The following is a 136,445-nucleotide window of genomic DNA, read 5'->3' as shown; positions in this document are numbered from 1 at the left end:
GGTCAGCAAGGATACCACGCCAGACCTGGCCATGGTTAGGAATGCGGAGCAACCGGTATGGAACAATTTACAAGAGAACCTCCGCAGTGATAGCTACATCAGCAGCCTCGCGATAAGAGTATCATCACCGCCTCTCAGAAAATTCAGAGTAATGGATTGGGACCTCTTTAGAACTATCAGAATGCAGGACGAGACAAAATACAGCTCGTTAGAGGAATTATTCGCTTGCCTGAGAGAAGACGTTGCTGCTTTCACAAAAAAATAGACACGGACAAAGAGGTAGAGCGCATGGACAGTAGATTAGCACACCTGCTAGAAGCCAAAAACGCGCTACGGGCACAATGCAAAACACAAAGGTTAAATAGACGCCTACACAAAAATATTGCAGAACTTAATAAGCAAATAGATGAACATAGCCAAATCCTCGTTCGGCAAGAATGGGACGAAGTATGCAATGCCGTCGGCGGGCAAATGAGGAGCGGAGCAAAATGGAACATCCTCAAGCATCTGCTTGGAGACAAACAACCCAAAGGCAATCAGAGGCTCACTATTGATAAACTCATCCACAACTTAAACTCTGGAATGACCGAAAACAAATTACATACGAGGTGGCCTCGAGATAACTTTGTATCGAACCCGGCTCAAACAATGACTACCCCTCTGCGACGCACGACAACGAAACGGACCCTCTGGGCTCCCCCTTCACGTACGCGGAGGTGAGAGAGGTTTTATACGAACTCAATTGCAGATCAGCACCGGCTCCCGATGCGATCACAAGAAAACTTTTAAACAATTTGGATGATGGGACCATCCAGCTCCTCACGAATAAAAACGGAGTTTGGGAGACAGGCGAGGCACCACTGGAGTGACGTAACGCGACCGTAATCCTCATCCCGAAGCCAGGGAAACCCTTAGAGCTTGGCTCGCTCCGGCCGATTTCACTCACTTCCTGTGTGGGGAAGCTCGCCGAGCACGTCATTCTCAATGGGGCCACTAAATTCACAGAGGAAATGAATGTCTTTCCGCTTGATTAAATTGGATTCAGACCATCTATGTCCACACAAGACGTTAATACTGCTTCTAAAATACAAGATTTTTGACAAGGCCTCCAGAGACACCAGAGCCGTTCTGGCACTAGACCTAGAAAAGGACTTCGACAAGGTAACACACTCTCACATACTCGAATCGATTAAGGAAGCGGGTCTGGGAGAAAAATTCTACAAGCACGTCAGCTCCTTCCTAAATTATAGAAAAGCCACTATTCGCCTAGGAGCTCTGGGCTCGGGAATATTCAATCTCGGACCCAGAGGCAGCCCGCAAGGTGCAGTCCCCTCCCCGTTTTTATTCAACTTATCCATGAGAGCTCTTTCCTAAAAACTGGCCGAGATTGAGGGTGTCGGTCACGCCTTCTACGTCGACGACATCACAGTGTGGTGCGAGGGAGGTAGCGACGGGCACATCGAAGAGAAATTACAAACAGCGACCACCGTCGTTCAGGATTCTCTCACGAAGGCAGGACTCTGCCTGTAGGCTAAGAAATCGGAACTGCTACTATACCGACCCACAATAGGTGCAAAGAAAGGGACACCTCCCGATATCTCTATCACCGCCGAGACCGGATCCGTCATCCTGGTAGTACACAAAATCAGAATCCTGGGCAAGTTCCTCGAGGAGAACGGCAGTACTGACTACCCCTTAGAGCGCATCGCAACCAAAGCCGATTCCGTGACAAAGTTAATCACGAGGGTGACTAACAAAAAAGGGGGGCTATTGGAGGATAATCTTAGGCGACTCTTCCACGCCCTCCTAATCAGCCACATTAGCTACGTAGCCCTGGCCCCCAAGAGGAGCAGTACGGACGCGGCTAGAGTAGAAACAATCATTCGCATGAACATAAAAAAGGCACTGGGTCTCCCACAGAGCACCAGTACCGAAATGCTGTTGGAGCTAGGCGTCCACAACACCTTTGAAGAGGTAGTCGAGGCGCAACAGATGGCACAACTTGCAAGACTGGCTTCCACGGAAGCCGGCAGACAGCTACTAGCGCATGTCGGTCGAGGTTCGAGCATCACCAAACAGAGGGAGTGCGTGCTCCCCGTCAAAGTCAGAGAAATGTATTCAGTATCCCAGATACCTAGAAATATGCACCCTGAGCACAATTACGACAGACGTAAAGCGAGGGCCAGGGCCCTTAGCCTGGCGGCTAATTTTGAGGACAACGTCGCCTTCAACGGCGCTGCGCAATACGCTGCTTCCAATCATTTTGTTTCGGTGTCTACCTCGCTGCGGGGGAAGCTTGACGTCGCTTACGCATGAAAATGTGAACGCTGACAAAGGTGAACAGGTGGCTGTAGCCATCGCCATGGCAACCACGAACCGTTCCACTATCTTCACAGACTCGCGAGCTGCCGTTCAAGCATTCATGAAAGGCTCGGTAAGCAAGGAAGCCGCTCGCGTTCTCTCTGCAGCATCTTAGACAGGCAAAAAGCACTTAATCTGGCTCCCCGGTCACATGCGCAGCGATGCTCATGAAGTCGCCCCCAATGCCAACGAACTTGCTCACTCCCACGCGCGAGATCCCACACGCCGCGCCGGAAGTGGGCAATCGGAGGCCGGGGGATGGCAATGGCACAGGGACCCTCTCCTTACTTTCAACCAGGTCTGAAAGCACTATCAACTAGGGCGTCGGAGTTTCCACTTCCACACCCGCACCTAAACAGACCACAGGCAATCACCCTGCGAATGCTGCAGACAGAGACGTATCCATCTCCATTTATTTGCTCAAAATTCTAAGGCGGCATCAACCTGTGCTCTCCGCGCTGTGGACATCCCAGATGCACTCTTAAGCACATGCTCTGGCAGTGCCTCGACTTGCGCGGGGGCTCAGGGTCTCCCTCTTCGGAGGAAGACTGGCTCCGGTTCGTCAGCAGCTCCGCCAAGGAAGAGCAACTCAGGGCTGTCCAGAGAGTGCGCGATATCGCCGTCTCAACCTCCCGGCTCCGTCGTGGGTGCGGCCCGCAGACGCTGCCCCCTAACGTGGACACTCATCGTCTTCTCAAGACCAAAAGAAAAGCTGTCTGTTGCTGGCCTGTCTGTCTGTCCGTCCGTCCGTTCGTGCGTCCGTTCGTGCGTCCGTCCCTCTGTCTGTCTGTCTGTCTGTCCGTCCGTCCTGAAGAGCAATTCTGAAACGGTGTCCGAACTATACGCGAATCCGACTAATGCGGACGCGACATACGCGGATGCACAAAAATTTCTGGCGCCGTTAAAAGCTTGAAGAGGTCGTATAGGGCTTGTATTGACATCGCTTGGGCGCCACTACGCTACCCGCAAAGAGCCGTGCCAATATAATAGAGAGTTTTAGTTTAGGGGACGCAAGGCGTTGGGGCCTCTAGCGCTTGGGTGCGTTTGCGTACGCAAGCAGAAACACGTTATATGTTAGCGGCCCCAAACGCAAGCCGCCGTGAGGTCGCATGCGCTCGCAGCGCCATCAACGTCTGATCTTTGCTACGTTATCATTTTTTTAAAACATGAAATCTAGCATACGAAGTCAAGCACATAATACTATTCTTATTAAAAGCAGTTAATAGAGAGGTTTAGAGTGTCCGGTATTCGGGTAAACGCAGGCTGGGGCATTGGGGCGGAGCCATGAACGGGAGCACGGGAGCGGTTGCATGGTGCAACCACCTGGTGGTGCAAAGCTCAAACAGACAAAGACAGCTAAAATTGCAGCAACCAGGTGTATTTTACTTTACTGCGGGTATAAATGTTTGGCAGCAACACAATTACGCCAGTGCAGAAAATTTACACCAGCTGCGAAGTAGAACAGACTTGGTTACAGCAATATTAGCTGCTTTTGTCCGTTTGAGCATTGCGCCGCCAGGTGGATGCACCATGCAGGCCACTCCCGTTTATGGCTCCGCCCCAACGCCCCAACTGCGTTTATCCGAATACCGGACACGCTAAACCTCTCTAATATATATAAGAACGACGTCTGTCGACACTTGGCGAAAGATTTATCAGATTATCTACCCGCTTGCTACTCGTAAGTTCTCCTACACCGCGAGACTCACGTGGGTAACGTGACCACTTAGGGGCAGCGTTGTTTTCGGCCGGCCAAACAACCCAGGGATGCAAGTAGACGTAGCGGTCTGCGCATGCGCAGCACCGTCAGCCCTAGTTCTTGCGCGCGCAAGCCGCTTGCGTCCCCTAAACTAAAACTCTCTAATTTCATCACTTTGAGGCTTGAGTACTGACATTGTTTGGCACTTATAATGATAATCTGAGACGATGTAATATAAAAGCTATGCAATCTGACTGGTTTGTTTGCCAGCTCTCTTCTCAAATTTCTGAGGAATAATTCGGTCAAGAACATAAGACCTGGTGTGAGCAACCGTAGCGATTGGACAGCGTAGCAATAAAACACGCACATACGGCGTAAATATATGTGGGTCCACGACGATACCGATGCCTAGGCCGAAAATTCGCTTGCAGTAGCTATGCGGTTGCTATCACAATAATAAACTCCGTATTAAAATAAATGCCCAATCACAGGTAAAAAAAGGAGGGTTGCCTGTTTTGAATTATTTCACGTTACCTCTACAAAATGTGTGTGAAGCAGTAGGAACGAGTAACACAAGAAGTGGGGAGCCGAATGCCTCACTCGTCTTCGCAGGGGACGCGAGCTACATCAAACGCTGGTGTTTCCCCACAGGCTGGTCTAAGGGGTCTCGTGCCGCGCGGAGGTATACAACGGAATCCGTTTCTCCTCAGGGTGTCCCAATGGACCCAGCGCACTGCATGCGTGTTTTAATGTGCAGTTGATAGGCTCCGCCAGCTGCTTTTCTCGATCGTCTCTCACTTTACACAGCAAAGAGTCGTGTTGTTTTGTGTCTGTCTGCTTTGACTGATAAAATATGATTTTGTAGTTACCGTTTTCTTTTGTCATAGTTTGATAGTAATGTGTGCTACGTACAAAATAGGATGTGTCTCAGTAATAGGATGTATTATAATGCCAGAGCATCCGTATCCGTTTACAGGCTCTAACTTATGCTTATCGGCAACCAAAAAAGAATACGACATTTGAGTAATGACGACAACAGTCTGCTTTCAACCTCGTTAAAGAACGTAAAATCAGACAAAGCACGGAAAGAAAGTGGATTTCCAAGTCATTTGTCTAGTTAACGCTCTGTAAGAAAATAGAACATTCGGTGACCCAGACTCATAGTCTGCTGCTCTTATGCGCCATCCGGCACAACTGAGGCACAAGTACAATATGCGCAGTCAGTCACAGAACCCAGACAAGTGTCCTTGTATAAAGGTTGGCTCCAACATGATGCTTTTCTTCTTCGCCCACTCTTGCGCATTCAGATCAGGTGTTAGAGGATTTAACATGACTGCAACCATGGTTTTATCTATATTTCTTTGTATTCTGCTCTGTTAAATGCTGCCCGTAAGCTTTTATTGAGCAGCGATGTGGAAGTTAACCTTGGGACCAACGTTCTATTTCTACAATCTCACCTTCACTTTTCTGTACTCCTTACCCCACCTGATCTGAGCCTTCGTGGTGTAAAGTTCAACTTGAAAATATGTCTGATTATAGGGGTCGTTTACCGTCCACTTGTTTCTAATAGTGAGCATTTACACAAGCTATGTGAATTTCTGCATACTTATAATACTTCTTCATCCAACGTTATCTGCATGGGTGATTTCAATGCTCCTGGTGTTGAGTGGTCTTCTATAAAAGTAAGCAGACACGAAGTAGCTATTGGGCGTCAGTTGGTCCACATATCAATGTCCTGTGGCCTGCACCAGATCGTTCAGGATATCACTCGGCAAACTTCAGTCCTTGGTCTTGTCTTTCTTACTACATCTGTTCTTAATGCTGTTTATGAATGCGATCTTATTGACGGAATATCTGACCACAATGCTGTGTTAATTTCAGTACCAGGCATTGTCCCTAAATCCCGCTATATCTGCCGCGCATTTCCTGACTTTAACCGCGCTGATGATTTGGCAATAACAGACGACCTACGCGATTCTTTTCGTGAGCTTGAACTAATAAATACTACTAGTGATACAAATACCGTGGCGAGTAACTTCCAAAATCTTGTGAGTAAGCGTATCAACCATTTTATTCCTTTAAAAACAAAGAAAACAAACATGGAAATTCCTTGAATGACTAGGGACCTTTTGCATTTATCACGTCGTGTGGCCAGATTACGTCGATATAAACGCTCTGGTGACTCAACAAAACTCATGGAATCCCATAGCGCTAAAAAGGAACTCTGTTCTAAAATGGTTGCTGCAAAAGAGATTTAATACGAGCTAACTTTGCCGAAATTAATGATGGCTAACCCTGTAAATTTTGGAAAGCTATCCTACCATCTGGATCATCCTCGGACACATTAATAATTAACAGTGTTGCAGTTTCTCATTCGCAGACAATAGCTTCTTTTTCTAACACCTACTTCCACTCTGTCTTTACGACTGATAACTCTGTAACCCCTGTTTTCGATTCCGAACCATACCCTCCAATCGACGATATATCACTGTCTCTTGAGAGTGTACTTAACTTATACCCCTGTCACACAGGAAGATTTAATGTCATTAGAATAGAATGGCATTCGATGCATCGAATTCCATTCGGTCTCTTGCGGTGCTAAACAGTAAAATATAATGGCATTCGCAAGTGATAGCAATGTCAATCTGGAACAAATTGTGGAATTGTGGATCTGGAATTTTGTGCCTATTAAACGCGGTTAAGAACTTTTGCGAGTACTTTTAAAACGCACGAAAACATTTTGACGCCAATTATTCACAACTAAAAGCACTTCGATCAACACATCCAATGTGGCTGACCGCCGCGACAGATTCATGATGCAAAGAGTAATAGCGCTTGAGCACAGCCCCTGGTGAACACATCATCGCTGCAAAAATAATTATTCCTTTTTATAAGTCTAAAAAATATATTCTGACTTTGGCTGGTGCACGCATTATTTTCTCGCGTTGCGAGTCGCTGTTCTCTATCTGAGGTCAAGAGTATACATTCGGTTCGAAATCGAATGCGAATGAGTTCCCCTAACTCATTCGATGGCAAATGTCATTCCATTCGAATGACATTAAATTTTCCTGTTTAAATCCCGATTAGTGCGATTATATGCGAATGCCATTCGATTCGAATGACATTAAATTTTCCCGTGTGACAGGGGTACTAATCCTAAACTTAGATACCAAGAAGACGTGTGGTCCTGAGGGTATCCCGACTGTTTTTCTTGTTCGATGCTTTCTTTGGTGTAGCAGATACCTAGCAAGTAATTTTAAAAAATCTCTGTGCACCGCCACCGTTCCTCCATCGTGGAAACTTGCTTCAATTGTGCCCTTATTTAAGTCGGGTAACGTTCAATATTTATCTAACTATAAGGCCTATCTCCTTAACTGCACACTCATGTAAATTAATCGAACCTATTATCTTTCAACATATTGTCATGGTGCGACTCGAGGGATAAAGACGACGATCGCTAACAAGACGAAAAATACGACATAGTGGAGCAGACCTAGTGTTCGGCCATACTGGTTGTACCGGCCATATCTTCTGCAGAGTAAACGCGGCCCCATTTACCCTTATATCTCTGCCCGTTTCATTTTTGGTGGAGGTGCGGGCTTGTCTTCGGAGCGGGCTTGTCTCGGCCGCAGCGGGCTCCGCAGCGGGCTTGTCTTCGGCCGTCCTACCATGCTGACAGACGACCAGGCCGCTGGGTAAGCACGGCGTCAGCACCCGGTGCACCTGGGCCGTGAGCATCTGCGACACCGCAACCGTCAGTCGTCCTGACCCATCGGTGCGACCCCGACACCTTCTCTGGTAACGGCACCGACAAAGTCGACATCAAAGAATGGCTTCTCACATACGAACGTGTCGCTGCACACAACCGATGGGACCCGGCAGTGAGGCTCGCAAATCTTTTCTACCTCCAGGGACCAGCACGCACCTGGTATGACATACACGAAGAAGAGTTGGCCAGCTGGGACGTATGCAAGCAAAAACTTCGCTACCTCTTCGCCAAGCTGGCTGGTTGCAAGTGCGCCGCTGCGAAACACCGTTTCTGTCGGACACAGACAGCTACCGAGACGTACGTTGCGTACCTCCTTGATGTCCTAGCTCTTTGCCGCCTCGTCGATGCCAGTATGTCCGAGGCTGACAAAGTGAGGCACATTCTGAAAGGCATCGCAGATGTTGTGTTTCACTTGCTCATTTTTAAAGATTGCTCGACAGTAAACGAAATTATCCGTGAGTGCAGGCGTTTGGAAGGCGCAAACAGCGGTCGCATTTCCGGATAGTTCGTGCGGCTTCCCAACACCGCCGCTACGTCGTTATGCGAAGACGTTTATTCGGCTCTTCAATCGTCCACTACAGGTAGCGTTGTCCAAATTATGCAGCGCAAAATCGGGGCTGCGTCGCCATCTTCTTTCGCGCGCCCTTCTGAGGGTACGCAAGTGACGATTTCTCTTATATACGCAGTTGTCCGCGAAGAACTGGCCAACGCAGGAATTCAAACCATGTGCTGCATCACACGCCCTCCGGTTAGCCCTGCCCCTCTTCATCGACCTCCACGGATGTTTCGACGCTTTCGATATCCGGCCTAATCGCCAACACCAGACGACAAGCCCATAGGCTTACATTGTAGCTGCGCGGGGCCCATTTCTCGCTGTTGCCGTTATCGTCAGCCCTCGTTTTCCCGCCCCACGTTCTTCTACCACCACAATGACGACCAGCGCCAGCCATTTCATGCCCCAAATGACCCCACATATCATGACCGCGGCCCTTATGCGTCCCTCAGGCGCTCGAGCTGTTCACCATCGCCGCATGATCGTTGGCCCACTCACACATGCCTGGTCGTTTTTCATCGCTTCACCTTTCTGTACGCTCGTCCCCGGAAAACTGACGGATGCAGCTCCCGGAGGTGACGCTGCATTGGGCTCTCGATCTGCATATTCTCTCCTTACCTTGCCAACAGATCAGAATCTACTCGCCGTGGAAGTTGATGCCCAACCTGTCACTCCGCTGATCGACACCTGCGCACACGTCTCGGTCATGAGCTTTAATCTCCGGAAGCGGCTCAATAAAGTGCTCACTCCTGCCGAGTCCCGCGTCGTACGGGTCGCTGACGGTGGAACTCCCGCTGTGCTGGGAATGTGTGCCACTCGTGTCAGTGTCGCCGGTAGCCACACATCTTTATTGTTCCTTGTACTTGACCATTGCCCTCACGACGTGATCATTGGCCTTGATCTTTTATCTGCGCACTCAGCTAAAATCGAGTGCTCGGCTGGTGTAGTCGAACATGATTTCCCTGATGTTACCGATTTAACCGACACCGTACAGATCCTGCTTTTTTGCGGGGACTTTGTTTGTCTATCTCCGCAGGCACTGACCTGTATCACAGCTGTGCCCAACCCCTGTGTGCCACATGGTGACCATGTCGTCACTCCCTGTGTTAGTGCCCTACTTTCGCACGGCGTATCGTTTCCTCACACCGTAGTGACCGACTCAGCTGACAAAACTTACCTTCCCATCCTGATTTTCGGCTTCTGCCCTCAGGTACTTCCAAAAGGGATCTCTCTCGCCACACTGTCGCCGTCGCACGGGTACGACTTTTCTTCCATCTCGCCTCTTCCGTCTTCCTCCAGCTCTCCCGCCACCTGCAATTCCGATTCCGCCACGTCGCCTTCAGCGAACGGCAACATTACCACGATGATAGCCCTGGACGTTACGCTCACACAAACCGACGATATTCGTCATCTGCTCACATCTTCTTCCGACATTCTTTGCCTTGACGGTCGGCCTTTGGGCCAAACCTACATACCGGCACACATACCGGCGATGCACAGCCTATTCACAGGCGGCCCTATCGCGTGTCACATGCCGAGCAGTGCAACAGGAGGTTGATAAGATGCTTACGAAAGGCATTATTGAACCATCGTCGAGCCCGTGCGCTTCTCCTGTTGTCTTGGTAAAAAAGAAGGACAACACCTAGCGATGCTGCATATATTACCGCCATCTAAACAAGATAACAAAGAAGGATGTCTATCCACTGCCACGCATAGACGTCGTACTGAATTGCCTACATGGTGCGACGTATTTTTCATCGGTAGGCCTGTGCTCTGGTTACTGGGCGATTGCCGTCGATGACATAGACCCTGAAAAGAGCGTATCTGTTACGCCAGATGGCCTTTATCAGTTTCGAGTCATGCCATTCGGCTTGTGCAACGCACTAGCCACCTTCGATCGTATGATGGAAATGCTCTTGCACAGTTTTAAGCTGTTTATATGCCTTTGTTACCTCGACGACGTCGCCGTGTTCTCGCTGACCTTCGCGACACACCTGGAATGGCTTTCGTCAATTATTTGCGTCTTTCGTGCTGCTGGGCTAGAATAAATTCTTCAAAGTGCCACTTTGGTCGGCGCCAAATTACTATTTTCGGTCATCTCGTCGACTCATCTGGCGTCCGCCCCGATCCCGAAAAAAAATGTGCAGCTCTCGAATTTCCTGTGCCGACCTGAGCCAAGGACGTCCGCATCTTTGCAGGTTTCTGCTCTTATTTCCGTCGATTTGTCAGAAATTTGGCTACAATGCTCGGCCTCTGACTGAACTTCTGAAGAAAGGCGCCCCCTTTTCCTGGGGTCCTGACCAAGCTGCTGCTTTCCAAAGCTTTATCACCCTTCTGACTACTCCACCGATTCTTGCTCACCTCGACCCATCTGCCCCAACAGAGGTCCCTACAGATGCTAGTGGCTGTGGAATTGGCGCGGTTTTAGCTCAGTGTCAACGTGGCCGTGACAAAGTTATTGCGTACGCAAGTCGCCTGCTTTCACGTGCTCAACTCAATTACTCCATTACAGAGCGCGAATGCCTCGCGCTCGTAGGGTAGTGAGCGAATTCTGCCCGTACTTATACGGTCGACCTTTCACTGTTACCAGGGACCATCACGCTCTGTCTGGGCTCTCGACACTTAAGGATCCAACGGGTCAGCTAGGTCGTGGGCACTACGCCTTGAAGAATTCACTTACACAGTGGTGTGCAAGTCCGGTAGGCTACACCAGGACGCTGATTGTTTGTCCCGGCACCCCGTCAACGCTCCTGAATCCAGTGATGCAACCGCTGGAATATTCACGCTGTCCGCCTTCCACCACATCGGCAAGGAGCGAGCACGTGATACACCCTCGCGCGAGCTCACCTGCCGCGTTCGCTCTGACCCGTCAGACCCCTCACTTAGCTTGTTCCTCCTTTTGGACGGCATCTTATACCGCCGAAATATGCGCACAGAAGGACATGAACTGCTGATAGTCCTTCCTTCTCATCTCCGGACAACTGTACTGGCGCAACTCCATGATGTCCCCACCGCTAGCCACCTGGGTGCTTCCAGGACCTACGACAGTGTCCGGCGACGATTTTTCTGGCCTGGATTCTATCGTAACCCTGCTTGCGAACCATGCCAACGTCAAAAGAAGTGTGCTTTGCTTCCGGCTGGAACCCTCCAGCCACTTGATATACCCGCCGAACCATTTTATCGGGTTGGCCATGACCTGTTGGGCCCTTTCCCTACCTACACAGCTGTCAATAAGTACATCGCCGTTGCAACGAATTATTCAACCCCCTAGGCCGTCACACGAGCCATCCCGACCAGCTGTGCTACCAACGTCGAGACTTCCTGCTCCAAGACGTCATCTTACACCACAGAGCTCCTAACCAACTTCTCACAGACAGGGGCCGCTACTTTTTATCTCTGGTTATTGCAGATCTACGGCGCTCTTGTGCCACGAAACACAAGTTCACAACTGCATACCACCCTCAAATGAACGGCCTCCCTGAACGCCAGAACCGAACACTTACAGATGTGCTATCGATGTATGTCGCCTCAGATCATCGTGACTGGGACGCCGCGCTTCCATTTGTGACGTACAGCGTTACAACTCGTCACTTCATGGCACCCCTCTCTACTCCCCTTTCTATCTCCTCTTTGGTCGTGACCCTACATTGCCATTCGACATACTCCTGCCAACTGCTCTGGAGTCCCCGTCTGAGTACGTTCGCAACGCTATAGCTACAGCCGCACAGGCACGCCAGAGTGCCCACTGCCCACCGTCGCCTTTCTTAGACCCAGGCAAGACAGAAGTCTGTTTATGACAACCGCTATCGTGATGTCCAGTTCTCTGCGGGTGGCCTCGTCCTCCTTTGGAATCCTTCATGGCGTGTGAGCTTATCAGAAAAACTCCTCTCTCAGTATGACGGCCCTTACCGCGTCTTCCGACAGCTCAGTAATGTGGCTTATGAAGTAGCTCCAGCCAATGCTTCCCCTTCGCCCACGTCAACTGATATTGTCCACATCAGTCGTCTCAAGCCCTATCACGCGGCCACCATCTAGAACGCGCCGGGTTGGCGCTTTCGCCGCTGGGGGTTGTGTCACGGTGCCACTAGCGGGACAAAGACAACGATCACCAACAGGACGAAAGAGATAACGTAGTGCGGCGAAACTAACGTTTGGCTATACTGGTAGTAGGGGCCATATCTTCTGGAGAGTAAACACGGTCCAATTTACCCTTCTATCTCAGCCCGTTCCACTTTTACGGAGCTTTTTGAAACTAAGAAAATTTTATGCACTTTCCAGCATAGTTTTAGACGTGGCGTTAGCACTATACCACAACTTACAGAATTCGTTCATGACATCAGCAGCTCTTTAGACATAGGTGACCAGATTGATGCTATTTTTATAGACTTTGCGAAGGCCTTCGACACTGTCGCACGCCCTAAATTTATGCGCAAGCTTTTCACTATACTAAAAGATGCATCTTTGGTTGGCTGGATATCGGACATTCTTTCCCAGTGTTAGAAATATGTATGTTTCAGCACTAGTAACTCACCCTTGATGCCTGTTGCATAAGGGCTTCCTCAAGGCTTAGTACTCGCTCCTCTTTTATTCCTGCTTTATAATAATGATATCCCAATACACATCTCAGTCAAAATACGTCTTTTGCAGATGATTGTGTTTTATATCATACAATTAAATCTCCTTCTGATCATGTTGTCCTTAACAATTATTTTGCTGACTGCTCTAACTGATACGAAACATGGCAAGTGAATATCAACTTTTCGAAAACTATTTCCATGTTCTTCACACGACGCACATGCCCTTCCTTGTTTGTCTGTGCCTTTAACATTATTACTTCAAATAGGGTTTTCAAATTGAAATATAAGTTAACCTACTAACACACGATTTGTCATGGTCGAAAGAGATTGATGCCACTTGTAACAGGGCCCTTAAAACACTAGATTACTTGCATGCTCCTCAAGAAACTAAACTTCTTACATATAAAACCCTCATTCGCCCCATTCTCGAATATGGCTGCGTTGTATTGAATCCATACAAACACTCTCACATCAAAAAACTAGAATCAGTGCAAAAAAATGCACTGCGTTTTCTGTGTAGGAGATATGACAAAGAATTTTCACCGTGTAACTCTCTTACCCTACTTGGCTCACTCCTCTTGCAGAGCGTCGCAAACTTGAATGCCTAAAATTCCTTCACACGTTAATCAATTATCCTCGCCTCTCCTTCCTAGATAACTATTTGACTTCTTCCAAACCCTCATGTACGAGGAGTCACCACGCTCTAAATATCTCAACCTTTCTTGCCCGCACTGATTCCTTTAAATATTTTTTTCCCATCAACAATTGAAGTCTGCAATTCATTACCGGGCAACATCCGTTCACTACCACTGAAACAATTCACGCAAGCTTGTTTAGAAATGTTTGTTTGTTCATCATTCCACTTCCACCATAGCCTCATTGAGGCTGCAGTATAAATAAATAAATAAATAAATAAATAAATAAATAAGTAAATAAATAAATAAATATGTATGGCTTGTTCGCCGCATAGCACTCTTAAAACACAAGTTGTCTTTCCTGAAATGAGTTGGTTCACGCTTTCTGCGTCTTGTGGTCAATATTCGAGTGCAACAGATAAGACATGGTGTCGCACAGAGGCTTCAACAGAAGCTGGACCTTCTTATTGAGTGACATGGTGCCTCATATTACATAACACTTCTAGAAAAATCTGGCAAGCAATCAAGACGTCTGGTTTGCCTGCCATGACATCTCGTCTCTCTTTACCTGGGGCAACCCACGGCTGCTGGAAATGAAGCGTCACCCACGGAAAAACCATAGAATTGGGGCCGTATAATGCAGAACTATTCCAATATGTTTCTAATCCAATCTCCTGATGTCAAATTTGCGTAACCGCCGACGCAAGCATCGGGCGGCCACCCACAGGGTTGTCTGAACAAACCCATCAAATGTTCCCCTTGTTCATAGGAGGTCACTTTTGTTTGTTTGAAAAACGAATAAGATTGCCTGCACTGAGCAGCTTGTCTTGTCTAATTGGCTCACAAGAGGCGAGGAGTATGCTCAAGTGGAGAGGAATTCGATGGGGCCGAGCCGGTACACTGAATATCGATAACCGGATGAAGAGGGTGGTGCCGGCGTCTGCGATTGGTCCGCTTTCTCTTACTTAGCTTGCGGTGACTCGTTAACAATCGCGGCGGCATGCAACGGAAGCTTAAGGATGATGCTAAAATAGATGCTCAGCAAAGAAGTGTTGGCATAACGAGGTCGAAAACGTGCCGAATGTTCTCGAAAACGTTACACGGCCACGCAAAAAATTTTATTACACGCAAATAAACCCATACTCTCCGGCAGGGGCGAGTGCCTGAGCGATCAGTGGCAGTCATCTTTTATTCCTTACCGAACGGGGCAGCCTGCGGCTATTCAGAAGAAACCAGTTTTGTTCGGCATGTTAATGCATCTTTAACGCGTACGCGTCACTTTGACGCGGTAAGTATTTGCGGTTTCGTGAGGTCGCGTGAGAGGCAGGTGAATTGGGTGCAGCCCAAAAATGTTTGACCAATAGCCGAGGGTTAATGGCAAAAAGGCGCCGCATCAGAAATAACTAGCTTTGTTTTGTTCGGTCAAATTATGCATAATCTGTGCGTACCCGTCATACGAGATGCGGAGCTATCGCAGTTTCAGTGGCGTCGCGTGACAGACAGGTGAAGGGGGGGAGGGCCAAAAAAGCTTTTCACCGATCGCGGTGGGCTGATTGCGGAATTGGAATAGAAAACTTTGGAATAGTTTTACGTTGTAGCGCCCTTGTACCATAAGTCTAGAAGCTGAATGAACTTTTGTGGGCTTCAAATGCAGGATTATGGTTTTTTCACTTGCTCCTTTGCTGGTTGCCAGGCTTCAAGGGGCAACGCTTTACGCTTCTTACTATACAGCATTCATTTTTGTGACACCACATTTTAGGGCGAGATTGTCTTTCTTTCTGCTATCTCATGTTTCATATTTCAGGTGTTCATGTTTTCTTTCACGTACGACGCTCACCAAGGAATCTGTGCCGTTGCTCTGGGCCACGTAATACGGCCGATGGTCCTTGGTAGCGACTGTCACGCGATATTTGAAGACGCAAGAGCTTCGCCAATGCCTTTCGACCCCTTATTCTACTCTGTTACACTTACTCACTCAGGTGTGATAAACAGCCATTAATCAATTATACTAGCCATTACTCAATAGTCATTAGTCAAAAACCGCCATTACTGAAATAACAAGATAATCTGACAGCAGATAAGTGGATAATAATTTGATGATCTAATACACCTGCGCCTCACTGATATTGTCAGCGCCAAATATATAATACATTATCTCCCGTTTTTGATCAAATGCTGCTTGAAAACATACAACACATAGTTTTTTTTTTTTTTTTTGCAGCTAGCGTATGTGTCATAGCATATAAAACAACCACATTATACCATTTTTGACGTGTGTATTATAATCGGTCTTTGATTTTATTCGTGGCTCCTACGTTAAGTTAATAAAACTCTCTTGATTTTTACATCGTGCACATGAAAAGCTATCGGTTATGCTGTTTAATATTGTCGCATTAACGGCGAAACATGATTCTACGGTAAGCCTGACAAATAAAACAGAGAGCGAAACTGAACCAGCAAGCTTCTAATCAAGGCAGAAAATAAAAAAAAAAGTCACAGAGCGACTGTATCAGGAACAGTTTGTCCTACTAATCTGCTTTGACTTCACTCCACACATTTTCTAAGAAAACTTCATATATTTTCCGCGATCGATTACAGATGTGTAGAAGCACTCGGCAGGAATGGTAGGGCGGCGGTGATTCCTGCATCCGCGGCCATCTTGTAAAAACGAGAGTTGTAATCGGACAACAATGTGGCGGGAGTTCCGTACTCCTTCACTCTTCCATCTTCTAAAACGAGTATTCTGAAAAGAAAGGTTGGTCTTTTTGTAAGATTGCAGGCCGCCAAAATGGGTATACATCAAGGCACTGCTTTGAGAGGAGTGAAACTTCTTTCACATTCGTGTTTTATTTCGAAATACCTTTCCAGTTATCTTCCCCGCAATATAAAGGTACAAAAAAGATTATACCAAGTATTGCGATTCCGTAGGCCCACTCGCAGGTAAACAGGGTGTTTGTTGTTCTTATAACCATACATATGTTTTTATAAAGAATGTAATGAACCCACTGCAAGAGGCGGTTATGCAGACGAATACCTAGGCGAGGCGGACATACATAATAGCGTGAGCTTTAGAAGGCTAATTAACAAAAAATATTACTTTCATTTTTAATTAGTGCTTTCGGGGCAGTTGTCAAAATGGCAAATTAGGAGGCAGTGGAATTTTCATGCAGACACATGTTCTTTAAAATCCCGAAATTCGCATCTAATTCGAGATATTCATCATCGAATTCTTAAGCCCAATCGAGACAATATCGAGACTGAGCGTGCGCTGCTCCGCGCCAGACGCCAACGGCCGCTAGAGAAGTGCGGAGTGAAGTTCGAATGGTGGCATGCCGCGGCAAATCTGAACCCAACACACAGCCACACATGCTTGCCAGGCAAAGCGTCACGCATCAGTAGCTGCCGATACTAGTGCGAGACGTTCGGTTTCCGGCTTCATCGACCTCGTCGTCACGGGTCGTCATTGCGTGATATGAAAGCGGCGCCACCTTTCCTGCACCCTCGCGGCGCTCGGTTTGCGTGTTGTCTGGACTCAGCGCTGACACTCGACGAAAATATCTTGAATAAGCTGCTGCCTTGGATACATTTGGTACATTAGCGTGCTTTAAAATGTGACTGCATTGAAATTCGCCTATTATACAACCGCCTCCAAGGCACTATCAAACATGTTAATTACGAAACACCTTTATCACTCTTTAGAAGCTCATGATATTCGCGAAAAGTATGTCCGCCTCACCTAGGAACTCGTCTGCATAAACGTCACGTTTTTTGCGCCTATAGCGTTTCTTTTAAAAAATCTGTATTGTAAAAAAAACACCCTCTATAGTGCGTTATGCGCTGAAATCGTAAGAATCGCCAAGTATTGTAAGGCGAGACCACTTAGTGTAATTCACCAAAGTATGGAAAGCTTAGAGTTGGCTGTACAGATTTTTATGCTGGTAGTGGGTCCTAAAATGAAAATACTAAGCTTCATCCCGTTCCTAACGCGAGCACTTGTTTTTCGGGTAACTTCATATTTCGTAGCCTTATATTGCACAAATTAGCTATGATAATGTCACTTTGATACCCAAGAATGTTGTTGTCGGAGGCGCACGATTTTTTCTAGCCCATATACGCTACTGCTATAGCGAGAAGACGGGTGTTCTCGTCTGTATAGTGCGCTACGACAAAAAAAACATGCGGACTCAACTCCAGTTGACACCTACACAACGTGAGAAATGGTTCGTTTGGTACACGATATTTGTTATTAATCATATCAATGAGTACTATGGAGCGAGCGGTTGAAGAGCGCATATATATGTTGACAAGTGTACTTGCCTATCTTTATCAGGCGAGCACGTTTCACCGCCTAACAAATGTTATCGCACAGCGCAGGACGTGCCTGCATGTATCGGAAGTTTCTGAAATGTCATCGATGCTTCCATCCGCTGTCTGTGACCGAACCTTGCGTAATCTGATCGCATCTGTGCTCGACGCGAATAATGTAGAACTTTGTGGAAGGCACGCAGGTCCCAGCGATTACTGTGGAACATTCGACGACTGATGTATAAAAGCCGACGCACTTGACCCGCTGATCAGATTTTAGACGATTGCCGACTGTGTTCGCCGCTGTCGCAGTTCTTTGAGTGTAGCCTGTTTTTGAGGGCACAAGTTCGTCCAATGAAAAGCTAGTTTCGTCTTTCTCAGTTTGGCTGCTTTCTTCACAGTCACTACCACGTGACAATATGTAGGGTGTCCCAGCTAACTTTAGGCGGAGTTTAAAAATATTGGAATGCGGTAAAGCTGAACAAAACCAAGGTAATGTTGTATCCGGTCACTTAGAGATGCTTAAGCTATTTTTCACCCCGCCTAATAACATAATTAGTATTAATTATTCGTTAAATTTCTCAAATATTATAGTGATATGCAAAGGGTACCCGAAAAAATTGTAGCGCGACATGAAGAGCTACCGATACAGCTTTCTGTTGCGCAATACTTGCTTCTTGTTGCGCAATACTTGTTTTTGTAAGCGTGAAAGAAGAATACACGCAAAGTGCCTTGAGCGGAAATTTTGCGTGCGTTAGCGGGCTTCTTTTACGCTCGGAAAAAGAAATTATGTACCACGTATTGGGCACCAGAAAGCTGTATCGGGAGTTTCTCATGTGGCTCTAAAATTTTCTCATTGACGCTTTTTCTTTTATATATACTTGAGAAGTTGATTAAATAATTAATACTGTATATCTAATTACGCTGAATGAAAAAAATATATAAGAATATCTACAAGCGACGGCAAACAACATTACCTTTGTTTTGTCCAGGTATGTGGAATTCCCATATTTTTAAACTCTGGCTAAAGCAAGATGGGGCGCACTGTACACAGTTGCAGGAATAAAGCACACCCACGAGTGTAGAATAATTTATATATATACAGGTGATATATATGGCACTCAGACAACGGCCAGAGTCTTCGTCCTTCATCCGGTTCCTGCCACCTTCTTCGTTCTCTTCACACTAACAATAGGTAATTTATGGCAATTGGATTGGATTGGAGAAACTTTATTTATGCCTGCAGTTGGGCGCTCGCGCGCCCCGACGAGGGCCTACGTCATCCTCGAAGTTGCCGTTACTCGGCGCGGGTCTCCGCTCGCCGTTGCCGGCTTGCTGGGTCCGTGCCTTTCGAGCGCCTCGAGGACCTGCTGGACGGCCCAGAGCTGATCGTCTCGGTCGTAGCTCTTTGCGGCTGCCTCGAGCCCCGGTGGGAGTGTTCTTGATTTAGCGTCTTCTGGATATTTCATGCAGTCCCAGAAGATGTGCGTGTAGTCTGCGGTCTCCCTCCGGCAGACTCTGCACATATCTGTCGGATATGTCTCGGGGTACATGCGATTCATCAGTTTCGGGCTCGGTAGCGATCCGGTCTGGAGCTGTCTCAGCACTACCGCCTCCGCTCGACTCAATCTCGGGTGCGGGGGTGGAAGAGTCCTGCGAGCCAAGCGGTAGGCCTTCGCGATTTCATTGTAATCCGTCATGCGGTCCTTAGTTCCGAACCACGTCGGACAGTCTGTCGCCGGGGCGCGGTTGGTTAGCGCTCGCGCCGCGGCGTGTGCCGTCTCATTATGGTTCTCATTGCGTTCCGACGCGTCGCCCGCGTGCGCCGGGAACCACTTGAGTCGTACTTTTCGTTCGTCTAGTTTTACCGCTCGCAGTACGCGCTCAGCCTCCCTGCAGATTTGCCCTTTGGCGAAGTTTCGCACCGCCTGTCTTGAGTCACTCAGCACCGTGTGGCAGTCTGCGTCGGCGATGGCCAGGGCGATGGCCACCTCCTCCGCTTGTTCCGCTTCGGTGCTTCTCACGCTCGCTGCCGTCCTTGTGGCGCCGGTTGACGCCTCTATGTCGACCGCTGCGAAGGCGTTCCGTTTGTATTCGGCCGCGTCCACGTACCGCGCGTGTTCGTCGTTGGCATGCTGGTCGATGAGAGCCTTGGCCCTCGCCGCTCTTCTTCCCTTGTTGAACTCGGGATTCATGTTCTTCGGTATGGGGTCGATTCTGGTCTGGCGTCGGACCTCTTCGGGGACGGGGAGCTTCATCTCCACCTCGTTCGAGCGTCTTATTCCCAGATCGTCCAGTATCTTCCTCCCGGCTTTGGTCATGGACAGCCGCTCCAGTTGAGAGGTCCGTTGCGCTTCGGCTATTTCTTCGAGCGTATTGTGTAGCCCGAGTTGTAACAAGTGGGTCGTGCTTGTAGACTCGAACAGGCCCAGCGCCGTCTTGTACGCTCTTCTGATGAGCACGTTGATCTTGTTTCGTTCGTGTTGCAGCCATCTGTGGTAGGCTGCAACGTACGCGACGTGGCTGATGACGAAAGATTGGACGAGCCTAATTAGGCTCTCCTCTCTCATGCCAGCCTTTCGGGAAGTGACTCGCTTGAGGAGTCGAATCGCGTTGGCTGCTTTTGCCTTGAGACGGGTGATGGTTTCGCCGTTCCTTCCGTGCTTTTCGATGACCATGCCTAAGATCCTAATTTTGCCGACCTCGGGGATCACGTTGCCGGATTTGGTCACTATTCTGATTTTTTCGCTTTCGCGTTGTCTGGACTTATGGCAATTATGGCAATTTATGGCAAGCTTTAAAATGTTCACACGCGCCTTACGAGACTGAAACTTAGAGTATGTTTTACTGTGAGCTTAGGTAATTATTTAGCAATGATTCATTACCCACTCTTAAGTATCGATGTAATGTAGAATTTGTACAGCCCCCAATATTGGCAATTGTCCATATAGTTTCTTTCCGTTAGATAGCTACTGTGGTTTTAATTTCTCCGTGCTGCAAAGAATGTGCGCAAGGTTTAACAAAATACCACGTGACTAGGCAATAATCGTCGTCTACCTTGAGTGCCTTTCCTTTCTTTAGTGATGCGCGCTCGGTACACTTTGGTCACGAACGGCGCTTGCTTGCTCGCAGAGAGATTAGTACCCTCATAGTTGTTACAAAGGATCTACTCACGCTGCACGCATACAGAAGACGTGATAATAACAAGCTACAGAGTGAACCAAGTTGGTCCGATGGTTGGTTTGGAACTCGGCATTTAGCACAGCGGCCCGATACGCTGCCCAGGCGACCAAAAACTACCCAGGTAGTTTATGGTCAAATGGCTAGGGGTAAAACGGTTAGATACAAACAAACAATAATACATATATAGATAGCCCCCGGTTAGTGTGTGAAGTAAACAAAGAATGTTAACACAATAACCTGTCATTCGTTCACATCCGTGACTATTCCGGTTTCTGCGCTTTTGCGCCCAACAGCGTCATCTAGGCAAAACCTCCGAGACCACAACAGCGACCGTTGCCGAACCTCTTCCGAAAAATTGAAAATAAATTGGCTATTTCGATAACGTCTGAATAAGGTTTCGCAAATTTTGTTCAAGAAAGAAAATTTTGTGACTTAAGCGCTCTTTGTAGTTTTCCGGATGATGGAAACGCTGGTTGTAGGCAACTTCTTTTTTAAATCACAAGTGCAAAGCTTTGTACATTGACAAATCTTTTAGAATTTTCTACTGGCGCGGTTGATTCCTGTGACGCCATAGGTGAACAAATTTAAGAATCGTCGGCGCTTGATTGGCTGAATTAAAAGAGAAAAGTTCGTACTTTAGAATTTTTTTGACGTCCTTAATGTTTCAGTCACAATAACTTTTTTTGATCTTTCTTTTCAGTAGCTATAAGTTCCGCTAGAAATAAGGGTAGACAATCAAATTAACTATTTTTTTTTTCCAGAAGATTACTCCTGAAGTTGTGAAAAAGTCACTTTTTTTACGATGTTCTGGCTTAAAATAAGCATTAAGGCCCTCCCGTTGAAAATACTTCAGATAGCTCCCTGTTTGCCCAAATATTTTAACTTGTAATCTAGAATCTTCAATTTGAGTAAATTTTGTTTGAGGCGAGAAAATGTTTAGAGAGTCCGCAGCCAATCTCACGGGCAGGCGCCACGGAACTGTGAATTCAGTGCAATACACGTGCGGGCGGCAATCTAATTCTTGCCGTACGTATTCTATGCATAAAATATGGGGACATGCTTTTTATGTGCGGTAAATAACAATAAAGTATCCCTTTACACTGTTTGAATATTTACCCCCAGGCAACTACGTTTTACGATAATACATTTGGGTGATGAAAGTAAACATTGACTGCTTCAAGGTGGTCGCCAGGACCGGATAGCTATCAAACACGAGATATTAGAAAGTTTTTTTTATAGCGCTTGGAAACGAACCTATATCTGTAATGTACACAAAGAGACACTGTTGTCCTCACTGAGCAGACTCCAAACATTATTGGGTCTCTGTGATATACGTGCGCTTTGATAACGGTACGTTATTTGGCGAGATTAACCTTCGTAGTTTTAGTATGGCGTAAAAGAATTGCGTTAGCGTTAGTGGGCGACGCAGCGCTAACGCTAAGATACGCTGCACAGCGCGGAACAAACCAGTCTTTTAGAAAAGCGAGACGGAGGAAAACGCTGACGCTAACGGAAACATATAAGGCGCCATTTCGATGTAAGAACACAAAGTCCTGGCAAGCCTAATCCATACGATAATGGCGCGCTAATCCAATGCCTAATCAGCAAGTGCCTCCCTATGTCTAGCGAATGAGCGAAAGACAGGCTTTCGCGCCATCTCAACACGGCTACAGCAAACACGAGCAATCATGAGCAAACCCTTTCGTTAGCCTAGCGCACCGCTGATTCAGAACGCATCTCGAAAACACCCATTTGTCGCCAGAACGCCGCTGTGGAAGCATCATCCCACAAATACAATGCAAATACGAGCATTAGTGGGGAACAAATGAGCCAAACAGGGCAGGCCGGCGGCTCGATAGATCCGAAGCGGGCGGCTCGAAGTGACGCCATGCTGCCGTACGTAAGGCTCCTCTTTCGTGCGTTAGCGTTGAACCCTCAATCATAAATATAGCGTACGTTATAGCTCCAGCACCGTTTAAGCGCAACGCATGCGCAGTGTAGAGCACGCAACGCTAAAACTAACCCTTTGCGTTTGCATCTATATGCTATGCAAAATCTGTGTTAAACACGCCAAATAACATGCAGTCAACTACAAAATGAACAATAAATCTGAGAAAAATATGAATATCTATGCAGCCTCATAACGCGGTGAAACATTCGCATTTAAAGCCTCTACCAGTATATGTGAACAACATTGTGATGCCCTGTTTTACTTACTGTTACAGGTTGCCCGGAAATTGAACATTTTTTTTAAATCCTGTGGTCCGCAAACTTTTATGGTTTACTGTATGTTATTATGGCTGACGTAAACAGGGTTTTACTATGATAAAGCGAGTGAAGGTATGATAAAAGTGCTCTTAGTCTGCGTTTTTCAAGACAGGGCAATGAAAGCGATTCCTTGATGTCTGTAACGCTGTAATTGCGCCATTATTTTTTGTGCTATATGTTGCTGCTTTATTCAGTTTTTGTTCGAGTTTGTCGATCAAATACGTTTGATGCCGGTTCTAAATAATGTGTGCTTATTCTACATTTGAACGAACAATCGTATTATATGCAAATAACACAGTTCGCCAAGTATAAGTTCCGTTTCATGAAGCCAACTGTTTGAGATGACTTATGAAATTAATGTGGTCGTTTCAAGATACGCCAGAGGATAAACGAACTCCGAGATATTTAAATGTGGATACTTCTTGAACAGGCATTCCCTGAACTGTGCAGTAGTTCAGGTCCAAGTTATGTGCTCTCATGAACATCGCGGCCTTAGTTTTAGAAATGTCGCTTTCTATTTGCCACTGGCGGCACCAAAATGCGAGCTTATCGAGGTCTAACTGTAATGAGTTCTTGTCTTCGATGTTAGTCATTCGTGTGTAGATGATAAGGTCGTCTGCAAACTACCTGATAGTAGAAGATAAAGTATTACCTATGTCGTTAATATGCATGAAAAGCAGAATTGGATCCAGACTGAACCCTGAGATACGGTGTATTTTACATGCGAAAGTGAAGATTAGTGCCCGTTCAAATAACTGATTGGTTTCGGTCGGTTAAGGAATTAGCTATCAATTTTATTTTCCTACTTATTGCGTTAAGATTCGCTAGCCTCATTATCAGGTGGATGGGCGAAGCCTTGTGAAAACCTTTTGCAGAATTAATGAATATAGCAACCTTTAGTGCATCATGAACAGCTTCGAGGAGAGCAGCAACCAATTCAAACAGTTGAGTTTTACAGGAACAACCACGAATGCAACCATGTTGATTGCTGAAGAAGTCGTGTTCGGTTAGAAATTTCATGAGAGAGGGTGATGCTACGTGCTCTAATAATTTACATCATATACCTGTTCGTGAAATGGGCCTGCAGTTTGACCCTAATGAGGGATCACCAGATTTGGAAATAGGAATCACGCTTTCAAAAGATGAAACGCCACCAGTGACAGCACAGTAAGGAGGAACAAAGACAGGACAAGGCGCTTCCTGTCTTTCTTCACACCCGCAGTCCTCCAGGCGTCAGGCATGCATCCTGCATCAACGGACGGTTGGAAAAAAGCAACCAGGACACTTCTTATATCTGGTTCTGTTAGCTTTAGAAATTTTGCGAAGATGTCATCTGGTCAGAGAGCCGACTTAGCTGTAACCCGATCTACAGCAGTTTCTACACGCTCGCGATTGATTATGAGGTCATTCATTGAACTGTTGAAGCTGGGAAAAGTTCCGGTCTGGTGGCATTGCTTCCTCTGATGTGAAAACCGAACAAAAAAATTCGCAGTTCCACCCGAAAGGCGAGGCACCGATTGCGATAGCAGATAAGTAGATAGCTGTACGAAATAAGGATAGTAGTTTTGTCAGCCGTATGAAATTGTGAGCATTCGCTTACTAACTCAATTAACAGTGATAGAATGTGTAAGGGTGACTCAACGAGGACGTAGAAAGAAACAGAGATACAAAGACAGCGCTGTCTTTGCGCGTATGCTTTTTTCTACGTCCTTGTTCAGTCGCACTAACCGATTCTACCATAGATTCTAACCAACTAGCCCGTTAACGTGTATTAACTAAATTAACCAGCAAGGTGTCACACGCGCACAGGTAAACATGAACACCTCTCGCTCAATCACAGTTGAAACTGTCTGTGAAAAGGCTGGAGTTAGAGTCGCGGCTACCCCAGTTGCCTCGCGCACCACAGGAGAGGGCACGCACACTGGCTGCGTTCCTCGCTTGCGCAGGCGAGGTTGAACCGCGTTCGCCGGCTCATCCTCATACGCTTTCACTCATACGGAAACGGCAGAAATGCGCCTGGAGTGTCAATATTGGGGGCAAGCTCCACCACTGGAAAAGGTGGCGCCACCGTCGGCATGACGTGGCATGAGGGAGCACGTGGACACAGCGGTCGCGTCGGCTGTTTCAGAAGCGCCGAAGCGAGCGGAAAACGAAAGTTTAAAGTTCCACCTGTGCTGTGGTTCGGATTCAGGGCTCAGGCTTTCCCTGCTGGGGTGTCTGCTTTACAACATTTGAAAGCACTATAATAGGTAGTGGCTGCCTTTGGAGGCGTGCAGCCTGGTAGGCTACTGAAAGGTGCCGCAGTGCCGGACGTGCACAACGGAGCCCGGCGTCAGCCTTATTCACACGTAGCTGCAGGACAAGAAGCTGCGTGAAGCTTGGCTCGCGAAACTTAGAGCCGGCAGACAGCCATCGGCTTCAACTCGGGTATGCAGCAAGCACAGACGCGAGGAAGATTTCTGCTGCGGAACCGGGACTGCGATGATCGGTGAGTAGCAGAAAACGCGCTCTGAGACGCTCACCCGCGCCCGCTACCCGGCTAATGTCCTGACGGTTTGGTCTATGTACAGGCGCCGACAAAAGTCGTATACTCCACGCAGCGGGAGCCGTAGCAGCGGCGTCGCTCGGCATTTTGGCGAGCTGAAGCACGAAACATTGACAAGAGTCAAGCGACATGCCTGCAAATAAAGGACACCCATTGGCTGTCTCAATCCCAGATGCTGCCTATAGATGACGTTGCGATGCAGTTTGCCGCTGCTCCGGCTCCCGTTGCGTGGAGAATACCACTTTTGTCGGCGCCTGTACCTGTTGATGCTAGATACTGCCAAGTTCACTGGAATGGAGAGGGAGCGGTATGGAGCACATTAAAAAAAGGCATGGCATATGGTCATGTCCATGTCATGAATTAATGCACTGGATTAGGAAAAAGACGCAGCGGAATATCGAACACTTGGAAGACCAACAAACATACAGTGCGACGCAACTTGAGAAGTAATATTGAAACGTCCTAGAATTTATCAGAAAAAGAAAGATCAAATCGTCGCGACGCTAATCACAGTCAGCGTAGGAATCGAAGTCTCTATAAAAATTATTTTCGAACAGTTCTGATAGCGTCCACACAACAATGATTCTTTGTGTACTGTCAAATGGTCATATTCTGCGGCCTAAAGCTCACGGCATGGTGCGAAAACGCGCACGCAGAGAAAGCCAAACATTGTGCGCAAACACGCATGCAGGCGCGCAGTCGGTCGCTGCGAACCTGTGCAATCGCTGCATTGAGGATTCATTCTGTTATGCTCCATTTGGTTATGCATACACCTCACTATAAGAACATATTTCACATGGTTTTCATTCAGCGATTGCAGGCCTTTCACGAAAGAAGCCGGTTCGGGAGACTCCATCGCGGCGACCGCGCGCAATGGTGGTCACTGTACGTATTCGGAAAAGAGCGTCTGTAAACCATTCTATGCTTTCCGTTTGCCAAAGACTATTATTTCGACAGTAAGAAACTAGCGTAAGCTTGAACGGCCAAAAGCCTCTAGTAGAGCGAGCTCGCGGGTTGGCCATGCTCAATGGAGCCTTCGACTAGGGCACCGACCCTGTGATTGCAGACAGAAGAATCCATCAGAAGATGGAAGAGGCCGTCTGAAGCCGCGAAGATCTCTTTTCTAGAGGCCAATAAATGTTTTCCGATCCGATCCGATCCCTCGTTTTGATGGTACGTACAGAAATATCTAGGAGGGCGGCCGCGTGCTGCTTTTTATTGAGCGCCGTAGGCGAAACGTGTGAGCAGCGCGCCGCGTGATCCCTAATACTACGCAAGGGAGGCGCTTCCGACAGATGGCGACTCCGTAAGTCCTCGGCCCCAATGATTGCTATCGCGATAAAACAAGTCTTTATTTCGACCGCAAGATCAGAGTGCTGAAGAAGCTTACCGACTTTTGTTATCGACACAAGGGAGGATGATGATGGTTTCGGATTTATTACTTCCCAAAAAATTTTACATTTGTTTTTAACATTTGTGAGAAGTCGTCGATGTAAAGGTTTTCCTTGGCTGCTTCAATTTCTGCTTTGCACCATCTCGACTGTATGCGATAGCACTCCCAGTCGTCGGCAGAGGTTTAATGCTTTGTCTTTGAGTGCATTCTTTTTTCTTATTGATGCAGCGCCAAACATGTGTTAACACCACGTGTTTCATTTGAAGGTGTGATAGTAATTTTTCAAAAATATATTTCCTTTGCTTCAGTGCGCGTCCTTTGAAAGATCTGACAATTTTCGTTTGTATTACGATCGAAAACAGTTATTTAGCTCTGCGTAGAAAATTTAAAAAATTAAATTATGGGGTTTTACGTGCCAAAACCACTTTCTCATCATGAGGCACGCCGTAGTGGAGGACTCCGGAAATTTCGGCCACCTGGGGTTCTTTAACGTGCACCTAAACCTACGTACACGGATGTTTTCGCATTTCGCCCCCATCGAAATGCGGCCGCCGTGGCCGGGATTCAATCCCCCGACCTCGTGCTCAGTAGCCCAACAGCATAGCCACTGATCAACCACGGCGGGTGTAGAAAATGTTAGTAAGTCATTATTTAGTGCATGTATGTCCCGTCTCTTGCAATCGTGTATTATTTTCATTGCATTACACGGTTTTTCGCATTTTGTGCTACACTCACTGTGGATAACATTGTGGTCACTCATGCAGTCAAGGACACATACAAACATACTTTCTGGGTCTGTAGTCACTACAAAATCCAGAACTGAAACATCACGCGTGGGACATGATACCATTTGGCTCTAACCAGACAAAGAGAGAACATCGCGAAACTGCCCACATTTATGCCTTCTTGCGCCATCGATGGGTTCGCATGTCGGCCAGCCGATTCCAGGTGGTTCAAATCGCCTACAATATTATTTCCGATGACGGATACATGATTTGAATAATGCCTAAAGATTCGTGAAAACATACAACAAGATTAACGGAAAAACTGGGTGGTTGATAGCAAACCCCTATAATGCAAGTTACAGACGGCGATAAATTGAGTGCCAAACACAATATTTATATGCAATGTGTCAGCAAGATGTGCACTGAATTTCTTATTAAAAGAAATTATCATGCTAGTAAAACACTATATTTTTTCTCTCCTCATACAATACTTACTCATATTTAAATTTCTAGATTACAAGCTAAACGATGTATCTGCGTAATGAGCTATCTCACTTATTTTTATGGAAGGGCCGTCTATTTTAGTTCCCAGCATTGTCACGAAGTGGGTTTTGGCAAATTCGAAAGTAATTCTCTGGAAATGTGGTTGATTTCATAGCCGAAGATTATTTTTAACATAAATTGTAACACCTGTAAAAAAATTTAAAATTATTGGGGCTAGAAGGTCAACGATATTTGTAAAGAAATATTTTGAAAATGCATAATTTTTTGCTTTTATTACTGAGTAAATTAGGCGCCTAAAATTTATAAATGTGTTCACCTAGGACGTCACATGTAAGAATTACGCCGATGGAATATCAAATAAATAATATTTGTTATTGTAGTTAGTTTCACAGTTCATTAAATATTATTTAGCTCCAACCAACTTTTGCATCGTCGCGAAAACTTCAAAGAGCGCCTACGTCACCAATTATTTTTTTCCAAAGAAACGCTTTGGTGAAAGCTCACGGACGAAATCACCAAATAGCTGAATTTTTTCAAGTGAATCGGCGGCACTCTTTTTCGGGGGTTTGGGACGTTTTGCGTCGAATGACCCTACACGGTTTACTTTTTTTCTCTTACGCCGTTCGACAGCTATGGTATCTACAGTAAGGTGACAGCGGTGCATGTACAGTGTTTTGGTCTTCTTGGTCATCTAACACATTAAATATCAGTCGGATTTCGATCAATTTTAAAGCACACCTGGTCGACATCTCGTGTAGTACTGAGCTTTACATTGCAGAACCGCAAACTTGTCACTTAATCTATTGAATGATCAGAAGACAAGGAGGTGTAACTGTGGTCACTGCTATTGCACACGCATCTGCTCTCTTGTCGTCCTTATAATTATTTGGCTGAAACATGCGCTGCCTCGCATTCAATTGATCGAGTAACAAAGCGACGAAAAAAGCGCTATTCGGCAATTGAGTGTACGCTTTTGTTTAATAGAAAGGGGGGGGGGGGGGGGGGGGGCATAGTACGTGGTGGTGTTGATATATTTCTTCCCGTGAGCTTCATGCGACGTCTTTGCAATAGATGAGCAGGTTAAGGTAATCTTATAAATTATAACAATGGTGGTGCTACGTCAATGAGTGCTCGAGCAGCAAACATAAAAACCATATAACGTAAAGCTTGGTTGGGCGCCAACTTACCTGTCATAGTCTAGCACGGTGTGTATGCGATGAGCGATAGCCAGCACGGTGCACTTTATGAAGGCCTCCCTCAGCGTCCTCTGTATGAGCTTGTCCGTGTCGCCGTCCATCTGTGACGTGGCCTCGTCGAGCAGAATGATCCTGGATCCCCGCAGAAGCGCGCGTGCGAGGCACACGAGCTGCCGCTGGCCCACGCTGCGGCCGGGCAGTGAAAAGGTGAGCACACATTTTTACACGACTCTTGACGTCAATGTAGCCGAAGGTTCGGCCCGCGTGTGCGGCCTACTGCCTACGGCCTGTACAGACAAAGGCAAAAGAGCTTGTCCTGCAATTGCTTTCAGCAGAGTCATCCCCATTGAAACTCTCATTGAGAATGTCAAGCGGTAACTTTGTTTGAGCTATCCGGCATGCATATAAGCCCGACACCCCGCACAACACACTAACTTCTGAACAAGGTTTCGTTGCTACCGTGCCAATTTGGTTAAAGAATTAGTGACATAACTTCTTAATCTATAGTTTTTCTTTATCCCAATATCCCTATCAACAACAGTTAAAGTGGAGTATATAATACATGTGTGTAAAATGCATATATAATATCAGTAAGTATTAGCAGATCTATATAATTTCATGCTGAGTATGAATGAAGAACATCGGCAACTGACAGCGAACCATTTAAACGCAGCAAATATTACCAAGTGCAACATTTAATAGAGGCTGCAGCTATTACGGCGGTCACTCAAGTGTGCAGAAATCTACTTATGAACTGTTTGAAATATTGAGAAACATCGTCGCCGGCCGCCACACCAACCTGCCGCCTGCGTCGGACCAGTCGAAACATGGCACCTGATAACGACACCTAGAATATTTACAACATACCATTATAGGCCACTAACTAGCACACACAGAATATCTACCTGATTGGAAGATCTGAAAGTATGGTTAAGTACAAAGTGTATTTGTGCTAGCTAATTCATTTGTTCCTAAAAAGGTTTATGGCGAAGGAAATGAACCAGAATATAGAAGGGGCGAGTGCGAATCCACAAGTACTGTGTGTGTTTTCGTGTGTGGTGGCTTGCTTCTAGTTAAACTTATTGTAAGCTACCAAGAAGCTTTCTTCTCGATGACTCCTGATTCTCTCGCGATGATTGCAAGAATGTCACAAGACGTTTTGCTTTATCAGGATGCACGTGCTTGCAGTTTTCCACTGGTACGCGTGTCGGATGCACAGGTCGCACGTGAACGTGGTGTACGGGGGTAATAATGCGGTGAGTAAGAACATGCGAGGGCAATTTCTGGTTTTCTTTAAAAGTCATTTCGACAGCAGACGATATAACATGTGGAAACTGTGAAATACATATGAATTACACTGCTTGTTGCCGCCATGCTTACTACGAGTTGTTTAGGGAGTTCCTGTGATAGGTCATAAGTTCCAATACTGTGGAGGTTCAACACAACTCGCGCTCATAACCCAATAGTCTGCAGCATGAGGATCGTCAACGCACAGCCGAACGACATACATGTTGAAGGGGCTACCAGCTAAGACTGTAACGGACACTGTTTCTTTGATGCAAATGCTGGTTTGTTTGCTGCAAAATAAACAACCAGGATGGTTCGTCTTGTCATATGTTTGACAGCGAGAATTTCGACAAAGGACGGCGAAAGAGGCGACAAATAAATTACAAACGCTAACTTCCAAGTAATTTCAGTTTTCGCAGATTGAGTGCTGATTGATTGATCGATGAAAATTAGCATTAGACATGGGCGAATATCAATTCTTTCAAATACGAATCAAATTTCGCATAGACAAACATGAACGCGCATACAGCAAAACTATTTCATTCGGTATATTTAGGCATGCAGCCCGTGCTAACAAGTGAAGAAAAAATTCTACCTATCAGAAAGAAATTCTTAGACTAATGACTATATTACAATCTGTAATGCTAATAATCGCATGGATAGCGTTTCAACAAAATTAGAGACTTATTGCAAACAAGATCTTAAAGAAACAATGGTGCTGCATGACTAAGGAAGTAAATGATTGCGGAACAAAGATAAGAAACTGTGCAAATTAAAAGCTTATGAATGACTCGTATGTCCTAAGCACAAAATAGCTTTCAAAATGTAATGTCACTGGTTGCTCCTCAAGAGATAAAACTGCTACAGAGCTACGTTGCCAAAAACACGAAATGACAGACTACAAGCAAAATCACACGTTGTCATGCAGGTTTCCACCTCGAAAGCAAAACCAGAGCTTGTATTACCCATTTCACTTCAGCATTGCTTTAAAACGTTTGTCATTATCACGTTTCCGGTAATTGGCGATACTTCGTTTAGTAGACGGCGGACAGTAACCATACCTACACAGTCTGTTGTTGCAAAATGTTTCGTTATGTTTAAAGCATTTGAAAATACCGGAATCAAATATTCCACAATATTTGTATTCGGATAACAAAAAAAACTCTATTTATTATACTAAAGCAATAGTGAACTGCTCTCCGAACTAATTTTGACGACATGGCACTTTTTACCGGGCACCGAAATCTAAGCGCACAAGCGTTTTTTTTATTATGCCCTCACACACCAACGGCCGCAACGGCTGGCAAGAAAGCTGGCCACCTCGTGCTAAGTAGCATAACTACATCGCTATTGAGCCAGCGCGGCCTAATGAGTAAGGAGACAAACTTCCGGCTTGAGCTCCATGCCGCTTAGCATTAGATATTTGAGGTCTCGAACGCTTGGTGCACTGAATGCGAGCTTTCGAGTAAGCTTCGCGCTTGGCTCTACGAACGTAATTTAATGTGTCGCCTACCTTAAATTAGTGCCTCCATCTGCAGTCTCCATCTGCAAGCCAGCTGGGTGACGGACAACCATGGATGTCAGGTGGGCCTTGTGCAGCACCTCCCACAGTTGCTCGTCTGAGTGCGACCCCGTCGGGTCTAGGTTGACTCTCAGAGTGCCCCGCACCAAGCTCGGATCCTACAAGAGTTTCGCAGGCCAGTGGTTCTCCGAGGCTCAGTATACGTTCAACGATAGCTAGTGCAGTAACACAAATACGCTCCGATGCTCAAAACAGAGGCAGAGTCATCGCGCCATTAGCACAAAAGACATTCAAATGAATGTAAATGTGATGTTTTACACCGATTTTACATAACAGTGAATATTAACGTCCAGATGGACAGGGGAATACTAGCACGTTGAAGTTGTAAACCGAAGACTGCAGTTATGCGTTCCTCTCCCTATTGTGGCGATGACGGCGCTCATCGTTAATATTGCAGTTCCTTCAGAAAAACGAAAGACGGCCCTTAGTGCGTGGAGGTGCAAGTCGCAGTTCTGCGGAGACATGAACTGATGCCATGAAGCACAGAGTACATAAATTATTATGTTGTCACGCATGACACATAAAGGTGAAAACATTTGGTAAATGGCTCCAAACCCATTCTTTTCTCTCCTTTGTATTCTGTCCCATGTTCTTGTGTCAAGTCAAACAGACCATGTCACACAAGCTCGTTCAGGGCTGGTATAATCTGAGTATTCGAGTCAATGTTTTTGCGGGGACTTGGTTTGTTTGTTTGTTTTCTATGTATGTATCTATGTATGTATGTATGTATGTATGTATGTATGTATGTATGTATGTATGTATGTATGTATGTATGTATGTATGTATGTATGTATGTATGTATGTATGTATGTATGTATGTATGTATGTGATGAGGTAGTGGAGGACAAATAGACGGAAAGACAGGGAGGTCAGACAGTTCTCAGACCGGCTGGCTACCCTGCGCTGAGGGAAATGGGTTAAGGGGAATAAAACATAATGGAAAAGGGATGTTAAAAAAAAGGAAATAAGGAAGGAAAAGCAAAATAAAAGTGAAAAAGGAAAGATGAATGCGGCACTGCTTAAAGATTGTCGCTAGGACCAGTCCTCCACAAGAAGCACAAGAACGCTTTTAAAACCTTCTGTGCTCAAGACGATGTCGGCCAGTGTCGCAGGAGCTTTTCCTCCGACAAAGAGCGATTGTCAAGACTATCAAGCACTCTGGAAAGCTCTTTCCTGAGCGCACTGAAGCGGGGACACTCACAGAGAAGGCGGACGATTGTTTTCTCGCATCTACAACTATCGCATGCAGGGTTGTTGGCCATTCCGATACAAAATGAGTATGCATTCTTGAAGGCCACGCCAAAGCACAAGCGGCGAGGAAGCGTCTCCTCGACTCAAGGAAGTCCTGACGGAAGGCGTAGCCATGGATTCGGATCCATGTTGTGGAGAAGACAATATACACAGGTGTTCCAGTTACTTTTGCGTTTCAGAGCGTAAATCCGGAACATCAGTGCATTTCGTCAGACACTTAAAAAATTAATACTTCGAAACTGGTGCAGTCATGAGAATTCTTTACACGTGAGTACGCCTTGATACACCAGAGGCTATCAATCGTAGAATAATATATTTGCGGTAAAACAATTAAAATTTTGCTTAGCGCAGGTGTGTTCATCCTTTAATTGGAGATTTTGATTTCTGGTAAATGTGATGACTGCGTCATCGAGTTATATCAGGGGTTAGAATTGCACTGTCTGCCAAATGCAACTATGAAAATTTTGGTGCAGCTAAAGAAATAAACCTATATAATTAACGTTAAACGAATTGGTGTCTGTTGACTGTAAAACACAAGCATGCTGCCGGCGAGCCGAGCTAGCGCACCATGCGCGCTGGTCCTTGGTGTGAGATAGGGCGCATGGCACTGCCGCACCAGCGTGTCACACTGACTGCGCCGGAGGCTAGACTGCATAGACGCCGCATCGTAAACACGCCGCGCGCGGTGCGACTCCACGTCACGCTGGCTGTATCCGCGCTTTGTTTTTATTCATTTATTTACAGATACTGCAGGCCCTTCTCGGGCCCCCGCAGGAGTGGATATGTAGAATACATTTAGGAGAAATAAATTTAAGCCAAATACATGGCATAGTTGCAAAGCAATAATACGTACAAAAGGGAAAAACATGGCAATACGCTGGACATAAATGAATGCTAGTACAAAAGAACATAATTCAACTCGGAGTATGCTCCACCATTAGACTCAGTTTTCAACAAAAACTGATATTACTAATGCATTGAACAAATGATTCCAACGAGATGGAGTTCACTGCCTCCTCAGATAACGTATTGCAATAATAAATTATAAACTAGAGAGAACTTGTGAACATTATTGTGGTTGACTGGTTGCCTAATAGCTTTACTGCGATGCGTTCTAAATGATCGTTTGAAAAGGATCCTGAAGATATCGTTCCGGTCACAGTTTAAAGTTCTAGTTATAAAGTTTGTAAATAAATGGTAATCTAGATAAGATTCTGCACTGCTTATATTTTGGTAGGTTGACCCTATTATGTGAGTGACTGACACTGGATTGATCTGAGTAAACAGAATAAATAAAACCCAAAGCGAAATTCTGTAATCTTTCGATTTTATTAATGGGGTATTCTTGCCAAAGGGTTAAAGTAACAGATGCGTAATCAATTTTGGTCGTACTAGTGTTTTGTAGGCATTTAGTTTTACTGCAAGGGGAATATTGCGCAGTTTTCATTTCAAAAACAATTTCTGTAGTGCGCGCCAACACATATTTTATGGATGCGGTTCTCAATTAAGGTTACTCGTAAGGGCGATTCTTCAATATCTAACTTTATCATTTCTCGTGATGGTATCGTTGCCTATAGAGTAATTGAAGCCAAGGGAAATTCTTTTGTTGCTAAACGTAATGCAAGCTGTTTTAGAAGTGTTTCTTCTGAAGCCCCACACTGTACACAGGGCATCAATAGAATGTGAAGCAATGTTCAATTTAATTCCGTCATCTCAGTTATTTACGGCTATGTATACAACACAGTCCTCCGCTAATAGTTTTACCCGGTTGGTGGTTCAACGCTAACATGAATATCATTAAATATATAGCAAAAAAGGAAAGGCCCGAGGTCCAAGCCTGGTGGAACACCCGAGTGCACATGCGAATTGTTGGAGACACTGCAATTTATGGCACCAAACACTTTTCTATATCTTAAGTATTATTCAAACCATGGCACTACTTCCGCTCAATGCCAATTGCTAGTAGTATTTTTTTAGTAAGTCCTGATGATAAGCAACATCAAAACCTCTCGTAAAATTTAAAAAATACAGTCTGTTTGGCCTTTCATATTGAGCGTACTAATTACTTCATCATTTCTTTCAACTAGTTGGGTTGCGGTATACAAACCGGCCTCAATAACGGCCTCAAAGATAATGTGTTGGAATAAATTACAGCCGCAACTAGTTAAAGAAACAGGCCTGTGGTTAAGTTCAAGAGGAGAGACAGATTTATGCACCGGAATGATTTTTGCCAATCGCTAATCATTAGGAATTACTGCAGTGCATAAAGCCATGACAAAAATATGATGTAAATGTTTGGCCACCCATACGGCGTATCTACTCCAAAAGGTATTCACCATCCTCAGTTATCTCCACTTCAGGCACAGAGCTATCATAGACACATGACGGTGAGAGTGCATGCGAAACCGTCCGAGTGAACACGGGAAGGAAAAAGGTGTTAAATTTGTTAAAATTGACAGTCGAGTCAACGATCGATACTTTCCCCCGAAACTTTTATCTCTTATATACGCTGATATTTGTTCTACTCGATATGCTCACTGCCTAAGCAGGAGGATATATAAAGATGGCGTTTGACTCGACGGTCGGAATTGAGCAATGGCTGTCGAGATAAATGCGAAGAGAAGTGTGCTACCGATGCCTCTTGGTGCGAGAAGACGTATCCGCGCGTAGCTGTCTCGTGCACTGTAGCACCGCAAAGGTACGGAAAGAGTTATATATGAGACTTCTGTAGAGACACTGAACTAAACCATAAAATCAACTAGAATACCAGTATTCTAAGTTCACTATGGTTGAGTGATGGCCTCCGAGTTTGTCTCCGACAGTCATCTCACGATGACTGTCGACGGTAAAGCGTTATTACTCAATCAACCCGCCGACATAACGTTTTGCTGCCGTCCAAACTAGTTATGCACGACGCGTGTATTGCAGCGGGACTTCTCTTTCGCGCTTCGCTAAGAAGATCTGGTGTCATCTAGCGCCGCCACCTTGAAGCCTGCGCTCGCCCTTGCAAATGCACAGGACGCCGGTAAGCGCGATTGCTGTTAAGGCGTCATGCAGCAACCACGCTCCTCTCTCGCGCTTCTTGCTGGACACGCTGCGCTGTGGGATGGCACTACCAAGAAGCGTGTGCGTGGCATCCCAGAAGAGAAGCGTGGCGTGCTGGTGCCTGCGAAAGTTTAGAACCGTTCCCTCGCTTTCCACACGCTCACTGACACATACTGCGCGACTCAAGTTGGGGAGAAGTTGATTGAAGAACGGCAAATATCCAGTGGATTCATGGCGCACCTCTCTAAAGCGCTCCTTGAAAGACGTCTCACTCAAAAGCGGCACAAATATAGGGCATTTGTGGCGCAGCCTGCTATGGAGTCGGGTTGCTTTCCTTGAGGAGCCCTTGTTGCCTGGGTTTGAGTCTGTTCCGCGTCAGATATATTTGAGGGCATTAATTTCGTCATTACAGAGGGGCAGATTCCCAGTGGCACTTGCCTAGTTACTCAGATAGTCTTCACAGGCGTTAACTGAAGAGTGTCACAGACCTACTTCCACATGCTCAGTGAGGCAAGCTTGCATCAAGGAGGTTCACTGAACACCAACACAGACTGAGTGACCGAAACTATGGGCTCCAAGTGGGCGTAAAGAGTTTCTTCAAACAGCGGTACCTACCCAGTGCGGCAATTTACAATTACCTATGTCGGTGGGAAAGTGGTTAGTTGAAAAGCGGCACGTATGTAACATTGACGTACTCAGCGGTGCTTGTTGATGCTTTGTCTGGTTTGGACCGTGTTACCTCAGAACATATAGGAGCTTGTGGCCAAGTACTGCACCAGGGTGGCCAATCCTGCTCTGGTGAGGGAGTGCGTTACCGGTTCTGGTCACCGGGATCAGGCCACACTCCAGGCCTGATTATGCAATTTTATCAACATGCGGATTTTAAAAAAATGCGATATAAAACTGCGCGCAGCGGGATTAGAACCACGGACCTCTTACACGCGAGGCGGGTGTTCTACCTCTACGCCACCGCTGCACCGCATGAACCTGGCAACGTTTCCCGCTAGAACGTTATCTAGTGAGGCGAGTCTAGCAGTGCTATTGGAGGAATTAGAGGGCAGTAAATGGGATATAATAGGGCTCAGTGAAGATAGGAGGCTAAAAGAAGCATATACAGTGCTAAAAAGCTGGCACACCCTCTGCTTCCGGGGCTTAGCGGAGAGACGAGAACTAGGAGTCGGATTTCTGATTAATAAGAATATAGCTGGTAACATACAGGAATTCTATTGCCTTAACGGGAGGGTGGCAGGTCTTGTTGTGAAACTTAATAAGAGGTACAAAATGAAGGCTGTACAGGTCTACGCCCCTACATCCAGTCATGATGACCAGGAAGTCGAAAGCTTCTATGAAGACTTGGAATCGGCGTTGGGTAGAGTGAAAACAAAATACACTATAGTGATGGGCGACTTCAATGCCAAGGTAGGCAAGAAGCAGACTGGGGACAAGGCAGCAAGGCGATTTGGCATAGGCACTAGGAATAGCAGGGGAGAGTTATTAGTAGAGTTTGCGGAACAGAATGATATGCGGATAGTGAATACCTTCTTCCGTAAGCGGGATAGCCGAAAGTGAAAGTGGAGGAGCCCGAACGGCGAGACAAGAAATGCAATAGACTTCATCATCATCATCATCATCATCATCATCATCATCATCATCATCATCATCATCATCATCATCATCATCAGCCTAGTTTCGCCCACTGCAGGGCAAAGGCCTCTCCCATACTTCTCCAAATACCCCTTTCATGTACTAATTGTGGCCATGTTGTCCCTGCAAACGTATTAATGTCAGCTGCCCACCAAACTTTCTGCCGCCCCCTACTACGCTTCCCTTCCCTTGGAATCCAGTCCGTAACCCTTACTGACCATCGGTTATCTTCCCTCCTCATTACATGTCCGGCCCATGCCCCTTTCTTTTTCTTGATTTCAACTAAGATGTCATTTACCCGCGTTTGTTCCCTGGCCCAACCTGCTCTTTTCTTATCCCTTAACATTACACCTATCATTCTTCTTTCCATAGCTCGTTGCGTCGTCCTCAATTTCAGCAGAACCCTTTTCGTAAGCCTCCAGGTTTCTGCCCCGTACGTGAGTACTAGTAAGACACAGCTGTTATACACTTTCCTCTTGAGGGATAGTGGCAACCTGCTGTTCATGATTTGAGAATGCCTGCCAAACGCACCCCAGCCCATTCTTATTCTTCTGGTTATTTCAGTCTCATGATCCGGATCCGTGGTCACTACCTGCCCTAAGTAGATGTATTCCCTTACCACTTCCAGTGCCTCGCTACCTATAGTAAACTGCTGTTCTCTTCCGAGACTGTTAAACATTGCTTTAGTTTTCTGTAGATCAATTTTCGGACCCACCCTTCTGCTTTGCCTCTCCAAGTCAGTGAGCATGCATTGCAATTGGTCTCCTGAGGTACTAAACAAGGCAATATTATCAGCGAATCGCAAGTTGCTAAGGTATTCTCCATCAACTTTTATCCCCAATTCTTCCCTCTCCAGGTCTCTGAATACCTCCTGTAAACATGCTGTGAATAGCATTGGAGATATCCTATCACCCTGTCTGACGCCTTTCTTTATTGGGATTTTGTTGCTTCCCTTGTGGAGGATTACGGCGGCTGTGGAACCGCTATAGATATCTTCCAGTATCTTTATATATGGCTCATCTACACCCTGATTCCGTAGTGCCTTCATGAGTGCTGAGGTTTCGACTGAATCAAATGCTTTTTCGTAATCAATCAAGGCTATATAGAAGGGTTGGTTATATTCCGCACATTTCTCTATCACCTGATTGATAGTGTGAATATGGTCTATTGTTGAGTAGCCTTTACGGAATTCTGCCTGGTCCTTTCGTTGACAGAAGTCTAAGGTATTCCTGATTCTGTTTGCCATTACTTTAGTAAATATTTTGCAGGCAACGGACAGTAAGCTGATCGGTCTATAATTTTTTAAGTCTTTGGCGTCCCCTATCTTATGGATTAGGATTATGTTAGCGTTCTTCCAAGATTCCGGTACGTTCGAGGTCATGAGGCATGGTGTATATAGGGCGACCAATCTTTCTAGGACAGTGTTCCCACCATCCTTCAACAAATCTGCTGTTACCTGATCCTCCCCAGCTGCCTTCCCCCTTTGCATAGCTCCCAAGGTGTTCTTTACCTCTTCCGGTGTTACTTGTGGGATTTCAAGTTCCTCTAGACTATTCTCTCTCACCTTATCGTCGTGGGTGTTACTGGTACTGTATTAATCTCTATAAAACTCTACAGCCACTTGAACTATCTCATCTATATTAGTAACGATATTGCCGGCTTTGTCTCTTAACGCACACAACTGATTCTTGCCTATTCCTAGTTTCTTTACTGCTTTTAGGCTTCCTCCGTTCCTGAGAGCCTGTTCGATTCCATCCATAGCATAGTTCCTTATGTCCGCTGTCCTACGCTTGCTGATTACCTTAGAAAGTTCTGCCAGTTCTATTCTAGCTGTAGGGTTAGAGGCTTCCATACATTGGCGCTTCTTGATCAGATCTTTCGTCTCCTGCGATAGCTTACTGGTTTCCTGTTTAACGGCGTTACCACCGACTTCTATTGCGCACTCCTTAATGATGCCCATAAGATTGTCGTTCAATGCTTCAACACTAAGGTCCTCTTCCTGAGTCAAAGCCGAATACCTGTTCTGTAGCTTGATCTGGAACTCCTCTATTTTCCCTCTTACCGCTAACTCATTGATCGACTTCATATGTACCAGTTGCTTCCGTTCCTTCCTGAGGTCTAGGCTAAATCGAGTTCTTACCATCCTATGGTCACTGCAGCGCACCTTGCTGAGCACGTCCACATCTTGTATGATGCCGGGGTTAGCGCAAGGAATGAAGTCTATTTCATTTCTAGTCTCACCGTTCGGGCTCCTCCATGTCCATTTTCGGCTATCTCGCTTGCCGAAGATGGTATTTATTATCCGCATATTATTCTGTTCCGCAAACTCTACTAATAACTCTCCCCTGGTATTCCTAGTGCCTATACCATATTACCCCACTGCCTTGTCTCCAGCCTGCTTCTTGCCTACCTTGGCATTGAAATCGCCCATCAGTATAGTGTATTTTGTTTTCACTCTACCCATCGCCGATTCCACGTCTTCATAGAAGCTTTCGACTTCCTGGTCATCATGACTAGATGTAGGGGCGTAGACCTGTACAGCCTTCATTTTCTACCTCTTATTAAGTTTCACAACAAGACATGCCACCCTCTCGTTAATGCTATAGAATTCCTGTATGTTACCAGCTATGTTCTTATTAATCAGGAATCCGTCTCCTAGTTCTCGTCTCTCTGCTAAGCCCCGGTAGCACAGGACGTGCCCGCTTTTTAACACTGTATATGCTTCTTTTGGCCTCCTAACTTCACTGAGCCCTATTATATACCATTTACTGCCCTATAATTCCTCCAATAGCACTGCTAGACTCGCCTCACTAGATAACGTTCTAGCGTTAAACGTTGCCAGGTTCATATTCCAATGGCGGCCTGTCCGGAGCCAGGGATTCTTAGCACCCTCTGCAGCGTCGCAGGTCTGACCGCCGCCGTGGTCAGTTGCTTCGCAGCTGCTGGGGACTAAGGGCCGGGGTTTCATTGTTGTGTTCATATAGGAGGTTGTGGCCAAGTACTGCACCACGGATTCTGATGAGAGAGTGCGTTACGAGTTCTGGTCACCGGGATCAGGCCGCACTCCAGGCTTGTTTGTGCAATTTTCTCAACACACGGTTCTTTTTTTCTGGTATTTTCCGATGGGGAATTGTGCGGCCCGGGATTTGAATCACGTTCCTCTTGCACGGGAGGCGGATACTCTACCGTCCCCGCAGGAGTTACATTAAAAATTTAATTTATGAGATTTTACGTGACAAAACCACTTTCTGATTATGAGGCACGCCGTAGTGGAGGACTCCGGAAATTTCGACCACCTAGGGTTCTTTAACGTGCACCTAAATCTAAGTACACGGGTGTTTTCGCATTTCGCCCCCATCGAAATGCGGCCGCCGTGGCCGGTATCCGATCCCGCGACCTCGTGCTCAGCAGTCTAGCACCATAGCCACTGAGTAACCACGGCGGGTCCCGCAGGAGTTGTACGCCTCATTTAACATACAGTGGTGCCCTATTTGATCTGTCAAGGTGGACCAATCTGAGCTCGGTTATACCGCACGCATGGCACTCGGCTAGAGAACCTGGTATTTATGACCTGCACATGTGTGGCCATACATAATTGAAGATATATATATTTCTTTTTTTTATTTTAGGAGGGTTCTCGTACAGTGATAAAATAAACGAAAAGACATTAAAAAGAAAGAATAGACTTCAGAATAGACTTCATGCTCTGCGCTAACTCTGGCATCATACAAGATGTGGACGTGCTCAGCAAGGTGCGCTGCAGTGACCATAGGATGGTAAAATCTCGAATTAGCCTAGACCGTAGGAGGGAACGGAAGAAACTGGTACATAAAAGCCGATCAATGAGTTAGCGGTAAGAGGGAAAATAGAGGAATTGCAGTTCAAGCTACAGAACAGGTATTCGGCTTTAACTCAGGAAGAGGACCTTAGTGTTGAAGCAATGAACGACAATCTTGTGAGCATCATTAGGGATTGTGCAATAGAAGTCGGTGGTAACTCCGTTAGACAGAATACCAGTAAGCTATCGCAGGAGAAGAAAAACCTGATCAAGAAACGCCAATGTATGAAAGCCTCTAACCCTACAGCTAGAATAGAACTGGCAGAACTTTCGAAGTTAATCAACAAGCATAAGACAGCTGACATAAGGGAGTATATTATGGATAGAATTGAACATGCTCTCAGGAACGGAGGAAGTCTAAAAGCAGTGAAGAAGAAACTAGGAATTGGCAAGAATCAGATGTATGCGTTAAGAGACAAAGCCAGCAATATCATTACTAATATGGATGAGATAGTTCATGTGGCTGAGAAGTTCTATAGAGATTTATACAGTACCAGTGGCACCCACGACGATAATGGAAGAGAGAATAGTGTAGAGGAATTCGAAATCCCACAGGTAACGCCGGAAGAAGTAAAGAAAGTCTTGGGAGCTGTGCAAAGAGGGAAGGCAGCTGGGGAGGATCAGGTAACAGCAGATTTGTTGAAGGATGGTGGGTAGATTGTCCTAGAGAAACTGGCCACCCTGTATACGCAATGCCTCATGACCTCGAGCGTACCGGAATCTTGGAAGAACGCTAACATAATCCTTATCCATAAGAATGGGGACGCCAAAGACTTGAAATATTATAGACCGATCAGCTTACTGTCAGTTGCCTACCAACTATTTACTAAGGTAATTGCAAATACAATCAGGACCACCTTAGACTTCTATCAAGCAAAGGACCAGGCAGGATTCCGTAAAGGCTACTCAACAATAGACCATATTCACACTATCAATCAGGTGATAGCGAAATGTGCAGAATATAACTAACCCTTATATATAGCTTTCATTGATTACGAGAAAGCGTTAGATTCTGTCGAAACCTTAGCAGTCATGGAAGCGTTACGGAATCAGAGTGCAGACGAGCCGTATGTAAAAATACTGAAAGACATCTATGGCAGCTCCATAGCCACCTCAGTCCTCCTTAAAGAAAGCAGCGAAATCCCAATAAAGGAAGGTGTTAAACAGGGAGATACGATCTCTCCGATGCTATTCACAGCGTGTTTACAGTACGTGTTCAGAGACCTGGATTGGGATGAATTGGACATAAGAGTTAATAGAGAATACCTTAGCATTTTTCGATTCGCTGATGATATTGCCTTGCTTAGTAACTCAGGGGGCGATTGCAATGCATGCTCACTAACCTTGAAAGACAAAGCAGAAGGGTGGGTCTAAAAAACAATATGCAAAAAACTAAAGTATAGATTAACAGTCTCGGAAGAGAACATCAGTTTACGATGGGTAGCTAAGCACTGGAAGTGGTAAGGGAATACGTCTACTTAGGACAGGTAGTGACCGCGGATCCGGATCATGAGACCGAAATAATCAGAAGAATAAGAATGGGCTGGGGTGCGTTTGGCAGGCATTCTCAGACCATGAACAGCAGGTTGCCATTATCCCTCTAGAGAAAAGTGTATAACAGCTGTGTTTTACCAGTACTCACGTCCGGGGAAGAAGCCTGGAGGCTTACGAAATGGGTTCTACCTAAATTGAGGACGACGCAACGTCAGATTGTCAAGAGCAGATTGGGTGAGGGAACAAGCGCGACTTAATGACATCTTAGTTGAAATTAAGGAAAAGAAATGGGCATGGGCAGGACATGGAATGAGGAGGGAAGATAACCGATGGTCTTTAAGGGTTACGGACTGGATTCCGAGGGAAGGGAAGCGTAGCAGGGGGCGGGAGAAAGTTAGGTGGGCGGATGAGATTAAGAAGTTTGCAGGGACGACATGGCCACATTTCGTACACGACCTTGGTTGTTGGAGAAGTATGAGAGAGGCCTTTGCTCTGCAGTGGGCGTAACCAGACTGACGACGATGATGATGATGGCCTTAGAACAGCAGCCCGATGCGCTACTCATTCGACCAATGACCACCCAGTGACCAGGGTAGGTGGGAAAGCGGCTAGATGGAAACACAGATCCACACAAACAAACTAGATAGATAGATAGATAGATAGATAGATAGATAGATAGATAGATAGATAGATAGATAGATAGATAGATAGATAGACAGACAGACAGACAGACAGACAGACAGACAGACAGACAGACAGACAGACAGACAGACAGACAGACAGACAGACAGACAGACAGACAGACAGACAGACAGACAGACAGACAGACAGACAGATAGATAGATAGATAGATAGATAGATAGATAGATAGATAGATAGATAGATAGATAGATAGATAGATAGATAGATAGATAGATAGATAGATAGATAGATAGATAGATAGATAGCCCCCGGAAAGTGCGTTAAGTACGCTAAGAATGCCAAGGAAATCTTAAGTGAGCCTTTCCTTTTTTAAATAAGGAAGCACACTATGCACTTCGCAAATCGGTTCTGCGGGAATCCTCAGTATGGGTGAAGTTCTGTAAATAAGAGCATCCTAATCTCTCTGACAGCAGCATGAGCACGAACATTGCCTTGAGCTATATTCGGATGATTGGCAGTTTTCTCTTAACACGATCCTGTTAAGGGAAACACGATAGTGTCAAGGGATCCGTGTCGCAGCAAATCCGGTGTCGTTGTCGGAAGAGTTTTCCGTGTGCGAAAAATGCCGTACATATTAAGGTATATGTATGTGCGACGCCTTCCTATATGACATGTCATACATGCGGGTTATATTGCCACACTATTCTAACACCAAAATTGCGCATACCTTGTCTTACATTCTGGACCAAGTTATTCCTCAGAATTTTGAGAATGACAGCGGAGAAACAAATATCTTTAAACAGAACAACGAAAGCATGTGCCTTTTGCGCTAAGTCTTCTCAAACTTATATATTACAAGTGCGAAGCAATAAGAGAAACACGAAGACGATTACATTTTTTTTTTTTGGTGTGGCTCCGCGCAACCTCCGTGATCGGTGCACGCAAGAGGCCGCGTTTCTACCAGGTAACTCGCCTTCGTGCATAGCGTTCGCCTGCAGCACCTCCCGCTCACATTAAGGTTGCGGAAGGTGCTGTTGCCGAGAAGCGTGAGGAGCAGTCAGGGATCGGTCAGTGGTATCAGGTTCGACTCTTAAACCCGAAACTTAATCGTCCTCCAAGTATTTTCAAACAACCGAATGTTTTGAAACTGCACAAATCAAAATACGCCATGACAGAAAAGTTAGAATAGCAACGGTATCCTGGTCTGATTGTAAATAGTAGTGCACGATGGAAGCCTACAAAGGCCCAAGCGAATATACAACAGACATGCCTTCTAGTGCACGTACCATGTAACAAACATGCACGTACCATTCTACTGGCGTTTACACCTGTAAGCCGGAAGTGTTGTGAAATACGCAAAAAGGTGGCTTTATTTTAATATTATATATTCAGTAAGGACGCGTGCTCAATTCTTATAACTTCGATGTCTGACGATCGAAGATGAATGAACATGAAGAGCGACAGACATCAAGAACATAATATTACCGCCTTATGTTATTACAGTCATATGGCAATACCTGCGGTATTACTGTTATTGCGCTGCGGAGCCTCTTCAGTGGCACATCGGAGATATCGACGTCATCGATGAGAATTCGCCCTTGAGAAGGTGTGAGCATCCGCAGTAGAGCGAGCACGAGGGAAGACTTGCCCGCTCCTGTTCGACCGACAATACCCACCTGCAACAAAGAAAAACAGTACCTGTAGCAAATTAAGGCTCAGTGAGCCGATGATCGGGCCCGTTCGCTATTCGAATTATATTGGATGACATTCGCCCTGTAAGCACGGCGCCTTGAATGTGGCTCTGTACCGACTGCGTGAACGTAATTTCAAGCTCTCTGCCCATAGTGAGACGACATATCACCTTGTTCAACAATGTTCACGTAGAACACGGTCGAGTTGCTTTCGACGATTGCGCCCTTGCGAGCACTGTTGAGCCTGACTGCGCTTTGCCTCTGTAGACACAGCTGCCGGGCTTTCTCCGTGCGGACGATGGTTGCGGCCACCTTCGGAAGCCTATGACAGTGGGAAAAGTGGCGCCAGCAGCGGGCGCTAAAACAGCGCGGGCCACCGAATCTGTGAAAGAGACTGCCAGTGACCGTAATAGCGCCGAAGTTAATTACATGCGTTCGCTTTTCCTTCGAAGTGCAGTGTGACTGATAAAGCCCAGAATAAGCGTCCGAAAGTTGCAGAATTTTTTAGGGTCCTTGATACGAAAAAAATTAAGACACGTATTCTTGAGCCCCAGAAATTTATATGTCAACTACATCCCTAAGCTGCGACCAGTCCTACTCAGGGTGAGGCGCACAAGGACAACAATTGCTAATAACAATAATAATAATAATAATAATAATAATATTAATAATAATAATAATAATAATAATATTAATAATAATAATACTTTATTGCACAAAGTTACAAAGAAAAAAGAAAGCTCGTGATGCTTAATCTTTCTTCACGACTACGCTGCAGTTTAACTTTAAGGTATTCAAATTTTCCCTATTTTTAAACTCAAGCCACTGCCACGCTTCTCGCCTGAGAGACTCGGCTTGATTATGAAGATGGGAAAATTTGCTATTTATTTAGGCAACAGACATTCGCATACGAATATTTAGCGTTGAAAATGGCGATCACAATCATCATCATCATAATCATCATCATCATAATCATCATCATCATCTCCTTCTTCTTCTTTAAGTCCACTGACAGGACGAATCTTTAAGTCCACTGACAGGACGAAAGGCTCTCCAAGCGAGCTCCAATATAACTTTTTCGAGCAATCCCACAGTGCCCTGCGGGCGCGCGGTGCATTATTGGGAAAAGGTGTACTTGCAGCGAGCAGGCTCAACCGGTCACCCGCCGCCCGTTTGCCACGTTGGCGCTTTGAAAGTAAGAAAAAAAAATATAGAAAATGGAGAGAGAAGTAGGCACCGCTTATTTCTTGGCGTTGTTCACCACATAAGTACGCGTGCCAGCAACAACTGCATTAACATATCTATGCAAGAAATAAGAAGTGACGCGCTCTATGCAGTTGTTACCGAGCTGCCGGCGTTTTGCGGGGAGATAAGCCTCGCCGTAAACATATCGCGTTCATCGTTTGAAGCTCCTTCCAGAATACCATGTTGTCGGACGGCGCCTAAACAGAGACTGTGGCTTCCTAAAAGAAAAGGTGCCTCCTCTACTGCCATAGTGGTCTGACCAGACAAGCGCATATACGTGTGAGTTTTTACAAGTAGCTAGGGTGCTCGCCGGTTGGTTGCTCCTAGGTATGGCGCTCACGCATTCTTAGTAGTAAAAATATAAATAAATAAATAAAAAGGCTAAGGGGAGAGAAAAGAAATTTCGCCTATACTCCCAGTCGTTTTCACGAGAAAAGCATTGTACTAGAATGGAACTTATCGCCCAGGCTACTCCCAATATTGTGTTCCTGTGCCGCGATCCACCGAAACTGGGTAATAGCTCGCTATATTGTGTTAATTTTAGCATTTTGGTGACAAGTGAATTAGGTGGCCGTTTTATGTTGGCAATCTCTTCGTAAGTCAATCTATTTACCGGCACCAAACATAAAAAGTTATGAGCCAGTTTTGCTTGCGTTTCGGCACACGTGCTATTCGTAGCATGGTTCAAACATTAAACCACCGATCGCAGCTAAGCGATATGCTTCGTCAGAATACTTCCGCAACATCGCGGAGCAAATAAAAAAAGTTAAATTTTCGCTTGCATACGTGACGCTAGGCATTTACGAAATGCTGTGCTTGACATTACCGCACAACAAACACGAATCTAAATTAATCCTTTTTATTAACCTTTATAATAGTTGTGCGAGAAACTTTGCAGAGAATTCCGCTCCTACCACGACCCATCAAAAAGTCAAATAACAGTAACTTGTGAAAGCGAAATAATCAAGAATTTCGACCTTAAACGAAGTCTACCTCACACTTACCATTACAACTGTGGAACATGCTGCTGAGTCTACTATTCAAAGTGCGAACTCTTCATTATGGCTAATTTTCAATACTGGCCATCACCAGGCTTTTGAGGGGCGAAGGGTGTGTGCGCTAAATAAATGAATGGGAATGTAACGTAATTCCCAGCTCAGCTGTCAAAAAAAAAAGAAAAGGCTGTGTGCGGGAACGCTAGGCGGCTAGCATCGCCCAGAGCGAGAGACAGTCGCAGCTAGGCAACAAACTGGACCTTTTTGTTTTAATTAAGTAGTAACATGGCCATGTTGCCAAATTATCTTCAAATATTGCTGCTTAAGTGTGCTTCTACCGTGCAGGCGGATAGCGAAAGTCCGACGCCCTTCTCAGCGGCCGCATACGGTCATTTCCCACAAGTAATTGCGCTGTCGTTTATGGCGTTTGCGTGCCAAGAAAAACGGTCTATTGCCGCCGCCTCGCGATAGCCGATGCCAAATTGTGCCTGCAATTAATTTCATCCCACCACTAACCATCCGCCGTCATCGGCTGCGCTTCCCTGCCATCGGCACGGTTTCCGCAGCCCCAACAGGGCACTGGTTATCTTCCTAAGCATCACATAGCCTACCCAGCTTTCTTTTTAGTTGCTATAGTCAAATAGGTTACCGGGTACCCCCGTTTGCTCTCCAATCCCAGCCGCTGTCTTTTTTAACAATAGAGCAAACATTTGTCGTTACATGGCTCGTTCCACGGTCCTTAACATCTTCTCAAGCTTTCTTAATATGCTCCTATTTTCTGCCCGGTATGTAAGTACCGGTAGAATGCGTGATTGTAAACTTTGTTTCCAACGATAACCTTAAGCGCCCGGGCATGAGTTGGTACTACCTGCCTTATGCCTTCTCGATCCGTTCAATCAGCTAATCAATCGAATTCCAACCCAACCAAGCTCGCATGTAATCTAATCTTTTTCATTGGTACTAGTTATTGTATTGTTACGGGGACGTTGCGAGAATGTAAAAACTATATTTACAATATATATACAGGATGAATCAGAATAGCTAAGATGGCTGACCACCAACAACACGCAGCAGCCAGTGTCTCCGAACTCCTTCTTCCTCTCTCTTCTCTCATCTTTCTGTAACAATATATTTAGTTTTACAGCGCAGATGTATATGGCTAGCTAATTCTTCCGTCCGTCCATTTGTCGCCTGAAAGGCGAAAATTCCTCCGGTGCAACCCCATGCGCATGCGCGAAATAAGAAGAGAGAAGAGAAAAAGTGAGGCGCGCAATTGGCGGCGTCAGTGGTGACGTCGTTGCTCTCCGTCGCAGCTGAGTGAGCGCGCAGCAGTTTCTCTCCGGCTTTGAAATGGGTACGCCACGCGTCATACGTACTCCTGAGGAGCAGGCAGCTTTCGATCAGCAACGCCGCGAGCAGAACCGGGAATAAACTGGTCTACGCCGTGCCGATGCTGCAGCCCGGGCAAAAAAAGCAGGCTCGTGCTCGTGCCGGATCTCGTACTGCGTACCGAGATCCGGCAGCCTACCAAGACGCCGTCTAACCAACCGTTGGGATTAGTCCTGTGATGAACACTGGGGCCATTCATTTCAGCTTCGTTCGTTACATCTGTATGGAGTGCTTGGGCGGTAATTTTTCGCTTACCCTTATCCTTGTCGGGCATGTCTGCCGTGCAACAAGCTTTAGGTGTGGCAACTGTGAAGGCGCCCATGAAGCGACGTCTAAAGAATGCCCAAGAATCAAAAAAGAGTTCGAAGTTCTGAAGCAAATGGTCAGGGACAACTCAACCCATAGAGAAGCCTTAGAAAAGATCCGGCATCGACGTCATCATCGACGGAAACGCTCAAGACAGGGTGGAGTTCGTGCGCCGCTTGCGCCAACGCCATCATCTTCAAATAGAACGCCCGAGAACACAAGGAGGCCTCAGACGGGAAAGGCTGCCCCCTTGGAAGAGTGGCCGGTGCTTGCAAGCTCTCAGACTTCTAAGGAGCCTCAACGCTTGATGCTCCCATCGAAGCCCGCTTCTGTTGGTGAGGCTTCAACAGTCGACTGCCAAATGATCCCGGTGCTGCGATCCATTCTGAATGTCATCAGGGCCATGCTCACAAGCAATCACAATCCATCTGCTCGAACTGGACTACAAGTGCTCGACGCGCTGAGCCCCGTCCTAGCAAGCCGTGAGTGAAGCCATGACTGACAATCACCAGTCATTTCGTAAGGAGGTCAGAGAAGCGTCGATCCTTCAGTGGAACGCGAGAGGTCTAAGATCTCGTATCGCCGATGCGAGTGCTGGACGCCTTAAGCCCAGTGCTTGAATCCCTCAACTAGAAAGATGGCTACCGATACCCCATCCTTCCGAAAAAAAGTCAAGGCAGCATCCGTCATCCAGTGGAACGCCAGATGGCTAAAATCACGAATTTCAGATTTCCGTGAGTATGTCTACATCAATGTGTTCCCACTCACCGTCATTTGTGAGCCCAACTTGTCGAAACCAATCAGAATGTCAGGCTACGAATGTATCATGTTATCTACAAATGGTGCATGGAGCAAAATCATCGTTTTTGTTCGTCGTGAACTCAGCTATGTTTTGCAACCAATTGCGCCCCACGACGACAATCAATATATATGCATCACAGTTAAAAGAACAAACTCTTGTTTACTCTCATAGCCGTGTATATGTCGCCTTCCAGCAATTTCGATACTAAAAGATTAGCGGATATCTTGAGTGTTTGTCCCGCCGCATGGGTCATCATAGAAGATTCCAATGCACGCCATCCAGCATGGGGAAGTACAAAGACAAATGCAAGAGGACGAAGATTAGCAAGCATCGCCTACAACTATGGCCTTACTTTCTTGAACGATGGTAGCCCCACCTTTCTATGAGGCATGACATACGGCAGCTGCCTCGACCTTGCTTTCGTCTCCAACTCTCTCGCCAGATGTGTGAAGTGGTTTCCAGATATTGAGACACATGGGAGTGATCACATTCCCACCTATCTGAACATCAAAGGCTTGTCGTCTAGATCTGGCCCACGGAATACCATTCAGACGATTCAATGGGCCAACTTCATATCAGATATGGAAAATGCCTGCCGCGAGGGCCTACCCTCTGGGTTAGAGCAAACAATTGAAAATACGATGCAAATCGCCACTCGCATGCTGACGATCTCTTACACGCGAAACGACTTCGACATAGAATTAGACCGACTTCGAGCACTTCGTCGCCGGGCGGAACGTCGATATCGGCGTACAATATCAATCCATGACCTTAGTGCAGCCAGGAGAATGCAAAAGAAGATTCAGCGTCGAATGGAAAAATTAGCGTCGGAACGTTGGGCAGCGTTCTGCCAGACACTCGACCCCCGCACGCCACTGTCTCACATTTGCAAAACGGTGCAAGGTCTGCGTTGCCTTTCGGAACAGCGTTTTCCATTCAAGGCGCTCGCGCTTTTCCTAGGACGGCAAGACCTCGATGTAGCAGAAGACTTTTGTGCGCGGATGGCAGACCAAGCCACCCATCCAGATCGTCCAGCCCGAGATGACGTTCCCCATTCCCGTGATTGCCGCATCAACCTTCCTTTTACAATGGAGGAGCTCGAGGCCGCACTAGCTCTCTGCAGGCGCTCATCAGCTCCGGGTCCAGATGGTATATCATACCTAGCCTTGTGTTATCTCGGAGAATCCGCACGGATAGCATTGCTGAGCCTCTACAACATCTCATGGCAGGAGGAAAATGTTCCTGACGAATGGAAAGTGAGCCGCCTGGTGCCAATCTTGAAGCAGGGCAAATCCCCTCAAGAGCTCCCCTCTTACCACCCAATAGCGTTGGCCAGCTGTGTAGGAACGATAATGGAGCGGATGATCCTTGGCCGCCTGGAATGGTACGTTGAACACTACAAGATTTATCCGAATTCCATGGCTGGTTTCCGACGTGACCGCTCTTCCATCGACCATGTAAATGATCTCGTTTCAGATGTCCAGCACGAAAGGTCCCGTAAACGTTTATCTGCAGCTTTATTCTTAGATGTGAAAGGCGCATACGATAACGTATTACATGAGGCCATTCTCGACGCTCTTGTGACGGTTGGCGTAGCTGGTCGAGTATTTTTGTTGATTGCAAGTTACCTATCTGCAAGATCATTCTATGTGTTAACAGACGATGGCCCAACTACGCGACGCTATAGCAACAGGGGCGTTCCTCAAGGCGGTGCTCTCAGCCCGACGTTATTCAACCTCGCTCTTATTGGGCTAGCTGAAAACTTGCCAACTACCACCAAAATTTCAATATACGCCGACGACATCTATGTCTCGACTTCGGCAGTCATACGTCCTTGGATACGTGCGTGGCTTCAAAGAGCGGCTACTTTGAGAACGATTTACTTGTGTGAACAAGGTCTCAGCATATCACCAGGAAAATGCGCCCTAGTGGCATTTACTCGCAAAGCAATGACGCCTTATGTCAGATTTTATGGCGTCATTATTGATCGAGACCTCTGTTGGAGCGCGCACGTGGCCTACATGAAACGGCGCCTGGCAGCAACATCCCACTTGTTTAAATACTTGATAGGAAAGACGTGGGGGATGTCAGTAGATGCAATGCGGAGACTCTACAGAGCTCTCTTTCTCGGTTTTTAAAGATATAGTCTACCCGTTCTGAACAACACCTGCATGACAAATATTCGTGTTCTGCAGGCAGCCCAAGATCAAGCACTCAGAGTTTGCCTTGGATTACCCAGATGCACGTCAACAGAGGCATCTATTGCGATTGCTCGGGACCATCCAATGCAAACGCATATCACGGTGGAAGCCCTGAGAACGCACATCAGACATTTTGCACGTGCCCCCTATCACAACCTTGCAACACAACCTTCAGACAGGCACCAAGCATCATTCTCTAAAACTACCGTCAAGTACAACGACGAACTTCCCTCGGGCTTCACCGCTGCATCTAAACCATCGATACCCCCTTGGTGTCTTGTCAGCCCTACAGTCCATCTCAGCGTACCAGGAATCGGTGAACAGTCTGAGCTGTCTTCGCCTGTGCTGAAACAACTGTCTCTGCATCTTCTGCACGAGAGGAACGCGGACAGTGCACATCTTTATACTGATGATTCCACAAACATCCAGTGTTTGTCCGGTGCTGTGGTCGTCCCAGCAAGAGGTGTTACCATCAGCTTTAGGACTGACCACCGAACGATATCTACATCCGCGGAACTAGCTGCTCTTCGCGCTGCACTTTGTTTCGTCAATCGGGCACCGCCTCGACAATGGTCAATTTTCAGTGATTCAAAGGCAGCCCTACAATCTGTGCTATCAGCTCTGCGTCGCGGGCCACTCGAACAGCTCGTGCTCGACATTAGATGCCTACTCCATACATCACATGAGAAAGGACATCACGTGACGTTTAAGTGGCTGCCAAGTCACTGCGGTGTCATAGGAAATGAAGACGCCGATAAATCCGCTCGGACAGCTCTTGAAGACACACAGGAAAAGGCCATACCACTTTCATGGTCCGATACAGCCAGCAGACTTGGAGTGCTTGCACGGGAGATCACGCTCTCTCTATGGTGCACACCAAGCAGCCAGACCAACCTGAGCAATCGTCAACACGACCTGCCCTCTTTGATGTATCTCTGTATGCCAACTGGACTCCACCGAAGTGAGGCCACCCTGCTTTATCGCTTATGGCTAGGGAGGCCTTCACAAAATCTTACTCGTTTCGCATTGGAATGGCCGACAACGCTCTCTGCAATGCCTGTCTTTGCGAGGAGAAGCTGGAACACATTCTGTGCGACTGTCCTGAATATAATGTTCGGAGACAGTCCCTGGCGTCCGTTCTAGCGCACCTTGACACTAGACCATTGTCAGTTGCAACTATTTTCACATATCGCCGACAGAAGACCGCAGCTGAATGCGACGAAGGGACTACTTCGGCTTATGAAGGAGACGGGCTTGGACAAGCGGCTGTGACAGTGATGTCGCGTACCGCGCTAGAGTGACAGACTGTAACTAACGATGTGTATGCCGTGTTATGTGCTCTCTGTCTTCTCCTTATCTTTCATCCCCCATCCCCCTCCCATGTGTAGGGTAGCAAACCGGTTAAGCTAAACTGGTTAACCTCCCTGCCTTCCTTCTCCACTTTTTCCTTCCTTGTGAACCAAGATTATCCCATCCAATGAGACTATCCGGCTACGAGACAATATTCTCGTCAAGCGACATCAAAAGTAGCAAGGTTTATTTGCCGTGAACTCACTTACGTCGTCCAACCGGTGCAACTTCATGACGACAATTAGTATGTGTGCATGTCTGTTAAAAATAGGAAAGTCACCTTTGCACTCTTGGGGGTGTATCTGTCTCCATCAAGTCGATTTGACACCAAATGACTAGAAGACATCTTAAAAACACAACCTGGTCCATGAATTATCACCGGGGACTTCAACGCACGCCACACCATTTGAGGAAGCTCAAAGGTTAACGCGACGGGAAGACGACTGAGGGTGTCCAAGATTGTGAAATATGCCCTCCGGGATATAACGTTATCAGAAATGACCGCAGTAGCAGGGGTGGGGGCGTTGCCATCTTTGTGGAATGCAGCCTTAAATACACGGTCCTTTACAAACCGTCCGACATTGAAGCAATATGTTGCGAAATTCTTGGACGTCCTGACTTGATTGTGGGATGCGTATATCGCGCTCCGGGAAGTACTGCCGCTAGTATTGATGCACTGAATAAGAAACTGCATGACTTACGCGGTCAGAACAAAAACGTTATCATAGCGGGGGATTTCAATCTTCCAGACGTTGAATGGGACGAAATGGAAACGGGTACGCGAGACCACGACGCAGGCTCGGCAGTTATAGATATGTGCTTCTCACATGGACTTACACAAGTAGTACGTGACTTTACTAGGGTCTGCGGTAATAGCAAATCTGCTCTTGACCTCTTTTTTTTAAGTTATAACATTCTATCGAGATACTATAGAGTTTGCATTCTGCCCGGGATCTCGGATCACTCGATTGTAAGATTGTCCTTAAATATAAGTTCCTTTTCAAGGGTCCGTAGGCTTGTTTCATATTACAGACAGTTTAATGAAGCTGATGATACTGCAATAATAGATGAACTAGCCTTCTCTTTTGAGAAGGTTGAAAAATTAAGTCAAAATGAATATGCGCATATCGATGAGTTGTGGTTAAACTTTAGACGAACGGTTCACAAATGTATATGCCGCTATGTACCTCTCAAATGTAAAACAAAACGAATGCACAGCCCATGGATTACGAGAGAGATCATACAACTGAAAAAAAAGTGGCAAGGCGTAGGACACATTATAAGCGTACACATGATTCCGCTGTTCGTGATGATATGTCAAACTTAAGTAAACAGTTAAAGTTAATGATGAAGGAATCCAGGGACAAGTACTATGGTGTCACTATGGATACTTTTCTACGTGAATCACCATAAAAGTTTTGGAGGCACCTGGCGTCAACTAAGAAGGTAGTCACCAAAAAAAGCACAGAAGAGGGACTTATTGAGGATAAAGGTCATATAGCGGACGCCTTCAATAACTTTTTTGCTAGTGTGTTCACCAGTGATGACGGAAAGCAGTCAAAATTTGAGGTACACCAACAGCTACCTGTTGCAGAGGAACTACGAGTAACGTATGAAGGAATATTAAACTTGCTGCTTAACCTAAATACAAAGAAATCGGCAGGTCCTGTTGAGATACCAAATCTGTTCTTAAAGAGGTATGCTGAGTGGACTGCAAAGTACCTCTTCATTATCTTCACGAAGTCACTACGGTCAGGCACACTTCCGGCAGAATGGAAAATTAGTAAAGTTATGCCCGTATTTAAAGATGGTGACACCACGTCTACTGCCAATTACAGGGCCATTGCACTAACGTCTGGCTGTTCTAAAGTGTTAGAACATATTGTTTCTAAGTACATTCGGCTGTTTTTGTCACAGAACAAAATTCATAGTAACTATCAACATGGGTTTCGCGAGGGCTTGTCAACCGTAACGCAATTACTAGAAAGTGTTCACGATTTCAGCAAAGTTATCGACGGCAAGGGACAAATAGATCTGATCTTTCTCGACTTCAAAAAGGCATTTGATAAGGTTAATCATAGAAAGCTGTTAATTAAACTAAAGGCTATTTTAGGACATACAGGTGTAGTCAGATGGGTGGAGGACTTTCTTACTGATCGCCGACAGTTCGTCAGTATTGATGAAAATAGGTCCGAGGCCTGTGAGGTCGAATCAGGCGTGCCTCAGGGTTCAGTTCTTGGGCCTGTGCTGTTTCTGGTATATATAAACGACCGTATCGAAGAATCGGACACAGTTACAGTGAGGTTATTCGCAGGTGACTGTGTCATATATACAGAAGTGAAATCTATTAGTGACCAGATACTTTTAAATAACTTCTTAGGAAAAGTGCACCAATGGTGCGACACGTGGCAGATGTCTCTTAACCCAGCAAAGACTGTAGGTATGACCATCAAACGCAAACATGAACCTCTGTCATTCACATACACTCTACAAGGTGAACCACTTCATCGCGTAACCGAGTACAAATATCTCGGAATTTTAATAACTTCTGACTTTAGTTGGACACCACACATTAAAAAAGTAGTAGAGAAAGCCAACCAGAGATTAGGTTATATTCGACGTGTCCTTAAGCTAGCATCTCCAGCCACGAAACTGACTGCTTATAAAGTGCTCGTGCGCCCAGTAATAGAATATGCATGTGAGGTGTGGGATCCCTATTTGAAAGATTCACTGGCAAAATTGGAGCAAGTTCAAAGACGTGCATTGCGGTTTATTTATTCCCGATACCACCGGCAAGACGCCGTAACACCACTTTACGCGAGAGCAAACCTGCCCCTACTTACTGTCAGGAGGAAGGAAAAACGACTTAGCCTTTTCTATTTAATCATTAATGAGCTTCTGCTTGTTCATAAGTCTCGCTACATAAACGAATCTAAGACCCGCATAGTGCGAAATAAACATAGCAGACACATTAAGGAAAGTCGATTTCACAAGCATTGCTACAAATATTCTTCCTTTCGACAGCACGGGAATGGAATTGTCTCCCTGCAAACATTGTAAACGCAGGGACCCGCGAGCTGTTTTCCGAACTTTTGTCCGAATATTTTCAACAATAGCGCACATATTGCTGCATCACTGTATTCTACTGTTCCGTTCACTGCTTGCTGTATGTTGATATATTGTTACCACTCCTGTCTTGGTCCTGATGTGGACCGACAGTATCTGTAAATAAAAAAAAATTAGTTTCCAACAATGGTCTCTGTCTGCTGAATGACGCGAGTCCAACATTTCTGCGGGGAATAACGTACAGCAGCTGCCTCGATTTGACTTTCGTCTCCCACAGCCTCGCCAGATATGTTAAGTGGTTTTTGGACATTGAAACGCACGGAAGTGACCAAATCCACACTTACCTCAAGATCAAGGGAATGTCTAACACGTATACGTCCGCCACTATACGAAGAATAGATTGGACTGTCTTTAAATCCCAGATTGAGGACGCTTGTCACAAAGGCCTCTCTTGTGGACTTGAACAAGATACCTAGAAAACTGCACAGACCGCCACGCGCACACTGACGTGTTCTCCAAGGTATTCTGAATTCGACCTGGAATTGGAGCGGCTTCGTGCGATTCGCCGTCGTGCCGAAAGAAGATATCGACGCACTAAGTCAATTCAGGATCTAAGAACAGCCAGGCGAATGCAAAAGAAGATACAACGCCGCATGGATAAACCAGAGGCTCAGCGGTGGTCGAAATTTTGTGCGTCGCTAGATCCCCGCAAACCGCTATCTCAAATATGGAGAACTGTGCAAGGTCTACGTTCTGTTCCGGAACAACGTTTCCCGTTTAAGGCCCTAGCCCTATTCCAGAGCCGACAAGACATTGACGTGGCGGAAGACGTCTGTGCTATGATTGCGGGCCAGCCAATTAGCACATGTTCGCTTACATTGAACCGTATTCCAGATTCACGAGATTCGCGCATGGATCTATCTTTCACGACGCAAGAGCTTGACGCGGCGCTCGCCCTATGTAATCGGTCGTCGTCGCCTGGCCCGGATGACATATCTTACCGCATGCTATGTCACCTTGGTGAATGGGCACGATGTGCGCTCCTGAATATTTATAACGAGTCCTGGCAGGAGGGCAAAATTCCTCAAGATTGGAAGATCAGCCGCCTGGTACCGCTTCTTAAGCCTGGCAAGTCAACTTAGAGATTACTTCATACCGACCAATTGCGCTGGCAAGTTGCGTTCCGAAGGTAATGCAGTGAATGATCCTCGCCAGAGTTGAGTGGTACCTTGAACATCACGAAGTCTATCCGGACGCCATGGCTGGTTTTTGACGTCACCGATGTTCCATCGACAACGTTATCGATCCGGTAACCTATGTTCAACACCAAAGGACGTGTAAGAGGTTATCTGTCGCAATGTTCTTAGATATGAAGGGAGCCTACGACAACGTTCTTCATGACGCCATACTTGAAGCATCAGAATCGATGGGCCTAGGTGGTCTATTATATCGTTGGACTCGCAGTTATTTACATCATCATCATCATCATCATCAGCCTAGTTACGCCCACTGCAGGGCAAAGGCCTCTCCCATACTTCTCCAACTACCCCGGTCATCTACTAATTGTGGCCATGTTGTCCCTGCAAACGTCTTAATGTCATCCGCCCACCTAACTTTCTGCCGCCCCCTGCTAAGCTTCCCTTCCCTTGGAATCCAGTCCGTAACCCTTAGTGACCATCGGGTATCTTCCCTCCTCATTACATGTCCGGCCCATGCCCATTTATTTTTCTTGATTTCAACTAAGATGTCGTTTACCCGCGTTTGTTACCTCACCCAATCTGCTCTTTTCTTATCCCTTAACGTTGCACCCATCATTCTTCTTTCCATAGCTCGTTGCGTCGTCCTCAATTTAAATAGAGCCCTTTTCGTAAGCCTCCGGGTTTCTGCCCCATATGTGAGTACTGGTAACACACAGCTGTTATACACTTTCCTTTTGAGGGATAGTGGCAACCTGCTGTTCATGATTTGAGAATGCCTGCCAAACGCACCCCAGCCCATTCTTATTCTTCTTGTTATTTCAGTCTCATGATCCGGATCCGTGGTCACTACCTGCCCTAAGTAGATGTATTCCCTTACCACTTCCAGTGCTTCGCTACCTATCGTAAACTGCTGTTCTCTTCCGAGACTGTTAAACATTACTTTAGTTTTCTGCAGATTAATTTTCAGACCCACCCTTCTGCTTTGCCTCTCCAGGTCAGTGAGCATGCATTGCAATTGGTCTCCTGAGTTACTAAGCAAGGCAATATCATCAGCGAATCGCAAGTTGCTAAGGTATTCTCCATCAACTTTTATCCCCAATTCTTCCCACTCCAGGCCTCTGAATACCTCCTGTAAACATGCTGTGAATAGCATTGGAGAGATCGTATCTCCCTGTCTGACACCTTTCTTTATAGGGATTTTGTTGCTTTCTTTGTGGACGACTACGGTGGCTGTGGAGCCGCTATAGATATCTTCCAGTATTTTTACATATGTCTCATCTACACCCTGATTCCGTAATGCCTCCATGACTGCTGAGGCTTCGACTGAATCAGACGCTTTCTCGTAATCAATGAAAGCTATATATAAGGGTTGGTTATATTCTGCACATTTCTCTATCGCTTGGTTTATAGTGTGAATATGGTCTATTGTTGAGTAGCCTTTACGGAATCCTGCCTGGTCCTTTGGTTGACAGAAGTCTAAGGTGTTCCTGATTCTATTTGCGATGACCTTAGTAAATACTTTGTAGGCAACGGACAGTAAGCTGATCGGTCTATGATTTTTTCAAGTCTTTGGCGTCACCGTTCTTATGGATTAGGAATATGTTAGCGTTCTTCCAAGATTCCGGTACGCTCGAGGTTATGAGGCATTGCGTATACAGGGTGGCCAGTTTCTCTAGAACAATCTGGCCACCATCCTTCAACAAATCTGCTGTTACCTGATCCGCCCCAGCTGCCTTCCCCCTTTGCATAGCTCCTAAGGCTTTCTTTACTTCTTCTGGCGTTACCTGTGGGATTTCGAATTCCTCTAGGCTATTCTCCCTTCCACTATCGTCGTGGGTGCCACTGGTACTGTATAAATCTCTATAGAACTCCTCAGCCACTTGAACTATCTCATCCATATTAGTAACGATATTGCCGGCTTTGTCTCTTAACGCACACATCTGATTCTTGCCTATTCCTAGTTTCTTCTTCACTGTTTTTAGGTTTCCTCCGTTCCTGAGAGCCTCTTCAATTCGATCCATATTATAGTTCCTTATGTCCGCTGTCTTACGCTTGTTGATTAACTTACAAAGTACTGCCAGTTCTATTCTAGCTGTAGGGTTAGAGGCTTTCATACATTGGCGTTTCTTGATCAGATCTTTCGTCTCCTGCGATAGCTTACTGGTTTCCTGTCTAACGGCGTTACCACCGACTTCTATTGCGCACTCCTTCATGATGCCCATGAGATTGTCGTTCATTGCTTCAACACTAAGGTCTTCTTCCTGAGTTAAAGCCGAATACCTGTTCTGTAGCTTGATCCGGAATTCCTCTAGTTTCCCTCTTACCGCTAACTCATTGATTGGCTTCTTGTGTACCAGTTTCTTCCGTTCCCTCCTCAAGTCTAGGCTAATTCGAGTTCTTACCATCCTATGGTCACTGCAGCGTACCTTGCCGAGCACGTCTACATCTTGTATGATGCCAGGATTCGCGCAGAATATGAAGTCGATTTCATTTCTAGTCTCACCATTCGGGCTCCTCCACGTCCACTTTCGACTAACCCGCTTGCGGAAAAAGGTATTCATTATCCGCATATTATTCTGTTCTGCAAACTCTACTAATAACTCTCCTCTGCTATTTCTAGAGCCTATGCCATATTCCCCCACTGACTTGTCTCCAGCCTGCTTCTTGCCTACCCTGGCATTGAAGTCGCCCATCAGTATAGTGTATTTTGTTTTGACTTTACCCATCGCTGATTCCACGTCTTCATAAAAGCTTTCGACTTCCTGGTCATCATGACTGCATGTAGGGGCATAGACTTGTACCACCTTCAATTTTTACCTCTTATTAAGTTTCACAACAAGACCTGCCACCCTCTCGTTAATGCTATAGAATTCCTGTATGTTACCAGCTATTTCCTTGTTAATCAGGAATCCGACTCCTAGTTCTCGTCTCTCCGCTAAGCCCCGGTAACACAGTACATGCCCGCTTTTTAGCACTGTATAGGCTTCTTTCGTCCTCCTAACCTCACTGAGCCCTATTATATCCCATTTACTACCCTCTAATTCCTCCAATAACACTGCTAGACTCGCTTCACTAGATAGCGTTCTCACGTTAAACGTTGCCAGGTTCAGATTCCAATGGCGGCCTGTCCGGAGCCAGGTATTCTTAGCACCCTCTGCAGCGTCACAGATCTGACCGCCACAGTGGTCAGTTGCTTCGCGGCTGCTGGGGACTGAGGGCCGGGGTTTGATTGTTGTATTCATATAGGAGGTTGTGGCCAAGTACTGCACCAGGGTGGCCAATCCTGCTCTGGTGAGAGAGTGCGTTACCGGTTCCGGTCACCGGGATCAGGCCGCACTCCAGGCCTGTTTCTGCAATTTTCTCAACACACGTTTTTTTTTTAATTCTTTTTTTATTTTCCGGTGGAGAATTGCGCGGCACCGGGATTTGAATCACGGTCCTCTTGCACGGGAGACGGATACTCTAACGTCCCCGCAGGAGTTAAATTAAAAATTAAATTATGGGGTTTTACGTGACAAAACCACTTTCTGATTATGAGGCACGCCGTAGTGCAGGACTCCGAAAATTTCGACCACCTGGGGTTCTTTAACGTGCACCTAATTCTAAGTACACGGGTGTTTCCGCATTTCACCCCCATCGAAATGCGGCCGCCGTGGCCGGGATTCGATCCCGCGACCTTGTGCTCAGCAGCCTAACACCATAGCCACTGAGCAACCACGGCGGGTCCCGCAGGAGTTGTACGCCACATTTAACCTGCAGTGTTGCCCTATTTGATCAGTCAAGGTGGACCAATCTGAGCTCGGTTATACCGTACGGATAGCACTCGGCTAGAGAACCTGGTATTTATGACGTGCACATGTGTGGCCATACATAATTGAGGATATATATAATTTTTTTAAGAGGGTTTCCGTACAGTGATAAAATGAAGGAAAAGACATTAAAAAAAAAGAAGGAACATAACATGTGATTTGAACTCGTGACCCTTGAATGTTGCCCGGAAAGATAGCTCAGTCGGTTGGTTCGTCAAGCCACAGGTTAATTTCAAGCGCCAAGGCTGCTGCTCCGAGCCTTATACTTAAGTGGAAAGGGACTGATGTTGTCCGCGAAAGTCGATTTTTGCTGATTCCGAGTGGTTGGAAGGCATAATTTTTTGGAAAAATGGCCGGCAGAGGAGATAGAGTGAACTCGAGCGGCTTTAGAGACTAGGAAAACTCCCTTAAAATATTTAGACTTGAGGGAAAGCTTCGTTAACAAACTATAACACGGCAATCAGCACTCGAATATGATTATAACCCTAATAATAATTGTAGATATTCATCTCATCTATAGGATCTAATGCGCGCGCTGTTGCTTTGTCTCTGCGTGTAGTAGTTAAGAGAGCCAGTTTAAGGGCGGAGAAGAAGGAAGGAAAGGAAAGTCTCTGAAGCAAACTTGCGGCGCCGTGGTTTTAAAGCGCAACCGTGGTAGAGAAACGGAAGGCGATATAAGCGTGCGTGGCCATGATACGCACACGACAAACTGCCTTAAAATATTTAGACTTGAGGGAAAGCTTCGTTAACAAACTATAACACGGCAATCAGCACTCGAATACGACGAGAGAAATTATTGAGACGTGGAAAATTTCCTTGAAATAAATATGGTTTGCGAGAAAAATGCTTGTATGTATTGAACCTCTTAAAAGATGAGGGGGGAAATATGCGCTCACCGAGAGGGCATCGTCGGCACGAGACCACCACCAGGCACCTTACTGAGATGTGGAGAGCTTCGCAGCCGGAACGAAGCCTCCCTTCTCCGCCGGCCAAGGGGGGAAAACGCGCTTTCCGATCGCTCAAGGTTGCGCGGACATAGTATACTTACTCTAGCGTCTAGGAAAAGCTTAAGCAGGTGCGAGGGTGGCACGCATAGCGTGGGAAGCTAGCCGCCCGAATAGCTATCTCAAGGACTGCTGCTGACGAGGGCGAGATACCTTCGTGTAATTATAATAACCCTAATAGGACTACTTTCAAATAAAAAAATAAAAAAAAGGAAACGGCCCAGAAGGCTATACTACGAGGACTATGACTGATACTTTTCTATATATATGTATTCATCTCATCTATGGGATCGCATGCGCGCGCTGTTGCTTTGTCTCTGCGTGTAGTAGTTAAGAGAGCCAGTTTAAGGGCGGAGAAGAAGGAAGGAAAGGAAAGCAATATTGCAGCGCCGTGGTTTTAAAGCGCAACCGTGGTAGGGAAACGGAAGGCGATATAAGCATGCGTGGTCATGATACGCACACGACAAACTGCCTTAAAATATTTAGACTTGAGGGAAAGCTTCGTTAACAAACTATAACACGGCAATCAGCACTCGAATATGATTATAACCCTAATAATAATTGTAGATATTCATCTCATCTATAGGATCTAATGCGCGCGCTGTTGCTTTGTCTCCGCGTGTAGTATTTAAGAGAGCCAGTTTAAGGGCGGAGAAGAAGGAAGGAAAGGAAAGTCTCTGAAGCAAACTTGCAGCGCCGTGGTTTTAAAGCGCAACCGTGGTAGAGAAACGGAAGGCGATATAAGCGTGCGTGGCCCTGATACGCACACGACAAGCTGCCTTAAAATATTTAGACTTGAGGGAAAGCTTCGTTAACAAACTATAACACGGCAATCAGCACACTAATACGGCGAGAGAAATTATTGAGACGTGGAGAATTCCCTTGAAATAAATATGGTTTGCGAGAAAAATGCTTGTATGTATTGAACCTCTTAAAAGATGAGGGGGGAAATATGCGCTCACCGAGAGGGCATCGTCGGCACGAGACCACCACCAGGCACCTTACTGAGATGTGGAGAGCTTCGCAGCCGGAACGAAGCCTCCCTTCTCCGCCGGCCAAGGGGGGAAAACGCGCTTTCCGATCGCTCAAGGTTGCGCGGACATAGTATACTTACTCTAGCGTCTAGGAAAAGCTTAAGCAGGTGCGAGGGTGGCACGCATAGCGTGGGAAGCTAGCCGCCCGAATAGCTATCTCAAGGACTGCTGCTGACGAGGGCGAGATACCTTCGTGTAATTATAATAACCCTAATAGGACTACTTTCAAATAAAAAAATAAAAAAAAGGAAACGGCCCAGAAGGCTATACTACGAGGACTATGACTGATACTTTTCTATATATATGTATTCATCTCATCTATGGGATCGCATGCGCGCGCTGTTGCTTTGTCTCTGCGTGTAGTAGTTAAGAGAGCCAGTTTAAGGGCGGAGAAGAAGGAAGGAAAGGAAAGCAATATTGCAGCGCCGTGGTTTTAAAGCGCAACCGTGGTAGGGAAACGGAAGGCGATATAAGCATGCGTGGTCATGATACGCACACGACAAACTGCCTTAAAATATTTAGACTTGAGGGAAAGCTTCGTTAACAAACTATAACACGGCAATCAGCACTCGAATATGATTATAACCCTAATAATAATTGTAGATATTCATCTCATCTATAGGATCTAATGCGCGCGCTGTTGCTTTGTCTCCGCGTGTAGTATTTAAGAGAGCCAGTTTAAGGGCGGAGAAGAAGGAAGGAAAGGAAAGTCTCTGAAGCAAACTTGCAGCGCCGTGGTTTTAAAGCGCAACCGTGGTAGAGAAACGGAAGGCGATATAAGCGTGCGTGGCCCTGATACGCACACGACAAGCTGCCTTAAAATATTTAGACTTGAGGGAAAGCTTCGTTAACAAACTATAACACGGCAATCAGCACACTAATACGGCGAGAGAAATTATTGAGACGTGGAGAATTCCCTTGAAATAAATATGGTTTGCGAGAAAAATGCTTGTATGTATTGAACCTCTTAAAAGATGAGGGGGGAAATATGCGCTCACCGAGAGGGCATCGTCGGCACGAGACCACCACCAGGCACCTTACTGAGATGTGGAGAGCTTCGCAGCCGGAACGAAGCCTCCCTTCTCCGCCGGCCAAGGGGGGAAAACGCGCTTTCCGATCGCTCAAGGTTGCGCGGACATAGTATACTAACTCTAGCGTCTAGGAAAAGCTTAAGCAGGTGCGAGGGCGGCACGCATAGCGTGGGAAGCTAGCCGCCCGAATAGCTATCTCAAGGACTGCTGCTGACGAGGGCGAGATACCTTCGTGTAATTATAATAACCCTAATAGGAGTACTTTCAAAGAAAAAAAGAAAAAAAAAGGAAACGGCCCAGAAGGCTATACTACGAGGACTATGACTGATACTTTTCTATATATATGTATTCATCTCATCTATGGGATCGCATGCGCGCGCTGTTGCTTTGTCGCTGCGTGTAGTAGTTAAGAGAGCCAGTTTAAGGGCGGAGAAGAAGGAAGGAAAGGAAAGGAAATTTACATAGGCTGTCTCTATTTCTTAACACTGAAGCGGGCCCAACCTCGCAATATTATACACACCAGGGAGTTCCACAAGGCGGTGTCTTGAGTCCCACGCTATTCAACCTTGTACTCATTGGTCTCGTGGAACAACTTCCGAACACAGTTAAAATATCGATGTATGCCGATGACATCTGCGTCTAGGCATCTGGTGTGACACGGCCGCAAGTACGCGCCAGGCTTCAAAAAGCTGCCACGTCAACATCGGCGTACTTAAATAAACAAGACCTCAAGATCTCGCCAGAAAAATGAGCATTGGTCGCGTTTAGCCGAAAGCCAATGAGATCATACGATGTCTCTATCGACGGTCAAAGCATACCTTATGTCAGGACGCACCAATTTTTAGGCGTAATCATTGATCGTGAACTTTACTGGAGTCTTCATGTGGCCTACCTAAAGAAGCGCCTGACGGATATCTCTAATGTGTTAAAGTTTCTTGGAGGAAATGTCTGGGATACTTCAGTACATGCAATTATGCAACTGTACTGGACACTCTTTCTTGGGTATTTGCGATACAGCTTGCCTGTGTTGACCAACACCTGCAGAAGTAATATCCGTACACTCGAAAGCGTCCAGGCCCAGGCACTTAGAGTGCGTCTTGGATTGCCGCGGTCTTCGTCAACGGCTGAAACAATTGCCGTTGCACACGATTTCCCAGCCAAGACCCATATAGTCATGGAAGCGCTCAGAGCACATGTAAGACACCTTGCTCGAGCCCCTGCCCATCACCTAGCCTCGCTGCCAGAGGATCGACCGCGTGCTTCCTTTTGTGAAACAGTCCTGCCTTATCGTGCATACCTTCCATCAGGTTACACACCTCCAGCGAAAGTTCTGTTTCCACCATGGTGCTTGGCTCAAGCAAAGGTTCGACTAATAGTACCAGGAATACGAACAAAAGCCTAACTCTCGTCTCCAGCACTCAAGCAGCTTTCACTGCTCTTGCTGTACAAGACGTACAACGAGCATCATCATCTATATACTGACGCTTCAGCCACGGTGAACGGGTCTGCAGGATCGGTGATCTTTCCTGCAAAACCTTCCACCATAAAGATTCGACTATCCCACCAGACTACATCGACTGCCGCGGAGCTTGCTGCTATTCGTTGTGCACTTCGTGTAATTTCTGAAGAACTACCCAAGAAATAGTGAGTGTTCTCTGACTCCAAGGCTGCTCTTCCTTGTTTGGTTTCTGCCTTACGCCTCGGACCACACGAACAACTAGTTCTAGAAATCAGACTGCTGCTTCACCACCTCGTCGAGTAAGGACACGACATGACGCTGCAGTCGATTCCAAGCCACTGTGGCATAATGGGCAATGAACATGCCGACGCAGCAGCACGATCAGCACATGAGGAGGGCTTGCAAGACTCCATTCCATTCTCAAGATCAGACGCTGCAACAAAAATACGTGTGCTTGCAAATGAAGCCATCAAAACTTTATGGAACACACCAAGCTTAAAGCATGCACGTCTACACCGACTGGACCCATCCCTTCGACTTCGACCCCCATCTGGACTCTCTCGACTCGAAACAGCAGTACTTTGCCGACTGCGGCTTGGTGTCGCGTACACAAGATCCTTCACCTTCCGAGTCGGTATGGACGACAACGCGGCTTGCAGACACTGCGGCGGCGAAGACACTATCGAACACGTGCTTTGCCACTGTCCTCAATACAGCGCGCACCGGCTTTCACTAGCGACCCCGTTGGCACGACTTGACGACAGACCACTTTCAGAACAGTCAGTTTTGGAATGCCAACGTGAACTGTCGTCGCAGCAAAAGTCGGTCAAGGCTTTGTTGACTTTTCTACATGATAGTGACCTATTAGATAGACTATATTGACCCCATTTCGTCGCTTTTGATATTTTTTTCTCACGCTTTTATTTTTGTCACGCTGTTCTTGCCGTCTTTACTTCCCGCTTCCCTTACCCTAGTGCAGGGTAGAAAACCGGAGGTTTTAAGTCTGGTTAACCTCCCTGCCTTTCTCTCATTTGCATCTCTCTCTCTTATCCTTGTACCCTGCGTTACTTGATTATGATTACGTGGAAAACGCGCGAGAAAAATCAGACAAGAAAGACGGGCAGGAGCAGTGCAGACTACTAGCAACCGTAGCGTTTATTTTCGCGACCATAAGTATATTGGCATACCAGGAAGAACAGCGGGGGAGCAAAACACGTGCATGCGTCCTACCCTATCTAAGACAGTGACATACCCGTTTTCGTAAATATAGTTAATCACTTTGCCGATTGATCGAAGTGATGGTGAACAAACACAGGCAGGCCCTATGGAATACACTACAAATGCCTCAAAGATTGTCATAGATTGCAATAGCTACGGGCGATACGCGGCTCGTGCAAGTGAGGCCTGCACACGCACTGGACACAATTAATGCATCGCCAAACCGCTACCGCTCTTTGCTACACGGTTGCTGGCATGTTCACGCAGGCGGTCGTTTAACAACGGCTCGTCTGGCAGTTGTACAGGTCACTACAAGATATAGGAACCTCATACACCACTTCTACCTTGCAGGGGACGAAGCAAGTTGAATGATTTTTTTTTCAGCAGGTAAGTTTCTCTAAGCGAGAGGCACTCACTCGCCTGCAGATGCAACCCACTTTAACGGGCGCTGAATATACCACTTCCACTCCAACGCGTGCAGCAGCCCCCTTCTTGCTGAGGGAAACGCCGTGAAGGTAGAGAGAGAGGATCCCGGCCACTTCTGCCCTGTCAACCCCTGGCTCAGCTTTCTTTTTTGGCAAATGGAATTCTCGTAATATTACTTCTGCCAGCCCGACAGGAATTGCTCTCGAAACCTTCCCTCCCATAGTCTATAAACTAGATGAGGGAAACTCAGAGCAAGTTGATGAGGACAGGAATGACCTAAGGCATTTTTCACGACGGGTGGTGTGACAGCGCGCTTCACGACCTTCAACTGGTGAGGGGAGAAAGGTACGTTTCCTTTGCGGGGGCGGAGCATAGGCCCAGCAGGTATGTCTGTAGCCGAAGTGAAGCGTGAGGTTGAGAAAGGGAAGTTGGTTGCTTTGAGGCAGTTCCTTGGTGAAGGAATGTCCGAACAAGCTTGTGTGGGAACTGCAGAAAATCTGGTCTAACTAATTGCTGACTTGCTATAGGACTACGGCAAGGTAGTCATCGACATAACGAAATACCTTTACCCACCCGGTCACGCTTAAGTAATCTTGCAAGCGCCTGGCGTAGCACGCTAAATGAAGGTCGCTTGATATTGGCGTGATGCGTCACCCACTGCATACACCCATTTTTTCTACGTAGAACTGCTCGCTCTGTCTGAGGACGGTAACACGGGGCCTGGCAACACTGGTGAAGACGGCGTTCTGGAAACGTACGGCTCTTTGCCCTTCAATCCTTTCTTGCACGGTATCAATGGGGGGTGGCCTGAGGCCGAGAAAAATAAACGGGTTTGATGTCCGCCGAAAATGCGTGCACTCCCGGTGTGCAAGGCTCGTCTAAATACTGCGACGCCGCTGATGGTGTTCGTACAATAAATGGGTCACTGACCTTGAGAAAAGACAGGCCTTTCTGCAAGCAAGCTCCAAAACAACCAAGCGCCAACTTCCAGAAAAATAACCTCTAAAGAACAACCCTCTGTGCGTTTTGACAGGGAAGAACACGCACAGTCAAAGCTCGTTGGACCTCTAGAGCATAACTCACTGCTTCGAGAGGCTAGCCTCTTCGCACAGCTCTAAGGCCTTCTTCGTCTGGGCTGGCTGGAAGCCCTCTTCCTGGCGCAGTTGCTAAGAAGAACACTGCCAGTATTTCTGCGGTAAACACTAGGTACAAAGACAACGCACCCTCCTGCAGTGTCCATCTCAAGTAGCTTCCTCGCGAAACAACATGACACATTTGGACATGCACTGGTGCCCACTGCCTGCTAATCTAGCCGTGAGGGCACCAACGCATCTATGAACGACACGAACACTTTCAGCTGGCGCTGCATTACTGGCCGTGGCATTGACAAGAGAATAAAGCTCTGTTTTATTTAGTTTGGGGGCAACAGAAAACTTAGGTCGAAATCCCAAGGCCTGTTCGAAGTTTGCTCAGATGACACCGCCATTAATCTTTTGAACGGTTGGTCGTAGGCAGGGTGCGGGTGTATTGTGTAGTGTAGTGTGGTGAGAAGGTGCTGCCATAGAAACTCTGTGGCTTTTGACTCAACCTGCAGCTATTGATGAAAGCAATGTTGTGAACCTTCAGGAGAAGTACAGTGCAATTCATTCAGGGCTGGTAGAAGTAATTTTACGGGAGTCCTGATTGTCAAAAGAACGCCCTGCCAGAGATCAACCGGGCAAAAGTGGCCGTTATGCTCTAGACGCACGGCGCCTCCCACAGGGTGAAGAAACCTCTTTTGGGGGAGCGAGTAGAGTTGCATACTCGGCCCCCGTTAAACTCGGTTCCATTTGCAGGCGACTGAATGCCTCAAGCTTAAAGAAACCCACCTGCGGAAAAAGAATACGCCACTCGCTTCGTACCCTTCAAGGCAGAAATGGTGTGCAAGGTGCCTACGTCGAATGGTGGCGTCTACATCCTGCAGACCAGCCGCTGCATAAACGACCGCTTGCGTGAACATACAACTAAACTTGGAGCCAAGACTGGCAGCGATTTGACGCTCCACGGTGCCCACTGTGGATGCATACCTGACTTCTACCAGAGTCGTATGGCCCGCAACTATCGCGATGCCTGTGCTCGGGAAATATATGAGGCGTTCGTCACGCATTCCATAGCGCCTGCATGTTTTTCTTCACTATCAGTTGCATTAACCGACACGGACAGTAATTATCCTCGCAAATGAAAAATTGCCAGTCCTGGATGGCGTAGGACGCATGCGCATATCTTATCCCCCTCCCTCTCCTGGTATGCGCAATATTTGTGATAGCAAAAATAAACGCTATTGTTGGTAATAGCGCGCCTCCTATCCCTCTTTCTTGTGTCGTTTCTTTTGCGCGGTTTCCACGTATTTCATACGTATTTAAAGTTACTTAATTACTTTGTGATTAGTTATTTTGCTAACATTTTTGTATTCAATTCGGTCTAAGGTTATCGTGTACAAATATGTCATGCTGTACTGTTGCCCGATATTCACCTAATTTCTTGTATTTTGTAAAAGGAGTTCCCTTACAGCCTGGTGCTAATGGACCGCCTCGTATGGTCACGTACCCATCCATGAATATGCTGCAACCTATTTTTATTCTTTTGTAAATTTTCCTCCGAGGACCTGATCCGTCTGTGAGCAATTCACGTACTCAAGCTTCCACAAATTCTAGAGGTTGACTGCAGATTATAAATTCTTTTTGTCTTTCCAGGGTATAAAACATCCATCGCATTTGTCTTCTGCATAATAATCTTGAACTCTAAATTTAGACTTTCACCACTAAGCTTCATAATTTTTCTAAATTCGTCCCCCTGCGTTGCTGAACATCACAATTTCATCAGAAACACGTAAGTTGCTTAGCTAATCGCTACTGACTCTCACTCCGAGTTCTTCTCAGTACAATAGCTTGAATACTTCTAAGCATTCACTGAATAGCATTGTTAAACATGCTTGCGTGACCCTTTTGGGTGGTTTTCTGCATTTGCTGTAGAGGTGTAGTGTAGCTGTGGAATCCTTATGGATATTTTTTTTAATCGGTGTGTGAGGTTTTTTCCAGCATGATTGTACTTTTCGATTACAGTATAACTGCACGACTGCTCATATCGTATTAGATCAAATGTTTCTTCGTAATCTAGGAAAGCCATATAAAAAGGTTGATTTTCTTCGAAAGATTTCTCAATTATCTGTTTTGCGACATGGAGAGAAAGAGAATAAAAAAGAAGGGAAGGAAAGACAGGATCTTAGCCAGTGTAAGTATACCGGCTAGCTACCATGACATGGAAGTGAGCCACTGTAGGATACCCATTTCTGAAGCCAGTCTTTGTTCATTGAAGTAAATTGTCCCCCTGACTATATTGAAAATTACCTTGGCGATTATTTTGCACAATATTGGAAACACGCTAAAGGGCTTATAATTCTTTAATTCTCGCAGATATAGCTTTTAATGAGCTTAGTGAAATGTTGGAATTCTTCAACACAACAGTGGGAAACCTCGCTGCCTAGCGTCAACTCCCAGGACCAGCTCGATCCGGTCGTGAGAGCGCTCCGCGCAGCCGCGGCTCATAGGTTACTGAACTGAGGACTCCACCCACGCCCAGGGCCTGTTGAAGGCGGTTCCTCTTCATCCTAATAAATGGTCTCTCTCTCTATCTAACTCTTTGGTGCACCGCAAGTCGTAGGCATTGCGCATTGTGCTGTAAGCTTTTCAAGTTTAATACTCCCTTTGGTTTGAAATAATCTGTTGTATCACCTTCTCTTGCCACTTTTGCCTGCAACATAAGTTGCAATGCCATTCTAACCTCCTCACTTGCTACATATGGAACTTCTGTATCTTTTTCATCATAACCTCTAATGGAGGTTGCATGACTGCTCGAGATGCTGTATGCGTATGTATAGAAGTCCAATACAGCAATTTACTATATCATTGAAATTGCAGAGGAAATTACCCTGCCTATCTTACATTCGATACATCTTGCTCTTTCTTTTGCAGTGTTTCCTTCTGACTGATTTTATGTTGTCGCAATTTTTTTAGTCTCGCCTCAATATTTCTCACGTTAAAATAGTCATGACAATTGCATTCGCGATACGTGACATTAGATAACAGTGCAAGAGATAGCCATTCTTGCGGAAGAAATGATGCTGCAGCGCAGTACACGGCACTGGCCTCACACATGCAGGTGCGCCGTTGGAGAAAAAACATTGTTTACGTGCAGCTGTGGGAATTATTGTGCGTCAATACCTGTTTACGGTGCAATCAGGAGCAGCATCGCCCTCACGGCGGTAGTTTCTTTTAGTTCCTTTATATGCAGAGGAATGTTCAGGGGGTTCAATTTTTGTTTTAAAGCAAGGGTTTTTTCACCCGCCTTCCATCGACCTTCCCGCAGTACTGCTGCTGGCTCCTGTCTTGCCGAATACGTAACTGATAAGAAAAGTAATGTCGACACGACATCGTTGTCGTTCCATGGTCATCGCTGCTGGCCACTGTCTACAGTCGTTCGCAATAGACCGGTACCATATACAGCGCAAATAAATACCCATTATAATGCCAATTAGGGCGGCCCACAATATCACACGCAATACAACCAAACACAGAGTATAGAGTGGAGTAAATTAGCGTGATCCAGGCACCAGACCTAGGTAAAGGGGCCCGATAAAAGTAGCCTCAGGTGAACCGATTGGCCGGTTACGGACATAGTGCAAAGCAACACCGTATATAGCACGAAGTAACGAGGGCCACGGAACCGGACATATCGCGAGCCGACGCCGGATATAGTGTCATTTCAGGCGCACTAATCTCGCACCAGACGTAGCGCCAACACCAGACATAGTGTGAAATAAGGCGGCCCGTGGCATCAAGTTGTGCAGGCGAGCACACCTGTGAGCTACAACATCAAATCGTCGTCGCTGTCATGTTGTCGTCGTCATTCAGTCGTCATTTCATCGTCTTTATGCCGTTGTGATCATTTTTCGCTGCGATGTCATCGTCATCTTTTCGCCGATTTCCATCTGTTGCTCTCGTATCGCATCGTCGCCATCCAGCCGCTATGTTCGAGCTGTCGTAGTCATGTTGTTGCTATCGGTCCAACGTCATCACTCCACACTGAACGTGTCATTGTTGTCCCGCAGTCATACCAAGGTAGCCATCATAACTGTCGGGGTCACTGTATCGTCGACATTTCTTGAAGTGATTTCGTATTCGTCATCCCACTCTCATCACGCATTTATCGCCGTGGCGCCATTGTCATCCCAAATTCATCGTTGCCTTTGTCACATCATTGTCGTCGTAACACCATCGTTTTACTGATTTCCAGCGACGGAATCACGTTGTCCTCACGCTAACGTTGTCGCTCCACTGTCACCATACCATAATTATCTAGCTTGTGTCGGAATCCCACTGTCGTCACGCCGTCTTCGTCATCCTATCATAAGCCGCGTTTAGCGGTAATGCGGTAGGAAGGTGCATCGCACTAATGCGCCAGTCGAGGGTAGATATACGGGCGCGAGTCGACTCTCGCGGAGCATGTAAACGCAGGATCATCGCATTAGGAATTGTGGGAAAGAATTAGCCGCGGGACCACCGCGCTGGTGAAGCTACGAGACAGCAACGCCCGTGGGAGAAGCAAAATGGCGTCCCCCACGGCAACTTCCCTCGCCGCCGCGTGCTCCATGCGAAACTATTTCTCAGCCCTAAGCCACCAATGTGCATTAGGCCCACTACCAGAAACCAATTACACCGGAAGTCGGCTGCACTTTCCTTATACGTAACCAATTTACACTACGTCATTCGGCACTACGTTCTCGCGAGAGTTAATGTGCTACATGTAAACAGCGTCGCATCGCATTCTTCAAATGCGCTTGGAAATTCGATGCGCCATTGTCGCATTCATGTAAACGGGGCTGTAGTCACTGTAGGATTGTCAACCCATGGTCGTCATCCAGTCGTCTTTACGCCATCGTCGTCTTACTTCTGTCGCTGAAGCAGCATCGTCATACCATTGTCGGCGGTAGCGAACATTCTATATCATGCGACCTGAGGCGGCCCACGGTGCTGGACGTTTAGCATCACAACTGAGCTGCATCTTACACAGCGCAAACACTGAATATAGATCGAGTCAATGCAGCCCGCAGCGGCAAGTGGTGCACAGGAGCGCAGACGTGTGTGGCAACACTAAAACGGGTTGGTCGCCATGCCATCGTTAATATATCGTCTTCATGCCGTTGTGATCATTCATTCGTTGTCATATCATCGTCATCTCTACGCCGTTTTCACTCAGTCAGATCGTCGTCATCACGCCACCATCTTCGTCCCGTTGTCATGCTTTCGTCAGAATCAGGTGGTCGTCATCATTCTAAGACTGTCGCGTCATTGTCATCACCGCATCGTGGACTCTGGGTCGTCGTCATGCTTTCGTACTCATTCCATAGTCGTCATTTCCTAGCTATAGTTCCATGGTCATAATCCCGTCCTCATCAAACCTTTATCGTTCGGCCATCGTCGTCATGCCGCCGTTGTCATTCTAGATCGGTTTTTATCCCGCAGTCGTCGTCATGATGGCGTCGTCTTAGCATGGGCATCACGTTGACTTCATACCGTCGCCATTACACAGCCATTGTCATGCCGTTGTCCTCCCGGCAGCGTCGCCAACCCATTGTCGCGATATCAGTGTCGCCACATTACTACCGTCATCGCGTGATCGGCACTCTGTCACCATCACAGACTCTTTGTCATAGCAACGTCTTTACTACTGTGCCGTCATTTGATGACCTTCCCGCGGTTATCATCACAACGTCGTCACTACTCTACCGTTGTCACTCCATGTTTGTCTCGCCTGCGTCAGTTCACCGACATCGACGCTGCAAAGTCGTTAGTCTATGACTGTCAAGCAGTCGTCATCATGCCGTGATAGCGGTTGCATCGCAGTCATTTTGTCGTAGTGATTCCAGTGTCGACATGCCGTTAGCGTCATGCCCTGATAATTTCATTTTCGCTTTGCATATTCATATTGCTACCTTCAAGACGTCGCGGTCGTTCCATTGTCGTGATTCCTTCGTCGTCATGCACATCATGTGTGTAATCGAGCACACGTAGTTTGTGCTAATCAAATGCTTTGAGGCGGAAATGCGCATCTGGGTGCTGTGGTCCATACTTGCAAAGTATCGCTAGGCAGCAATAACAATCTTTATAGACAAATGACAGGTTCACCTAGACCGATTTGAACAGCAGCTGGGATGAATATGTACAACAAACCAGTGAACATTGTGCTCTGTGCTTCTGTTTCCATTCTGACGAGCGAAGTCCGCTGTGGAGGTTCCGTCCTTCTACACTCCAGGCTTCATACATGCGCTCGAACATCACATAGAATTTTTTCGCCATACGCAAACGTGTTGGTTTATGCGGTAACCTTTCGGAACCAGAAAATAAAGATTAACAAACTAGAACACATAAAGAGACTTGCCGTCCGCTTCACATTTAATTGCTGGACACGTTATGATTCCCATTTATTTATTGAATCAAAATAACATTGGCAGCCTGGAATTACGAATAAAGCTAGCACACCCAAAATTGCTTTTGCGGCTCTGGAAGCTTGAGTTACAAGTTGATGATTGATCTCATCTCCAACCTCTGTCAGCCAGACCTACGAGGAATCATCAATCCGGCAATAGAACCCCTATTTTCACGCGCATTAGCTGCGCTTTTTTTCCTTTTTTGCAAGAGCTATCAATGAATGGAACTATCTGCCAGTTGATGTATTTCTGTACAACAATGTACCATGTGCCATAGAAAAACTATATTTGTAGTAAAAGTATGTGCATATGGTGTGCTTTAACGCATGCTAGCGGGCGCGTCAAAAAGGATGTTGCCTATCCTCGCTGCATTCAGCTTGATATGGGGATCCTTTTTGCAAATCTTTCTTCATTCTTATTTTTTTCGACAAGAATTCTAATTGACTTCATTTTACAGAACACCTTGCACTGTACATCGATCGTTTTCTTATGACATTTATTTTTGTATTATTTGTTCTCTCCTTAGAATATTTTTATTTCTTATCAATACTGCCTAAACAAATCCACTCCTGCCAGGGCCACATGTCGGCCGGAAGTATTCTGTAAATAAAAAAAAATTAAACGACGCTTTGTAACCAGCTACTTGGCAAAAACATTGCATGGCATCAAGACCAGCATTGCGTCGGTGTCTACCTATTAATTTACGATCTGTTCTCCATTGCCATCTTCCGTACGATTTGTACTTACGTGTTTTCATTGACACTAAAGTAGACGTTGATTGTGATTGTCACTTGTTGTTCAAAGTACTTCCGCCAACAATAGTATTATTCTTCCTGTTTCAATTTTTTTGTCTCCTCTGCATATCGCAAAGGATAATGGGGTTTAACCTAAGAAATTCGGTGCAGCGCTAGCATTCACAAATAAGGATTGTGGGTTTCGGTTTCGCAATGAATTTTGAGTTAATTCTAAGAGACCCTTCTCCACGAATCATATCATGCACACCGATAGCTCACACCAAATACGGTCTCCATCCTTTCCTGTTCAGGGAATGCAGGCAATTCCATAACGTCTCATTAGCATAAACTAGCTGAATCCCAAATAAACCAGCCACCCTGCCGTAGCCACACATACTCAACGCTCAGCATAGCATAAAAACCCAGCTTTCGCATTAGTGAAAAAGTCGTAGTTTCACCCTATAAGCGAAGCACCGATTGAGACAACAAATTCGTAGATAGCTATACAAAGTAAAGAAAGCAATTTTATCAGCCGTATAAGATAGTAAACATTAACTTACTAACTAAATTAACAATTACATAATGTGTAAGCACGACTGAACGAGGACGTAGAAAGAAACAGACACATACATCGCTGTCTCTGTGTGTAGCTCTGTGTGTGTAGAGAGAGAGAGATAGAGGAAAAGGGAAAGGCAGGGAGGTTACCCAGAGGGGAAGATCCGGTTTGCTACCCTATGCTGGGGAAAGAGGGGAGGGGGAGGTGAAGTGACAACGAAGTAGAGATAAAGAAAGAAGCATAGACATAAAATCATACTCGGTCACTGTCGCCGCATACTGTCACTGCTCAGCACAGTAGCACTTCCAGCACTAGAAACATCTGTTCAGGCTACAGCCGCTTGTCCAATTCTGTTGCCTTTAAAAACTGCAACAGGGCCCTCGTCGCCCTCTGCTGCGTGTCGGTCTCTGTGTGTCTGTTTCTTTCTACGTCCTCGATCTGACGCGCATACATTCTATCATGGATTCAAACCAACTAACCCGCCAAGGCGTTTTAACTAAACTAACAAGCGCGGTGCCACGTGCGCATGTAAACATAAACGCATCACGCTCGATGAACTCGGAAACTCGCTATCGAAACGCTGGAGTGAGGATGCGCGGAAGCAGCAGTGATTGAACTAACCTTCGCGCACCTCTCGCTTCAACCGTAACGAAACGTCGAAAGCACAGCGCATGCGAAGCTACCGGCACTACGCGCAAACTCCAAACATCGCCGACCGCTTGTGGTCAGCGCGGGTGCTCACTCTGGCCAAGTCGCAGATCGCTTTCAAGTAGAGTGTACCAGACCATGGGGGAGTAGACCAAAGGACGCACTCCCGCTGAGGCGCCGCGTGTGGAAAAATTGTGCGAGGGCGCTGCGAGCGAAGTGGATTGGGACAGAGATGGCATATCCACCGTAATTTCGTAGTGGTCGCTGAGGCCGATTGTGCGCGTACGCTCCTATAATAGTACTTTATTTCAACAGCGAATTTCTATTGTCACCTTTTTGCTACGTATACATATTTGAGGCATGGCTCATACAACATTACGTCTACAATTTTGCTGTCGTTGCCAAGTGCATCGTCTGCTGGCGAGCGCGCGTTCGTAGCGCGGACGCTGGCGTACGCCGCCAGACGCCCAGTTTTTCTTGCAGATAGCTTGTGCAGTAATTCTTTTTATAATTTTACTTGCTTTGGCGCGCCCGCTACTCTAGTCGTCTGGTTGCACATGTAGTTTTAGCAAAGAAACTGCTATTTTTAGCAGTGCTTTCTAAAAGTAACACGTATTTTTTTGCCACGGAAGCCGCGTATCTGCAAATCAAGCTACCTAAGAAATTTTCATTCATATCTTTTCATTTTGCGCATGCTTCTTGTTGGTGGAATATTGATCAGGGTCAATGATGAAAGAAAACATTATTATAATGAAAGAAATCAGGTTTATTAACTGCGTGGCACAACGAAATGCAGATGATCAGTGCACTTGTAAGTAAATGTAAGGGTACATAGACATATATCCCCATTACAAGTATGTAAGCAAAAAATTATCAAATATTCTACAGTGGACTGATCTGAAAAGTGAAATTTTCGGCCGGAATAAGCGTGTTTTGTTTAAAAGCTGCACCAGCCCCAGGTGAACCAATCCACTTTCAGAGAACGGAATCAATGCCGTTATTGGACGCTCAAATGAACAGCAGTGTTCGGGAAAATATATTGCCTATGTGCTGAGACTTAATGAGGGGTCCGGCAAGTCTTTACCAATGTCATCTGCGCGGCTTGTCTTGCAATTTCGTTCAACGTGCCAGTAGGCTAAATAATGTAAAAACATATAGTCTAATCGAATGGTATTTGCTATTCAGATCGCATTCGACTGCAGAATTCACTAATAAATATTGAGAGCCATTCCACCGTTTGAAGGTGGGTGACCATGGGAGCTGCATATAACTATAAAGAAAAGAAAATAGAGCAACAAAACAATAAAACAGAAATATGCGTTGTTATGTTTATTTGTATTTTCGTTTATCTCGTGACCACAGTAATTATGACTTTATCGTCGCTGTGATACACGGCCATGGAGTCTGTGACGAGACTGGAGATGTTCTTAGCGAATGGTATGTAGGTTGACGCACGACCGATGGCGCGTTGGGGATACATTGGTCTTTGTGTAGCATTGAAGGCGGAACATTTCCAAGAGAAACGCCACGAACCATTTTTCGTCGGGACGAGACACATCGACGTTGAAGTCACCCACAATGACGATGGGAATGGAGTCCACCGGGAGGATTAACCAAAATGTGTCTACCATAAAACCTTCAGGGTCCCTCTTCGACGTTCCGGGATGAACTTATATGGTGGGGAGAACGATTCCATCCCCTTTCTGTGCGGCGCGCTCGTCGGCACATTCCACGGCAAGGCTGTCGCTCGTCGTCGGTAAGATATAGGGTGCCATGACTGCGATGTCATTATTTGCGTAGATCACAATGCACCAAGCCATCATCCATCACCGGTTTTGACACATCTGGCCTCAAAGCGGCTGGGACACATACGGTGATGCGATTTTGCCTTACGCTTAAGCTAATTTATCTATACAGACGCCGCCATTGTTTTTGCCTACGCATATCAGGAAACGCTGGGAACAAGCCTAAGACAGCTACGCTGTAAAATGATCGAATAGTTGTTTCCGTTTGAATGCAACTCATAAGAGCCTTTTTGAAGTCTCGAAGATGAGGGGCCGATGCATGTGAATACTCTTATTCCAAATGATTGTACTGCTGGAGAGCCGTGGCTGTTGCACAGATGTGCACCAGTTCGTGAGAGAATTAACGCACGGGTGGTAATTAGTTTTGCTGAACAAGTTCGCAGCCAGTAAATCTGCAAACCTGATTCAGGCAAGGAAAACATGTTTTGACAGTCTCACCATGTCTGCAACCCGTTAAAACTGGGTGCGCAATAGGTACCACACTTATCTTCAACGAACACAGCAGATCTACAAATACTTCTACATGTATGTGAGGCGTGCTGTTCCATTAACTGCTTCATAATTTTCCTTATCATGGTGCACAGCATAACTGAAAGCAGCCGTTTATAATACAGAAGGTCCTTAGTTCAGCGGACGTACAGTTGGGGACAGCATTACATTTAGCTATGAAATATAAGATAAGCGTGACATGTTGGAAGGCATAATTTTTTGGAAAAATGGGGGGCAGAGGAGATAGAGTGAACTCGAGCGGCTTTAGAGACTAGGAAAACTCCCTTAAAATATTTAGACTTGAGGGAAAGCTTCGTTAACAAACTATAACACGGCAATCAGCACACGAATATGATTATAACCCTAATAATAATTGTAGATATTCATCTCATCTATAGGATCTAATGCGCGCGCTGTTGCTTTGTCTCTGCGTGTAGTAGTTAAGAGAGCCAGTTTAAGGGCGGAGAAGAAGGAAGGAAAGGAAAGTCTCTGAAGCAAACTTGCAGCGCCGTGGTTTTAAAGCGCAACCGTGGTAGAGAAACGGAGGGTGATATAAGCGTGCGTGGCCATGATACGCACACGACAAACTGCCTTAAAATATTTAGACTTGAGGGAAAGCTTCGTTAACAAACTATAACACGGCAATCAGCACTCGAATACGACGAGAGAAATTATTGAGACGTGGAAAATTCCCTTGAAATAAATATGGTTTGCGAGAAAAATGCTTGTATGTATTGAACCTCTTAAAAGATGAGGGAGGAAATATGCGCTCACCGAGAGGGCATCGTCGGCACGAGACCACCACCAGGCACCTTACTGAGATGTGGAGAGCTTCGCGGCCGGAACGAAGCCTCCCTTCTCCGCCGGCCAAGGGGGGAAAACGCGCTTTTCGATCGCTCAAGGTTGCGCGGACATAGTATACTAACTCTAGCGTCTAGGAAAAGCTTAAGCAGGTGCGAGGGCGGCACGCATAGCGTGGCAAGCTAGCCGCCCGAATAGCTATCTCAAGGACTGCTGCTGACGAGGGCGAGATACCTTCGTGTAATTATAATAACCCTAATAGGACTACTTTCAAAGAAAAAAAGAAAAAAAAAAGGAAACGGCCCAGAAGGCTATACTACGAGGACTATGACTGATACTTTTCTATATATATGTATTCATCTCATCTATGGGATCGCATGCGCGCGCTGTTGCTTTGTCTCTGCGTGTAGTAGTTAAGAGAGCCAGTTTAAGGGCGGAGAAGAAGGAAGGAAAGGAAAGGAAATTTACATAGGCGGTCTCTATTTCTTAACACTGAAGCGGGCCCAACCTCGCAATATTATACACACCAGGGAGTTCCACAAGGCGGTGTCTTGAGTCCCATGCTTTTCAACCTTGTACTCATTGGTCTCGTGGAACGACTTTCGAACACAGTTAAAATATCAATGTATGCCGATGACATCTGCGTCTAGGCATCTGGTGTGACACGGCCGCAAGTACGCGCCAGGCTTCAAAAAGCTGCCACGTCAACATCGGCGTACTTAAATAAACAAGACCTCAAGATCTCGCCAAAAAAATGAGCATTGGTCGCGTTTAGCCGAAAGCCAATGAGATCATACGATGTCTCTATCGACGGTCAAAGCATACCTTATGTCAGGACGCACCAATTTTTAGGCGTAATCATTGATCGTGAACTTTACTGGAGTCTTCATGTGGCCTACCTAAAGAAGCGCCTGACGGATATCTCTAATGTGTTAAAGTTTCTTGGAGGAAATGTCTGGGGTACTTCAGTACATGCAATTATGCAACTGTACTGGACGCTCTTTCTTGGGTATTTGCGATACAGCTTGCCTGTGTTGACCAACACCTGCAGAAGTAATATCCGTACACTCGAAAGCGTACACTCCGTACACTCGTCAACGGCTGAAACAATTGCCGTTGCACACGATTTCCCAGCCAAGACCCATATAGTCATGGAAGCGCTCAGAGCACATGTAAGACACCTTGCTCGAGCGCCTGCCCATCACCTAGCCTCGCTGCCAGAGGATCGACCACGTGCTTCCTTTTGTGAAACAGTCCTGCCTTATCGTGCATACCTTCCATCAGGTTATACACCTCCAGCGAAAGTTCTGTTTCCACCATGGTGTTTGGCTCAAGCAAAGGTTCGACTAATAGTACCAGGAATACGAACAAAAGCCTAACTCTCGTCTCCAGCACTCAAGCAGCTTTCACTGCTCTTGCTGTACAAGACGTACAACGAGCATCATCATCTATATACTGACGCTTCAGCCACAGTGAATGGGTCTGCAGGATCGGTGATCTTTCCTGCAAAACCTTCCACCATAAAGATTCGACTATCCCACCAGACTACATCGACTGCCGCGGAGCTTGCTGCTATTCGTTGTGCACTTCGTGTAATTTCTGAAGAACTACCCAAGAAATAGTGAGTGTTCTCTGACTCCAAGGCCGCTCTTCCTTGTTTGGTTTCTGCCTTACGCCTCGGACCACACGAACAACTAGTTCTAGAAATCAGACTGCTGCTTCACCACCTCGTCGAGTAAGGACACGACATGACGCTGCAGTCGATTCCAAGCCACTGTGGCATAATGGGCAATGAACATGCCGACGCAGCAGCACGATCAGCACATGAGGAGGGCTTGCAAGACTCCATTCCATTCTCAAGAACAGACGCTGCAACAAAAATACGTGTGCTTGCAAATGAAGCCATCAAAACTTTATGGAACACACCAAGCTTAAAGCATGCACGTCTACACCGACTGGACCCATCCCTTCGACTTCGACCCCCATCTGGACTCTCTCGACTCGAAACAGCAGTACTTTGCCGACTGCGGCTTGGTGTCGCGTACACAAGATCCTTCGCCTTCCGAGTCGGTATGGACGACAACGCGGCTTGCAGACACTGCGGCGGCGAAGACACTATCGAACACGTGCTTTGCCACTGTCCTCAATACAGCGCGCACCGGCTTTCACTAGCGACCCCGTTGGCACGACTTGACGACAGACCACTTTCAGAACAGTCAGTTTTGGAATGCCAACGTGAACTGTCGTCGCAGCAAAAGTCGGTCAAGGCTTTGTTGACTTTTCTACATGACAGTGACCTATTAGAAAGACTATATTGACCCCATTTCGTCGCTTTTCATATTTTTTTCTCACGCTTTTATTTTTGTCACGCTGTTCTTGCCGTCTTTACTTCCCCCTTCCCTTACCCCAGTGCAGGGTAGAAAACCGGAGGTTTTAAGTCTGGTTACCCTCCCTGCCTTTCTCTCATTTGCATCTCTCTCTCTTATCCTTGTACCCTGCGTTACTTGATTATGATTACGTGGAAAACGCGCGAGAAAAATCAGACAAGAAAGACGGGCAGGAGCAGTGCAGACTACTAGCAACCGTAGCGTTTATTTTCGCGACCATAAGTATATTAGCATACCAGGAAGAACAGCGGGGGAGCAAAACACGTGCATGCGTCCTACCCTATCTAAGACAGTGACATACCCGTTTTCGTAAATATAGTTAATCACTTTGCCGATTGATCGAAGTGATGGTGAACAAACACAGGCAGGCCCTATGGAATACACTACAAATGCCTCAAAGATTGTCATAGATTGCAATAGCTACGGGCGATACGCGGCTCGTGCAAGTGAGGCCTGCACACGCACTGGACACAATTAATGCATCGCCAAACCGCTACCGCTCTTTGCTACACGGTTGCTGGCATGTTCACGCAGGCGGTCGTTTAACAACGGCTCGTCTGGCAGTTGTACAGGTCACTACAAGATATAGGAACCTCATACACCACTTCTACCTTGCAGGGGACGAAGCAAGTTGAATTATTTTTTTTTCAGCAGGTTAGTTTCTCTAAGCGAGAGGCACTCACTCGCCTGCAGATGCAACCCACTTTAACGGGCGCTGAATATACCACTTCCACTCCATCGCGTGCAGCAGCCCCCTTCTTGCTGAGGGAAACGCCGTGAAGGTAGAGAGAGAGGATCCCGGCCACTTCTGCCCTGTCAACCCCTGGCTCAGCTTTCTTTTTTGGCAAATGGAATTCTCGTAATATTACTTCTGCCAGCCCGACAGGAATTGCTCTCGAAACCTTCCCTCCCATAGTCTATAAACTAGATGAGGGAAACTCAGAGCAAGTTGATGAGGACAGGAATGACCTAAGGCATTTTTCACGACGGGTGGTGTGACAGCGCGCTTCACGACCTTCAACTGGTGAGGGGAGAAAGGTACGTTTCCTTTGCGGGGGCGGAGCATAGGCCCAGCAGGTATGTCTGTAGCCGAAGTGAAGCGTGAGGTTGAGAAAGGGAAGTTGGTTGCTTTGAGGCAGTTCCTTGGTGAAGGAATGTCCGAACAAGCTTGTGTGGGAACTGCAGAAAATCTGGTCTAACTAATTGCTGACTTGCTATAGGACTACGGCAAGGTAGTCATCGACATAACGAAATACCTTTACCCACCCGGTCACGCTTAAGTAATCTTGCAAGCGCCTGGCGTAGCACGCTAAATGAAGGTCGCTTGATATCGGCGTGATGCGTCACCCACTGCATACACCCATTTTTTCTACGTAGAACTGCTCGCTCTGTCTGAGGACGGTAACACGGGGCCTGGCAACACTGGTGAAGACGGCGTTCTGCAAACGTACGGCTCTTTGCCCTTCAATCCTTTCTTGCACGGTATCAATGGGGGTGGCCTGAGGCCGAGAAAAATAAACGGGTTTGATGTCCGCCGAAAATGCGTGCACTCCCGGTGTGCAAGGCTCGTCTAAATACTGCGACGCCGCTGATGGTGTTCGTACAATGAATGGGTCACTGACGTTGAGAAAAGACAGGCCTTTCTGCAAGCAAGCTCCAAAACAACCAAGCGCCAACTTCCAGAAAAATAACCTGGAAAGAACAACCCGCTGTGCGTTTTGACAGGGAAGAACACGCACAGTCAAAGCTCGTTGGACCTCTAGAGCATAACTCACTGCTTCGAGAGGCTAGCCTCTTCGCACAGCTCTAAGGCCTTCTTCGTCTGGGCTGGCTGGAAGCCCTCTTCCGGGCGCAGTTGCTAAGAAGAACACTGCCGGTATTTCTGCGGTAAACACTAGGTACAAAGACAACGCACCCTCCTGCAGTGTCCATCTCAAGTAGCTTCCTCGCGAAGCAACATGACACATTTGGACATGCACTGGTGCCCACTGCCTGCTAATCTAGCCGTGAGGGCACCAACGCATCTATGAACGACACGAGCACTTTCAGCTGGCGCTGCATTACTGGCCGTGGCATTGACAAGAGAATAAAGCTCTGTTTTATTTAGTTTGGGGGCAACAGAAAACTTAGGTCGAAATCACAAGGCCTGTTCGAAGTTTGCTCAGATGACACCGCCATTAATCTTTTGAACCGTTGGTCGTAGGCAGGGTGCGGGTGTATTGTGTAGTGTAGTGTGGTGAAAAGGTGCTGCCATAGAAACTCTGTGGCTTTTGACTCAACCTGCAGCTATTGATGAAAGCAACGTTGTGAACCATCAGGAGAAGTACAGTGCAATTCATTCAGGGCTGGTAGAAGTAATTTTACGGCAGTCCTGATTGTCAAAAGAACGCCCTGCCAGAGATCAACCGGGCAAAAGTGGCCGTTATGCTCTAGACGCACGGCGCCTCCCACAGGGTGAAGAAACCTCTTTTGGGGGAGCGAGTAGAGTTGCATACTAGGCCCCCGTTAAACTCGGTTCCATTTGCAGGCGACTGAATGCCTCAAGCTTAAAGAAACCCACCTGCGGAAAAAGAATACGCCACTCGCTTCGTACCCTTCAAGGCAGAAATGGTGTGCAAGGTGCCTACGTCGAATGGTGGCGTCTACATCCTGCAGACCAGCCGCTGCATAAACGACCGCTTGCGTGAACATGCAACTAAACTTGGAGCCAAGACTGGCAGCGATTTGACGCTCCACGGTGCCCACTGTGGATGCATACCTGACTTCTACCAGAGTCGTATGGCCCGCAACTATCGCGATGCCTGTGCTCGGGAAATATATGAGGCGTTCGTCACGCATTCCATAGCGCCTGCATGTTTTTCTTCACTATCAGTTGCATTAACCGACACGGACAGTAATTATCCTCGCAAATGAAAAAATGCCAGTCCTGGATGGCGTAGGACGCATGCGCATATCTTATCCCCCTCCCTCTCCTGGTATGCGCAATATTTGTGATAGCAAAAATAAACGCTATTGTTGGTAATAGCGCGCCTCCTATCCCTCTTTCTTGTGTCGTTTCTTTTGCGCGGTTTCCACGTAATTCATACGTATTTAAAGTTACTTAATTACTTTGTGATTAGTTATTTTGCTAACATTTTTGTATTCAATTCGGTCTAAGGTTATCGTGTACAAATATGTCATGCTGTACTGTTGCCCGATATTCACCTAATTTCTTGTATATTGTAAAAGGAGTTCCCTTACAGCCTGGTGCTAATGGACCGCCTCGTATGGTCACGCACCCATCCATGAATATGCTGCAACCTATTTTTATTCTTTTGTAAATTTTCCTCCGAGGACCAGATCCGTCTGTGAGCAATTCACGTACTCAAGCTTCCACAAATTCTTGAGGTTGACTGCAGATTATAAATTCTTTTTGTCTTTCCAGGGTATAAAACATCCATCGCATTTGTCTTCTGCATAATAATCTTGAACTCTAAATTTAGACTTTCACCACTAAGCTTCATAATTTTTCTAAATTCGTCCCCCTGCGTTGCTGAACATCACAATTTCATCAGAAACACGTAAGTTGCTTAGCTAATCGCTGCTGACTCTCACTCCGAGTTCTTCTCAGTACAATAGCTTGAATACTTCTAAGCATTCACTGAATAGCATTGTTAAACATGCTTGCGTGACCCTTTTGGGTGGTTTTCTACATTTGCTGTAGAGGTGTAGTGTAGCTGTGGAATCCTTATGGATATTTTTTTTAATCGGTGTGTGAGGTTTTTTCCAGCATGATTGTACTTTTCGATTACAGTATAACTGCACGACTGCTCATATCTTATTAGATCAAATGTTTCTTCGTAATCTAGGAAAGCCATATAAAAAGGTTGATTTTCTTCGGCAGATTTCTCAATTATCTGTTTTGCGACATGGAGAGAAAGAGAATAAAAAAGAAGGGAAGGAAAGACAGGATCTTAGCCAGTGTAAGTATACCGGCTAGCTACCATGACATGGAAGTGAGCCACTGTAGGATACCCATTTCTGAAGCCAGTCTTTGTTCATTGAAGTAAATTGTCCCCCTGACTATATTGAAAATTACCTTGGCGATTATTTTGCACAATATTGGAAACACGCTAAAGGGCTTATAATTCTTTAATTCTCGCAGATATAGCTTTTAATGAGCTTAGTGAAATGTTGGAATTCTTCAACACAACAGTGGGAAACCTCGCTGCCTAGCGTCAACTCCCAGGACCAGCTCGATCCGGTCGTGAGAGCGCTCCGCGCAGCCGCGGCTCATAGGTTACTGAACTGAGGACTCCACCCACGCCCAGGGCCTGTTGAAGGCGGTTCCTCTTCATCCTAATAAATGGTCTCTCTCTCTATCTAACTCTTTGATGCACCGCAAGTCGTAGGCATTGCGCATTGTGCTGTAAGCTTTTCAAGTTTAATACTCCCTTTGGTTTGAAATAATCTGTTGTATCACCTTCTCTTGCCACTTTTGCCTGCAACATAAGTTGCAATGCCATTCTAACCTCCTCACTTGCTACATATGGAACTTCTGTATCTTTTTCATCATAACCTCTAATGGAGGTTGCATGACTGCTCGAGATGCTGTATGCGTATGTATAGAAGTCCAATACAGCAATTTACTATATCATTGAAATTGCAGAGGAAATTACCCTGCCTATCTTACATTCGATACATCTTGCTCTTTCTTTTGCAGTGTTTCCTTCTGACTGATTTTATGTTGTCGCTATTTTTTTAGTCTCGCCTCAATATTTCTCACGTTAAAATAGTCATCACAATTGCATTCGCGATACGTGACATTAGATAACAGTGCAAGAGATAGCCATTCTTGCGGAAGAAATGATGCTGCAGCGCAGTACACGGCACTGGCCTCACACATGCAGGTGCGCCGTTGGAGAAAAAACATTGTTTACGTGCAGCTCTGGGAATTATTGTGCGTCAATACCTGTTTACGGTGCAATCAGGAGCAGCATCGCCCTGACGGCGGTAGTTTCTTTTAGTTCCTTTATATGCAGAGGAATGTTCAGGGGGTTCAATTTTTGTTTTAAAGCAAGGGTTTTTTTACCCGCCTTCCATCGACCTTCCCGCAGTACTGCTGCTGGCTCCTGTCTTGCCGAATACGTAACTGATAAGAAAAGTAATGTCGACACGACATCGTTGTCGTTCCATGGTCATCGCTGCTGGCCACTGTCTGCAGTCGTTCGCAATAGACCGGTACCTTATACAGCGCAAATAAATACCCATTATAATGCCAATTAGGGCGGCCCACAATATCACACGCAATACAACCAAACACAGAGTATAGAGTGGAGTAAATTAGCCTGATCCAGGCACCAGACCTAGGTAAAGGGGCCCGATAAAAGTAGCCTCAGGTGAACCGATTGGCCGGTTACGGACATAGTGCAAAGCAACACCGTATATAGCACGAAGTAACGAGGTCCACGGAACCGGACATATCGCGAGCCGACGCCGGATATAGTGTCATTTTAGGCGCACTAATCTCGCACCAGACGTAGCGCCAACACCAGACATAGTGTGAAATAAGGCGGCCCGTGGCAGCAAGTTGTGCAGGCGAGCACACCTGTGAGCTACAACAACAAATCGTCGTCGCTGTCATGTTGTCGTCGTCATTCAGTCGTCATTTCATCGTCTTTATGCCGTTGTGATCATTTTTCGCTGCGATGTCATCGTCATCTTTTCGCCGATTTCCATCTGTTGCTCTCGTATCGCATCGTCGCCATCCAGCCGCTATGTTCGAGCTGTCGTAGTCATGTTGTTGCTATCGGTCCAACGTCATCACTCCACTCTGAACGTGTCATTGTTGTCCCGCAGTCATACCAAGGTAGCCATCATAACTGTCGGGGTCACTGTATCGTCGACATTTCTTGAAGTGATTTCGTATTCGTCATCCCACTCTCATCACGCATTTATCGCCGTGGCGCCATTGTCATCCCAAATTCATAGTTGCCTTTGTCACATCATTGTCGTCGTAACACCATCGTTTTACTAATTTCCGGCGACGGAATCACGTTGTCCTCACGCTAACGTTGTCGCTCCACTGTCACCATACCATAATTATCTAGCTTGTGTCGGAATCCCACTGTCGTCACGCCGTCTTCGTCATCCTATCATAAGCCGCGTTTAGCGGTAATGCGGTAGGAAGGTGCATCGCACTAATGCGCCAGTCGAGGGTAGATATACGGGCGCGAGTCGACTCTCGCGGAGCATGTAAACGCAGGATCGTCGCATTAGGAATTGTGGGAAAGAATTAGCTGCGGGACCGCCGCGCTGGTGAAGCTACGAGACAGCAACGCCCGTGGCAGAAGCAAAATGGCGTCCCCCACGGCAACTTCCCTCGCCGCCGCGTGCTCTATGCGAAACTATTTCTCAGCCCTAAGCCACCAATGTGCATTAGGCCCACTACCAGAAACCAATTACACCAGAAGTCGGCTGCACTTTCCTTATACGTAACCATTCTACACTACGTCATTCGGCACTACGTTCTCGCGAGAGTTAATGTGCTACATGTAAACAGCGTCGCATCACATTTTTGAAATGCGCTTGGAAATTCGATGCGCCATTGTCGCATTCATGTAAACGGGGCTGTAGTCACTGTAGGATTGTCAACCCATGGTCGTCATCCAGTCGTCTTTAAGCCATCGTCGTCTTACTTCTCTCGCTGAAGCAGCATCGTCATACCATTGTCGGCGGTATCGAACATTCTATATCATGCGACCTGAGGCGGCCCACGGTGCTGGACGTTTAGCATCACAACTGAGCTGCATCTTACACAGCGCAAACACTGAATATAGATCGAGTCAATGCAGCCCGCAGCGGCAAGTGGTGCACAGGAGCGCAGACGTGTGTGGCAACACTAAAACGGGTTGGTCGCCATGCCATCGTTAATATATCGTCTTCATGCCGTTGTGATCATTCATTCGTTGTCATATCATCGTCATCTCTACGCCGTTTTCACTCAGTCAGATCGTCGTCATCACGCCACCATCTTCGTCCCGTTGTCATGCTTTCGTCAGAATTAGGTGGTCGTCATCATTCTAAGACTGTCGCGTCATTGTCATCACCGCATCGTGGACTCTGGGTCGTCGTCATGCTTTCGTACTCATTCCATAGTCGTCATTTCCTAGCTATAGTTCCATGGTCATAATCCCGTCCTCATCAAACCTTTATCGTTCGGCCATCGTCGTCATGCCGTCGTTGTCATTCTAGATCGGTTTTTATCCCGCAGTCGTCGTCATGATGGCGTCGTCTTAGCATGGGCATCACGTTGACTTCATACCGTCGCCATTACACAGCCATTGTCATGCCGTTGTCCTCCCGGCAGCGTTGCCAACCCATTGTCGCAATATCAGTGTCGCCACATTACTACCGTCATCGCGTGATCGGCACTCTGTCACCATCACAGACTCTTTGTCATAGCAACGTCTTTACTACTGTGCCGTCATTTGATGACCTTCTCGCGGTTATCATCACAACGTCGTCACTACTCTACCGTTGTCACTCCATGTTTGTCTCGCCTGCGTCAGTTCACCGACATCGACGCTGCAAAGTCGTTAGTCTATGACTGTCAAGCAGTCGTCATCATGCCGTGATAGCGGTTCCATCGCAGTCATTTTGTCGTAGTGATTCCAGTGTCGACATGCCATTAGCGTCATGCCCTGATAATTTCATTTTCTCTTTGCATATTCATGTTTCTACCTTCAAGACGTCGCGGTCGTTCCATTGTCGTGATTCCTTCGTCGTCATGCACATCATGTGTGTAATCGAGCACAAGAAGTTTGTGCTAATCAAATGCTTTGAGGCGGAAATGCGCATCTGGGTGCTGTGGTCCATACTTGCAAAGTATCGCTAAGCAGCAATAACAATCTTTATAGACAAATGACAGGTTCACCTAGACCGATTTGAACAGCAGCTGGGATGAATATGTACAACAAACCAGTGAACATTGTGCTCTGTGCTTCTGTTTCCATTCTGACGAGCGAAGTCCGCTGTGGAGGTTCCGTCCTTCTACACTCCAGGCTTCATACATGCGCTCGAACATCACATACAATTTTTTCGCCATACGCAAACGTGTTGGTTTATGCGGTAACCTTTCGGAACCGGAAAATAAAGATTAACAAACTAGAACACATAAAGAGACTTGCCGTCCGCTTCATATTTAATTGCTGGACACGTTATGATTCCCATTTATTTATTGAATCAAAATAACATTGGCAGCCTGGAATTACGAATAAAGCTAGCACACCCAAAATTGCTTTTGCGGCTCTGGAAGCTTGAGTTACGAGTTGATGATTGAACTGATCTCCAACCTCTGTCAGCCAGACCTACCAGGAATCATCAATCCGGCAATAGAACCCCTATTTTCACGCGCATTAGCTGCGCTTTTTTTCCTTTTTTGCAAGAGCTATCAATGAATGGAACTATCTGCCAGTTGATGTATCTCTGTACAACAATGTACCATGTGCCATAGAAAAACTATATTTTTAGTAAAAGTATGTGCATATGGTGTGCTTTAACGCATCCTAGCGGGCACGTCAAAAAGGATGTTGCCTATCCTCGCTGCATTCAGCTTGATATGGGGATCCTTTTTGCAAGTCTTTCTTCATTCTTATTTTTTTCGACAAAAATTCTAATTGACTTCATTTCACAGAACACCTTGCACTGTACATCGATCGTTTTCTATATGACATTTATTTGTGTATTATTTGTCCTCTCCTTAGAATATTTTTATTTCTTATCAATACTGCCTAAACAAATCCACTCCTGCCAGGGCCACATGTCGGCCGGAAGTATTCTGTAAATAAAAAAAAATTAAACGACGCTTTGTAACCAGCTACTTGGCAAAAACATTGCATGGCATCAAGACCAGCATTGCGTCGGTGTCTACCTATAAATTTACGATCTGTTCTCCATTGCCATCTTCCGTACGATTTGTACTTACGTGTTTTCATTGACACTAAAGTAGACGTTGATTGTGATTGTCACTTGTTGTTCAAAGTACTTCCGCCAACAATAGTATTATTCTTCCTGTTTCAATTTTTTTGTCTCCTCTGCATATCGCAAAGGATAATGGGGTTTAACCTAAGAAATTCGGTGCAGCGCTAGCATTCACAAATAAGGATTGTGGGTTTCGGTTTCGCAATGAATTTTGAGTTAATTCTAAGAGACCCTTCTCCACGAATCATATCATGCACACCGATAGCTCACACCAAATACGGTCTCCATCCTTTCCTGTTCAGGGAATGCAGGCAATTCCATAACGTCTCATTAGCATAAACTAGCTGAATCCCAAATAAACCAGCCACCCTGCCGTAGCCACACATACTCAACGCTCAGCATAGCATGAAAACCCAGCTTTCGCATTAGTGAAAAAGTCGTAGTTTCACCCTATAAGCGAAGCACCGATTGAGACAACAAATTTGTAGATAGCTATACAAAGTAAAGAAAGCAATTTTATCAGCCGTATAAGATAGTAAACATTAACTTACTAACTAAATTAACAATTACATAATGTGTAAGCACGACTGAACGAGGACGTAGAAAGAAACAGACACATACATCGCTGTCTCTGTGTGTAGCTCTGTGTGTGTAGAGAGAGAGAGATAGAGGAAAAGGGAAAGGCAGGGAGGTTACCCAGAGAGGAAGATCCGGTTTGCTACCCTATGCTGGGGAAAGAGGGGAGGGGGAGGTGAAGTGACAACGAAGTAGAGATAAAGAAAGAAGCATAGACATAAAATCATATTCGGTCACTGTCGCCGCATACTGTTACTGCTCAGCACAGTAGCACTTCCAGCACTAGAAACATCTGTTCAGGCTACAGCCGCTTGTCCAATTCTGTTGCCTTTAAAAACTGCAACAGTGCCCTCGTCGCCCTATGCTGCGTGTCGGTCTCTGTGTGTCTGTTTCTTTCTACGTCCTCGATCTGACGCGCATACATTCTATCATGGATTCAAACCAACTAACCCGCCAAGGCGTTTTAACTAAACTAACAAGCGCGGTGCCACGTGGGCATGTAAACATAAACGCATCACGCTCGATGAACTCGGAAACTCGCTATCGAAACGCTGGAGTGAGGATGCGCGGAAGCAGCAGTGATTGAACTAACCTTCGCGCACCTCTCGCTTCAACCGTAACGAAACGTCGAAAGCACAGCGCATACGAAGCTACCGGCACTACGCGCAAACTCCAAACATCGCCGACCGCTTGTGGTCAGCGCGGGTGCTCACTCTGGCCAAGTCGCAGATCGCTTTCAAGTAGAGTGTACCAGACCATGGGGGAGTAGACCAAAGGACGCACTCCCGCTGAGGCGCCGCGTGTGGAAAAATTGTGCGAGGGTGCTGCGAGCGAAGTGGATTGGGACAGAGATGGCATATCCACCGTAATTTCGTAGTGGTCGCTGAGGCCGATTGTGCGCGTACGCTCCTATAATAGTACTTTATTTCAACAGCGAATTTCTATTGTCACCTTTTTGCTACGTATACATATTTGAGGCATGGCTCATACAACATTACGTCTACAATTTTGCTGTCGTTGCCAAGTGCATCGTCTGCTGGCGAGCGCGCGTTCGTAGCGCGGACGCTGGCGTACGCCGCCAGACGCCCAGTTTTTCTTGCAGATAGCTTGTGCAGTAATTCTTTTTATAATTTTACTTGCTTTGGCGCGCCCGCTACTCTAGTCGTCTGGTTGCACATGTAGTTTTAGCAAAGAAACTGCTATTTTTAGCAGTGCTTTCTAAAAGTAACACGTATTTTTTTGCCACGGAAGCCGCGTATCTGCAAATCAAGCTACCTAAGAAATTTTCATTCATATCTTTTCATTTTGCGCATGCTTCTTGTTGGTGGAATATTGATCAGGGTCAATGATGAAAGAAAACATTATTATAATGAAAGAAATCAGGTTTATTAACTGCGTGGCACAACGAAATGCAGATGATCAGTGCACTTGTAAGTAAATGTAAGGGTACATAGACATATATCCCCATTACAAGTATGTAAGCAAAAAATTATCAAATATTCTACAGTGGACTGATCTGAAAAGTGAAATTTTCGGCCGGAATAAGCGTGTTTTGTTTAAAAGCTGCACCAGCCCCAGGTGAACCAATCCACTTTCAGAGAACGGAATCAATGCCGTTATTGGACGCTCATATGAACAGCAGTGTTCGGGAAAATATATTGCCTATGTGCTGAGACTTAATGAGGGGTCCGGCAAGTCTTTACCAATGTCATCTGCGCGGCTTGTCTGGCAATTTCGTTCAACGTGCCAGTAGGCTAAATAATGTAAAAACATATAGTCTAATCGAATGGTATTTGCTATTCAGATCGCATTCGACTGCAGAATTCACTAATAAATATTGAGAGCCATTCCACCGTTTGAAGGTGGGTGACCATGGGAGCTGCATATAACTATAAAGAAAAGAAAATAGAGCAACAAAACAATAAAACAGAAATATGCGTTGTTGTGTTTATTTGTATTTTCGTTTATCTCGTGACCACAGTAATTATGACTTTATCGTCGCTGTGATACACGGCCATGGAGTCTGTGACGAGACTGGAGATGTTCTTAGCGAATGGTATGTAGGTTGACGCACGACCGATGGCGCGTTGGGGATACATTGGTCTTTGTGTAGCATTGAAGGCGGAACATTTCCAAGAGAAACGCCACGAACCATTTTTCGTCGGGACGAGACACATCGACGTTGAAGTCACCCACAATGACGATGGGAATGGAGTCCACCGGGAGGATTAACCAAAATGTGTCTACCATAAAACCTTCAGGGTCCCTCTTCGACGTTCCGGGATGAACTTATATGGTGGGGAGAACGATTCCATCCCCTTTCTGTGCGGCGCGCTCGTCGGCACATTCCACGGCAAGGCTGTCGCTCGTCGTCGGTAAGATATAGGGTGCCATGACTGCGATGTCATTATTTGCGTAGATCACAATGCACCAAGCCATCATCCATCACCGGTTTTGACACATCTGGCCTCAAAGCGGCTGGGACACATACGGTGATGCGATTTTGCCTTACGCTTAAGCTAATTTATCTATACAGACGCCGCCATTGTTTTTGCCTACGCATATCAGGAAACGCTGGGAACCAGCCTAAGACAGCTACGCTGTAAAATGATCGAATAGTTGTTTCCGTTTGAATGCAACTCATAAGAGCCCTTTTGAAGTCTCGAAGATGAGGGGCCGATGCATGTGAATACTCTTATTCCAAATGATTGTACTGCTGGAGAGTCGTGGCTGTTGCACAGATGTGCACCAGTTCGTGAGAGAATTAACGCACGGGTGGTAATATGTTTTGCTGAACAAGTTCGCAGCCAGTAAATCTGCAAACCTGATTCAGGCAAGGAAAACATGTTTTGACAGTCTCACCATGTCTGCAACCCGTTAAAACTGGGTGCGCAATAGGTACCACACTTATCTTCAACGAACACAGCAGATCTACAAATACTTCTACATGTATGTGAGGCGTGCTGTTCCATTAACTGCTTCATTATTTTCCTTATCATGGTGCACAGCATAAATGAAAGCAGCCGTTTATAATACAGAAGGTCCTTAGTTGAGCGGACGTACAGTTGGGGACAGCATTACATTTAGCTATGAAATATAAAATAAGCGTGACATGTTTTTCTCAGAAATCAGACTCGCGCATCTCAATTTCTTTCGTTTACACCCCTAGAAAAAAGCCGAAGGACGCAACTACCTTCTATTTTTATATGTTAATAAATTCTGGCGTTTCACATCTGACGATGTGATTACGAGGCACCCTGTTCAGTTCCACCCCAACTGTGGTTATTTAACATGCACCTAAAGAGAAGTACACGGGTGTTTTCATTTCATTCCAATCGAATTCCACGACATGGTTTGTACCCGTGAGATCGAGTTTAGCAGCGCCACGCCATATCCACAATGTAGCCAGTAATTAGGCTACTGCCCCGCCTTCTTTTTCCCTTGTTAAGCATGGACTGGACAAAAATGTTCGCACGGCTTACGGGCCAAGGATTAGCATACATAATGGTAACCTGAAACTCTTTTCGGCATCCGAGGTCCGACCGCAATAAAAGAGACCGTACCAACTACCACGCATTCTGTTACGCGAGGAAGACGAAACATTGTATGGAATGTTGCACTGTAGCTTACTTCTTATTTTTCTATAAGAATACTTTCCGTAAATCTGAGTACAGGGCGCCGGATGGGGCAAATATGGCTTATTTCTTTGAAGCGGCAAGCAGGAAGCTTACACTTGTTTTTCCGTCTAATTTTGCAAAACCTACTGATGGAAAACTATATGCGCAAAATACACACGAAAGATACGAGCTGCTTGAAGATCAAGAAAAATACTTGTTCTCCGAAAGGAACCGTACACTAACGTAGTATAGTGAAAGGCGACACTGCGGCCGCAATGCACGCGCAATCACCGCGTGGCATTAAAAAAAAAAAGAAATAAAGAAGAGAAAGAAAGGCATTCACTCCCAAGGCATAAATACATCTCATGTACAATTATAAACACCGTTTCAGAAGCCTGAACACATATACCAGCCTTCGAAGTAGTACGAATGACCTTTACGAGAAGTATCATCGGAAGTTTCCAACGGCGCAGCCTTGATGCGGCCCAATCACCTTCGATCGAAGCTTCGCCACAGTCTTTTTCATCGCCGCGCACCTCACTGCAAAGCTTGTACCGCCCTAGCCGCCTGTCCCACTCAACCGTATTCTAGTAGACTCTACTTTCAAGATACAGCACCCGCAGAGTCGCGCCGTAAGCAGCAGCCGTCGGAGAAAAAGATCCCCCTCCCTTGCCTCACCCCGTGCCTCGCGCGCGACCCGACACACGGCTCTTCCGGCGCACCTTCTTCGCTCGTACACCTGATGGAGCCACGATGGCCGGCTCGCCCTGGCATGCGTTCATTCGCACACACGGCATACGGTGGCGGCAACGATTTTATCGCCCTTGGACTTTATGCGGAACATCACGGCGACAGCAGAAACGCACCTGGAGTGCCCATATAATCGTTATCACAATAATAAAGATAGAATGTCGCCAGAGCATCTATGTATTCGCTTAGTGTGGGGCCAATATATATTGCGACGTTGTAGTGACGATGAAGAATACAATACCAAAACTGAATTATGACACGAACACTTCATTGGGCATACCTATGGCAAGAAAATCAAGTAACAGTCAAGTACAACGATAGCGGCGAGCACACTCGGCGATTCTCGAAAAGTGATCAGCGGGTCAAGCACGTCGGCTTTTATGTATGGTTCGCTGAAAGATCCAGGCTAATTGATGATGCCCGCGTGTCTTTTATAAAATAGTACACAATTCGCATTGCGCATGCAGTCAGATTACACAAGGTTGAGTGACAACACACAATGGACAGAACCATCGGTAACATTCGAGAAACTTCTGATACATGTAGGCGCGTCCTTAGCTAAGCGATTACGTTTAACATTTGTTAACCGGTCAAAAGCAGTCACTCGAGGAAGATAAACAAGTACACATGTCATTGCCTTCCTCTTAAAAAGGATAGTCCCATTGCTACAAAGATAACACGAGAGCGAGAAATAAAAGTACACTCAGTAAAGAGAAAGTAACAAAGCAACAAAAAAACAAAGTCCTAAAGGTCGGTGGCGCTAGTATAACGGCTTAAGGCGCACAGCATGGTCTATTTCAGGTCGTGAGCGGTGCCACTGCGATAGCAAAATAGTCCTCATGGAAGGAAGGAAGGAAGGAAAAAGTGGAGAAGGAAGGCAGGGAGGTTAACCAGTTTTGCCTAACCGGTTTGCTACCCTACACATGGGAGGGGGATGGGGGGGATGAAATATGGGGAGAAGAGATAGAGGGCACATAACACGGCACACACATCGTTGGTTACAGTCTGTCACTCTTGTGTGGTACGTGACATCACTGTCACAGTCGCTTGTCCAAGCCCGTATCCTTCATAAACCGAAGTAGTCCCTTCGTCGCCTTCAGCTGCGATGTCTTCAGTCGGCGATATGTGAAAATGGTTGCAACTGACAATGGTCTACTGTCAAGGTGCGCTAGAACGGACGCCATGGACTGTCTCTGAACATTATATTCAGGACAGTCGCACAGAATGTGTTCCAGCGTCTCCTCGCAAAGACAGGCATTGCAGAGAGCGTTGTCGGCCATTCCAATGCGAAACGAGTAAGATTTCGTGAAGGCCACCCCTAGCCATAAGCGATAAAGCAGGGTGGCCTCACTTCGGCGGAGTCCGGTTGGCATACAGAGATGCATCAAGGAGGGCAGGTCGTGTTGATGATCGCTGCGGTTGGTCTGGCTGCTTGGTGTGCACCATAGAGAGAGCGTGATCTCCTGTGCAAGCACTTGAAGTCTGCTGGCTGCGTCGGAACGTGAAAGTGGTATGGCCTCTTCCTGTGTGTCTTCAAGAGCTGTCCGAGCGGCTTTATCGGCGTCTTCATTTCCGATGACGCCGCAGTGACTTGGCAGCCACTGAAACGTCACGCCATGTCCTTTCTCATGTGATGTATGAAGTAGACATCTAATATCGAATACGAGCTGTTCAGATGGCCCGCGACGCAGAGCTGATAGTACAGATTGTAGGGCTGCCTTTGAGTCGCTGAAAATTGACCATTGTCGAGGTGGTTCCCGATTGACAAAACAAAGTGCAGCTCGAAGAGCAGCTAGTTCCGCAGATGTAGATGTCGTTGGGTGGTCAGTCCTAAAGCTGATGGTAATACCTCTTTCTGGGACGACTGCAGCACCGGACGAACACTGGATGTTTGTGGAACCGTCAGTATAAATATGTGCACTGTCTGCGTGCCTCTCGTGCAGAAGAAGCAGAGACAGTTGTTTCAGCACAGGCGACGACAGCTCAGACTTTTTCCCGATTCCTGGCACGTTGAGATGGACTGTGGGGCTGACAAGGCACCAAGGGGGCATCGATGGTTTAGATGCAGCGGTGAAGCCCGAGGGAAGTTTGTCGTTGTACTTGACAATAGTTTTTGAGAATGATGCTTGGTGCCTGTCTGAAGGTAGTGTTGCAAGGTGGTGATAGGGGGCCCGTGCCAAATGTCTGATATGCGTTCTCAGGGTTTCCACCGTGATGTGAGTCTGCATTGGATGGTCCCGAGCAATCGCAATAGTTGCCTCAGTTGACGTGCATCTCGGCAAACCAAGACAAACTCTGAGTGCTTGAGCTTGCGCTGCTTGCAGAACACGAATATTTGTCTTGCAGGTGTTGTTCAGTACAGGTAGACGGTATCTTAAAAAACCGAGAAAGAGAGCTCTGTAGAGTCTCAGCATTGCGTCTACTGACATCCCCCACGTCTTTCCTGTCAGGTATTTAAACAACTGGGAGGTTGCTGTTAGGCGTCGTTTCATGTAAGCCACGTGCGGGCTCCAACAGAGGTCTCGGTCGATAATTACGCCTAGAAATCTGTAGGTTCTGACATAGGAAATGGTCCGCCCGTTGATTGAGATGACATAAGGCGTCATTGGTTTGCGAGTAAACGCCACTAGGGCGCATTTTTCTGGCGATATGCTGAGACCTTGTTCACACAAGTAGCTCGCTGTCAAAGTAGCCGCTCTCTGAAGCCGTGCACGTATCTGAGGACGTGTGACTGCCGAAGTCCAGAGACAGATGTCGTCTGCGTATACTGAAATTTTGGTGGTAGTTGGCAAGTGTTCAGCAAGCCCAATAAGAGCGAGGTTGAATAGCGTCGGGCTGAGAGCACCGCCTTGAGGAACGCCCTTGCTGGTATAGCGTCGCGTAGTTGGGCCATCGTCAGTTAATACATAGAATGATCTTGCAGATAGGTAACTTGCAATCCATAAAAATACTCGGCCACCTAGGCCAACCGTCACAAGAGCGTCGAGAATAGCCTCATGCAATACGTTATCGTATGCCCCTTTCACATCTAAGAATAAAGCTGCAGATAAACGTTTACGGGACCTTTCGTGCTGGACATATGAAACGAGATCAACTACATTGTCGATGGAAGAGCGGTCACGTCGGAAACCAGCCATGGAACTCGGATAAATCTTGTAGTGTTCAAGGTACCATTCCAGGCGGCCAAGGATCATCCGTTCCATTATCTTTCCTACACAGCTGGCCAACGCTATCGGGCGGTAAGAGCTGAGCTCTAGTGGGGATTTGCCCTGCTTCAATATTGGCACCAGGCGGCTCACTTTCCATTCGTCAGGAACATTTCCCTCCTGCCATGAGTTGTTGTAGAGACTCAATAGTGCTGTCCGTGCGGATTCTCCGAGATAGCACAAGGCTCGGTATGATATACCATCTGGACCCGGAGATGATGAGCGCCTGCAGAGAGCTAGTGCCGCCTCGAGCTCCTCCATTGTAAAAGGAAGGTCCATGCGGCAATCTCGGGAATGGGGGACATCATCTCGGGCTGGAGGATCTGGGCGTGTCGCTTGGTCTGCCATTCGCACACAAAAGTCTTCTGCGACATCGATGTCTTGCCGCCCTTGGAAAAGCGCGAGTGCCTTGAATGGAAAACGCTGTTCCGGAAGGCAACGCAGACCTTGCACCGTTTTCCAAATGTGAGACAGCGGCTTGCGGGGGTCGAGTGTTTGGCAAAACGTTGCCCAACGTTCCGACGCTAATCTATTCATTCGACGCTGAATCTTCTTTTGTATCCTCCTGGCTGCCCTAAGGTCATGGATTGATCTTGTACGCCGATATCGACGTTCCGCCCGGCGACGAAGTGCGCGAAGTCGCTCTAATTCTATGTCGAAGTCGTTTCGCGTGTGAGAGATCGTCAGTATGCGAGTGGCGTTCCGCATCGTATTTTTAATTGTTTGTTCTAACCCAGAGGGCAGGCCCTCGCTGCAGGCATCTTCCATATCAGATTTGAAGTTGGCCCATTGAATCGTCCGAATGGTATTCCGTGGGCCAGATCTAGACATCAAGCCTTTGATGTTCAGATAGGTGGGAATGTGATCACTCCCATGGGTCTCAATATCTGGAAACCACTTCACATATCTGGCGAGAGAGTTGGAGACAAAAGCAAGGTCGAGGCAGCTGCCGTATGTCACGCCTCGAAGAAAGGTGGGGCTACCATCGTTCAAGAGAGTAAGGCCATAGTTGTAGGCGATGCTTGATAATCTTCGTCCTCTTGCATTTGTCTTTGTACTTCCCCATGCTGGATGGTGTGCATTGAAATCTCCTATGATGACCCATGGAGCGGGGCAAACACTCAAGATATCCGCTAATCTTTTAGTGTCGAAATTGTTGGAAGGCGATATATACACGCCTATGAGAGTAAACAAGAGTTTGTTCTTTTTAACTGTGACGCATATATACTGATTGTCGTCGTGGGGCGCAATCGGTTGCAAAACATAGGTGAGTTCCCGACGAACAAAAATGATGATTTTGCTGCATGCACTATTTGTTGATGGCATGAAACATTCGTACCCTGACAGTCTGATTGGTTTCGACAAGTTGGGCTCACAAATGACGATGAGTGGAAACACATTGGTGTACACATACTGACGGAAATCTGAAATTCGTGATTTTAGCCCTCTGGCGTTCCACTGCATGACGGACGCTGCCTTGACTTCTTTTCGGAAGGATGGGGTATGGGTAGCCATCTTTCTAGTTGAGGGATTCAAGCACTGGGCTTAAGGCGTCCAGCACTTTAAGTGCGCTTCGAGCAGACGGTGTCCCCATCTCAACTAAAATCGTTCGGATGGCCTCCATGAGGGAACGTAGCACCGAGATGACTTGATCTGTTTTAGGTGAATCATCAATGGCCGGAGAAGGCTCCGGTGGCGCCGTGACCTTCTGAGGTTCCTTAGCAAGGGAGCGGCTCGGTAGCGTAGGCCATTCCTCTAAAGAAAGAGTCTTATCTGATGCCCTCGTGGAAGTGGTGGGCCCTATCGCGTCGCGACTAAGTGGTACCGTAGTGGAGCGGGTACTATCGCTTCGCTCATGCGCCTTCTTTGAAGACTTACGACGGTGCCGACGTCGACGCCGACGCCGGACTACTTCGGCTGCCTCCCTGTGGGCCGAATTGTCTCTGGCCATTTGCTTCAGAACCGCGCGCTCCCTCTTGATGCGGGGGCAGTCTTTCGACGAGGCTGCGTGAGGGCCGCTACAGTTGGCGCACTTCAGAACTGTGGCACCGCAGGTCACTTCTGCATGAGGTTCAGCGCAACGGGGACACAGAAGCGAGTTCGGACACACGCCCTTTACGTGTCCTAGCCTGAAGCACTGATGGCATTGAAGCGGCTTCTGGATGAATGGTCGAACTGGATGTCGAAAATGTCCGACTTTAACGTGGGAGGGTATGCAATCCCCCTTGAAGATTACTTTTACGCAGCGCGTATTCCCAAGACGGCGCACTTGCGTAATGATCGTGCCCTCGTTTGCCGGCTTGATGAGGCTAGGTAAATCTTCATTGGGAATGGCAATGTCAATGTCGTAAATTACACCGGCTATCGATGTGTCGTCGATCGGGATGAAGGGGCGCATTTTGATTCCGCCAAGCTCCGTGATTTCTTGAAGTGTTCCAAGCGCACTCGCGTTGTACACGTCTATGGCGAGTATATTCTTGCGTGGGTTTATTCTGATGTCTTTAATTTGATCCGGCACCGCACGTTCCAGAAAAATGGATAGGGCTTGCCTGTTCAGCAACCGTAGGTTGCTTGACGGTTCTTCCGGCATAAAGATGATGACGTGTGGCCAGCGCGCAGGCCTTGACTTCATAGTCGTAGTGCTCGCAGGAGGTGACGGCGCTGTGTTGGCGATCTTTCTCTTCGCCCTCTTACTCCGGACGGGTATGAAGCCGTCGTCGGATGAGTCGTCTTCCGACATAGAGTACAGCTCGGTGTCCTCGGTGTCGCTGGGGGAGCCAACTCGCTTCCTTGCGGTTGACAGCCGTGATGACTTCTGGCCAGGAGGGCCTGTGGCATGCTCCGCGTCCATGGTCGCAAGACGGGGAGGTAAGGCACCCCGAAAGGCAAAGAGTTCACCAAAAATGCAGAGAGCACAGAAACAAGCGTTCTGTCAAGAAGACACTTCGTCGTCTTCTCTTCAAAATTCTCTTCAAATAGTCCTCTTCAAATAGTCCTCATAGTCTCATAGCAAAAAATGTCATAGTCCTCATAGCAAAAAATCTCATAGTCCAGTGCGCCAATGCGTTGGATGATCTGGCAGGGTTTGAAATAGTGGCATAAAGGATTTTCATTAAGTCCTCGTCGGTACATTGGTGTCCAAAGCCAAACACGGTTGCCAGGCTGGTACTCCACGTGGCGTCGTCGGAGGTCGTAGTGCCGGCCGTCGGTCCTCTGCAGGCTCTTGATGCACAGGCTGGCGCGCTCCCGAGCTTTTTCCGAGCGCAGGAGACAGGCCGCGACATGGAGGTTGTCCTCCTCGGCTACGTTGGTAGCATAGCGTTGAGGGTCGTCATCGGTTTCCTTCCGTGAACCATGCTTGAACGACGCCTGCAGTTACCATCATTACTCGGGAACTTTGACAAAAACGCCAATAGGGAAATTCATACTGAGGCAAGCATCATAGGCCTCGGTGCTGTGCTAGACCGAAGAAAATACGTGCATGAAAGGGTAATAGACACGCTGGCCACTTGTAACCGAAAGTGGAAGCCTATTATTCTGCGACAGAAAAATAATGCCTTGCCATCATTTGGGCTAAAGCAAAGTTTTATCCTTACCTATATGGTAGGCCCTTCAAAGTTGTGAGCGATCATCACGCATTGTGCTGGCTGGTAAACTTGATTTAGGGCACATAGAAATGTGGAGCTTCAAAATGCAACAATTTCACGTCACCATGGTCTATAAGTTCAGATGGAAAGCGGACTTGTAGACCCCAACCACGGTGGAAATCGTGGCGTTACGGGGCCCAAGCGATGGCGTGGAGGTTGATATTGACGACAGGCGACCGCGGCGTAGGTCATCGCAACCGGCACGGGAGGTGGCAATTCGAACTGCACTTGGAAAACTTCCAGTAACCGTCGAATTTCATTCTTGACGATGCCAGGGACCGAGGCAAGCTCGCGTTGCGATGAAGGGAGCATCTGGCTCATTTATTCGCGCACACTGGCCCCAATGGTACCTGGGAGGTTGTCGCAGCCCGGCACTCTGATTTCGCACTGCGACGTGAGCGTTGGCGGCTACATTGCCTAGTGCGCATTTCCAGCGTGTTCTGAATCGTTGTCGCATCTGTCAAAAACTCAGCTACGGTCTTCGCCGAGTTGCGGATGAGTCCAGCGAAAAGTTACTGCTTTACGCCCCACATGAGGAACCCAATTTTTTTTTCAGGCATATGCGGCTCGGCGTGGCAGAAAGGTCGGATCGTTTCTTCCATAGAAATGGTGATGTTTTCATTGGGCAAGTGAACTTGTGCTTGCAGTAGTTGGTTGGCCCTTTCACTTCTGGCGATGGTTGCGAGTGTCTTTAGCAACTCGCTGCAGAATAGGTCCCAGATCGTTAGCGAGGACTGACGGCTTCGTCCAGTAAAGTATACGCGTAACGCACCTTTTCCTCATCATTCCACTTCTAGGTATACACTCTTTTGAATGTCTAAAGCCAGGTCTTCAGGTCGTCCGCTGATGCTCCGCGGAATTTGATGGCTCCCAGGTAGTTATAGGACAATGGGTGAAAGCTGGAGCTGCTATTGTGGTTTTTGACTAGGCACGAAAATCCAGGCGCTCTTTATAAGTATTCACCAAGTAGACATGCTCATTTCGCCTGCTGGTGAACTGCTGATTGGCTCGAGTGCCGGTCTCCTTCTGGCACGTGCCCCAGCCCAGTCAATAACAACTTCAGCAAAAGACGTAATGGACATGTCTATTAGGTGGATACACACAGAATCCCCCCGCCCCCACCTGGTGCACCCGGGGCAGGTTTTGTAGCCCACGGCTTCCTACATTGTCCAGGACAACGCTGGTGTTGTCTTTGGGGTTCGTCCTTGGATCACCTCTTTGCGGGGGCGTTCGGTATTGAACGCAAAAGCACGTCCACCTGATTTTACGTTGTAGCGATGATGAAGAATACAGTAGAAATACTGTGGATCAAGAAACTGACTCTTTATTGGGCAACCTTTGCACAGAAAAACAAGTAACCTTCAAGCACAACGATTGCGGCGAGCACAGTCGGCGATAGCCGAAATCTGATCAGCGGGGCCAAGCGCGTCGGCTTCTATGCGTGAGCCGTCGAAGGTTCCAGATTAATCACTGGTGCACGCGTACCTTCCAGAACATAGTACACAATTTGCGTCATGCATTCAATCAGATTACGCAAGGTTCACTGACAATAAACAATGGATAGAACCATCAATACCATTCAAGAAACGTCCGACACACGCCGGTGCGTCCTGCGCTGAGCCATAAGGTTCAACATTTGTTAAACGGTGAAAAGCGGTCACCCGAGAAAGATGAACAAGTACACATGTGAATATATTTCTTAAAAGGGAGAGTAAACTAAAACATCAAATCTTAAATAAGATATTACAAGAATAGGCCTCCCTCCCAAGTACAGACCGAACCCCATAGTGCTTAGCAACATGCCTCACTGTGAACTGAAGACTGATAAAAAAAAGAGACGCGACGTGTGCGTCGCGACTGCCGTACACTGATTTCTCCACGAGCATACAATTGAGAATAAAATCGGTCAATTAGTCAGTGACTTCGCAGAATTTGTTAGTGTCCCACTGGCGCTAGCTGACCGCGTATAAGTAAGGACCGGTGAGCAACGATTAAACGTGAGCAAGTTGACAAGGTTTCGCGACTTTTTGTTCATATAGGTTGAAGAAATACGCGAGAGTACCATGAACGCCGCGAGTTGAAATCGACCAAGTTTGTTCTGTGGTTGCAGTGCAAAAAAAAAAGTAAAAATAAGAATGCCTTGCTTCAATTTATGCTTTACCGAAATATTCGGCCTTTCCCGCCAAGAAGCATGAAGAATGAAGGTGAAGCTGTATGCTAGTTTAAGCCTATTTAGAAATTAAATTGACTGGTCCTTCCCGCGCAGTGGCATTTGGCCATAGCTTACCTTTTCCATAGGATTCACGGCAAATGTGATGTTGTTTAGCACATTAGGAGATACACCGACTCTGTAGGATCCTGAGTAGACCTGGAACTCAAGCTTTCCACGTGACGGCCACGCATCAGAGATATTTGAGCCAACCATATCCTCAGAGTTTTCAGGCGTTGTGGCGTTTTCGGCCTGGAAGTAAGAATAGAAATGAATAAGGGAAGAAATGCTCCTCGTTTTAACGAAACCTAGGCGGCTACGAGTACAAAGAGTAGTATCAAAAAAAAGTTCCAGCTTCCATCACCCGGTACCATAGCGAATGCAGAGGTTTTTACAAAATAGCATCTGCGATCAGAGCCACACTATAAGTACGAAGGTTGCAAGTCATATATATATATATATATATATATATATATATATATATATATATATATATATATATTGATAAGAAAGCATGTTACCTCGGGATCTAGTTCTGTATACTCCAAGCAGCGTTCGAATGACACCATCATTTGGAGCGTTGTGAACATCATCACGCACAATGACATCAGCGCCAGCGGCACCTGCGACATATTATACTATTAGGCGACATTCCTGTCATGACAAATTACAGTGATAGAAAGTCCGAAGACTGGTAGAAACGAAACGATAACAAAAATATTTTCAGGGCAGGCTTGAGTAAAGATGCCGATTTTAATGTGAACATCACTGTAAATAAGCATACGTGTTAGAAAGTTTGCAATATTAATCCCTAAATAGTCGGAACGTTATCCAGATGTAGAAAAAGCCTGCAGTCGCTGTGAGAATAGGTTTAAGCGAAACTTTCATTGGTGTTTTTGAAGAAGACTTAGGCTGCCTAATGATAACTCGCAAATAGAGACCACACGACGCAATTTTCACTGCGAACCGCCTAGATCAACATGGACATGTTTCGTTCTATCATGCACACAGTACGCATGATGAAGAATATGTTATGTCCATGCAACAACTGCTACGTCATGAAGATGAAGGCATGATGACTAAACTACGATAACATCATCATCATCATCATCATCAGCCTGATTACGCCCACTGCAGGGCAAAGGCCTCTCCCATACTCCTCCAACTACCCCGGTCATGTACTAATTGTGGCCATGTTGATCCTCCAAACTTCCTAATCTCATCTGCCCACCTAACTTTCTGTCGCCCCCTGCTACGCTTCCCTTCCCTCGGAATCCAGTCGGTAACCCTTAATGACCATCGGTTATCTTCCCTCCTCATTACATGTCCTGCCCATGCCCATTTCTTTTTCTTGATTTCAACTAAGATGTCATTAACGCGCGTTTGTTCCCTCACCCAATCTGCTCTTTTCTTATCCCTTAACGTTACACCTATCATTCTTCTTTCCATAGCTCGTTGCGTCATCCTCAATTTAAGTAGAACCCTTTTCGTAAGCCTCCAGGTTTCTGCCCCGTACGTGAGTACTGGTAAGACACAGCTGTTATACACTTTTCTCTTGAGGGATAATGGCAACCTGCTGTTCATGATCTGCGAATGCCTGCCAAACGCACCCCAGCCCATTCTTATTCTTCTGATTATTTCACTCTCATGATCTGGATCAGCAGTCACTAACTGTCCTAAGTAGATGTATTCTCTTACCACTTCCAGTGCCTCGCTACCTATCGTAAACTGCTGTTCCCTTCCAAGACTGTTAAACATTACTTTAGTTTTCTGCAGATTCATTTTTAGTCCCACCCTTCTGCTCTGCCTCTCCAGATCAGTGAGCATGCATTGCAGTTGGTCCCCTGAGTTACTAAGCAAAGCAATATCATCAGCGAAGCGCAAGTTACTAAGGTATTCTCCATTTACTCTTATCCCCAATTCTTCCCAATCCAGGTCTCTGAATACCTCCTGTAAACACGCTGTGAATAGCATTGGAGAGATCGTATCTCCCTGCCTGACGCCTTTCTTTATTGGGATTTTGTTGCTTTCTTTATGGAGGAGTACAGTGGCTGTGGAACCGCTATAGATATCTTTCAGTATTTTTACATACGGCTCGTCTACACCCTGATTCCGCAATGCCTCCATGACTGCTGAGGTTTCGACTGAATCAAACGCTTTCTCGTAATCAATGAAAGCAATATATAATGGTTGGTTATATTCCGCACATTTCTCTATCACCTGATTGATAGTGTGAATATGATCTATTGTTGAGAAGCCTTTACGGAATCCTGCCTGGTCCTTTGGTTGACGGAAGTCTAAGGTGTTCCGGATTCTATTTGCAATTACCTTAGTAAATACTTTGTAGGCAACAGACAGTAAGCTGATCGGTCTATAATTTTTCAAGTCTTTGGCGTCGCCTTTCTTATGGATTAGGATTATGTTAGCGTTCTTCCAAGATTCCGGTACGCTCGAGGTCTTGAGGCATTGTGTATACAGGGTGGCCAGTTTTTCTAGGACAATCTGCCCACCATCCTTCAGCAAATCTGCTGTTACCTGATCCTCCCCAGCTGCCTTCCCCCTTTGCATAGCTCCCAAGGCTTTCTTTACTTCTTCCGGCGTTACTTCTGGGATATCGAATTCCTCTAGATTATTCTCTCTTCCATTATCATCGTGGGTGCCACTCGTACTGTATAAATCTCTATAGAACTCCTCAGCCACTTGAACTATCTCATCCATATTAGTAATGATATTGCCGGCTTTGTCTCTTAACGCATACATCTGATTCTTGCCAATTCCTAGTTTCTTCTTCACTGCTTTTAGGCTTCCTCCGTTCCTGAGAGCTTGTTCAATTCTATCCATGTTATGCTTCCTTATGTCAGCTGTCTTACGCTTGTTGATTAACTTCGAAAGTTCTGCCAGTTCTATTCTAGCTGTAGGGTTAGAGGCTTTCATACATTGGCGTTTCTTGATCAGATCTTTCGTCTCCTGCGATAGCTTACTGGTATCCTGTCTAACGGAGTTACCACCGACTTCTATTGCACACTCCTTAATGATGCCCACAAGATTGTCGTTCATTGCTTCAACACTAAGGTCCTCTTCGTGACTTAAAGCCGAATACCTGTTCTGTAGCTTGATCTGGAATTCCTCTATTTTCCCTCTTAGCGCTAACTCATTGATCGGCTTCTTATGTACCAGTTTCTTCCGTTCCCTCCTCAGGTCTAGGCTAATCCGAGTTCTTACCATCCTGTGGTCACTGCAGCGCACCTTACCGAGCACGTCCACATCTTGTATGATGCCAGGGTTAGCGCAGAGTATGAAATCTATTTCATTTCTAGTCTCGCCGTTCGGGCTCCTCCATGTCCACTTTCGGCTATACCGCTTGCGGAAGAAGGTATTCATTATCCGCATATTATTCTGTTCTGCAAACTCTACTAATAACTCTCCCCTGCTATTCCTAGTGCCTATGCCATATTCCCCCACTGCCTTGTCTCCAGCATGCTTCTTGCCTACCTTGGCATTGAAATCGCCCATCAGTATAGTGTATTTTGTTTTCACTCTACCCATCGCCGATTCCACGTCTTCATAGAAGCTTTCGACTTCCTGGTCATCATGACTGGATGTAGGGGCGTAGACCTGTACAACCTTCATTTTGTACCTCTTATTAAGTTTCACAACAAGACATGCCACCCTCTCGTTAATGCTATAGAATTCCTGTATGTTACCAGCTATACTCTTATTAATCAGGAATCCGACTCCTAGTTCTCGTCTCTCCGCTAAGCCCCGGTAGCACAGGACGTGCCCGCTTCTTAACACTGTATATGCTTCTTTTGGCCTCCTAACTTCACTGAGCCCTATTATATCCCATTTACTGCCCTCTAATTCTTCCAATAGCACTGCTAGACTCGCCTCACTAGATAATGTTCTTGCGTTAAACGTTGCCAGGTTCATATTCCAATGGCGGCCTGTCCGATAACAATAACTACGATAACAATGAAATGATAAAGCAGGATGACAATGGCATGACGGCACTGGAATCATTAAGAGAATATTACTACGATGTAACCACCACAACGACAAATGACGATTGCATGACACCCATAGGGTAACAACGCTGGAGTAACATTATCGGTGAGATGACTATGGTGGGACAACCACTGGGTGACGGCGCTGGAATGGCGACGATAAAATGACGACGATGGTCTGATGATGACAGCGTTATCAGCATAGAAAGATAAGGTGCAAAGACGATATGTTGACATGCTGTGACGACGACAGAATGCCGAAAATGGGTAGCCAATGCTGGTGTTATGATTGCAGAATGACGACTATGGTGTGATAACTGCGTCACGCCGATGGCATGAAGATGGCGTGATGACTATGGGACAACGACAACGGAGTGACTAAAATGGTAGGATGCTGGAGTAACGACAATGTTAGGCCGATGCTGGCAAGATGGTGATGGTATGACGACAACATCATGAAGGCAACGGTGTGAGGAAGATAATGACGCACCTTAAATGACGAAGACGGCACAATGATGACGATGGCGTTACGGCAACTAGATGACGCCAATAGCATGATCAGACGGCATGACGGCGACCCTGTGATAATAAGGCTATGACGCCAATGGCAAGACAACGATGTAATGTCGACGAAGGAATGTAACGATGGCTTGAATGGTTCATTATGAAATGAAATGAATGTTCATTTTCCTTCTTGTAAGGTACAGATGGGGGTGGCGGAAAAAAAGCTGTCCATTGAACAGCTTGACAAGTCCACCATCCCTCATTTGGGCAGAGGCAGCATCACATTCTTTCATTCATTCAAAATATACACATGTATAATATACATGCATAATATTGCACATCTTATAGATTACTCAAAAAGTAATGAAGAGCATCAATGGAAAAATACACGTAGAATGGTCATACAAGTATTACAATGCAATCACATACATCCACCGGAGCTCTTTGAGAGACGAAGAGAAAAGATTGAAGTGAATCGAATTGTAATAGTTTATGAGTGTGGGTAATGTATACCTCAGACACTGTTTCCCATAGTTTGACCGTGGTGTCGGTACTGCCCAGTCTTCGAAGTGTCTTCTGATATAATTTGGTGCTCTAGTTTGCAATTGGGCGAGTTTATGCAGACTAAGAATATAACGTCTTATTACTTCTGCCTTATAGACACGGCTTAATCGATGTTTGTAGAGATTATACGCTGACACCGGTGTTCATGAAAAAATTTATTATCCTCGTTGCATCATTTTTTTCCGGGCCTCATCGTTATGCCATCGCCATCTTTCAAGCATCAGTGACATGCTTTCGTCAAGTCATCGTCATCACTATAGCTTCTTCATGCCATTGTTGTCACTCCAGCGTCGTCAACTCACAATCGTCACGCCATCGTTGTCATACTACTGCGTCACTCCAGAATCCCCATTCCACGGTCATCGCGCAGTCGTCTTCACACCATCGTCATCAGACTACCATCACTGTACCAGCCTCGTATCTCGTGGTTGCCGCCCTGTTGTCGTTACAGCATTGTCGTCATACCACCCTTGTTCCTGCTTCGTCGTCATCAAACCATTGTTGTGATATCACGATCGCCACTCCAACGTCGTCATCTCGACGTCGTCATCTCACCAATAATGTACTGCAGCATCGTTATCCCATGGTTGCCATGCAGCTATGCTTTAATATATTTTACAAGAGACTAGTACGTCCCAAGCTGGGGTATGGTATCACGCTTCTGACTTCGAAGATGGGAGGTTGTAGATTCAAACTCTTTGTGGTTCATATTGTGAGCCGACTGCCGGTGAAACCATGATTACGTGCAGCTGTACTTCGCATCTCTGCATGGAGAGCATAACAAGCCGCCCGGCGAACTAGCCCTGGACGTGATTTCAGAATAATTCAATTGTGTTAATTTTGTGTAAGTGCTATAGAAACACGAGTATATCCGCGATGAAAACTAACCTGGCACTCAGACCACTATCACGTTGGCCCGAAATCTCACGTTTAACTCCTTTTCAAACGCTAGCCCATCATGTCACTCTGCGCTACAAACTACTTTCTCAACGACAGTACACGTCTCCTCGCTTAAATCATTTACAACGTGAGCCTTGAATCACGTCACACTAACTGTTTCTCAGCCCCTTTTCCTCGCTTATCCGTTGACTGGATTCCTGTCTCGAAGACTTTGTATCTACAAATGATAAGCAACAATGTCTATTCGTTTTGGCTAACTTTGTGTATTCTGAAGTCTTGGTTCCCTACATTTAGAGAATTTGGGTATGTCTTTTTTTTATAAGCCTTTATTTGGTACACTGTGAAGTACTAGTCAAAATTGTATAGTCACAAGTATTTGTAATTTAGTTTCTGTCATATTTGTTTGTAGTTGCGTTTTGTTGTCAACACCGATCTGCTTTGCCTTAAGCTCTTACGGAATAATGAATCTATGAATGAAGGAATGAATAAGTGAATTGTAGTGAAGAGGAATGCCCGGCGCCGCAGCCACATCGCCAGTCGCCTGGAAGGAGCGAGCTCAAGATTGCCTGAGCTGCTCTAGTTGAGACACGCAGCCTGCTGCTCTCTTGTGCTGTATTCATATTAGATTCTGGTGGAGATGGGGGGTATCGAGCCCCGTACCTCTCGCATATCGTACCTCTCAAATAAATAAATAAATAAATAAACAAATAACCCCTTCAGTCACAGTGTGCACAATATTGTACGCGAACTATTTTTGCCATTTCTGTGCAATTGTAACAAGTAATAGACGACAAAAATTAGACTTATGGTAAAATAAACGTCCTGCCTACTTCAAGTACCCTCATTTCATTTATGAGGGAATCCTATCCCTACCGAAGATCACTTTGCAGAAGGCACTACAGTGCTTGACGGTAGGTGTGACATGGGGCGTTTCTGTAGCGATTGCGGGATACTTTTTCTTTCTAGTAATATTTGCAACCAATAATTACATTGTGTAAGTAATCCACACTAGTTATTCAATCATTTCTTATGAAATAACGTATCATTTCTGAGTGCACAATAATTAGAAACTTAATCACCCTGTAATTATGGTGGTTCTTCATAAAATTCAGAGAGCCATTGCACTTTGCACTTTCACTTGCTCTAATGAAGTCCTCGCATCAGATTATGTAAAGTTCAGATATTTATCGACAGTGGATCACAATTCGTGAGTGATGTGAACAAATAAATGGCGGTGACAGAAACAGTTTACCACCAGGTTATGTTATCTCAAGGTTTTTATTAGAAATTCGAGCTTTACAGAAACTGTTAAGTAGACGAGATTTCGGGAACTCCCAAAGTCCAATTCTTCACACGAGGATCATGAAGACAAAAATAATATACATTTTCTGGTCATGTGTAAACTAGGAATGCTCACGAAAGCTCACTTTCGTACTATGCGTAGCTCAGGCATACTGGCGTGTCTTATTGCCTCACCGTATATGCTTGAGAATGTGTAATATCTTCCGTCACTGCCACGGAAATGTCCTGGCATTGTAGCTAAAATGACCGACTCTTAGATAGAGAGTGACAAAGGCGAATACTCTAGTGGTTAAGGATTTTTCTTTAAATAAGAGACCTTTTCTAGGTTCATGTCTAATGGAAAATACCGTTGAGCGAGTAACTGCGAGTGACTTGCCTGATGTCTATCTAAAATTATATATTTTACCTGGACTAGCGCTGTGATTAAAAAAGGCCTAGGCAATGAGGCCTAGGAAGCATGGGTATGATTACACATTTTTATTGAAATGTTCTCTGTCCAATACTTAGCGAAGGCTTTGACACTGGAATGCTTAGTTCCATAACGTAGCATTATGTTTATCACCTGCTTGCTTCGTAGCTCAGATTAAGAGTGTGCGAATATTCGAAACTTTCGGGTCACCAATTGAGTAGTGTTATTCGATTCGGTCTTCCATTCAAATAGACACAGTTGGTAACTGCGAGCAACATGATCGTTTGCGTAGTGGAGCAGGCTACGTCTCTTAGGCACACTTTACACGCTTTACAGCGACCATTCACACTCTCTGAAGAGCTCTGTGCATGCGAATAATCTACTTGTTTGCTCCGAACACTCCATTTGTGCTTTTAATAAACAATGTTTCATAATGTGCTACGTATAGACATAAGCTTGCTGAGTATAAGATTTCTGGAATGTGAACATTGTTTTATATTAGTTGTGGTAACAGATATTCAATAGCCGCAAAGTACTCGAAAAGTATTCAATATTCTCTTCGATACAATTCTATTTTGGTACTTTTCGACTAGAATTCCATTCGAGCTCAAAAATCACTGTTCGCACACCCCGAGAGTTCTCGTACTTCTGACGCCTGGTGTTTAATTAACGTGTCACATCCGCCATCATGGCCGTGAGTGGGGCTGGCTGACACTCCAAGGGATGGATATAGTAAGCATACACAAATCATAAAATGCCAAGAAAAGTGCCACGGGGGATAATCGCCCCCGAAGTTTATTTGTAGAACATCGCACGCGTAATGCTGAAGATGAGCTCTCTGCTCCCACACACGCCTTTTTTTTGCGTAAACACGAGTTAATTTTAGAGCGCAGCTCTTAGGCTCTACTTCCATCGTTTAGTGTCAGCGTCCCTCGTCGCAACCGAGCGAACGAGCACAGCCAAAAATGAAACAGCGAACGCGGAGCGTAGCTGAGGATGAAAGATGGCGATAGCGAAGAGAGTGCGAGAAGGAAAGTGTAGGAGGAGGGAATGGTGAAACTGGGAAAACAAAAGCTTAGTGCCTCGCAAGACGGGCTCAGTGTATCGACGACCGATACAAGGTGGCGTCAGAGTAGCGTGCCGTTGTCCACTGATGACATGCGGCGAGCGCATCCACCGATACCATATATGTAAACAATGCGCTGGATTACCGGAGCTCCGTCTCCGGTGGCTGCTGTGAATCGCCCCCACCCCTAATCAGGTGCTACACCTTGCCATCTCCAAATTATCGAGGCAGTCGCACCACACTTCGCTGCGTTTGCAATGTGCCCCACGAGAGAGATTGTCCACGCCAGCCAATACATCGCGAAATGAAAACACGTATAGGCCAATTTTATGTTTACACAGGAGATCAATTTCCGGTTCGGATGCGAGCGCATGTCTTTTCCTGGCGCTCCGTTTCTTTTCGACAGTTACGCGCGCTGTTCGCGTTTCACCATCTTCTGTCGCACATCCTCTTCATCGGTGTCGCTTCGGCCACACGTCAAATACGTCGAGACAAGCCTCGGAAAGGTGCGTTGCTTTCTGGCCGTTTTACGGCCGCTTTTACGCGCCAGCGGGCGGCCTTGCTAAGCCTAATGCATGGCCATGACTGCGTTGATGACCGAGCCCGGGTCATCGAAGCTACCTCCATCTGACGACCATGAACAACGCCAGGGACAATCAGCTTTGATGACGCCTGCCCAAGACTGGGGCCAGGAAGCGGCTACGCCACGTCCCGAAGGCGTTCCGAAAGCGTCTACCACAGAACGCTCTGCTGCGATGCATGAAGAACGCTGTGGGCATGCTACCGCTGACCAACTACATAGACGCGAACGCCAAAGACGAAAGAACAATAGGGAACCGAACGAACGCAGCCGCAGCCGCCACCGTCGTGATAGAGACCGCTCTGCAAGTCTGTGAACGACGGCCAGTGCGGTATCGAAACGAACTCGGCACGACTCTTTCACGTCATCGACCTACGAAGACGCGTCCGCCCCTTCCAGTGACGAAGACGACATGCAAACACAAGCACCACCGACATCCTCAAGCCTGCAGTCTGATGTGACAACGCCACGTGAAGCAGAGACTGCATTGCACGCGTCTCAAGAACTGTTTTCTTACGCAAACTCAACTGAGAAGCTAGAGACAATTCGAGACGCCGGAGCCCTCTCCCAAGACGCGTTTGAAGATTACGGTGACGCAGGAGTGTGGAAAGTGAAACGCCGTAAGCACAACCAAACGCGGCCCGAGAAGGAAACACCGCCAGAAACGTTTGTACTAGTCGTGAAACCACGGGTAAACGTGGCGCTCACGACTGTACCAGGCAAGGACCTCCACCGCAACTTCGTGATGGCCACACCCGCTGCCGTCAACACCAAGCCTTTGACGTACACGTTGCAACCAGCATCTAACACCATACGATTGCTCGTTCACGACAAGAGGCAAGCAGACGGGCTTCTCAAACTTTCACACCTAGACGTGAACCACGGACAGATACCAGTACAAGTGTATCAGGCACCCGGACGAGACATGTGTCGAGGTGTTATATACAACGTTGACTGCAATGAAACAAAGGCTGAACTCCGGGCAGCCTTGACCTGTGAGCACCGACGTATCCTTGACGCGCGCCCAATGGGAAAGCGTGGGGCACGTCTACTGACTTTTGAAGGACGCCACCCCCCTAACAGAGTCGTGTATTACGGCCGCATCACCCGAGTTTCAATTTACGAACCTAAAAGCACCGTGTGTAATCATTGTCATCGCTTTGGTCACAAGAAGGATGTCTGCCCGCACGAAGCGGTATGTCCTACATGCGTCAAGACACACGAAGGTAGTACTACTGGCAATGAATGCAAACAGACGACGCCCAGATGCCGCAACTGTGAAGAAGAAGGTCACACGGCGACTGACCCGAAGTGTCCAGCTAAACTGAAGTCCGACGCAAAAATTGCTAAGAAACTCCACTCAAGGCCCCACTCTCGTCGTAGAAGGCACGGCGCACACCGATCGAGAAGCCGCACTAGAACTGTCCAGTGCCATGACGTCAAATCGACGCAGCAGCTACTTGAAAGTGAAAACATCTCAACGCAGCCACGTACCATAAAGGAAGCAGTGAACGAGATTGTTTCAAAGAACGGCGCACAACCAACAACGGGAGGAAACGGCTGCAACCTCAACTACGCAGCAGCGCTCAAGCGAACTCAACCAAGTGGAGACAAACCGACGAACTCTTTACCTTATACCACACCTATGCTGCCTTCACCATCGCAGCTGGTTGATACATCGAAAGACAGTGTAGAAGCTGAGATTGCGGAACTCGCACGACAGAACGTCGAACTGCGGCGGAAATTAGAAGAGAACGAAAAAAGGCATGCAGCACTGCTCGAACGTGTTCGTGCCAAGCGACAGCAGCAGCCATGCAATCCGCAGGAGCTCACTAAAACGCAAGAAACAACCTCTACTACCACACAGCAGACAGCCCTGGCTCTGCTGGTACAACAACTTTTGCACCCTCTCCTCCAAGCGCAGGAGAAGCACTTCCAACGACAACATGGCTTGCTCCAACAGCTCTTCGCCTCGCGTCAATAGCCACCCGGCTTCGCGTACAGCCCTCGACAGTCCCACTCCACACGTTTTACAGTGGAACTGCCGAGCGCTCGGCACTTGTGCGACAGAACTGAACCTCTTGTTTGACTGTGTCGGACGGCCCCTTGCGCTTTTACTTCAAGAAACTAATGGCACAGATCGGACACTACGACAGTTCAATGGTTATTACCAACCGTCAATAGAGCATAGAAACAGGAAACCACACCGAAACCCGCACCACAATGGTATCGCCAGTGCAGCCGAAGAAATTGTAATACGGGGACAAGCGGCTGTCTTTGTCCGCACAGACATTCCGCAAACGCAGATTGACACTTCTCAGTACTCGACTGCCGTGCAGGAGGTGGTGGCTGCCCGTTGCAAGATTGCAAAGCGAAATGCAGTGCTGGTATCGGTATACATGCGCCCTGAAGTTAGCTCCCGTAAACGCGGTTCATTCACGTGGATTCACGCTTTGCGGAGACGTTACCCAAACGACGACTTCCTGATAGGCGGCGATTTCAACGCCAAGCATCCGCAGGGGGGCTATGACTATCACACGCCCCGCGGAATGGCGCTCGCAGATTCCACGGAGTCAGCTGACTTAGTGCTCACAAATGACACCGACTACCCCACCCACGCCGCCCTGCATAGTGGACAACGTAACACGACCCCAGACCTGACATTATCCCCACCAGCCTACGTGAAAGACTGGCGATGCGATCCGGACGCCTGGGGCAGCGACCACTATCGACTGTGGATTACTTTGAACGTGGGACGAAAGCGCGCGGCCGGGCGCACTGTGCGCACGATCAGATGGGATGCCTACAGAAGAGCATTTGCGGAGCAACCCAAGACTTCATCCGTACGGGAGCGGGCGTCACGCGCCCTGCGCAAGGCCACTACTGAGACTGAGGTGAGAGCTGATGCTCCGGCGCCGGACATACATATGCTAAACCTTTGGGATGCGCGCAAGCGAGCACAGTTGACGTACGAAGCCAATGGCCGACGACATCGCGACCGTGTGTGACTTCGACGTCGCACTGCCATGGCTAGAAGATGCGCCAAGCGCCTATATCGGGAACGTTGGAGCCAGCACTGCTCATTATTCAACGAAAGAACTGGCCTCCACAAGGTGTGGCACACGTTCAAGGCTATGACAGGTCAGCGTAAAACACGCAGTGCTATTTCAAATGTCTTGCTCAAAACTAGCCAGTCAGTCAGCCAACTCCAAGATAATGCCGCGAACACGTTTTTTCCCCAACCGGCGACGCCCCCGAACATCGACATTTACCGGAAAACGCCGCCAGTGACCGATGAGGGCATCCAGGCCGCATTCTCACTCTTCGAGCTCGAAAAGCCACTTTCTTCCATCAACGCGCGCAGCGCACCAGGCTATGACGGCGTGACGTGGGCGGCTCTGAGGAATCTGGAAGAATGCGCAAAAAAGCAACTTCTCGAGGAGATTAACGAAGTGTGGATCAACGGTGAAATCCCCGCAGGATGGAAGCATTCGATAGTCACACCCATACCGAAACCAAAGAAACAGCGAGATGTACTGTCGAACATGCGCCCTGTATCTCTCACACTTACTACGTGTAAGCTGGCGGAGCGAATGGCCTTGACACGCATATCTCACTTTCTAGAAACAGAGGGTCGCTTTCATCCAGCCGAGACAGGGTTTAGACCAAACCTTGGCACTCATGACAGCCTCCTACTTGTGAGGGAAGGTGTACTGCGTCGAAAGACAGTCGGTCGCGCAAAGCGACACCCGAGCGTCCTGGTGGCGGTGGACCTCTGTAAAGCTTTTGACACTGTGACGCATGAGGCAATCATCCAGGCAGCTGAGAGGCACGGAATCACGGGCCGCCCATTCAACTTTGTGCGTTCCTTCCTTCAAGATCGCACTTTTTCCATACGGATCGACGGAGACGTCGGGAAGGTTTACCCAAACATAGTGGGAATCCCACAAGGCTCCATACTATCACCCCTCCTCTTTTATTTGACTATGATAGGCCTGGCTGAGCGACTGGAGGCTATTTCCGAACTGGGCTTCACAATTTACGCAGATGACATCACGTTATGGACTGCATCACGACCAATTGATGAGCAGCAGGAGACCCTGCAAGCGGCACTTGACGTTATTGACGACTACCTGCCTCCGTCGCTCGTCCTGTCGTATTCTCTGTCATTGTCCCTGCTACCTGCCACAAAATGGCATGCGGCCATCTCCAAAGAAGACAACCTATGTGGTGATCCGAGGTTCAACGCAGGACGAAGCAGCCCTCACGCTCACTCTCGCAGGCAAAACGCTGCAGCGCGCAGAAAAATCAGTGCGCGTTCTCGCGATACCTATTGACCGCACAGGCACAGCGGATGCGTGGCTCGCAGACCTTCGTCGGACATGGCACAACACTCTGCACCTCATAAAACGAATCTGTTTCCGCATGGGCGGTGCTGGTACCTACGTATGCCGAAAGCTTGTTAGTGCTTTGCTAACATCCCGAGCGATATACGGAGCGCGCTGTTATGACCTGCTTGCTCGGCACTGGACACAGCTAGAGGTACTCCACAGATCAGCTCTCCGTGTTATCACAGGGCTCCCGAAACACACACGTGTCGAGGAGCTACATCGCTATGCGAAGTTGCCTACCCTCCGTGCAACCATCGAAGCATCGAAGGCAGGACACGAGGAACGCCTGAAGCACACCAGACAAGGCAGGACTCTACTGGCCTACTTGGGAAAGGGTATATTAACTTTGCCACAACTGCCGTCCGACATCTCACCGTGGGATGACATTGCTGTCGTCGACACTGCACCAACGCCCCGAAACATGGGTGCCCAACATGCGCACCGCCGGGCAGCATTCGCTGCGCGTCATGTGCAGACATTGGCAGACGCACCGCCAAGCCATGAACAAGTGTACACTGACGCAGCTTTCGACCCACCCACCAACGAGGGAGCAGTCGCCTACCACGTAGTGGGTTCTTGTGAGACACATTCTACCTTTACAACTGCTGATGCTGACGACCCAACGAAACTTGAACTCCGCACAATAGTCTGGGCATTAGATAGAGTTTCAAGCACCACGCAAGCAAAATACATCGATATATACACCGACTCTCAGTATGCGCTGCATACCTGCAAGTCGCGCCACACATCATCATCGGAAGTACTCCTCGTCAAGCAGGCCTTCAGGCGTGCGGAAGCCCACGGGGTCACTGCAACACTTCATTGGATCCCTGGTCACCAGGGCATCGAGGGAGATGAGAGAGCCCACGAGGCGGCGCGCGCCCTTCTTTCCAACCGCGTCGTCTCCCGGGATCCTTCAGAAGCCCTCACAACCAGCACAAGCGATACGACAAATGGATCCCCGTATGACCCAGACAGAGCTCTGAGAGCAGCAGCCAAACGACGCAAGAGGGAACTCCGTGCGAGTGTGCCCTCAGACCCAGACCCACTTCCAGCGGGTCTTCCCAGGTCGGGGCAGGTGCTGCTGCATAGGCTCCGTTCCGGCTTCGTCCTCACACCGGATGTGCTGGAACGGTGGCGACAGTACCGGCCACGCCGGGAAAGACGCCCTCCATCTCCGTCTCCCAACTCCCTTCCATCGCAGGAACCCGGCCATCCCACAGCCTCCGCGGACCAGGAAGCGCCCTGTAGACCCTGTAGAGCTGCGCTCAAACTTCGCATTAGGGAGTATCGTAATCGTCGGTTGGATTTTTCATTGTTATTTCTTAAGTTCAACTATAAAGAACTAGCAACCTGTCCTATACTTCTGGCTTCATTGTCAGCTGGCGGTGTGCGTTGTGTGTAACAAAAAAAAAAACTTCCCCACAGAATAAACAAAAGTTGTATGACGCTCATTGCCACCTTACATCCAAAGTAACAAGCAGTAATCATTCTACCACGTAGTTAAGGATTCACTGCAACCCGATCAACTCACCGAAGATGCGGCGCTCAGTGTGAGACCGAGGCTGCTCGGATCGGGCGGGGCCGAGCCTATGATGCTCAGTAGCAACGCGGCCAGGAGAACCACGAACGCTCCGGTAGCCGAAAGCGTGCGGGTTAAGCGGTAGCAGCCGCAGTAGGCCGAATAACCGCGGACGACGGTGTCCGTCAGCCGGTAGAAGTGACACCGGAAGCGCTCTACAACTCCGTAAGCACGCACGCTGCTCAAGGCGTCCAGCGTCTCGGTCATGTGCTGGAATTGCCTGGATGTGGCCACGCTTTCGAAAAAGCGACAAGTATGGGATGCTCGGACGGCCAGGTTCTGTCAGAGAAAGATAATGATTTCGCTGAAGGAAATTCGGCAGACAAGACTGCTAACGTGTAGAAATGCGAAAGCATTATGGGCCATTTGACGAAATGTTTTTTTTTTTTTTTTGTTGCGCTTTCCTTGTCCACGCAAGCTCTCGCCTGCGTCTAAGTGCGGCTCGGCACGGTCAAATCAAAACGCACGAAGCGCTTCGACGCGCTCGCTTGCCCGCAAGGAGTTCATAATTCAAAGTACCGATCCAAGCCGTTCAACTAAACGATAACGCCATTTTTTATAGGCCCATTTTATAGACTAATGTCGTGGCGCCACCTCCATCACATTGACTGCGTCGTCACGTGTCCAACGACGCGCGTACTAGGCCACACGCTCAGTCAGACTGCGGTGTGACTTGTGCATTCACGCACGCACTAGGCACACCTTTAGCCAATTAGAACCGCGGCATTGCCATGGCGTCGGGGAAGCGTGTTCGTCTCGTAGCCCGGAGACCAGGGTGCGATTCCCACCATGATCGAACTTTCTATTTTGGTGCAATTATATTACATTGTTCACAGGAGCCCCGCTGAGAAATTTGACGTCAATAGAAGCATTCCATGGCTTGTTTTTACTCGTCGGCTATTTTTGGTACCATCTTTCCTTCACGCCGAATAGGCAAACGGATTTTCGCTTAATGGGACATGTGATGCTTTTGCATTAACAGCTTCCTTTGATAATGAGGAAAGGGCACACAATGAGTGAAGGACGCGGACGCCAATTACGCAACGTGAAGAGGGAGTTGTAGAAGCATTGCCTCGCTGATGGCGCGCTTCAATTGAGCATTTGTCATTTAGAATTTAAAAAATAAACTATGGGGTTTTATGTGCCAAAACCACGATGTGATTATGAGGCAGGCCGTAATGGGAGACTGCGGTATAATTTTGACCACCTGGAATTATTTAACGTCCACTTAATTTCAAGTGCACGGGCATTTTTTTTTTTTTCGTTTCGCTCCCATTGAAATGCGCCCTCCATGGCCGGGATTTTTTTCCGCGACCTCGTGCTAGCAGCGGAATACCAAAGGCACTGAGCAACCACGGCGGCTTATTTGTTATTTATAGTGTGCGAGAATAAAGACAACGAAATAACTTTAAATATGGCGGCCTGAGCGTTCCACAAACACTGGTTCTTTGTCACAAGGAGGCGCTAAACAAGTTGAAGGGCACCAGCGCTGATGCCAGTAAAAATTTGTAGAACGCTTAACCTACGGCTTTAAGAGTGAACCACGATAGCATTAAAACATCCATGACTGCTTGTCGCGCTTCTCTGCAACTGCAGCTTATGAAGCGTAATGTTTACCAGAAAACGGTGGCGGCGAACGAAAGCGAGCACGAAAGCGAGCTTTCTGGTAGAAACGGAACCTCTTGAGTGTGCCGCAATTTGTTGGCTCTATTTTATAAGCGTACCCTTTGGAACAGCGTGGTGGGTTGCGCCACCAAACTCTTGTTATTGTATTGCTTAATGTCCTATCTATGTTACAGAAGAAAAGAAGTGAAGGAAAAGAACCACGATGAATTCCCATAACAAAAATTTCTGAACCCCTATTGTTAACTTTGTTTTGCACGCCTCCGTTCTTTGTAGTTTCCAGAATTTTCTAATCACCGCTTACTAATCTCTAGCGCGAACATGTTTACTATTCCCCTGCTCTTGATAAACCCCAATGGTTTCAACGAGGCCAGAGATGCCTAAATCGACAGCTGGGCAGATATCTTCACTTTCTAATAAAACATGCTCCATCGTTTCGCTAGCTTTACCGCAACAAACACACGTTTCTTCTTCCTTCTTATATCTCGCTTTTTAGGTGCGTGTTACAAGACATCCTGATCTTGCTTCCAAAAGTAACGACCTTATCTTTGAGTTATAATAAATTGTTTCTTTCATTATTTGGTTTTTTTCCTTGAAAGTATATATAGTTACTCATAGCTTGTTCCTTTCCCATTGTCGCCACCCATGAGATTATCTCAGCCTCTCTGACTTTCCGCTTTATGTTCTTTGTTGCCATTTTGGTCGCCATACAGGTCGCATATTTGCTTGTATGGTATACTTGGTGGCAGGCACGTACCGAGGATTTTTTTCGGGGGGGGGGGGGGGGGGGGCCCACCACCTCCATCATCATCATCATCACCATGTTTTATGTCCACTGCAGGACGACGGCCTCTCCCTGCGACCTGTAATTAACCCTGTCCTGCGCCAACCGATTCCAACTAGCTACCGGGAATTTCCTAATTTCATCGCTCCACCTAGTGTTTTGTCGTCCTCGATTGCGTTTTCCTTCTCTTGGTGCCCATTCTGTAACCCTAATGGTCCAACGGTTATGTAACCGGCTCATCACATGACCGGCCAAGCTACATTTTTTCCTCTTGATGTCAATTAGAATATCGTCTATACCTGTTCGCTCTCTGATCCAAACCGCTCTCTTTCTCTCTCTCAACATTATGCCTAGCAATCTTTGTTCGATCGCTCTTTGCGCGGTCCTTAACTTGCTCTCAAGTCTGCCCCATATGTCAGCACTAGCAAAATGCACTGATTGCACACCTTACTTTTCAATAATAATGGTAAGCTTCCAGTCAGGAACTGGAAATGTCTGCCATATGCGATCCAACCTATTTTTATTCTTCTGTGAATTTCCTTCTCATGATCAGGGTTCCCTGTGATTAACTGACCCAGGTAAACGAACTCCTTCACAGTCTCTAGTGGACTAAAGCCCCTCCATACACGTTTCCGCCGACCAGGTTAAGTACCGCCAACCAGCCCTCCTCCTCCACGCCCCTCTCCCACTCACCCCCTTAGCTTCCGGGGTCAAGCGGAACTTACGTAGCTCCAGCTTCCTGTTCCGAGTGGAAGTGACGCTTTGATTTTTAACGTTGTTTACTTTCGCGTCGCTGGAGAGGCTTTAATTGCACGAGCTGCGGTTGTGAATGCGATTCCATCCAAGAACCACCGCCTACTGTAACCAGCGATCTGCTTGTGTTTGCTGCTTCGCGTCAACCTGCGACGGGTTGTGGCACGAGCGACAACATAAAGCGGACTGTAGTGCTTGGGCGCTTAGAGACCACTGCCGTTTTTCGTGCATTTGAAAAACAGCGACCGCGAACTACTACTTCAGCGGAATACAACAGCTTGTCCCCTTTGCATCCTTCTTATGGTGACTGCCACAGCTCTGCTAAGCACGCGCGGGTGTCTCACCATTGCCTAACAGCAGTCAAAGCGGAAATTCCCGCATCGCAACTCCAGGAAGCGGAAACGCCGGAACCGGAAATTTTTAAACCGGAAATGCCGGAACCGGAAATACCGGAACCGGATTTGGTGTGAAGGGAAAGGCGGCGCACAACGAAGGTTGTCGCTACTTAAGAAAGCGGCGGTGGCGCGTGGATGCAGGGGCTTAATAGTGGACGACTGGCGATCCTGATCTCTTGTTCCTTTGCCCGGCTATTTATCATTATATTCATCTTCTGCATATTAATATTCAACCCCACCCTTACACTCTCTCTGTTAAGGTCTCCAATCATTTGTTGTAACTCGCCTGCATTGTTGCTGAATACAGCAATGTCATCGACAAACCGAAGGTTCCTGAGATATTTGCCGTCGATCTTTACCCCTAAGCCTTCCCAGTTTAATAGCTTGGATTCTTCTAAGCACGGAGTGAATAGCTTTGGAGAAATTGTGTCTCCCTGTCTGACCCCTTTCTCTATAGGTATCTCCCTGCTTTTCTTGTGTAGAATTAAGGTAGCTGTAGAACCTCTGTAGATATTCTTACGCGAAGGACGAGTCAGTAAGACGAGAAACTATTTACAGATTATATTTACAACAACGTTTGCAGCGCTGACCGCTTAGTATCACAGCGCGAGCCCAGTCCGTTCTTCCTCCTCTTTTCTGGAGTGATGGCACCCACGCGCCTCGTTCAAACAAACAAATACCACACGCATGTAGCAATAGTTTCCAAGCTTTTTACGTAAGCGTTCTCTACTCCTGGATTCGCTCCCCAACTCTGGGCCGTCCAGCAGGTCCACGACGCCGCCAGGAAACTCAACCTCCCGGTTCCGTCGTGGGAGACGCCCACTCCATGAGAGCCCAAAGCTCTCGCGGCCTGCAGGACCTGAATAAAGTTGATTTCCTTCCTTCCTTCCTGGATTACGTAGTGCCTCTATGACTTCTGGTATCTCTACTGAATCAAATGCCTTTTCGTAATCTATATAAGCCACATAGAGAGGCTTATTGTACTCTGCGGATTTCGCGATAACCTGATTGATGACATGGATGTGATCCATTGTAAAGTATCTCTTCCTGAAGCCAGCCTGTTCCCTTGGTTGACAAAATCCAGTGTTGCCCTTATTCTATTGGAGAATATTTTGGTAAATATTTTATATAATACTGGGAGCAAGCTAAAGGTCCTATAATTTTTCAATTCTTTAACGTCTCCTTGTTTGTGGATTAGTATAATGTCTGCATTCTTCCAGTTTTCTGGGACCCTTGCAGTCAACAGACACTTCGTATAGAGAGCCGCCAGTTTTCCAAGCATTATGTCTCCTCCATCTTTGATTAAATCGACTGTTATTCCACCTTCTCCTCCCGCTCTTCATCGTTTCATGTTTTTCAGGGCCCTTCTGACCTCATCGCTAGTTATAGGAGAGTTTCTGTATCCTGTTCATTACTGTTTCTAAGTGAGGTATCGTGACTCCTCTGGGTACTGTATACAGGTCAGCTTAGAATTTTTCCGCTGCTTTTACTATATCTTCGAGATTGTGATGATATTATCCTTCTTATCTTTTAGTGCCTACATCATGGTTTGTCCTATGCCAGGTTTCCTTTTTTACTGATTTCAGGCTGCGTTCATTTCTTACGGCTTCTTCAGTCTTTCTCATGTTATAGTTTCGAATATCAGTTATTTGCGCCTTTGATCAGTTTTGACATTTCCGCGAATTGCGTAACGCTGTGCGGCCGCCAGTCCCATACAACCGCGTAGAGCGCAGGACACTGCGATTCTAGACGTACTGCGTCCACCGCGAAAGGTTAGAAAAACACCCCCATAAGCACAGCCGAGAAGTGGCTACGTGAGGCGGTTCGACCGATAACTGTAGAAGCGTCCTTCAAAACGAGTAATTGTGCTGTACTTCCGGCGGCGTTTTCTCTACTTCCTTTGCAAAAATAAAAAGATATTGATCCATAAGTATTCTCATAAACAACGGTTAACTTTCTTATTATTCGCTTTTCCTTGCAATTTGGTTGTTGCCTTGGCTCTCTCCCTTAGTAGATCGCTTAATTTCTCAACTCCTTGCGATTTTTGTTTCCAGTTGCCAATTTGATACGAAAAGTGCTATACAATTAGGGAAAAACAGACGAGGTAACGGGCGACAGTCATCTTGCTTATTGGTTTAAGGGTTATTGCAGGGTTTCATGATGGACGCCCTTTCACATTATCTTATTTCCCACCTTATCTAACCCATATCACGTGTATATGGTTCCGAGCATCTGCCAGCGTCGCGGCGAGCCGTAACTCAAGGAAATAATGAAGCAAAGAAAAAAGTTCAACGCACTTGGCGTTTTCTCCGGCCGCAACTCGTTCCACGAGAGTACAGATCAGCTGAGTAACAGCCGCATCCCTTTCGTGGTCCCAGGATCAGCCTAAACAAAGTAGGTTGAACTAACAAAAGCAACAGTTATGCGCGTGACGGTTGAATAGATGGTGACAATTGAACGCATTTCGAGTTAATCACGCGGGTGCGGAATCTATGAGAAAACTGTCCTGCACATTACAAGAGATGCCGATAACTACCGCCATCTAAAAGGCGTGAAAAAGGCAGCATAATGCTGACTGATGAATAGCTGTCAAGTCTCAACATTGATCTGGCGGCGCTTTAGGAATGTGTGAGGAGTGGTGGCGTGGGTGGGGAGTGGCGGGGGGGGGTACGCCACTTGATTGCCCTGGCCCCCCCGGGGCCCCTCCCCCCCCCCCCTGGGTACGTGCCTGCTTGGTGGTCCTCCACAGTGAATCAATCTTTTTCCTATACAAATACCTGAAACTTTTCCCAGTCCATTCACTTTCTTCCATATTCCTCTTTCGCTCTTCATAATCAATTTTACTGTCTCACTTCAAAGCTAGTCCAGCCCATATCACTCTGCACAGCCTCATTTGTAGTAAACTGGCAAATCACCGTTAGATTTGTCATCGTACCGCCCCATCGCTCTGGCCAGTTGCATAGGAAAAATAATGGAAAGAATGATTTTGACTCGCCTGGAATGGTACCTGGAAAGTTACAACGTGTACCCAGATGCTATGACTGGCTTCCGACGTGGGCGCTCATCCATAGATAATGTCATCGATTTGGTCACGTATGTTCAACATCAAAAACGGATGAAACGACTCACTGCGGCATTATTCCTTCATATAAAAGGCGCTTATGATAATATAGCACATTATGCCATTATAGAGGCTCTGATTAAAGCAGGAATCGGTGGCCGCACTTTTCAGTGGCTGTGCAGTTATTTGACCGACAGGCATTTCTTCGTCATGACCGAGGAAGGCGCCACGACTCAACACCAAACGTTCCGTGGAGTACCGCAAGGCGGAGTGTTGAGCCCGACGCTATTCAACCTAGTGCTCGTTGGCCTAGTCAGACGCTTGCCCAATACAGTTCAAGTATCAATCTATGCCGACGACATCTGCATTTGGGCGTCTGCTGTTACACGACTGCAGGTACGAGCACGGCTACAAAAGGCAGCTACCTTACAATCACTGTACTTGCGACAACAGAACTTAGAGCTGTCTTCAGAGAAATGCTGCCTTGTTACTTTCACTCGGAAGGCAATGCAGCGTTATTCTGTAAGTGTTAACGGACAAGCAGTTGCAAATGCACGTAAGCACCGCTTTTTAGGCGTAATTATCGACTGCGACTTATCATGGAGCCCGCACGTTTCGTACCTAAAGAAGAGGTTGCTGACAATAATACATCTCCTCAAATTTCTCGGCGGGAAGTCATGGGGCACATCGGTGCGATCAATGCTGCAGCTTTATAACGCATTGTTCCTCGGTTTCGTAAGATACAGCCTCCCTGTGCTTGGTAACACCTGCAAAACAAACCTGCGTGTACTCCAGGGACTACAAGCTCAAGCCCTAAGGACGTGTCTCGGTCTTCCGAGGTGTGCGTCTACAGCGGCAGCGGTTGTCATAGCTCGAGATCACCCAATATCAACGTACTTGGTAACCGACGCTCTCAGAGCGCATATTCGCCACGTTGCCCGACTACCTTCTCACCACCTTGCCGCTCTACCCGCAGAAAGGCCACACGCAACTATCAGTCGTATGATTGTTGCCAATCGCACCTCATTGCCATTGAACTACATGCCTGCAGCAAGACCATCCTCACCTTTATGGTGCCTGCACAGACCTGAAGTACGCCTCACCATCCCAGGAATCACTAAAAAGGCTAACATGCCGTCGTTTGCCCTGAAGCAGGCCACATTAGAACTTTTACATGATGTGCACAGTGGCCGCGTACACGTATACATCGATGGCTCAGTCACATCTGCAAGTTCAGCTGCTACTGTGGTGATACCAACAAGATCCGCCGAAATACAGCTAAAAACGTCGCATGTATCATCAACGACAGCTGCTGAACTGGTAGCCTTGCGTGCGGCTCTTCATTTCATTCAGGAGGAACCACCCAATGCATGGTCAGTCTTCGGCGATTCCAAGGCAGCCCTACAGAGTGTACTCTCAGGTGCGCCATGGATCACATGAACAGCTCGTCGCAGAGATCAGAGAAGTACACCATCGCATAGTTAATGAAGGACACGATATCATATATCAGTGGTTGCCTAGTCACTCTGACATACACGGCAATGATCGAGCAGACGCAGCTGCCCGATCTGCCCATGACGGCGTAAGCTGCGTTGCCATTCCTCTTTCGAGAGCCGACGCAGCGAAAAAACTTGCCGTACTGGCAAACGACCTGACATTAGCTCAGTGGAATTCATCCGATTTCACAAGTGCACGACTTCATACCCTGGACCCTAATTTACAACTCCGTATTCCGCCCGAGCTTCCACGACGTGACTGTACCCTTCTAGTTCGTCTATGGCTTGGAGTAGCATTTTCAAATGCGTTGTTGGAACCTCAGTGCTGACGCCCGTTATTGCAAATGGGTCGCAAGCCCCAAGGGTAGCGTTGGCCTGGCGGCCTGGGGCACTGGAAGCATCCGAAGGTCCCGGCAAAGCATGAGTCAACTGGTAACAGAACAACTTGTTTATTCTAACATCGCAAAAGAGCGCGCGGTCAGGTCGACCGAAGTGGAGAGACGGGAGAGCACTTAACTCAACGGATGAAATCGGAGCCTCTCTCTTGGCGTCCGGGGGCAGCTGCTTTTATAGTCTAGCACCTGAGGGCAAGGAGGAACGTCTCGTCAGATGCGCACGTGACTGGGCACGGACACGCTGAGAGACAGGTTGAGACGAGTGTAGTGACGCATCCGCCAAACGGGCGCCGGTCGGACCTCCTCGCTTCACACTTGGGGAGCTCCTCTCCCCGGCTGCCGCGCTTTGACAAGCGTGGGCACACACACACACACGCACACACGAAGACACGTGGCGCTGAAACACGCCTGGACGCGCTTGGCGGGGAGGCTTTGCGGCAGCTCCGAACGGGCCAAAATGTCCGCCGCTTTGATCGAAGCCCCGGCGTCCGTTGCATCCGCGCCGGCTATACCGCGCGTTGTAGGCGAAACGTAACAGACCGCCCCGCCGGGGGAAGGAGATCCCGATGGTCAGGGGACTGCATCCGCTGTCCGGAGGGATGTCGCTTGATGATGCTCATAACCGAAGTCGGTCGTCCTTCGGCGTTTCTTGAGCGCAGCGCACAGAGAAGGCCTCGTTCTCTCGTTCAGGTTCACACAGGACACTGCAAAGTGACTTCGGGAGAGTTGACATTTTTGTTCTCGTTTCCGGCAAGCGTTAGAACTACGCCGAAAGTCAACCGCTCAGTCAGCAAGCACGGCACAACCCTCACTAAGCCCTGCCAGGCTCTTTCCCCTTTTATACTACTGCCTAGTTCCTTACAGTAGTTTAGCAGCACTCAGAACGCGTCCACAAATTGGAAAATTGCACTAGAAAGCACATCATCACTTTGAAACACTACACAAAAGCAATATGTTAAAAATCCTGCCTCAGGAAGAAAAACATTAGTAACAAACAATTTTGAGGCTGATTCCCACGTTCCCACGTTAGGGGCTTCGACTTAAGCCATCGGCGTTACCGTTGAGACTCCCCTTTTTGTAACGCACCTCAAAGGAATATTGTTGCAAAGCGAGGCTCCAGCGCAGGAGGCGGCCATTTGTGGAAGAGATGGTCTGCAGCCATTGGAGAGGGCAGTGATCCGTCTCGAAGCATGCGAAACGGAGAACGCAGCGAGCGACCGTACACTAGCTCAGCTGGCGAAAACCCCGTAGCCGCATGCGGCGCGGTCCTCAATGCAAACATCACCCCAGGCAGAGACAGCTCCCAGTCAGTTTGTTGTTCAAAACACAATGCTCTCAACACGCGCTTCATGACGGAGTGGAGCTTCTCAACGGAATTCGACTGGGGGTGGTGCACTGAGCTGTGTAACAGCTTTACCCCGCACCTTTCGAGAAAGGCTGTCGTCAAAGCGCTAGTAAACACTGTGCCCTGATCTGATTGGATTTCCGCAGGAAAACCAACTCGCGCAAATATGGACAGTAGTGCATTGACTATCTCAAGTGAGCTGAGTTCTTTAAGCGGTACTGCTTCAAAGAACTTTGTCGCTGGGCAGATCACAGTCAAAATGTGTCTGTACCCCGTGGTTGTTACCGGCAGAGGTCCCACTGTATCAATAACGAGCCGTCTAAAAGGCTCCGTAATGATAGGTACCAACTTCAACGGCGCCCTCGATTTGTCCCCTGGTTTGCCCACCCGCTGACAGGTGTCGCATGTCTTCACAAAGTGGTCTGCGTCCCGAAAACACCCTGGCCAATAGTACTCTTGCAAGAGACGGTCCTTAGTTTTCTTAACTCCTAGGTGTCCGGACCACGAACCCCCATGCGACAAGCGCAACAGATCCTGACGATAGCATTGAGGCACGATCAGCTGATCGAACTCCACTCCCCTGCGGTCTAGATACTTCCGGTACAGGACCCCACCTCTTTCCACAAAGCGAGCATTTTTCTTGGCGATACCTTCCTTGACAATGCAGCGTATGTTTTCTAGGCTGCCATCCTTCTTTTGCTCGGCTATGAAAGCCGACCGGCTGACTTTTAGCAACCTATTCAGTCCATCTGACGTAGGCGCGATGAGCAAATCTGCAGATAGCTCTTCTAACTTTCCCGCATCGGGAATTTCCTCTCCAGTATCTGGTGCCTTTAACGCTACAGGCTCAATTTTATTCAGTTCGGACGTGCTCTGAATATCAGCTTGCTGCGCCTCTGACCCTTTTTCATTGTTCGACAACGTCGGCCCCGCAACTACCGCCTTTGCAGCGAGCTCCCGAACCTTCGATCTGGTTAAGGCCTGAACGCTAGCCTCACCAAACAACAGCCCCTTCTCGCGCAGGAGGTGATCGGACCTGTTCGAAAATAGGTACGGGTACTGGGGGGGCAGCATAGATGACACTGCGGCCTCCGTCTCAAGCGCTCCGAAAGGTCCTTCAATAAGCACTTTTGCTACGGGCAGACACACGCTATGAGCTTCCACGGCTTGCTTGATCCATGCGCATTCGCCCGTGAACATATCGGGTTCTACGTAAGAGGAGTGAACTACATCCATTGTAGCTGCGGAATCGCGAAGCACTCGGCACTCTTTCCCGTTCACGAGGAGGTCTCGCATGTAAGGCTCGAGAAGCTTCATGTTCTCGTCAGTGCTGCACAATGACAAAAACACGACTTTTGTTTTTGTTTCTGGACACTGCGCCGAAAAGTGACCCGGCTTCTGGCACGTATAACACACGCGCGCTTGCCTCGTCTCGAACCGCTTTCTGCGTTCGGCTTCGGCTGCCGCCGTCTCCTTACGTTCGGTCGGACTGCTTTCACTCGCATCCGCACTACGTGTGTCCCTCTTTGCTCTCATGGGCGTGAACTTCGCCCTCTCAAACTTGGAGCCAAATTCACCCTTTTGACCGTCCTTAGCTCCGCGAGCCCGACGCGTCACAAACTCCTCGGCTAGCTCGGCTGCTCTAGCCACCGTACTAACGTCTGGCCTATCCAAGACCCAGTACCGCACGTTCTCAGGTAACCGACTATAAAACTGTTCCAGCCCAAAACACTGCAGAACTTTCTCGTGGTCACCAAACGCTTTCTCTTCTTTGAGCCACTCCTGCATGTTTGACATAAGCCTGTAGGCAAACTCTGTATATGACTCACTTTTACCTTTCTCATTTTCCCGGAACTTCCGACGGAACGCCTCCGCTGACAGCCTGTACTTTTTTAGCCGACTCGATTTCACTTTGTCGAAATCCTCTGCCTCCTCTCTATTCAAGCGAGCGACTACGTCGGCCGCCTCGCCGGGTAACAAAGTGAGCAAGCGCTGTGGCCACGTTTCCCGAGAGAACCCCTGCTTCTCGCACGTTCGCTCAAAGTTAACCAGGAACAAACCAATGTCCTCTCCAAGCTTAAACGGCCGCATCAGGTCAGTCATTTTGAACGATACTCGTTCTCCTGCACCGTGTGCCTGACTTCCATTACGAGCGCGTTCCATCTCTACCTCGAGACGCTTCATCTCCATAGCGTGACCATAGCTCCTCAATGGTCTCAAGGCATTCCGACAGCTCGTCATCCTCAGCTTCTAACTCAAGAATAGCCCTCAGCAGTTCTGGTTTTCTGAGTTTGTCTGAGACATCCAGACCCAACTCTCTTGCAAGCTCCAGCAATTTCGGTTTGCGCAACGACTTCAAATCCATGGCTGCTCTGAATGCTGCTTTCTCTACTGCCTACTATTGTCTTGCCGCAAACTAACCCGGCAGCAACGACAACCACAATTACCAGCCCTGTTTCTGACACTAACAAATGCCTGGCAAAACTCAGAAGAAGAAAGTCCCGCACTCACCAAGCCTCGCAGCCAAGAATTCAGCGCAGTCGTTCCGCTGCAGGCAACCAGTCATCACACAGGGCTCGTTGCACTGCTCCCGGATGGTCGTTGTGCTGCTCAGCATACAGTCAACCGCATCTCTTCGCTGCTGGCCTCCGTTGTCGCGATCTCACCACTGGCAACCAGCTGTTGTAATCGCACCGCTGGCACGAGTTGTTGGAATCTCAGTGCTGACGCCCGTTATTGCAAATGGGTCGCAAGCCCCAAGGGTAGCGTTGGCCTGGCGGCCTGAGGCACTGGAAGCATCCGAAGGTCCCGGCAAAGCATGAGTCAACTGGTAACAGAACAACTTGTTTATTCTAACATCGCAAAAGAGCGCGCGGTCAGGTCGACCGAAGTGGAGAGACGGGAGAGCACGCAACTCAACGGATGAAATCGGAGCCTCTCTCTTGGCGTCCGGGGGCAGCTGCTTTTATAGTCTCGCAGCTGAGGGCAAGGAGGAACGTCTCGTCAGATGCGCACGTAACTGGGCACGGACACGCTGAGAGACAGGTTGAGACGAGTGTAGTGACGCATCCGCCAAACGGGCGCCGGTCGGACCTCCTCGCTTCACACTTGGGGAGCTCCTCTCCCCGGCTGCCGCGCTTTGACAAGCGTGGGCACACACACACACACACGCACACACGAAGACACGTGGCACTGAAACACGCCTGGACGCGCTTGGCGGGGAGGCTTTGCGGCAGCTCCGAACGGGCCAAAATGTCCGCCGCTTTGAACGAAGCCCCGGCGTCCGTTACATCCGCGCCGGCTATACCGCGCGTTGTAGGCGAAACGTAACAGCGTACTCCTTTCTTATCGGAATGTCCAACAACCCACTTTGTGACTTCTGCGGGTGCAATGAAACAATCGCGCACCTTCTTTGTGAGTGCTCTCGTTTCAACCCGCAAAGAGGAATCCTCTCAGCCACCCTGGACAAACTGGACAAGCGCTCACTTACAGAAAACAAGATCCTTGGATACTGGCCTACGCGAACATCAGCGCGATCGGCTATGAAGGCGCTGCTGCGGTATTTAAATGACACTGAACTTTCTGACAGATTGTGACTTCACTGTGTGGCACAGGATTGTACGGTGCACTGCATAACACTAGGAACGCCTTTGCGGGCTACGTGACAGTGCCCACAGAAACAGTTTGTGTGTACATGCGTGTGTGTGTAGTTTTCTTTATTCTTTCTTTTTAATCCTTCTCTCTCTCACCTATCGCATCCCCTTGCCCCTCCCCCAGTACAGGGTAGCCAACCGGAGATAATCTCTGGTTAACCTCCCTGTCTTTCCTTTGCCTTTCTCTCTCTCTCTCTCATTTGTAGTATTCCCGTGAGGGCCCAATGCGAGGCGTCCCACTGACCTTTGGTTGCCATCGAGTCCTGATTGTACCCCTGATTACAAGTAAACAACCGCACTTCCAAAGGTAAGTCGTGGAACCATTACACATTTCAGCGTATCCTGGAGCACCTCGTACCTATTGCATCCCCATAGTGCTATGTGCTTCATTATGGCTGCTTTTACTTCCCCTTTACCGTTATTGCTTTTGCCTGTGTTTCCAGATATATATCGCCTTTGTTTATCCATATACCGACGTATTTATATTCTTTTACCTGTGGTACTTTCTGGCCCTGAATGGACACTGTCTGATCGCTTTTTACATTGAATACCATAACACCTGATTTTTAAAGCTGGATTTCAGACCTAAATTCTCGCCTTCGTGTCACCAAATATTAACGAGGCGTTGCATATCATTTTGTATGTTAGCTAGCGACACAATGTCGATGCGGCGGAAGTGAGCGCCATCTGGAGGTGTTGCAAGGAACCGGGCGCGCCGCTTTGTAGCCTCAGAAATTTGCGCGCGCCGGCGTGCTCCAATCTCGGACGCCGTGGCTGATCTAGGCATGATAGAAATGCTGGAAAAGGGGTTTGTGTTTGAGCTTCCGCGTAACAGAATTACGTTTTTTCTTGCATTCAAATTACAATCCGACGCTCTCATGTATGTTGGTTGTAGCAAGTCGTAGTTTGCGATTTCTCTGACGCATTTCTCATTGAGAAATTCAATTATTTCTGTTGCAGTAGGGTCCCGGTTTAAACAGGTTCCCATTGCAATCTCGTACTTTGG

The 136,445-nt window shown here is 47.0% G+C and overlaps 1 protein-coding gene across 1 annotated transcript; it reads right to left on the bottom strand.

Annotated features, from left to right (window-relative positions):
* Window positions 1–15,309: 15,309 nt before the first annotated feature.
* On the bottom strand, window positions 15,310–107,249 carry LOC126524365 (ATP-binding cassette sub-family C member 3-like). The gene is made up of 6 exons (XM_050172695.3): window positions 107,154–107,249; window positions 106,711–106,884; window positions 46,014–46,172; window positions 32,514–32,680; window positions 29,705–29,899; window positions 15,310–16,337 (listed from the first exon to the last, which is right to left on the bottom strand). Exons 1-6 carry the CDS (start codon window positions 107,238–107,240, stop codon window positions 16,187–16,189), a joined length of 933 nt encoding a protein of 310 aa, XP_050028652.3. The 5' UTR covers window positions 107,241–107,249; the 3' UTR covers window positions 15,310–16,186.
* Window positions 107,250–136,445: the final 29,196 nt, after the last annotated feature.

The sequence above is a fragment of the Dermacentor andersoni genome, chromosome 3 (genome assembly GCF_023375885.2).
Source record: "Dermacentor andersoni chromosome 3, qqDerAnde1_hic_scaffold, whole genome shotgun sequence".
Taxonomy (NCBI): Eukaryota; Metazoa; Arthropoda; class Arachnida; order Ixodida; family Ixodidae; genus Dermacentor; species Dermacentor andersoni.
This window is presented reverse-complemented; position numbering and strand designations above follow the sequence as displayed.

What these genes read in the sequence shown, in the direction of transcription:
- LOC126524365 (XM_050172695.3), bottom strand. Translation starts at nt 107,240, where the DNA reads ATGTCATTGTGCGTGATGATGTTCACAACGCTCCAAATGATGGTGTCA. An exon ending in ATACAGAACTAGATCCCGAG is followed by an intron (nt 106,885 to 107,153) that starts GTAACATGCTTT and finishes TCTTACTTCCAG; the next exon opens with GCCGAAAACGCCACAACGCC. An exon ending in ACCGTGCTAGACTATGACAG is followed by an intron (nt 16,338 to 29,704) that starts GTAAGTTGGCGC and finishes CTTTCTTTTCAG; the next exon opens with AATACTCGTTTTAGAAGATG.